This window comes from Lonchura striata, chromosome 32 (genome assembly GCF_050655825.1).
Source record: "Lonchura striata isolate lonStrDom1 chromosome 32, ASM5065582v1, whole genome shotgun sequence".
Classification (NCBI taxonomy): domain Eukaryota; kingdom Metazoa; phylum Chordata; class Aves; order Passeriformes; family Estrildidae; genus Lonchura; species Lonchura striata.
Window position 1 is genome coordinate 5,012,432 of NC_140734.1, and position 143,235 is coordinate 5,155,666.

A 143,235-nucleotide genomic window follows, 5' to 3' on the forward strand; every position below is an offset into this window, starting at 1 on the left:
TAAAAAGACAACTGGAAATTTATGAGAAATAATAGGTGCCAAGGAAGTCAAAGACTCAATGCACACAACAGGAATGAAAATCTGTGTTCAAAGTTGGGCCACCATCTTTATCATGTAGGATTTGCCTGGAACACCCTTCCCTGGAAGGCAATCCCCACAGACCCCAGTTGAAGCAAATACCATTGAGAGGCCACCAAGTCCCTTCAAATGAAACACTGCCCTATGCAGCTACCAAAATTCTCTCCTCTGAAACTTGTCCCAGGATATTTTAAGGACCTCAGTGAAGTGTTTCACCCAGTTGAGGGTTTCACCCTTTGAAGTTACTTCATGAAGCAGTTTACCAGTGCAAGGAAAAGAGGGAGGATTAAAATAATTCATGAGAAGGAACAAATTTACAAAGAATTTACATTGTAAGCTATTCTAGAAAAACAGCAACAAGGCCTCCAAAGTTTTGAAGATTTCTTTCTTTTTGTCACATGGACTTGCAGTTGGGTGGAAACTGGGTAAAATGGATGGAAAAATGCAAACAAAGAGCATTTCCTAAACTTCTCATTAGATTCTAATTGAAACCCTGAAGTAAGACTGCTAAGAGTTAGCATTGCTGGCAGCAGCTCCAGGATCTCACCTCCTGAAGGATCTTTCCAAGGGACTCCTTGTCCTTTTCCACAACTCCCTCCCTCTCTAAGCAGGCAAGTAGCTCTGACTTCTTGTAATTCTTCAGAGCCAGTAAATGAATCACCCTGTCTCTGATGGGTCGTTGACAAACAGCACTGAAAATTCTCCGGATATATTTTGCAGGGTTCATGGGCATCGTTCTCTTCCTCTCGGGCACAAGATCTGGAGAGCTGTGTGGGGCTCTCCTGAGCTCTGGTATTTTCACTTCAGTAAAGAAAAAAACAGAAAACAAATTGTCAGATGGGGAGTAGGAGGAAGCAAGGTAGTTGATGCAAAAGGATGTACCGAGACTGTTGAAACTCTATTTGTTCAGAATTTATAGATCATTACGAATCCAGACAGTAAAGCACTAGGAGGAAACAGACATTAAAAATACCATGTGAAGGAGTGGTACTGGAGGTGAGGTATTGATGAAAAACTCTTTATATGCATGGTGGTTTTCATTTGATTTCTGCAGTTTGTCAGCTCAGGCACTAAGCTATGTCAAGAATGATATGGACAGTGGGATTAAATGCTTCTTTGGCAAGTTTGCCAACACCAGAGGCCTGGGATGCCATCCAGAGGGACATGGAGAACTTTGGCAAGTAGGGCCCTGGGAACCTCATCAGATTCAACAAGGCCAAGTGCAAAGTGCTGCATCTTTGGGGTTGGGACATGCCCTATCCCAGCTGGGCATGGATGCTGGGATGGGATGAGGAGCCTGGGATGAAGGTGGGGAGGACTTGGGGGTGCTGGTGGATGAGAGGCTGGGCATGAGCTGGCAGCGTGTGCTGGCAGCCCAGAAAGGCAACCGTGTCCTGGGCTGCATCAGGTGAAGTGTGGCCAGCAGGTCAAGGGAGGGGATATGACACAGCAAGCACTGTTTTGAAACCAGGAACTCCTGCTTAGTGGCTGATGGAGACTTGATGCATATTGGTGAGAAATCCGGGAGCTCTGTCTCTTCCGTCACACACACAGGGACTGACCTTTCTTGACACGCTCCTTCAGTCTTTCAATGTAGCTCAAATTTTTAATGCCTTTCTCCACTTCCTGTTCCTTGGACCATGCCTCTCTGATATTTGTCTGCAAACCTAATTGCACAAACATCACATGCTTCAATTATTTAGAACACTTTAAACATGCCAGTTGTCGGGTGAAGACACTGCTAATGTTCTGAGAAGTTCAATCCAATGTGGATAGAGAAACTTCCCACAGCATTTAAACAAAAAACCTCCTAAAACCATATCCCTGAATGACTTCTAAAGAAAATTACCTGAAGCCATAAGCAAGCATTAAGATGGAAATTAGGTAAGAGTTCTTCGCCCAGAGGGTGATCAGGCATTGGGACAGGCTCCCCACAAGACTGCTCATGGTCCCAAGTCCACTAGAGCTCGGAAAACATTTGGACAAGTTCCACAGGCACCTGGTGGGATTCTTGGGGACAGAGCTGCACTTGCAAATCCTTGTGGATCCCTTCCAAGTCTGATTCTGATTCTCTGATTCTGTGACAAAGCCCAGTCCCTAACTGGTACAGCATGGAGCATGTTGCAAAGGCACCCTGTACCCTAGCAGCAACCAGACCTGTCTCACCTGAGTTTCTCTGTGCCAGCCTAAAGCCAAAGTGGCGCCAAGTTCCACAATTGTCTCACTACTGCCAGTCCTCACACCCCAGTTACCGAATGCTAAATATTCCCTTAGGATCTGTGCACACCACCACCAAGAATCACACAAATCATCATTCACATGCGAAACAGAATGTCCCCAATGAGAAATGTGAAGTTTAGTTTTGTCTCTGCAAAAAGCCACCATGGCACTAGTTTAAAATGCTCTGCAGTAGGCTAAGGCAGAGCAAGAGCTGCACTTGCAGTGGCAGGGAAGTCCCTGTAGGCAGGTGACTGCAGCCACAGCCAGGTGAGAGCCTGCTTTTCTCAGGGCAGCTGGCTGTACCTGGCTCAGCTCACTGCTGCAGGCAGCACCACTGAGTGCCTGTAAGGGGAATGTGCGCCTCGAGTCTGCCTGAAGCCAGGCTCTTTGGGGAAACAGCATTGAGAACAGATTAATAACAAATGACATCACCTAAGTGCATTGTGCTTTGGGGGAAATGATGGAATCAGTGGGGAAGATGACATCAATATCTTCCTTTCAAATTCCTTGACAAAAACCCAACACAGTGTTGTGGCAACACTCATGTATTAATGACCGAGAGAAAAAAATTAAATCAAGCAAAGTTTCCCACACTGACCTTATGAAATTCTCTATGCAACATTCTCAAGGTTGCATAGGTTTACCCATTTAAATTTAAAGGATAATGACAGTGCCTAGATACTCCAAAAGCAAAAGCTTAGCTACCAAGGCTGTGAATTTAGGAGTAGTCTAAACCTTGACCTCAATGTTCCAAGTTGCATCCCATCAACCAATATGCCAACAAGGAAGGACTAGCAGGTTTTCACAGGGGAAAAACAAACCAGTGGCTAAGTGCAGTGACAAGAGACTGCAAGGTTGACCTGAGGGCATCCCAGCTCCAGTTGAGATCTCTGAACACAAGAGATCCCCTGTTCCAAGAATATGCTGCAAAAATGAATTGCCAAGTTGAAAATCTTGCAGACATTGAGCAAAATGTGAAAGGCAATCATACCTCCATCTGGGTTATACAAGTTGACATTCTGCGCACTTCCATTGTGCGATGCCTCCCTGGCATTTGGCTAAAAGGAAAAAGATATTTTCTGTAAAAACTTCAGCCTACTCTCCATTGCTGCTGATTAACTAGGCCCTTTGTTTTAAACAAGAGCTGTCTTTGCAAAGGTTTGCTGTCACATCACTAGAAAGGGCTGCTTTGACATAGTTCTCCCTCTGCAAGCAGCCGGCTACAGAACTGCCCTGAGAGAGCAACCCTCACCTGGCCTCTAACGCAGCCAAGTGTTCAAGTAGCAAGTCACCCTTTCCCAGTTGCTGGAATTTATAGGCACAGGCTTCCCTTGAAATCAAGCACCTGAGTACAACTGAACTGACCAGTATTCAGCTAACAATCCAGGTGAGAGTGGTTCACAAAAAGATAAGAATTTTGGACACGACCTGATGCTGGGACTTATTTGGTACTAAGGAAGCACATCTTGGAGTCAGCTCCAAGAAGAATTTAATCTGCATAAGGTGAATTTTGACTTGCAGTAGGCATGAAAACCCTTGCTCTTGTCCTCAGCTCTAGATGCAATTCTTGGCAGCTGTGAAATGGATGCAGTTTATCCTAGGTTAATCAGATATAACAAAATTTGTGTTGCTTGGCCGATCTCATAATTTAATACAGAATGTATCACATTCTGCGGGAGGTTAAAAATTACTAAAATGTTCATCAGCCTAAGTACATTTTTTAATGAAAACAACTACTGCCATCAAACTGCTTCATTCTGTAGGCAAAATTGTCTGTTATAAAATCTAAAAAGCTATGATGAATGGACTGAAAGATGTGAATGAATTACCACCAGAAGGGAGACATCAATACCAAAGAGAAGATAGAATATTACTTAATTGAAGAAATTATGTAATTTGGAACCAATGAAGATTAATTTTTTTGTTTTCAAAAAATGCTGAAATTTCTTTGTTTGGAATAGCTTTGTAAATGGTGTGCATGTGGCTGGAGTTCTCCACTATGCATCACAGCTGAGAATAAAGAAATGGTTATTCGTAATGCTAAAAAATACTGTTAGAGAGTTTCCTTTATCCTGACATGTTTGGTGAGTGCAGTGCAAACATGGAGCAATGAGAAATCCATGCATTTTGACCAAGAGCCATGCCCAGAGCATGAATTTCCTGAGTGTCCCAGCATTGAGAACATCTGACTTTCACTGGCACCTCCTCAGTGTCATCCCTGAGAAACACATCCATCAGAGAACTTCCCTCTTCCGCTGGCACCTCTTCCGTGTCATCCCTGCGAGTGGCTTCCCCCGGGCAGCAGCCTCAAAGGGGCCCTTGGAGCACCAGTGGGGCCCCAGCCCTGCCCAACAGGTCCCGCGGGGTCGGCAGCACTGACACCAACACCATGGCCAAGCCCCCACCCGCTGGCAGCCCGCAGAGCCCGACACCTGCCCCTCACCTCTTGGTCCTGGCACCTCTGGGTCACCCTGACGGGCACGGCAGTGCTGTCGGGGGCCCTGCGGGACGCAGTGCAGACCGGGGCCCTGGGGAACGCTCTGGATCGTGCCCAGGCCCACAGCTCCACCATCCTGCTCTGCCTCGGCTGCTCCGGCTCCCACACAGCCACTGGTCCTGCTGGAGAATCTGCAAAATGCAAAATGTTTGGAAGGAAAATGTGCTCTTTGATGTTTGTCCTTTGTGGCTTTCAAGGCTCATCAACAAGAAGGGAGATTATTCCCATGAAACAAGAAGTAGCCAAGGAGTGATGGCCAGGCCTTTGAAAGGCAGGTTACTTCTTGGCTGAATTGCCTTGTTGAGGTGTAGGGCTTGACAGGCTTCAGCTGCCTCAGACACCAGGGAGGTTAGCAAGGCTTGGGAAGAAGGATGTACCACTGATGGTGGGCACAAAGAATGCAGAATTTAGGGGCACAAGGACATTTGGCAGAACCCCCAAGGAAAGGAACAAACTGATAAAGCCAATGCAGAAACTGTGCTGAATCACCTCCTGTGAGATAAAAGGCCATTCCAGCAGGGGCAGACCATGGCCATGCGCTCAAGAAACCATTGACATAAAAGAAGGGAGAGACTGAGCATGCAGTCTAATGAACGTGACAAGTGAGAGGATGATTATTACCCAACAGCAGACAAAATACTAATTATGAAGAGAACTTGGGAACTTGCAGTCAATGAACACTAATTCCTTTCTTTGCTAAAATGTAGAAATACTAAAGACACTGTACTTCTTGTGGTGCTGGCTTTGTCAATTTGTCCCTGAGCCCCCCATTTCTGCACAGAACTGTAAATAATTACCTCCACTCTGTGTGTGGATCAGCCTCTTGACCAACGTGTGCTAGAACCAGCTAAGCTGGACCAACACTCGCTGTCGCTCTGACACCTCCGCTCTCACCGCAGCTGCTGAAGGGTCTGAGTGGTCCTGCTGTGTGCTGGTGACAATGGCCACGTGTCCTTGGAAACGGGGAGTTCCATGTTCCAGGCTGGGCGGGATGTCACTGAGGAGCGGGATGCGACACAGTCGGGGCACAGGGAGTTCAAATGTGCACACGTGGGGAATGCCCTGCCTTAGCCCATGACTGACTCAGCTCATTTCCAAGTGCAGAAAGGGCTGCTCTGGCCACACCAGTTGCTGCAGTAGCTTTGCAAACCAGGGCTAATGAAGTGTTTCTGCACCAAAGTGCTTCACTTGGCTCTCTCTGAGGCAAAGGAGCAACTTAACACCCCTAACCAGGGCAGCAAGGTGCTGTCTCCCCAGCACTGCGCCATCCTGTCATGGGCCAGTCAGTCTGCGAGGCTTCCAGCACATGCACAGTCACTCAAATATCATCTCTTTGACAAAACCCCTGGACCTTTCCTCATCCCAGTCTCCTAAAAGGAAACAAGCCAGCAGCATGCCTAGGCCCTCATGTGCTGTGCAGGAGGAGCTGACAAGGAAAGGCCCACACTGTCCCTGAGCACAATTATAGGCTGATAATTGAGCTGAATGCAGCTGGCCATTGAAATTATAGACACATGTAGATAAACATTTTATACTCAGTTTATGATGGTTTTATTGTCATTCTCCCCATGCCCAAGATTATTCCTGATTTAAGTCAGCTGGCACCAAAAATAAGTGTTGTCCAGTCATTACAGGGAGAGAAAAGAAGAGCATGTAGTTGAGAATGTTGAATATTACCATCCAAAGCACATTTTCTATGACATCTTGTGTTTGTTTTCAAGACCATGTCTATATCTACCCATGTTTTATCTCCTGGCTGCCCCACTCACAAGGGAAAGAAAGTTTGGGGAAAGAAAGGGAGGAAGCAATTTGTCAAACACCAGAGCCCACATCTGTGTCCCTTTTTGGGAATGACTGGATGCTGCTGATGATGGATCCCCAGTTATGAACTATTGGAAAAGCCTGTGTATGAATCATGAAAGAAATCCATGGAGGTGTTACACTGGACTCCAGAATGTCCAGCAGCCTTTCTATATATTTTTTAGGTTATTGATGACAACCCCTGCTCTGGAGTAACCAGGTTTGACTGACCCCTTTGCACTGTTCATATGTGAGTGCCTTTGCCTTGCACAATAACTCCATCTTTAGCTCCAAGAATGGGAGTAAGGGAAGTAACCCTGTGGTATTTTGAGCCTATTTCTCAAAAGACAACCAAACAATGTACTACAGAAATGGCCAATGCACCTCAGAGCAGGAGCCACCATGGTCCTGATTGATAGGATATGGTTGAAAATAAATGGGGAAAAAAGTGACAGTTGATGTGCCACACATGGTTATGTCTCATGTAGAACAAAAAGAAGGTCACTGGTTATCCCTGAGCAGAATCTGAAAGTAACAGGTGGTACTCCTGGAACAAAAGACCTTGAGACCCAGGCCCCTCAAAAACTTTCTTTGTCCTTGCTGCACGTGTGCCTAGAGTGACATGTGGGGCACATTCCTGCCAGTTCAGAATGTGCAGAACTGCACCTAAGTGCTACTTCTGTTCAAAGTTTCCTGGAGGCAAAAAGGGAGCTGGGACAGGGGCAGAAGGGGGAATGTCCATAAGTCATAGGTTGTCCTGAAGTCCCTTTTGCCAGGCAGATGCCATGGGGGGCTCTCACCCAGAGGAAGAGCCAGGACCCGCAGGGCAGATCCCGTGTCCTGGATCCAGCCAGGACAGGGGTAATTTTTGCAGCAGCCAGGAGGAGCACGGCCAGGACCTTGGGGTAACTGGATATCACCTGCCACGTGGCAGGGGGAAATGGAAGGGGTTTGTTCTTCCTCCGCCGGTGTGCCGTAAATCGTGGGGTGTGCCCAGTTCTGTAGGGTGAACAATCACGTGTGACTCGTTCACCTCTTGTACACTCTCCTTTTAGTGTTGTTATTACCACTTGTGGGTTTTTTTCACTGCTGTTTCTAGTAAATTGTTCTTAGCTCAACCTGTGATCTTTACCTACTTGTGCTCTTCTCTCCTCCTGCCGCAGGAAAAGTGGTGGGGAAGTCAGTGAGTGGCACATGGTCTGAGCTGTATCAGGGTGAGCACAAAACTGGGGAATACCATTCCTACACTGCAACAATGTGGAAAAATCAATTTCCTAAGTTACTTTTCTTGTCTAGTCCTACAGGAAAATTAGCCTGCTGAAAAGCAACTGCTGTAATTGAACTGAAAACCTGCTAGGTAATGCTTGTTTTAATAAGGTTACACAGAAAGCAAAAATTAAATATTGATAAATAGTCTTTATAATAGCGTTTTAAAATATTTTAAAATCTATGATGGGAGAAATTCCTGTAATCTTTTTCCAGTCCCACAATGACTAAGTATTCTATAAAGCAAATTACAATTGAATGTTTTCAGCCTCTAAAAATAAGTTAAGCAAAATAGTAGAAAGAGTTACATTTGAGTTGCATTTCCAAAGCAGATGGTTGACTTTAATGCTTAAGGCTAAAGAAGGGGAAATGAGAGAATCTGTGTATTGAAAAAAAAAATCCACCCATAATGGAACTGTGCAAATGTATTCTGTTCCTCCCTGAAATGGAAATTCTCATATTCAAAATACCATTGAAAGCTGAGGCCATAATTTCAAGTGATTTAATGGCAATCAGCTGTGTTAAATCATTAAAGAGACCATTACTGATCTGGCTTCACAGGTGTCTGAATGAATGACAAACAGAAAATTCATACATACCTAATCATGTTTTTTTGGATAAGTCAGATTTTCCAGAGGATTCAGAAAACAGGTCTGGGTTTGGTATTTTCTCCCTCTAAAAGTGGCCAAAAGAGTTCATGCTTTCCCTTAGTTCTGAAGGGTCACTCAGCTAGTATCAAGGGCAAAGATAGCAGATTCCAAAAAGAGGTCCTTAATTTTCAGACTTTTCTCAGACAAAATACCATGAAAGAAAAAATTAAAATCAATTCAATGCAGACATCACTTTGCTCTCCATTTAACCACAAACCCACAATCCAACCTAACCCTAACCCTAAACCCACACCCTATCCTAACCCTAAACCCACACTCTACCCTAACCCTAACCCTTCTCATTAATACAAACACAGAAACACTGACAGCCTTGGTTGGCAGGAAAAGGAAAACTGTAATTTCTCGACAACTCATTGACAGCAGTCCATGTTAAAGCCCCTGCCCTGGGTTTCACTGCCACTCCCCACCTGTGCCCATCCCTGCAGGGCAGGACCAGTATCAGGAGGACCTGTGGCCAGAGGTGGTGACAGCAGCAGGTCCCTCTGCCCAGGGCAGAAGGCACAGCACCTCTGCTCCTGGCTGGAACAGGGGCTCCTTGCCCAGGGGGACATAGTGTCCCAAAAAGAGGAGGGGCCTCAGCAAGAGGCCAATCCCCCAGCAGCTCTAGCAGGGCTCTTGCAATTCTTTATTCAAGGAAAAGGAAATAAATTGTTATTTCCCTCACACAGTCCCTAGACACTGGATTCTCTCCCTTCTAATGCCCTTCACCTTCCCCCCGTGCCCCGCTGTGGGTGACACCCCTGTGCTGGAGGGCACAGCCACGGGCCCCTGGAGTCCCAGGGCTATGTCAGCAGTGGTACCTCTTCCCACAGGAAATCCTGATGCAGCTGCCATACCCTCAGTAGAGCAGATGCCAAAGGCAGAGCAGGCAGCAGGAGCAGCTGGTCTGTCAGAGCACCAGGCCCCTAGACTTCCTATCCAAATATCTGGATACGCAGTGACTCCACAACCCGATGTAATCGAATTGGGAGCACTCCTCTCTAATGTTTCAGCCCAGAAAGTAGAACTAATTTCAGTCACTTGAGCTTTGGAATCGAGTAGAGGAAAATTAGTTTACATTTGAAATTATTCAGAATATGCCTTTGGAGTGGTACATGAACATGGGACTTCTGGAAAGAAAAAGACCTTTTGACATATCAAAGCTCCGATCAAAAACAGAGAACAAATCTTGGGTTCACTTGAAGGTATCCAGAAACCAGAGGAAGTTGCCATCAGGCATTGCAGAGCACACCAAGTGGATAAGACCAAACTGGAATTGGGGAAACATTTAGCCAACAAGAGTGCAGAAGAAGACATATTAGAAAACATGTTAGAAAACAAAGTTTTCCTATGCTGCAAAATGAAATATAAGTATTAAGAAACTAGTTCCCATACGGAAGTGTGTCTCAGGAAAAGGGGGGACTTGATAAGGACCATAGAACAGATTGTCAGCGTTCAGGAACACACATAATCATGGGATATGATTATATGCAGGTGCTTTTATTGAGAGCTCTGGGAATCAGGGATACAGACCCAAATCTGACTTCACATGGCTTTTGAGCTGAATTTATTTTATATTCTATCATTATATAACTTACATATTAATGATTAACTTTATATTGTTCTATTGTATACATTGACTTTATTCAAGCATGAGTTTCTCATGATCTTTCTGAGGCCCCTGACCACAGTTTCTCATTTTTATTCTTATGATTAAACAGTAATTATATTTAGTTACTAAACAATCATCACATCTAACAAGTATATCATTTATCATGTACTAGCTACACAGGTGCAGTTCTAGCAAGGTACAAGGCCTACATGTACCTAGGTTTTTTTTTTTTCCAGGGCTTACTAAGCTTAATTTTCCTTTTAACCCTAAATCCCCAGGATTTAAAAACCCTTTTACTATGAAAACCATCATCAGCACTTGGGGGTGGCACAATTCCAGTAGCACAAACAGTGCCTTGAGGCCACTTCACTCTGTTATAAATGCCTAATGCAATGGTTGGCTCTTGCAATTCAGAGATTAATATTATATGTATGTTAAGGAAAGTTTATTGACTTATAGTTGCATTGTTGTGATTTGTTGTTTAGATGTCCTCTGTTCTCCCCATAGTCCATCTTCCCCAGCCCGTACAGTTGCCAAGAGAGGGCCTCAGTAGTCCAGGCATGAGGAAGGAGGGTGCGTACCTGTGGCTTTGCAGAAAACATTTGAGAAAAGGGCGAGCTTGTTACTAGGAAGTGCAGCATGACAACACCTCACCTCCCATCAAGTGACAAGAAAGAAACCTCCACGGATGAACGGCAAAGAAGAGTCGACTGACAGACCTTGGCAGGAGCCAGGGTTGCCTGAGGAAACCCCCAGGGGTACAAAAATGGGAGCAGCCAATTTCTAGATGAGCTCATGGCTGCCGGGGTTGCCAACTCCCAGCATTGCACCGTCCTTTTTCCTTATTCAGACCTTTGTTGTATTTTGTTAAAGTTTTTAGTAAACCTTTAAAATCCTTAAAAGTGAACGTCGCTTCTCACAACTCAGAGAGTATCATCCTCTGGGAAACCACCTAAATTCTTTCCTGCAATGTGCTGAGGGCGGCATGGAGAGAAACATCCAGGGCAGGGAGGCTCCAGGGGAAATGCTCAGGACAGCCATGGACTGCACAGAGGGACATTAGAGTGGTGGGTCTGCAGGGAGAAGTCACAGCTGCCTCCCTTCTGAACCACCCTGAGGACCTGGACAGGGCTGTGCCATGCCCTGGGCACTGACCTGGAACTGAGGGATGTAGCAGAGGCCTTTGGTGTCAGGTATGTTGAGAAGGCTGGGCAGTGTCACGGTGAGACCTCTCTCAAAGCCCCTGGAAAGGCCAGAGCCATCCCACAGGGTCCTGGGCACTTGGGAAGGGCAGACATAGAACCAGTCTGCAAACAGGGCAGGGAGGGGATGGGGACAGTCACAGACTGGTCAGGCTCAGCAGGGAAGGGGATGTGGCAAATCCTCCTGCAGCCATTCCAGGCACTGGCAGCACAAGGCAGGGACTGCAGAACCCACGTGGGAGGGAAGAGAAGGGGATGTTGTTTGCCCAGACCTTAGCAGGGTCTGTGACATGGTCTGCTGGGTCTCCTCAAAGCCAGATTGGAGAGAGATAGGCTGAAGGAATGGAACATGGGGTGAGTGGGAATTTGGCTGAGCAATGAGGGTCAAATGTTGTCCATGGAACAGAGTCCTCCTGGCAGCCACACCCTGGTGACATCCCGCAGTGACCAGCCCTTGACTACAATGGAATATTCATATATTCCCTGTGCCATGGGACAAAATGCACTTCCAAGTCCTTTGTGGATGATGCCAAATTGCTGGAAACCCTTGCGCAGCTGCATCTGGTTAATGCTGCCTGCTAGAGAAAAGCTGAGCAGAACAACACTGGCGGGTTAAATGTGTGCGGCCATCAGGGGCCCAGTGAGCCTCTTTCTCCCTCTCTCTCTGTGATCTCCCAAACTTAAGGCAAAGGAGACACATAAGTTTTGTAGATGCTTGTGGCTGAAAGAAATTAAAAAGCTCAGAGAGTCCACAAAGGCCTATAAACTTTTATTAATTCATTATGCATTTGGCATAGAAACTGGGATGTCAGTCCCTGAGCTATAAAAGGGCATGTCAGTATGTTCCGTATAAAGGCACAAGAGGAAAGGTGAAAGGGAAGAGAGACACAGACAGGAGAGACACAGAGATGTGAACCAGAGGGGCAGAGAGAAAGGAAATTAGAGAGAGAGGAGATCCCCAGTCCTGGTTCCAGGATTGATCCAGCCAATGGGATGTCCAGGGTGCTGGGGCACAAATGTGCCTGGGCTTGGTGGGAGGACCTCTTCACTGATCACTTTTCCCTGCCCTGGCAATAAGTGTCTCACTTTCTGTGCAAATGACTTATCACGTGCAGTTTGTTCTGCTGAACAGAGGCTTTGGGGGTCTTTGGTGGTGTTGATCCCCCCACAGTCCATGCCCACTTCTCATTCCTGCACTTGGGCCATGTCCTGCTTATGCCCAGGAGCCAGAGCAAGGATGTTTGTCCTGGAAAAGTTCTGCCTTTATCTGCATGGCCCCTTCTGCAGCCACAGCCTGTTCTTCCTCACAGTGTGTTATTGCCAAGAAGACTTGGCTGTCCTTACCAATCCTTGGTTGGTCCCACAGCCATCCAGTTTTTGATGTTTAGGACAGGCAAACCAGGTCCTGATCTTCTGGGCTTCTACACCCTCCTCAGCAAGGGCCTCAAAAGGAAAAGGCCACAGGTGGAAGCAAAGAAACAACAAATGAAATCAATCCCCTATTGCTGATTCCCATCAGCAGACAATGTCCAGCCACCTCCTGGCAGGAAAGGATCAAGAACGTGTACTTTGTGTTTTGTATGAGAAATGTCTTGGTAGAAAACATCCACAGCCCTCCCTGCCAGCCCTGTCCCCTTCCTTTCCCTCAGTTTATTGCTGACCATGACACTGCATGGAATGGGAGATCCCTTGGGTCAGTCCAGCCCAGCTGTCCCCTCCCTGTGCCCTCGGGAACACTTGCCCACCCCCACCCATGGTCTGGGGGGACTGCAGACATGGCCTGGGCATGGCAGGGGCAGGGCAGGGCTGGATATGGCACGGCAGGGCCCGGGGGCAGCGAGATAGGAGTGTGCAGCCTGCAGGGACACAGCAGAGCTGTGGGACAGCGCAGGACAAGCTGTGCTGGACATGGCCAAGGGCCCTGGCAAGGCTGGCAGTGGCCAGGAGAAGCCAAGCCTTGGTGCCCTGGGGCCCAGCAGCGTCTTGCCACCAAGGGCTGTGAGGAGGAGACACCTTGTCCTGAGGCACTGGGGCCTCCTGGCACAGCCCCAGCCAGGCTGGGCACTGCCATCCCTTGTCCTGCCCTCAGCACCCCTCCATGTGCCAGTGCTCCTGGCAGAGCCCTGAGCAAGCGGGCAGGGACAGGATCTGCCTTCCCTGGGCTGGGGCTCAGGCCTTGGCCTTTCTGCTGCCTCCAGCCAGCCCAGGCTCTGCTCAGCAGCTGAGCTGCCCACACAGAGCCTTTGCCTCCCTGCACTCCTGGCCTGGGCAGCCTTGGGCAGCAATGGCCCTGGGCCCTCCTTCATGCTCCCAGGGACTGCAGCTTCTTCCAAGGACTTGGGCTTTGCCTTGGAGTCCCTGAGAGCTTTGTGCAACCATGGCCTCCAATTATCTGCTGGAATTGGTCCCTGGAGATTCTTTGTCAGTAACAACACTCAATGGGGCTCATTAATGCTTCAAGGTGCTGCAGTTCTTTTAAGGTACTTCCCTTTTTCCTTCCCACACTGTGCCATCCGGCCTCCAATTCTCTCCTCCAACGAGTCCATGAGGGGTCTGTGTTGTGTATGGACCTCAGGGGACCCATTCATGCTTTGAGACACTTTGGGTTTTCCCTCGGACTTTGACTCCTGGTTAGGTTGGCGCAATCTCCTCTCAGGCCCTGAGCTTCCAGGGCTCAGCTCTAAATGCACCATGGGGCTCACTGGGATCAAGCAAGTCCTGACAAACCATGGCTCTGCCCTGATCTCCCTCTGCTCTAGTGCAGTCCATTAGGAAGGTTTCCTACAATACTGATGGAAAACTATTTGCAAGAACTTCCAATAAATCCACATTCCTCTTTGAAGAGTATATTTTATGATTGTTCTATTTAGAGCAGAGGTGGCTGCAGCATTCAGCGACTGATATTGGCCCAGGGACTCTCCTGAGGATGTCTGGCCTAGGCAGAGAAGCTGTGCCTTGAGGTCTGAGGCAGTGTGGACAACCTTGCTCCACATAGCCCAAGCCCGTCCTGTCTCTGTTCAGTCACCTGGGACCTGCTGTGCTTGGAGAAATGGCTGCGCTCAGGCAAAGAGGGGTTTTCTTCTTTTATTTTTTGAAGCAATCTAAAACTCCTAAGCTTCCCTATTTAAAACAGACACACTCCTCAAGTGTGTGCCAAGCCCTAGGTATCTCAAGGAGGTTCCCCTTCCCCAAGGCAGAGCCCTGCAAGGAATGCTGTAGACACACAGGAAGTTCTGCAATGAACACAAATCCAGAGTTGGCTCAGGGCAGAATGAGAGCAACTCCTGAAGGACAGACCAGCTTTGCACTCCTTGCAGCTCAAAGCTCCCAGTGGGTCTTTGGGAGGTGTGTGAGTGACTCAAGAGTGAGGGAAGGGAGAGGCAGAGAGCCCTGGAAGTGCTTCTGTGCAGACAGGCTGTGGGGAAGGGCACCGCACACCTGCCCTGGGCCGGCTGTGAGGGTGGATCATCATCCCAACCTGCACTGGCCATTGCAAGGGACTGCTGCCATGGACACTGCACCGACCCCACTGCGCCAGCCCATTGCTCAGGGCTGCTGTCACTGCCCAGAGCCAGAGGGGAGCCCTTGCTGTGGGTTTGTGCCGTGGCCGCCTGCCCTGTGCCGCGCGGGCCGGTCAGGCGCCGCGGAACCAGCAGCAAACACCAGGGCCAGGGCCAAGGCCGGGTCAGGCAGACAGAAAGGGGCAGTTCTGGGCACTGTTTGCATGGCAGCCCTCACTGGGACACCACACCTGGGTCACCTGGCCTGGCAGGTGCCATGGAAACCCCTGGCAGGGACTGATGGCACAGACCCTGGCACTGAGACGCTGCTGGGCCGGGTGCTGAGCACAGGGCTGGGCACACAGAGATGCTTTTGTTCTTGCTCAGCTCCCACTGAGCCAAAGCCTGGCCTGCCCCTCCTCTGGCCACGCTGGAGAGGGGCTGGGGCTGCGGGAGAGCTTGGGAGGGGACACAGCCAGGACAGGTGGCCCCCACTGACCCCGGGGATACCCCAGACCATAGGGCATCACGCTCAGGGTATAAAGTGGGGGGAACAAGGAGGAAGGGGGGACATTTGGAGTGATGGCTTTTCTCTTCCCAGGTAACACTTAGGCTGGAGGGGGCCCTGTTTCACCAGTGGGCAGGGTCAGCACCAAAGACACAGACACCAAGTGAAGGAATTGTGTCATTTATATCATGCACAGCTGCAAAGAATTACAAAAGGATAAGCTCAGCAAATCACATCATCATTAGCAAAGCATTACAAAAAAGCTCAGCAATGCATCCAGTCATTGTTACCAGAGATTGCCTGGAGTGATTAAGGAAAGATCCATCACCAGTTAGCCTCAGGTTTTAGCATCATCCACAGCCACACATCAGCTGGGGGAAGCCAAGGACTGGAGAGCCACTCCCAGACACTGGGAATTCCTGCAGGTGCCTCCACCTCTGCAGCCAATGAAGCTCCAACCCCAAAGCTGGGAGAGGACCCAGCTTTTACACTGTTTAACAAACAAGCTGGCATCACTGCTAGTGTGAGAACATCTGCTTTCATTCTCCTGACTGCTTTCTCCCAAAGCCTGGCCAGGGCTGAAGGAGGAACCAAGGGAGTTGACTTTGATCCTTCACCCCCAAACAAGGCCACATGGGGCCTTGTCTGTTTCTAAATACAGAAAGATAAATCCATGTTTTATCAAGGAACACATACATTGATCATGTTATTAATCATGCTTCGTTAATGAGTGGATACAAATACAACATTTGCTTGGAAGGTTCAGCTAGAGGTGAGCTTTGCCTCAGGGCCTGTTCAGGCTTTAATCACAACCTGTTCAGGCCTTGGTACTTTGATTGGTCCTGAGACCTACAATCAACTACAACCTTCGTAACAATTCTTTCAGTAACACAGCTTAGATTTAGGTATTAGGCATAAAGGCATCTCCTCTTGTTCTACAATTAAGTGCAGTTTAAGTTCATTACTCAGAACTATTCACGTTCCTTTTAAAACATGCTTAAATTGTTGCTCTTCTCTCTTATTTACCAAATGCCTCTCTTTTCTTGACACTGTCTCTTTTAAGGAAGGTCTCAATACTCCACTTCCCAGCACAAAGTGTCCCAGCAACTCACCAAGTGCGCACACTGCAATGATGACAGGCCCTGCCACGAATGCATTTCACAGCAGCCTCTAATTTGGCAGCCATGAAACCAATCCCACCAAGAAAAATTTTCTTCTTTCTGCCACTCTTCTACTGCTCTTTCTGTCAAGGTGATTCCTCACTGTTGGCCTTCAAACCCATCACTGCTAGCAGTGCAACATCCCCGTCCCCTGATAGCCCAGGTTCCTCCTTGGCCAGCAAGAAGATAATCCGAGGCCATGCGGTTCTCTGGAGTCCACATTTGTGTTTGTTGGAGCTCATAGGATGTGCTATTGGACATTTTAACAGCATCATTTGCTACCTATTCTAATAATCCATTCAGCTCATTCATGTCAGCTCCACGGGACAGAGCAGCGCAAATGGGGCGTAGGGTGAACCAGAATCTTTTGCTTTCTGAAACCCAAGGCACTCTTTGGGTGGAAAATGTTCTCTGGGCCCTAAGTCTTCCATGTGCTTGTTGCTGAAGGAGCCTAAATGGTGGCCCTGCAGCTGGGAGTGGTGTGACACTGACACTGACCAGCTGCAGCACCCCAAGTTCTACTGACATTGGCAGTGATGGTAAAGCACAGAAATCTTCTGACACTGTAGCCTCTAGAACTATAACAGGGTTGGGTTTCTCCTGACGGGAAATCTGAGTGAATCCTGTCTCACTGATCATTGTATTCCTGTGTCCCACAGCAGAGTTTTCTGTAACTGTCCCTTCACTGACTCCGTTACGAGGCAGGGCCAATTGACAGAGTTCTGGCCACCCCACAGGGTGAGCCCTCCGAGGGAACCCCATTCCTCCCAGCTTCAGCTGAGAACATACCCAGCAATTAGTGACACTGAGTGCTTTGGCTACCTTGGTCTTTACATTTTCAAAACATTTTTGATGACTGATCCCTTGGAGAAACTCTGGAGGTGTTTTGGCAAACAAAGGTTCTGGCTGACTATCAAGGTACAAATTACAGACATCAGTAGTACTTTAGTGACACAATTCTTCATTCTTTTTGCTCAATCTCATTCAAGTTAGGAACAATAATTCTGTTGTCCATGGAGCTGGCACCTTTTTAATTCCAGAATAATGCCCACAAGGTCCTTTAGCGTTCAGTTTTACCATGTTGTCTGTGGGTAACAAGGCTTGGTGGGGCCCTTTCCCTTTTGGCTGCAAGAGGGCCAGAACCTCTATTTAGAGGAAAAAAAAAAAAAAGGAAAAAGAAAACAAATCCAATTAGATGAATTGTAAAAGATACAAATAAAATCCAAGTGTTAGTGAAACAACTTCTGTAACTTTGCATTAAGAGGTAAATGATCTTTTTAAAAAGAGAACTCAGTTATTTACATTGTGAATGTGCTGATGGCATGGATCCATCTTACTGACTTCAGCAGCCTTTTTTAAAGTTTTTGGGGCTTGTTTCCAACATTGTTATTTTAAATTGTGGTCAAAGAAATAGGAAATTGATTGGGGCCCTTCCAGCTCCAGGCAGGACTGGAAATCTAAACTCTGTCAAACCCCAAATCCTTTAGAAGATGACCTTCCTTCTCACTCTGTGAATGAGCTGCACATTCCCTCTGAAACTGTCAGGGGTTTCTAATGGATGAAAAATCCCACTTACGGCTTTTTGCTCTGGTTTGGAAGTGGGAAGGGCAACTCTCCATCCATCAGCTCCAGACTGCACTGCCTCAGGAACACGGCTCACTTTCCAGCTTTGGCCACTCATGGCACTTCTAGAGGAGGAAGAAAGTGCAACTGCACAATTCCAGCCAAAAAGCAATGAAGAATGAATAGTGGAGATCCAGGCATTCCTGCAGAGATTCAGGGGTTCAGCTGGGACGGTGGAGAGTCTGGGTCCTTGCCAATTGAATGTGTGACCCCAGCTGCAATCTCCTGGCCTGCAGGAGAGTCTCACTCACCTGCCAAAGCAGAAAGCTCAGGCACTGTGCTCAAATGGGCTCGTCTGATGCAAAGCTGTCAGAGCAATGTGAGGGCAGAGCCAGCCCAGCTGTGCCCAGGGCAGAGCCCAGCAGAGCCCTGGCAGAGCCCAGAGCAGCCTCAGCACCCGCAGAGCCCGGCTGCAAGGAGAGAAACCAGAAACCACCCGTCAGCTGAAGGCTCCTGTCCCCTTGTCCCAGCTGCCCAAAGAGCCCAGGCCATGCTGGCTGTGCCCAGAGCTGCCCATCACTGCTGCCTTTGGGAGCAGAGCAGGAGGGCAGGACATTCCCAGCCTGCAGCCAGCCACAGCACATCCAGCCTTCAGCAGCTGCCCAGAGCAGGAGCCTCCTTGTGCTTGTTGCCATCTCCCAAAAGCTCTGATCCCACCATGCCAAGCAGGCCAGGACTCACCTCACGCCGTCCTCCGCTGGGAGAAAAGCTGGTCCCAAACGATGTCCTCAGCCTTCTCCAAGGGCACGGCCCATCCACGCTGCAGCTGCTCCCAATCGTTTCCCAATCCTGACTGGACCTTACATAGAACGCTTCCTCGAAAGAAACAAACAACAAAATGTTGAAAAGTGATTAGAGACATGGGGAAACAAGAAAACAACTCTTATCTCTGTCAGGGGTCTGAGGAAGGCCCAACCCCCACATGCTAGGCAAAATCCCACCCATGGGGGAGAGAAGCCCACACTTTCTCTCTTCCCTCCTGAGCTACCCCCCAAAATAACAGTGATCACAAAGCAAACAAGGGCAGTGGAGCAGCCCAAGCCATTCCCTGCCTGCAAAGCACAGCAGCCCCTGCACAGGTTCTGGAGTCCCACCTCTGCTCCCACGATGGGGGTTTGCTTGTGTCGGGCTGGCTGCCCCAGCCCCAGCCTCAGCCCAGGCCATGCTGGGTGGTGGGGGCTGTTAGCAGGGCCAGGAGCCAACTCCCATTTTGTATCCACCCCAACCCATGCCCCCAGCCCTGCCAAAAAGCAGCTGGGCAGCCGACTGAAGTTGCATCTGCCCCAGCACAGGGGGAACCTTTTGTTCCCAGCCAGTCTGAGCAATGCCCAAATCTGGGAGCATTTCCCCAGCTGTGGACTCATCTGCAAATTCACTGTGGAGCCTGGCTTTGGAGAAGGTGCCAGAAGTCCATCATCTTCAGCTGCCAGTAGCCAAGTTGAGGAAGAGGTTGTCATCCTTGATGTTGTCCTCGCTGTCTCCAGCAGCCCCACCTGGTACAGCTTCTCCAGGGGCTCCTTCTCCTTCCCTGGGGGTCAGACCAGGCTGTCAGGGCTCTGCCCAGGGCTTCAGCTGTCAGGCAACTGGGACAAGCAAAACCACCTTGGATGGCAACCACCAGTGCTGGGCAGAGCAGCTCAGCTCCAGCACAAGGGCTGCGTGTTCCCACCCAACAACCCCAGTGCATTGATACAGGCAGGGAAAAAATCTGGGTTTCCTTGCTTCTGATTGCCAGAGCATGTGTGGAGCTGTAACTTACCAGGGCCCTGCAGCAAAGTGTGCATGAGGCTCTCTCCCTTCTTCTACAGCAGGTGAATATCCTGTATCCATGGTTCACAGAACAGGTCTTCTAAGGAAGGTCTGTCCAAGAAGTGCATGGATAAACACCACCTGATAAGATCTTGGCACTCTGGGCAGAGAAACCAGAAACCACCGGTCAGATAGAGAAGGCTCCTGTCTGCTTTGCCCCACTCTTCCCATGCCCAGGCCATGCTGCTTTTGTGCTCCCAGCTGGGACTAAACATTCCTATTAATTCCCTATCGTGGAGGAGAGCAGGAGAGCAGGACATGTGCCACCTCCTCAGCAGCTGCCAGAGCGAGATGCTCACAAGCCCGCTGCTGTCTCCCAGCACTGGTATTCCCCCGTGGCCAGAGATGAGGATCCACCTGGAGAGAGCCGCTGTGGCAGCGAGAGCTGATGGTCCCAGCTGATCTTCTGGCCCCTCCTGAAAGGGTGCTGCCCGCAGACCATCTGGTGCAGCAGGATGCCCAGGGACCAGATCGTTGCTGCCTCGCCATGGTACCAGCCCAAGCGGGTCCATTCCGGGGGGCTGTATGACAGTGTTCCTGTGGAATACAGATGGAGTTCATCAGGGGGATGCTGCTGCTTCCAGAGCCTGGCCCAGCATCCCTGGGCATGCAGGGGCTGCCCCAGTGACACACGGGGCGACTGCTGCACTCTCGCCAGCACCTGGGACTTGTGTACAAACTCAGGGCTGGATAAGAAGCCACTGGTGTTGGAAGAGGGCAGCAGAAGCCCCAGCAAGGCCTGACCATGACATGTAAAGCAAAAACCCAGTCACGGCTGGGGGAAAAAACAGGTCCTTATCCTCCCTGCCTGCAGTGCCCCAAAAATATTATGAAGCCAATATTTTATGTTTTCATAAAATATTATGAAAACAAGGTGAGTAGAGCAGTCCAAGCCCTTCCTCTCGCCTGCACACCAAACTGGCTGGTGCACTGGTCCTGGCCCCCTCCTCTGCTACCCCCACCCATGGGTGCTTTTGTCAGGCTGGCTGCTGCTGCTCCAACCCCAGCCCCAGGCAGAGTGGTGAGCAAAGGCTGCCAGCAGGGCTGGAAGATGCCTCCCCACCCAGCCCCGCTCAAAAGCAACTCAGGTAAAGACTCAGTACCCTGACTGGCAGCAAAAGGGAGAATCCTCGCTGCTACACCCAGCTTGGCCTGTGAGATGTTGGGCCATGAGATGGTGGGACCGAGAGCACACCCCTGCCCGGGCTCACCTGCAAAGTCAGTGTAGGCTGTGTCCTGCAGGTAGGTGCCACAGCCAAAGTCGATCAATTTTGCCTGGCCAGTGGCCAGGTCAACCAGGATGTTCTCTGGTTTTATATCACGGTGCAGGACCCCGCGGCTGGTGCAGTGCCGCACGGCCTCCAGCACCTGGCGGAACAGCTCCCGTGCCACCTCTTCAGACAGGAACCTCCGTGCCCGAATGAAATGCAGGAGGTCCTGAGACCGCTCCGGCCGCTCCAGCACCATCACGATGCTGTTGGGGAGCTCAAACCACTCCAGCAGCTGGATCACAGCAGGGAAGCCGGTGGACACCTTGTCCAGCAGGACGATCTCCAGGGGTGCGCTGGTGCCATCGGGCTGCGGGAGGACCACGGTGCCACCAGTGGGACTGATGTCGTGCCAGGGCAGGGGAACCCCTCAGCCAGCCCGGGATGCTCTGCGCCCTGCGCTGGCCCCACGCCCGCTCCCCATCGAGGCGTCCTGGTGGCTTCCCCCATGCCGGGCCTCGCCTCATCCCCGCCCGGCACGGCCCGGCTGTTCCCGCTGGCCCCGCTCACTCACCAGCTCGCCCCAGCGCCGGACGCGGTTCCGTGGCACCCTTTTGATGGCCACCTGCAAGCCAAAGGCAGCAGCGGGCTGAGCTCGCCGCCCGCCCTGCCGAGCCCCATCCTCCTGCCTCCTTCTCCTCCGCCTCCTCCTTCCTCCTCCTTCTCTTCCTTCCCTATCCTCCTCCTCCTCCATGCCCGCCGCCGGCCCCGCCGCTCACCGGGGCGCCGTCCGAGAGCCGCGTGGCTGCGAACACTCTGCCGAAGCCGCCGCGCCCCAGCAGCGAACCCACTCGGTACCGCTCCTGCAGGGCCTCCTGCGCCTTCCCTGCGGGCGGGACGCGGCTGTCAGCGCTCGGCCCGGGGCCAGGAGCGGCCCCCGAGCGCCCCCCGAGCGCCTCGGGCCGGCCATCCCCAGGCCTTCGGTCTCGGCAACGGGACACGGGAGGCTCGGGGCCGGCGGCCGCGCTGCCGAGCGGCGGAGCTCGGGCCGGGGAAGCCGCAGCGGGGGCGGCGGGAGCGGCCGTGCCGCGTGTGTCCTCCGCGGGGCCCGGGAGGCGCCGGCGCCGGGGCCGGACCCTGCGGCGGGGCCGGGGCCGGGCTCGGGCCAGGCGGAGCCAAAGGGCGGCGATGCCGGCCCAGCCCCAGGCACTGATGCCCGCCCGGCAGCGCCACCGCCAGCACGGCCAGAGCCGGGCGGAGGCGAGACCGCGGCGGGGCGGGCGGGGCCGGGGACGGGGCAGCCCCGCCCGGGGCCGGGGGCGGGCCGGGGGCATGGCCCGGCCCGGCATGGGGAGAAGGAGGCGGGGAGAGGAGAGGGACACCGGGGAAGGACACCGAGGGGAAGGTGTCCGACAGCGGGAGAGAAGAGAAAGAGAAAGAAGAGAAAAACTGCTTTTGCTGCCGCTGCTGCCGCCGCTGCTGCCGCCGCCGCCGCCGCCGCTGCTGCCTCTGCAACTGAAGCACCGAGGCCGTTTGTCCGCGTGTCCGTTCCCCGCTCGCCCCACGAGCCCCACGGCCGAGCCCCGCGCGCCCCGGGGACAGCCCCTTCGTCTGTCCAGACACGGGAACTTTGCAGTGTGGAGCCCAGATCCAGAGTCCTGACTCCTGCACACTGGCAGAGGAATCCCCTCTGCTGTGTCGCTGCTGTGCATTGTCCTTGCTGAGGCTCAAACACCCTTGGGACACATTACTTGCTGTAGGATTCGTACGTGACCCAAGCACTGCACTTATGTCTCCAGCGTTGCTTTCCAGTAAAAACAGGGGAAGGAAAACTGCGTATAGCTCATGGTATTTTACAATGTTTATAACTTGCTAAGTGACCCATCTTAGAGGTGAGATCCATTTGGAATTCATGGCATGGAGAAGTCGTGCAATATGGAAAAGGGGAGCATAGAAATAAAGAGGAAAACATCTTAGATACTTTCTTTCATTTTCATTGCACTTCTGCAAAGCTGTTCCACTTCTCCAGGAATCTTCTGTCTGCTCTTGTCAGGAACCTCTCATGGAGAATAAGGTCCCAAGATTTGCCACCTGCTGCAGCTTCTCTTGGCTTTCCACACTGCACTGTGTATGCAGCACGACTTTTGCAGCAAAGCAGGCCAAATGTTTAGAGAACTTTACATGTCCTTTCTTTTCCTGGGGGGCTGGGGAGTTGTGCCACTGGTGAAGTGGCACAATTGTGACTGTTTGTCCTGGTTTAGGGCAAATTTTGTGAGGAAACCTTCAAAAGGAGTTCGTCTACAAATCAAGTTCAAGCAGCCCCTCGCCCTACTATTTCAGGAGAAGACTTCCCTGGAGAAAAGTGGAAAAAATCAGTTTATTTAACAAGTAAAGTGTTCACAAGCATGAATAATATGAAATAAACCCCCTCAGAGTTCTGAAGAGATGGCAATTCAGAAAGTCTTTGTGGGTTGTTGTTGGCTCACTCGGTCTCTTCTCACTCCCTCTGGCACTGGAATGCAGGGTCCCAGACCTCGGTTGGCCACAGGTGTGAGCTACCGGTGTTTTTCTGGGTTTTCAGTCCAGAGCAGGTTTAAACAGTTCCAAGAAAAAGGAAAGTCTGTGATGGTGATTAAATTGTTCAAATGTTCAACTCCTGTTTGTTGGCAAGAAACCTTTCTGTGCCTCTGAGTGTCACCATCCCTGAGCCCAAAGGACACAAACCTGATGAGTTGTGGCTCCCACTGCAGGGGCACTTGGACCTTGGCTCTGCACAGGAGAGCTCTTCATCCACTTTCTCTCTTTTCCTCCCTCTGGGCATGGAGGAAGCTCCTGACTTCAGCACGTGACTCGTGTGTGCAAAGAGCAAATTTGGGCAGAATCGGGGCAGGGAGGGTTTGGGGGGACCTTGGGATCTGTGCTGGGCACAGAAAGTGTTTTCCATTGCTCTGAGACTGGCTACTGTGCAAAGTGGATTTAATAGCCAGCAGAGGAACGACTTCTGGATTTGATGGAGCTTTGCCTTCCCTTGGCTTTGTTGGCTGACAAGAAATGAACATCCCTCTGTGTCTCAGGCAGCTCTTACTCCAAGGAAAGCAGGTGGGGGTTGGAGCCAAGGAGCTGAAACCTGCAGGTGCAGCCTGGGCTGGAGGGAGCTCAGATTTGCACAAGGCTGCTCTGAGGGTCAGGGCTTGGATGGGGGAAATGGTGGGGTGGGGGTAGGGACAGAGTCTGATGGATTGTCAGCCATCAAGGGTCTTGATTTTCATATCTATTCCAACTGCATGAGGAGCTACTTGGATTCAGTGTCAAGTGGAGATTGCACATATTCATTTATGTGGAGTAAAAAAATGAAACAGGACCTAACAAATTTTTTCTGTGTCTTTGTAAAAATAAAGCATTCACTTTGAATACACTATTATAGCCTGCCTAATTAATCACAAAAGATTTGAAAACTTAAATTATTCCCAGAGACTTGGCTTGTTCAAGTATTCTGAATGTTAATGAGCTCTGGGGCACTATTTCTCCAGTGAATCTAACTCAGAGTACACAAATAATTGCAATTCCTTTTAAATGTCTCCTTGAGAGAGTTGCTTGGGGGATGAGGGTCAGGGCTTGTGTGTCCTGCTTGGCACAGCCCAGGCAGGGCTTTCACAGCCCCATCCCACACTCCATTTCCCAGCTGGAGCCGCTGGTGCCTCTGAGTTCTGCTGCCCCAGCCCCAGGGAGGACTTGGGGTCATTTGGTCACTCAGGAGCTGGGCTGGGAGCTCCAGAGGTGGCTGTGGAGCATTGCCTGTGCTGTGGCAGGGACTGGCAGACACTGCTGGGCTGGGATAGAGGCTCTGGGGGATTGGGGTTCCAGGGCCGGGCAGGGCTGGACCTGCCCCTTCCTCCCCCACACACAGAATGTTTCCAGCCAACAATCTCCTCCAGTCTTTCACACCAGGCAATGTTGGAGGTGTAATCCCAATTCTGGACATAGGCACCTGGATAAGAATTCTGTTCCATAGGAAGGAAAGCACAGAGCCCCAGTGTTTGGAAGGCGGATGAGAGCCTCACAAAGCCAAGGTCAGCCAGACTTGTCAGGAATGGCAGATTGTCTGCAGGCAGCCTCTGGATATAGGGAATTTTGGAGACAGAATCCCAATTTTGGCCATGGGCACCTGGAGAAGCAGGAGAAGGTTGTAATGCGGGCAGGCTCTCTCGCCGCGATACCCCGAGCGGTGGAGTGCTGGGGGGTGAGAGGGAAGAGAACGGGCGGCTGCTCCCCCTGTGAAGCTCTGCAGTCCCACTTGGTGTGGGGAGGCAACACGGGACTTGGGGGTGAACAGGATGGTTTCATTCAGTGAGCCCCTAGACCCTCTGGGGAGGGCGAACAAAGGTTTTATACCAGAACTCAAGAGGCGGGGTATAGGAACAGCAACCAGTGAGGGTACCCTGGGGAAGAGTCTAAGGAGGAACTAACAGAGCACAAACCGATCAGGGGAAACAGGGCAGTGGAGTAACACAAAGTAACCAAAAGGGTGTTGAGCCTCACTAAATAGACAGGGAATGCTCTGGAAGCAGGGGAGGAGGCTAGGAGGAGTGACAGGGAATGTTCTGGGGAAAGGGGCAGGGAAAGGGAGGATTGACAACTTGGAGAGGAGGGGGGTAGGGAAGAGCTTGGGAAGATTGAAAACTGGGCAAGGGAGGAGATTAGGGGTTGGGGGTTGAACATACACAGAACAAATATCAAACTAAAGAAAAACACACAACAGGACAATTCTTTCCCATAGGAAGGAAAGCATGGAGCCTTCCCCAGTGTTTTGGGCACAGATGAGAGGTGACCCTCATGAAACCACTTCCAACCAGACTTGTCCTGGCAATATTCCTATGGGAACAATCCCTGGATAAAAGGACACTTGGACGTAAAATCCCAGTTCTGGCCATGGCCACTTGGAGGAGAAGGAGAGTTCTTTTCCACTGAAAGGAAAGCAGGGAGCCCCAGTGTTTCCTGTCCCAGTGAGCCCCAGTAGCAGAGGAGAAGAGACCTTTAACATGCCAAGGTCAGCTGGACCAGTCAGGCAGTCCAGGGGAGGCCAAACCAGCCAGACCTGTTCTGTGTTCCTTTGGTTGCATGGGGTCCCACAGTGTTACAATAGCCCCTGGGTTCCATGAGACCTCTTAGTTTCACAATGGTTCCAATGATTCCATGAGGCCACGGAGTGTCCCAATGGTCTCCATGGTTCCCCAGGCCCCACAATGACACGTGAGTCCTCTGATCCATGAGGCCCACAATGTCACAATGGACCTTTGGACCATGGGGGTTTGCAGTGTCACAATGGTCTCCTTTGGCTCCACAGTGTCACAATGGACCACTGATGACACGAGGCCCCACAGTGTCACAATGGTCCTCTTGGTTCTGTGGGGACCCCAGGGTCACAATGGTCTCACTGGTTCCATGAGGCCTCACAGTGTCACAATGCTTTGCTGATTCCATTGGGCATCATAGTATCCCAATGGTCTCCATGATCCAATGTGTCCCCCAAGTGTCACAATGGTGTCCATTGTTCCATGGTGCCTCACAGTGTCGCAATGGCCCCTTGGTCTCACAGGCCCCACAGTGTCACAATGGCTCCTTGTTTCCATGGTTCCTGTGCTGGTGCATTCCCTCCTCCCCTTCTCAGGCCGCCCTGCCAGCTGAGAAATGCTCACTGGGCCTCGGTCTTGGCCAGCAGCCCCTGGGCTCAGCTCCTCTGGAGCTCATCACAAACACTGTCTGCTCCAGGCACTGCTGCTGCCCAGCCAGCTCCTGGTTACTTTAGGAGCAGCCCTGGGAATTGTTTGTGTCCCCTCAGTGGCACAACATCCCTGTTCTCACCCTGCCAAAGAAAGCTGCTGATGCCAAGTGCGGCCAGGATGAAACATGGCTGGGACTGCAGCCCCTCTCTTGGGGCCCTACAAACAGCGCTCCAAAAGGAGCCCTTGGAGCTCTCCTGGGCCAGCAACTCCCTCTGAGTGGGGCCTCTCCGAGCCGGGAACTCTCCCGTTTGCTGAATTCGGGGATCCCAAACAACGAGGGAGCCTGGGCCGATCCCCCCACTCCTCCAGGCTCAACCCTTCCCTGCAGGGGAGATGCCAAAGCATCCTCAAGGAGCATTTCCCCACCCTCAGGGGAATTTCTCACAGGTGCCTTGCACTGACTCTCTGTGTCTGTGTGCACACAGGAGTGCCTGTGCTGGGGAATGTGGCAGAAATGCTGCTCTCTGAGGGCTCTGAGTGCCCTGGATAGCTGAGCCTGTCAGGCCTGTAAGTGAGGTCAAGTGATGCAGCCTAAGCTAAATTAAATGCTGCTAAGAGTTGTTTTTTGCTATAAGTTATAAGCTGAGCTAAATACTGTTAAACAATATTCCTCTGTTAAATTGAAAAGTCGTAGGTTAAAAGTTATGTTAAATACTGTTAATATCTGTTCTTTTGCTAAATTTTGAAGTTGAAGGTAGAAGTTAAGGTTAAGGTATAAGTTAAGTCCTGTTAAATTTGAGCTCTGTTCAGCTTTTGGCCCATATTCCTTTTATCCTTGCCCTCACTGTTCTATGTGTCCCTGTGCCACATAAAGGGACAGTTCTCTGATCATTTCAGTTTGATTGCCTGGATTTTGTTTGGATTTGTGGTTGATTTGTTTCCTAGGGGTGCCTTAAGTGTGAAGTGTTCAGTCAGGAGCAGAGTGACTCTTGCCAAGGAACGCTGTGGTGCTGTCGCTTAATATTAAATCTGGTTTTTGCTGCTCCCTTGCCGTGGACTTTTCAGCGCTCTCAAGCCCTCGTTGGTAACAGGGTGAAGGAGCCCTGGCCCAGGCTCTGGCCCTGTGGGACACAGGGACACTGCCAGGGGGTCCCTGTCCCCCCGTCCCACCCCCCACAGCCCCAGCCCTCGTCCCTGTGTCGGGCTCTGGGGTCGATCTCGTGGAACATCCTCTGGGGGAGGCTGTGGCGAGGGGGGCGGGGGGACCCGGGGGTACAGGGGACCCCCCTGTGCATGAGCAGTGTTGGACTTCTCTGGGGGAAACTGGGGCAGAGTGACCTCCTCAGTGAAATCACACAGCCCCTGTGATGTCACAGAGCCCCAGTGATGTCACACAGCCCCTGGGATGTCACAAAGCCCCTGCGATGTTACACAGCTCCTGTGATGTCACACAGCCCCTGTAATGTCACAGGACCCCTGGGATGTCACACAGGCCCTGCGATGTCACACAGCCCCAGTGATGTCACACAGCCCACTCTGAGATGTAACAGGCCACCTGGGATTTCATACAGCTGCTCTGTGATGTCACAGCCTACTCTTTGAGGTCCCAATCTGCTCTGTGATGTCACAAAATCTGCCCTGTGGCGTCACAGCCCAGCCTGTGATGTCACAGTCTCGCTTTAATGTCACAGCCTGCTCTGTGATTTCACAGTCAGCTCTGTGATGGCACAACCCACTCTCTATTTTCTCAGCCTTCTCTGTGACATCACACAGCTGCTCTGTGATGTCACAGAGGCCTTCTCTATGATGGCAGAGTCTTCTATGTAGCCTCACAGCCCATTCTGTGATGACACACAGCCAGCCTGAAATGTCATAGACAGCTTTGTGACATCAGAACCTCTTCTGTGATGTCCAACCTCCTCTGTGATGTCACAGCCTGCTCTGTGATGGCAAAACCCACTTATCATGTCACACAGCACCTCTGTGGCCTCACAGACCCATCCTGTGATGTCACAACACCTTCAGTGATGTAACACAGCCACCCTATAATGTCACAGCACACTCTCTGACCTCACAGCTTGCTCTGTGATGTCATACAGGCATCCTGTGATGTCACAGCCTGCTCTGTGATGTCACATAATCACAGAAACCAGAATTACTGGGTTGGAAGAGACCTTTAAGGTCATCAAATCCAACCCATGCCCTAACACCACTTCAGCTGAACCATGGCACTGAGTGACACATCCAGTCTTTTTTTAAACATATCCAAGGATGCTGACTCCATCACCTCCCTGGACAGACAATTCCAGTACTTTATCACCCTTTCCATAAAAAACATTTTTCCTAATATCCAATCTAAATTTCCCTTGGTGCAGCATAAGACTGTGTCCTCTGGTTCTGTCAGCTGCTGTGAGGAGAAAGAGACCAACCCCCACCTGACTGCAACCACCTTTCAGGGAGTGTAGAGTGATAAGGTCACCTCTGAGCCTCCTCTTCTCTGGGCTAAACAACCCCAGCTCCCTCAGTTGTTCCTCACAGGACTTGTGTTCCAAGCACATCACCAGCCTTGCTGCCCTTCTCTGGACACGCTCCAGGTCCTCCATGACCTTCCCAAACTGGGTGGCCCAGAACTGGACACAGCACTTGAGGTGCTGCCCAACCAGTGCCGAGCACAGGGGAAGAATCACTGCCCTGCTCCTGCTGGCCACACCATTCCTGATCCAGGCCAGGAGCCATTGGCCTTCTGGGCCACCAGGGCACACTGCTGGCTCATGTTCAACCGGGCTTTAGACCAGTGCCCCCAGGTCCCTTTCTGCCTGGGCACTGACCAGCCACACCATCCCCAGCCTGTAATGTTGCAGGGGGTGTTTGTGGTCAAAATGCAGGGATGGCCACTTGGATTTACTAAGCTTCATCTTATTGGACTCTGCCCATCCCTCCAACCCTTCCAGGTCTCCCTGCAGAGCCCTCCCACCTTCCAACAGATGGACACACGCTCCCAGCTTAGTGTCATCTGCAGATTTACTAATGAAAGGCTCAATCCCCACATCCATGTGGTCAATAAAAACATTGAACAGAGCTGGCCCAGCACAGAGCCCTGAGGGACACCACTGGTGACTGTCCCCAGCTGGATGCAGCACCGCTCACCACCACTCTCTGGGCCGGCCATGCAGCCAGTTCTGAGCCCAGCACAGAGTGCTCCTGTCCCAGCCGTGGGCTGCAGCTTTTCCAGGAGTGTGCTGTGGGAGGCAGTGCCAAAGGCCTTGCTGGAGTCCAAATAGACACATCCATAGCCTGTCCTGCATCCACCAGGAGGGTCACCTGGTCATGAAAGGAGACCAGGTTGGTCAAACACGACCTACCCCTCCTAAACCCCTGCTGGCTGGGTCTGACACCCTGGCCATCCTGTAAGTGCTGTGTGGTGACACTCAGTGTTAACTGCTCCATGACCTTACTGGATACTGAGGTCAGACTGTCTGGCCTGTAATTACCAGGATCCTCCTTCCCACCCTTGCTGTGAATGGGCATCACATTGGGCAGCTTCCAGTCATCTGGAACCTCCCCAGTGAGCCAGAACTGCTGGAAAATGATGGAGAGCAGCTTGGCAAGCTCATCTGACAGCTCCCTCATCGCCCTGGGGTGGATCCCATCTGGTCCCATGGATTTATGAACATCCAAGCAGCTCAGCAGTTCTCTGATTGCCTCCCCCTGGATAACAGTGGCCCACTCTGCTCCCTGACACCATCTACCAGCCCAGAAGGACATTGTCCTGAAGGCAAATCGTCTTCTCACTAAAGACTGAGGCAAAGATGGCATTAAGCACCTCTTCCTTCTCTCCATCTGCAGTTATTAAATTCCCTTCCACATCTAATAAAGAACAAAGGTTGACCTTACCCTTCTTTTACCATTAATATATTAATAAAAACAATTTTTATTAGCCTTTACTGAAGTTGCCATTTTAAGTTCAAACTGAGCTTCAGCTTCCCTAATTTCTTTCCTACATTGTTGCATAGGATAGATAGATATGATTGTTTTCTTAGCTAGCCGAATGTCACTTCTGTCCTTGTCATCCTGGAGTGAAATGGACTGTTCCATCCCACCCCCCAAAAGATTGTGGCTCATCCTGCACCTCTGTACCTGCCCCTAAAACATCAGAGTCTGTAACCCCATTGGCCCATGCCTTGTCCCAGCCCACCTAGGAGCCCCTGATAAGGGGGCTCCGAGGGGCCATGCGGTCTCTTGGACTTTCTCCCCCGCTTTTGGACTTCCTCCCTCTCTTGGACTTCCTCCCCTCTTCCCCTCCTGGGGCTTCCCCTCTCCTGAACCCTTCTCCTTTTGTCTCTCCCCTCCCCCCATCCTCCTAAGCCCGGCCACGTGCTACGCCATAGAGCACGAGGCTCGGGCATTCCCGGATCCCCAATAAACCTCTCTCCCCAAGAGCAAGCATCAGAGATCTCTGCCTCCCTACACCCCCACTGTGCAGGAGATTACTCTTCTCACAACTGGCGTCCAACCTGGAAGGAAAAGGAATCCACGCATCTCGACACCTCCATGCATGGTAATTACCGGTGATAGCCTCCTCTTCGCTCTGAGCACAGGCTGTCGTTGCTAAGCAACGTAGAAGCCTTATCTCTTTAAAGATTTGCTGAGGCATTTTACCCTCGAGCACCATAGCCCATGAGTAGTGAGCTTTTGGAGCTCTTGGGACTGCCCGAGCAAGGAACCGCTGCGGAGCTGCAGCAAACCCGAGCTGTGAGCTGGTGGCACGTAGCCACGTTAAGAGAGCGCACTGAGCACTGCCTAGCACTTCCTGCGCTGGAAGCCCCGAGGGCAGAGGTCTGAAGGTCCCGAGCATGGAAAAGCCATCCGGAGAGATGTCCGGAGCTCTGAGGGGGCCTGTGCAGACCCCTGAGGAGAGGGTCTCTCTTTTGCGAACTCGAGGTGAGCTACACAGGTCTAAAATATGGGACAATCCCACTCTGCTCCAGATAGAGATCTCTATAAGCAATTTAACCATCCTTTACGTAGTCATGACAGTACTTTGCCTAAGAAAGAGTTAAAAAATCTCCTGGAATGGGTCCTGCCCCACTTCCCTCATGCTGAATGGTCAGCCGCCTTTACCAAAGAATTCTGGGACTCAGTAGGTGATAAGCTTTTTATTGACATTTACAGAAGAGACCCCAATGCTTGTGATTTGCTCCCAGCTTTTAGAGGGGTGGCCGAATTGTTCGTTCCACAAAAGCCAGTCCCGGCCATGTGGCTGGCCTGCGCGGCTGCTGACGACCCCGCCGTGATCCCCTTCCACCCCGTCCCTCCCCACCTGCCGTGACCCCATCCCTAACCGCCGCGGCCGCCCCCACCCCAGCCCCTGCAACCCCCCCCCCCCCGCAACCCGCCCAACCCCCGCCCCGCACCGCCGGGCGCCGGCCCCTGCGGCCGCCCCCACCCCTGCCGCTTCCGCCGCGACCCTCCCCCCAACCACCGCGGCCGGCCCCGGCCCCGTTCCATCCCCGCGCCGCACGCCCCCACCAGCCGCCCCCGCGACCCCCCTCTGCACCCCCCCAATCCCCACCCCGCGCCGTTCTGTGCCGGCCCGCGTTGGCTCGGCGGCTGCGGGCCCGGCGGCCGGGGCTGCCCTGATCCCGCCGCACCCCGCGGGGCTCCTGCCCGCCCCGGCTCCCCCCGAAACCCCTCTAGTAGTGGTGGTTGCTATTTTTGATGGCCTGTTACAAAGAGGCTTTGCCGTGTTTCTACAAACATTCGAACCGGCGCTTGCCGCGGCCGCCTTGCCGCCACCGCCCGCGCCAGGAGAGCGTGTGGCCACGCCCTCAATCTTGGCCACGTGGGAAAATCCACCGGGAAGACCGGTGTCCCCACCCCAGCCTGAGCCCTGGCCGCGAGGGGACACCCCGGGGCCCCGCGCCGCCACCCCGCCACCCCCCGCCCCCTGGCAACCTCCCCGCGGCGCGGGCCCGACATCAGAGGGCTCCGGCGGGGCGGCAGACGCGGCTGCCATCTTGGCTTGGCCGGCGGAACACGTGGTGCGCCCCACGCATGCGCGGTTCGCGGTGCCCCCGGTCTGGCCAGTTCCTGCCGCCTCTGCCGCGCCGCCGATGGAGCCTGCCACTTCCCCCACGCCCCGTGCCACGGTCTGCAATCAACCAGAACCCGCGAGCTCAGAGGCGGCAACAGTGGGACCCCCAGAGTAGCCAGAAGGAGTTCCACCCCCGCTGCCGCGGCCGGGGAATTCCGAGTCACTTCCGGGTTAGCCGCTAAAGCCGTCCTCGCCGGATACCCGCCTGGAACTCCTTCCAGCCGCGCAACAAATAGTTCCCCTCACACCACCGCCCCTGCCGCCCCTGGACGCCTCCGCTTCCTCTCCTATGCTGTATCCACATTCCACAGCTGCAGCCTCATCCTCGATACGTCCTTCCACATGCGCTGGTTCCTCTCTGATGGCTTCGCTTACAGACACCTCTCCTCCTGCCCCTCTACCCCAGCTATCAGCAGCTGCTGCATCTGACTTACAGCTTAGCATGCAGCCAGGGAAAGAGGAACAGCACCTGGCAGTTGCTTTGATGAATACAGGATCCACAAAGAACTATACTACCCCTACCAATACCAGCCCTGCTACCCCAGTTTCCCAAAATGCCCAGAAAAGCACTGATAACCTCCAACTGATAGACAGGCATATATCCAAACCTCATAGTCCCAGAGAATGGACAGCTGTCCCATCTCTGGACGAGAGAAAATTCCTAAAAGCAGCAAAAGATAGTAGTTTCCCTTTTTCCTAGGGTTACCAGCTGTTGGGAAGTACCATAGAAAAGACGTCTGAGGCCCTAGAATGCAGCTTATTAAAACAGAAGAGGGGAATGTATCAGGCCACACCCCAAAACAGGTTCAGCAAAGCCCCATACGCATACAGTTTTTCAAATTGCTGTATAGGACAGCCTGATATCCCCATTTACAGACACTTTCTGAACAACAAAAAACCAAAAATAAAAGTCTTAATCAAAACCTCAGTCACAGGACAAATAGAAAGCCCATGCAACCTTGTAACATGGGAGAGAGGGTTTGCTTGTGTCTCTACAGGCGAAGGACTCAGATGGGTCCCAGCAAAGAATGTAAAGTCCTACCACGCACCAGAATCTGGCAGTACCCTCACAAATGGCAGTGACTTTGCAGGTGCAAACCAGGAGGCAGTTGCTCAGACCTAAACTGCAAAGCCAAGAAGAAAACTGCCCACCAGAAACAACCCCAGACTATGGACATATTTTTTTTTCACATGCATGTTACTTTTGTACCCTTGTTGTTACAGTGTTCTCTTGTTTCAAATTTTGTATTGAATTTTCACCTATCGGTTAAGCAAAGACAAATGCCTGGGTTGCTCTAGCCAAGACTGCAAGCTCTGGTACCATATCTCTAGCTGATACAAAGCCCTAATAGACCTTTTCAACCTAGTCAATTATAGAACCTTCCCCAGAAGGTTCCGATAAAGATACCTCAGTTAAATTCTTCCATTAGACTAAAGCAGTCAACAGGTTAAAATGCTCAATCAGTAAAGAAATAAACGCCACCTCGATTACAATTAATAATCTAGCTAAACAGTTTATCTGAAGGTTTGAGCTCTGCATCTTGGCTAAAGGAACTCTGTAAAATAAGCCTGATTGTTTTTAGAGTAGTAAGTGTAGTTTCAGTACCAATATGTTATATTGTGGGATGATTATTCTCCTGCACGGTGGGGGTGTAGGGAGGCAGAGATCTCTGAAGCTTGCTCTTGCGGGGAGAGGTTTATTGGAGGATTCAGGAATGCCCGAGCCTCGTGCTCTCAGGCGTAGCACGTGGCCGGGCTTAGGAGGACGGGGGAGGGGAGGGAGAAACGGAGGGTTTAGGAGAGGGGAAGCCCCAGGAGGGAAGGAAGTCCAAGAGCGGGGGAGAAAGTCCAAGAGGCCGCATGGCCCCTCGGAGCCCCCTTATCAGGAGCTCCTAGGTGGGCTGGGACAAGGCATGGGCCAATGGGGTTACAGACTCCGATGCTTCAGGGGCAGGTACAGAGGTGCAGGATGAGCCACAATCTTTTGGGGGGTAGGATGGAACAGTCCATTTCACTCCAGGATTCATCCAAGGGCAGAAGTGACCTTCGGCTAGCTAAGATAACAATCATATCTCTCCTCTGCAACATTATATACCCCAAGTTGTGCAAAAATAGTAATTAAGTCAATATTTACCTTTTAAAAAGTTTAACGAAAAGGGCAATTGTTGCAGAGGATAGATAGATATGATTGTTATTGTTATCGCCGGTGGCCAGCACGGCGATCTCGTTCTCCACGCCGCGCTCCAGCCCATAGTGGGAGGCGAGGGCGCTGACCAGCCACTGCGTGCGCCGGGCCGGCCGCCCGTAGGGGTCCCAGCCCTCCGGCGGCTCCATCGCGCCCGCCCGGCCCGCGGCGCTGCCCGAGCATCCCGAGCGCCCGCCCGGCCGAGCGCTCGGCCCCGGCCCGCGGCGGGGCGGGACGGGCGGGGCGGGGCCGCCGCCGCTCCAGCGCCGCTCGCCAAGCAGCGTCCGCCTTTGTCCGGCACCAAAAGGGATTCCGGCAAAGCGGCCCGGTGCCGCCCTGCTCCGTCTGGCTGCCGAGCCTGCGCCCCAGGTGCGTCTCTCATTTCTTAACTCCTTTCTCCCCTCGGCTTTCTCTTGAATGCAAGCAAGACAGCAGCATCGCAGAATCCACTTGGGCAAGTAAGGCTCGTGAACGAGTGAGTGCTTCCGCTAAATTAAAAACCCAATGTGCTTGAAAGCCAACCTTCTGTTCGCTCAGACCTGCTCACCTCTGTCGATGAGCTGACTTTATGTGTTGCTGTGTGGCTTTTCAGGGGTCTGGCATAGAGATGAGTAAGCGTTAAACTCGCTCAAAGGAGCTGCCCAAAGCAGTGACTTTGCTCTCTCTTTGGCTAGCGAGTAGGACCGGCCTTGTTGAATACAGGCAGCAGCACAAGCAGGGATCCTCCACCAGCACAGACATGCCACAAACCAGGACGGGCACCAGAGGGACTGTGGCACCAGAGGGGACCGGGGCACCAGAGGGGACTGTGGCACCAGAGGGGACCGGGGCACCAGAGGGGACCATGGCACCTGAGGGGACCGTGGCACCAGCTGTGCCCCACTACCATGAGCAGGGTGGCAAAGCCAGGTGCTGCTAACAGGCTGCATTAACAGCCCAGGAAAGGCATCATGAGGAGCCGGGTCTGGGGACCAGCCAAGGAGTCCTGTCAAGAGCAAATAATTTGAATATTCTCTCTAGGGCAAAAAAAAGCAAACCAAACCAGCTGATATGTGAGGAAAGTGAATTCAAGTTCATTTAAAGTGCTGCTCAATCCAGGGCAGGGTTTCTTTTGAATGAACTGATGCTAATAAATATTTTCTTTCATATGGTGGGGTTTCTCTTCAAACAGGCTTTGATGAGAAATTTCTGACCCCATTTGGTTTTGCTCTTTTAAGATAAATCCAGAACCTGAGTAGCTTTGTTGAAGAATGAAGAATTGTTTGTAGCTCAGTTTTTTCTCAGGAAGAGCCTTACATTTTAGCACAGGAGGAAGGTAAGGCAAAGGTTTAAAAGCTTTCCCCTCCTGGAGTGCCACATTCTCAGAGGAATCTGTGAGGAGAAGTTCCCTCAACCAAGGCCAAAGCTGTTTGCCTCCTCTGCAGGCTCAGTATTCTGGGAGTTCCACAAGCCTCAGCTGCCACTCTATTTTCCTCTGAATATTTCTTGTTGTGCAGTGCACAGGGAGAATATTTTATGCTAGATTCCCTTCTGGGCATTGAGGGAAATCTCAGTAATTCTGGTGCTTTTTAAGTCCAGATGAACTTTTTATGAATAGTAAGGAAAAGGGAACAAGTACTATGGAAAATTAATTGCTCAAAATGTGAGTGGCCCAACCACACTAAAAACAAAGTCTAAGCTGAATATTTTTTTTAATTTTTTTTTCCCCTGATAGGTGGGGTAAAACGTGCAGTGCTAATAAAGCCTTTAAGAGATGCAGCCAGCAGCCAACTGTATGAAAATCTAAGTGGTAAAGGATGAAACAGAACCGGGAAGAATCTTCAGCCCTTCCTGTTGAAGGTAGAACAGTATGAAAAGTGACTCTTGCTGTTGTGCATAGGTAAGGGTGTTATTTGTAAAGGAGAGCAGGTGCCCCAAGCTGTTGGTGGCCCATGCCCTGCCGTGGCTGGCCCACATCCAGTCCTAGATGGACCAGGGCGGGGGGCTCGGGAGGGGAGGAGGTGGGGGGATCTCGGGAAGCTTCTGCATCACAACCGGTCTGGGGGGCTGTGGGGGAGGCACGGAGCGCTGGGGCTCTGCTTTCTTGGGCAGCTGCTGCTGCTGAGGCGATGTCTGAGAGCTGCCAGACCCGTCGCTCTCTGGGCTCCCTGGGGGCGAGGGGGAGTCACGCCTTCTCGGCCGGGATGCTGGAGCTGCGGCAGCGCTGCTGTGGAGAGAGCAGTGGCTGAGGCCCCAGCTGCCAGTGGCACACAGGGACCCTCCTGCACAGCAGGGCCCAGAGCTGGCAAGGCTCCCCAGCACAGCTGGAGCGGCTGGCACACCTTGGCCCAGCTGCACAGCTGCCCCTCGAGGCCCCGGCGAGCAGGGGACGGCTCTGGGCAGGCTCCCTGGCCAGGAGCGGGCCCCAGAGCGCCTCTGCCTTTCAGGGGCCATCTCGTCCCCGCTCTTTCTCCTCCCCACCTTGCTGTGCCTCTGCCCTGTGCCCCTGGGGCTGCTCCTGGCCAGGCAGCCTCAGGGGGAGCCAGCACTGGCTGCAGCCCCAGCGGCCCCCCAGGACAAGGCCCAGCAATGAAGAGGCCAAGGAAAGCACTGGGCAGCAGCAAAACCCTCAGCAGAGTTCTTTGCACAGCCATGGACTGCCACAACTCCACTGCAGCATGACTGGTAATCTTCCCTATCAGCAGCCTTTGAAGATACTGGAGGGTAGAAATCCGCAACAACTTACTGTTTCTGTTCCTTCCACCAGCGGAACCCGACATAGCACAGGACCACAGAAAGTGGCACAGTGAACAGTGTCACCACCGTGCCTATCATGCAGGACCTGCGCACATCCGGGGGGCAGAAAACTCTTGGCGTGCTCGGTGGATTCAGGGCATCTGTACTGGACTTGCCAAGCATTTCTGTGGGAGCAATGGGGAGCGTGAGCCCGCGCTGTGCTGCACTGCTGAGCTGGCAGCACGGTGGATACGGCCAGGACGTTCTCTGTTTGCCCAGAGCTGGGGCCTGCAGGCACCTTGCCGCCCCTTGGCACAGGCTGTGCCACCCAACAAAGCCCAGCAGCCCGGCAGGAGAGCCCGGGGCCAGCGCAGCTGCTTGGGCCGTCGCTGCTTGGAGGGACAGGGGCCAAACCCATCCCTGAGCAGCCCCTGCCAGCCCTGGCCCTCCCTGCCCTGTGACAGCTCCCCCAGCCCCAGGGGACAGAGTCAGGCCCTGTCAGGACACACTGGAGCAATTACCTCCTGTGCCAGTGCCTGGAACTGCCTGCCCTCCTGCAGTAAAGGGTGGCACTAGGCCACTGCTTCTTTCTGGAACAGCAACCTTCTGTACAGACTTTTGGTTCATCGCTTGAGAAAGAAAAGGCACAGCTGGATGAGATGGGACTCTTCCCCATCGGGGAGCTGCCATCTTCATGACCCAATACTGGTCAAAGTCATGGAGAATGATCAGGAAATCAGATGAACTTTTGGAAGTAGAAAGAACCTTCCCTTCTCCAAAACACCACCTCTCCTGATCTGCCTGGAGACCAGGAAATTGCAGGGGATGTCAGGGTGTGCATGGGCCATGGTGCAGTATGGGCTCCATGTCAGCTGGTGCCAAATGTCTTCCTGCAGAGGCTGGGGAGAAGCTGCAGCCAGCCCAGGCTGGGAAACAGCCCTGCAGGCCATGAGAGCAGCAGCGAGGCAGCGAGGCTGCCATGGATCCCTTCCCACTGTGCCAGGCACAGCCTGTCCAGATGTGCAGGGAACACCCCTGGCTGCTGAGTCCCAGGGGAAGGGGGAGGGAAATGCACCCACCACGCTGTCTCTCCAGATCACTCAGCATTTGGTCCAGATGTTTGGCAGCCTCCAGGGATTTCCTGTCTCCTCTGCCTTGGTTCTTCTCTCTAGGAGGACCTTAACAGAAAGGTGTGGCACGTCTCCCTCAGATTGGAGTGGCAGTGAGTGGCCCTGGGTGATTGGTGCCCTCCAAGGAATTCCCGCAGCTCTGCCTTCCACTCAGGAGCAGGGGCAGGGGGACCACGAGCCTGCGGTGGGCCCACACTGGGAAGGAAGGAGCTCCTTGCGGGGCAGTCTGGGGAGAAAGGACTCCCTGGAGCTGCCAGCAGCTCTAAACCCAGCCCCAGTGGAGGCCAGGGCTTGGCAGCAGCAGCAGGAGCAGCTCAGGCTCCCTGGGGCCAGTAAAGGAGCTGTGAAAGGCTCAGCCCCGTGGCACAGCCCTGGGCCTGACCCCTTCCCTCTCTGCTCTTCTCTGGGGCTGCACAGAGCACACAGAAGGACACACTGACATTGCACATGAGTGGAAGATGGGCAGCTAAATGCTCCTTCCTCCCACTGACAGTGATCCTGTGGAATCACTGTTGGGCTCTAGAAGGGAGCAGGGCAAGTTTTACAGAATCTTTCAGCCCTGAGATAATGTTAAGGTAAATGGATCATGAGTGAGCTCTTGTCAGAATGACATTGATTATTCTTTTAGGAAAGACACACGGAGTACTTGCCTCCACCACGATCTAGATTCTCCAAACCATCATTCACCAGATTTTCCATATAAGCCATTTTATGATACCAATCTAGAAGGGAGCAAAGACCAGAACCAGTTCCTGATGTGCTGGGATCCCTCTCTGCCTGTGGGAACTGGGCACTGCAAGGGGTTCAGGTAAGGCCATTGGATCCAGATGTGAAAAGACACAGCCAAAGCTGCACAGGGGTCTGGGGAACTCAGGGCTGGCTCCTGGCCACTCTCCATCCTCTTTTCAGGCCCTGTGCAACATCCCTGGGAGGGGTGGCATGAGTACCCCAAGGGCCATGGGGCCCTCTCCCTCCCACAGAGGGAAACAACCCTAAAGTCCTGGGGATAAGTGCAGCATGTAGTGCCAGAACCATTCCTTCCCTCCTGCACTCCCTCTCTCCCTCCCTCTGTTGGAACTGCTCCCCCAGCCCAAGGGCTCATACCCAGGCCCTGTCAGGACACACTGGAGCCTTCCTCTCCCCCTCTGCCCTTTCCCCACCATGGGCACCCCGTGCAGTCACTCCCAGGTTTCGGGATGTGTCTCCCATGGAGGGACCCCAGCAGGACTGCTCAGTACCCGAGTGCCCTGAGCATAACAATTCCTCTGGGCTGTGCCAGCCTTGTCCGGGCTGTGCCCGCTCTGCCAAGTAGCAGAGAGGGCAGCTCAAGGCTCAGCAGGACTCAGGCCCAGAGGCACAGCAATTACCTCCTGTGACTGTGCCTGGCAGCGCCTCCCTTCCTGCAGCAGAGGCTGCCAGTGAGCCACTGCTTCCTCTGGGAAACTCAGCCTTCAGCACAGCCTCTCCTTCCATTTCTAGAGGAAGGAAAAGGGACAGCTGGATCAGGTGGGGCTGTTCCCCAGTAGGAAGGTGGCATCTTCAGTAGGCAGTGAATGTCAAAGTAATGGTTAAGAATTAGGAAATCTCTAAAAACTATTTGGGTGGCCACAGCTCTCTGCTCTCCAAACAGGTGCCCTTTCTGATCAACCCAGAGAATGGGAAATTGCAGGGCATGTCAGACCCGTGCTGCAGTTTGGGCTCCCTGTCAGCTGGTGCCAAATGCCTTCCTGCAGAGGCTGGGGAGAAGCTGCAGCCAGCCCAGGCTGGGAAACAGCCCTGCAGGCCATGAGAGCAGCAGCAGGGCAGCGAGGCTCCCATGAATCTTTTCCAGCTGTGTCGGGCACAGCCTGTCCAGATGTGCAGGGAATGCCCCTGGCTGCTGAGTCCCAGGGGAAGCCTGAGAGCAATCACCCACCTTGTCCTGCCTGTTCCATTTCCTTCAGCATTTGCCTCATGTTTTCAGATGGCTCATGGTGCTTCTTGTATCCTGGAGCTTTTATGTTCCCTGTTGGAGGACCTTAGAGCAAAACATTTCCATTTCTCAGTGGATTTTACAAAACCAGTGCTCAGCCTGTGGAGTCAGCAGAGACACACTACTCACCCCTGCGATGGGAGCTGGGCTTGCGGGCAGTAGCCATAAAAGGAGCTAGAGAAGTCCTCCCTGCAGCCACACCTGTAACTCAACAGCCACAGGAGCTTCTGTCATCGCTGCAGATCTGCACAGGCAGCACTGAGCCCCAGGAGCAGTGAGGGGATGGCCCAGGGCCAGGGCACACACGTGCGTGGTTCTGTCCTGGCACCTGCAGCGATGCCCCCCTGGCCGAGCTTTGGGCTCTGAGCTGGCAGCTCTCGCAGGGGGAAAGGCCTTGACCTACCCTCACCATCTCCCAGAGGCTCAGTGATGGGGATGGGTTGGGAAGCTGCACCACCTTCACCAACAGGTTCAGCTGCAAAGAAAGGCAGGACAGAATAGCTCCGGTGGTGCTGCAGGAGATCCTCAGGCTTCACCCAAGGCTCAGCCCCGGGGCACAGCCCTGGGCCCGGCCCCTTCCCTCTCTGCTCTTCTCTGGGGCTGCACAGAGCACACAGAAGGACACTCTGGCATTGCGCACAGGAGGAAGATGGACAGCTAAATGCTCCCTCCTACTGACAGCAATCCTGTGGGATAACTCAGGGCTTGAGAAAGGAGCAGGGCAAATTTTCCTGAATCCATCAACCTTCAGAGGAACTTAGGACAGAAGGGAGCTCTTGCCAGATTGACACTGATTATTCTGTCAGGAAAGGTACATTGAGAACTTGCCTTCAGCATCTGGAAAGGTCTTGAAGTCGTCATTTACCAGCATTTCCAAATCACCCAAGTCATGATACCAATCTAGAAGGGAGCACAGATCAGACCCATTTCCATGGTGTGCTGGGATCCCCTTCTGCCTCATGGAACTGGGAACTGACAGGGGATCAGTAAGGCTGTGGGAGCCAGGTGGCAATGGACACAGCCAAAGCTGGAAAGAGCCTTGGGAACTCTGGGCTGGCACCTGGTCACTGCCCACCCTCTTTGCAGACGCTGTGCAACATCCCTGGAGGGGTGGCTGGCACAGCCCAGGGCCCAGGGGGGCTCTCTGCCTCCATCAGAGGAAACCCTCCCTAAAGCCCAGGGAAAACCATCCCAGGCCCTTCCCGGGGAGCAGGGAGCGCTGTCCTGGGAAAGGGCAGCCAGGCTGCCGGCTCACCTGCTCCCCGCGCTTGCAGCGGAGCAGCCTGGGCAGCCCTGGCAGGCAGGGCCACGGCCAGGAGGAGCAGGAGGAGGAGGCGCAGAGCAAGGGCCATGGTGCCTTGCCCTGTGCCAGTCCCGCCGCTCTCGCTGCCACCACTGTCCTGAGGCCGCTGTCCCAATGTCAGCACCACTGCTGCCACCGCCGCTGCTGCCGCAGCAGTTGTGCTCCAGGACTGCCTGCTGGGGCCTTGTGGTGCTCTGCAACCACGGGGCTCTGGGACCTCTGTGACCTCAGAGCCTGCTGTGAGCTCAGCCTGCTGTGACCCCAGAGCCTGCTGTGACCTCATGTCCAGGCTGGAGTTGCCTGGGGAGTGGGTTCTACTTTCTCTGGGAGTGAGCTCATCCTGCCCAGCAGCTCTGCCCAAGGGCTGTGACACAGTCCCAGCCCAGCTGATCTCACAGCTTGGGGCATGAAGGGATGGAGAGCAGCCCGGCCAAGAAGGATTTGGGGCTGCTGCTAGAGGAGAGGCTGGACATGTGTCAGCCATGTGTATCCAAAGGAAAATGCCCAGCAGGTTGAAGGAGGTGATTGCACCGCTCTGCTCTGGTGAGACTCCACCTGCACTACTGTGGATGATGTTTTATATTGCTGGCCTGGGGTTTATGTACAAATGAGGAACGGAACAGGACTGCTGAGGAACACGTCTCGAGCTGTTTCTTTTCTAGCATCAGTCTCATTACATCGTTGTGACAATGGGTAGATGCCAGCAACTCACATGCCCGGCAGCAGACAAACAACTTAATGTTATAACATACTTTAAAAGATTTTGATCAGTCATACAAAGCAAAAGCATACAAAAAGCAAAAGCATACAAAAAGCATATCCAACCACTATAAGCACACGTACCTTTTCTTAAAAAAATGCTTGCTTCTTTCCAATACAATACCTACTTGTATTTTAAGCCTTAAAACCCAATGTCCAGAGCTCCATTAGTAAGCTTAGAACTTCCTAATATCTTGCTAGATATACTTTTCTGTAGCTTAGGGAGTCATTCTAGCCACATGTTAATACACAGACCATTGTTCCATTTGTCCTAACTTTTCTGCTTCTTACATAATTTTTCTGCTGACAAATCTTAGTGCTTAGCTTTAGTCGCAGTTTTGCTGTCTCTGAGGCCTGCCTTTTGCAGCTTTCCCAAAACCCTCTCATTTTAAAGATTCATGCAATTTACAGCAACTTTGGTGAGCCAGAGAGAAGTTTGATAAGAGGATCCATGTTTACCCCAAAAGAATTTTCTACCAAGGGCGTTGATATACAAACCAAGAAAGAAGGATGAATAAGAGAAACCTGCAACTGCCTATTCCAATAAGTACTTTGCTTGTCTCTTGTGACCAATGAGTAAAGTGTAAACTTACACGCTTTGTAAGAATGTAGGAAAAGCATGCATGCTAGAATAAAAACAGGCTTTGAAGCCTTCTGGAAATGGAGTGTGTTGCTTTGCATTGTCTCCATCTCTACCACGACAAGAGTACTGCATCCAGCTCTGGCTCCCAACACATGAAGGACATGGTTCTGTTGGGTCTAGTCCAGAAAAGGGACAAAATGCTGTGAGGGCTGGAGCCCTTCTGCTTTGGAGATAGGCTGGGAGAGCTGGGGCTGTTCCTCCTGGAAGAGAGAAGACTCCAGGGAGACCTGATTGCTGCCTTTCAGTACCTTCAGGGTAAAACTGATGGGACAGAATTTTTAGTAGGGCCCTTTGTGACCAGAGCGAGGGGGTTTCGTTTTAATCTAAAAGACGGTCGATTCAGACGAGACAAAAGAAACCCATTCTTTAAAACTGTAGGCTTTGAAACCCTGGCACAGGTTGCCCAGAGAGGTGGACATCAACCCTGCAGACATTCGAGCTCGTGCTCTGAGCAGCCTGACCTAGTTAAAGGTGTCCCTGCTCACTGCAGGGCATGGGACGAGATGGCCTTTAAATGTCCTTTCCAACCCAAGCCATTCTGTGCTCCTGTGCACCATCAAAGCAGTGCTGGATTAGTGCTGGGCTGATTATGCTGGCACCTGTATTTTGGTAGTTGTGCCATTTAGCAAATGGCCAAGAGAGGATTGATGGGCTGGGCAGTGAAGTCTGCAAATAACACACAGTGTGCTCAAGGAGAAACTGGAGAGGAACACGGTTTCCAGTTCAGACCAATGCCAGCATTTTGCTGCCCATTCCATGTTAAGAAATAAAGGAATGTCCTGAAAATCCCTTTCTTGTGTGGGTGTACTCTTGGCTCTATCAGTACTTGTGTTCTGTAAAACAGGTAACTTGTTACAGCTTCTTGCCCCATTTTATCACTGGATAAAACCCAAATACTGCATTGCTCCCTGTCTACTTTCTTCCAAGTCAAGGCAAATTTTGCTCATTATTGAGTGGGACATAATCATCTGTTCACAAGCAAATTCTTGTCGCTATTCACACCATGTTGATTTGCTCTAATCAGACTGCAACTAAGAATTCACTAGAATTAATGTTGATGCATTGTGAGGCAAAATGTCAAATAATTTGTCCTGGTGTTCTGGCACTGCAGAGGGTTTTTCTCTAATTGAATGACATTTGGAAACAGGTGTAGTCTACCATACTTCTGGCATCCTAGGATTGAAGAAACAGACTTTGAAACAAGATTTTATCCTTCCTTCCTCCTCCTCCTCCCAGGAATATTGATCTCTGAGGTCTAAGCTCTTCAGCTGCCTCACAAACATTGTTTTAATTCAGACAGGCATCCATGCAGTGAGCCACAAATCAGGACTGTGGTTGTGAATCTTGTAGCAGTACAGGTTTATATCAGTAAAAATAATAATCCATTACCCAGGTTAAGCCAAGCACTTCCCAAATAACTCTACCTATCCTCAGGGACATTTCCAAATGGATCACCATAAAAGTTGGCAGTGGAAGTTTCAGAAAGCATCACCCCCTTGTCAAAGCTTGGAGTGGGGAGTGACAGTGTCATCAAAATTAAAAATGTAGATTTCGGAGATCTTTATATTCCTAGCAAAAGAGAATCAGAATTGTTCATATTTGGAACATTAACTAAGATGTGAATGACAGATTGTCAATATAACTGCTTGGGAAACAATTAAAAAAAAAAAAAAAAAAAAAAAAAGTTTACCTGAAGATAACAAGTAAACCATAATGCTAAGAGAAAAACCAGACCTGGCAAAACCAAAACCAAAAAGGCTGTTTCATCTGTCTCAATACAAAATAACATGATTGAATAGAATCAGAGTTCCTCAAGGCCATTACTAAATACAGGAACTTCCAGGTATTGGGAAAAAAATGAAAGAAACTGCAGTGTGCAATTCACAGAGGTAACCTGGAATTTATTGGTGGACTTGTTGGAAAAATTTCTGAAAGCACACTGGAAAACCATAGGGACTGATCAGACAATGTGTAGGCATTTCCAGCAGTGTGAGGGATGTTTCTGGGACCAACTGCAGGGAAGAAAAGCAGCACACAGTTACAGGGACGATTTCTTTTCTGGCTGTAGAATTGATGACGGTCTGTCCCCTGGGGCTGGGGGAGCTGTCACAGGGCAGGGAGGGCCAGGGCTGGCAGGGGCTGCTCAGGGATGGGTTTGGCCCCTGTCCCTCCAAGCAGCGACGGCCCAAGCAGCTGCGCTGGCCCCGGGCTCTCCTGCCGGCCTGCTGGGCTTTGTTGGGTGGCACAGCCTGTGCCAAGGGGCGGCAAGGTGCCTGCAGGCCCCAGCTCTGGGCAAACAGAGAACGTCCTGGCCGTATCCACCGTGCTGCCAGCTCAGCAGTGCAGCACAGCGCGGGCTCACGCTGCCCATTGCTCCCACAGAAATGCTTGGCAAGTCCAGTACAAATGCCCAGAATCCACCGAGCACCCCAGGAATTGTCTGCCCACAGCATGTGCGCAGGTCCTGCATGATAGGCACGGTGGTGACACTGTTCACTGTGCCACTTGTGCTGATGGGCTGCTATCTTGGCATTCGGAAGCTGTATGAGAGCAGATGGTCAGTAGCTGATTTTTTTCTCCACTTTTCTTGTAGCTCTGCTCATAGCACTGGTAGCCTGACTCGTAGTCATGCTGCAGTGGATCTGTGGCCAGTCCATGGCTGTCCAAAGCACTCTGCAGAGGGTTCTGCTGCTGCCCAGTGCTTTCCTTGGCCTCTTCATTGCTGGGCCTTGTCCTGGGGGGCCGCTGGGGCTGCAGCCAGTGCTGGCTCCCCCTGAGGCTGCCTGGCCAGGAGCAGCCCCAGGGGCACAGGGCAGAGGCACAGCAAGTTCTCAACAGTATTTGGGCAACACACATCAGGACAGGACACTGCTTATTTAGTAGCTCATGTAAAGTTTCATGGTAACAGTGATGTTACCGCACAAGCAAATTTGTTTCAGTTCCGTGTTTAAAGAAATCCAACCTGATGAAGGTCTGGCTTTGGCCTTGAGGCTTTGCTCTTTGTGTGAGCTCAGTTCTGGACTGATTCCCACTCAGTCTTGGAGCCGGTTTGGGGTGAAGGCTCATCCCGCCCTGACCCTTGGCAGTCCTGGGCTCAAAGGGACCGTCAAGGCTGCAGTGCACATGACAGGGGTTCAGGGCTCCATTATCCAAGGACTTTGAGAAGTTTAAATAACTCTTTTTTTACCACATCATTTTCTTCATGGAATTCCTGCCCTTTTTTGAAATGTAGTTTTAACAATCTTAGTTTTAAATAAACCTCCTTTTCCAGAGCTTATTCCAGTTATTTGATATAGTGAATGATGACCTAATTACTCCACTGGAATAGAAAACAGTAAGGACAGTAATATGAAATAATATTTACATTCTTATATCTTTCACAGACTCATGAAACTTATGTTGGTTTGATGTGACCAACAGAAGAGTTTTGCTCTGCTTTTAGTTCAAAGAAGAAGCAGCCCTGGAACCTGTTGACAAGAGTCTCTTCACAGCAAAAGCAAACTGCCAGGGTTCTTTTTTTCCAGCTCTGGGCAGGAAGATAAAAATCCATCAGCAGAAAACCCTCAAGTGAAGTGACTGATATGAATGAGGGATTTGGTCTGTTTGCTCCCTAAGCCCGGAGCTCCTCAGAGCTGCAGCTCCCTGCTCTCTTTGCAGACAGAGGCTGGCTGTGGATGACGGTCGCGTGCCTGGCCTGGTGCACACCAGGTGCACACAGGAGCTGAGGGATCATCCCTGCACACCCCATCCTGGGAGAACCCAGTTCATTGATGACTCTGGCACGGTTTTATGGCACGGCAGCAAAAGAAAGCAAAAGCAAAGCTAGAATTGGCACCATTCCAGCCACTTTACATTTTGCCATGTGTAATGGAGATAGGAACGACAAGGTTCCTGTTCATGCACAATTTGCTGTCTGAGAGCACTCAGGTCTCCAATCACAGGGGCTTGTAGGTGTGTGTCTGAGATTACTTTTAAAAACAAAAACAACCTTTATGTGCAACACCTGTGTATCAAAACTTCACCATACAAATCACAAGGTCATTTCTGCTGTTAAATGGATTTAAAAAAAACCCAAAAAGCAGAAAACAAAAGTAAAACTGTGACCAAATAAAACAGGCAAACAAAACAAGCACCAAGAAAAAAAAAAAAAAACAACAGCAAAAAAACCCACCAACACAATAATCCCCACAAATGCAGAAAAAGATAAAAATCAGGTGAAGGAGGCAGAGATCCAGGAGCAACAAATGGGCAGAGGAACTACAGGAAGGACAGCTAATAAGAGACATAAGAAGTGGCTATGGTGTCAAACTAGCCAGGGGACCTGAGATACTGTTCTCACCCTTCTGAAAACAATCTGACATAAAAATGAACAGCAACATAAATGATGATGATTGTGATAATGGGAGTCTGCATGTTTAGCTTTAATATATCCATTGTGTGTGAGTTGTGTTTTCCTTGTTACGTCACATCATCTGGCAAGGGGTTGTTTCTGTGCAAAGAAAAATACTTCAGTGGAAAAAGAAGCCAGCTTGGAAAACACTGAAAGCACGAGCTAAAAAGAAAGTACCTTTTTTTAATATGTTGTTTGGTTGGATTGCTGTTTGTTCATGGGTTTTTTGTCTGTCTTGGAAAACAGCCCCTCAGATGTTATTGCATGCAGCAAGTCCTTTGTAAAGGGCTGTCTTTGAAATAAAACAGCCAGTTTTGTGATGCAAGACAGAAACAGCTTCCCTTGGGCTACAGCTGGAAGGCTTGGAAATGTGTTCCAGAAACTCATGACAGGACAGAGTGTGATTAACACAATTGAATGTGATGAAGTGCAAGATGTAAGTTATCCAGTCAAATAATCAGAGTATTCAAATGCCAAGCAGTGGGAAAGGGCCACGCATTGGAATGATAGGAAACAGAACAGAGGTATGATGGACAAATTTCTCAGCCAAACCAGACCAGAAGCACTGGGAGCACAAAGGGAGACACTCAGGATGTTATAAATAAATTCACTTTCACAGGCGGAGTTATTGATGGTTAATTATAAGTTATTATGGATTGTTAAGTAATATAATGAGTTGTTATATGATTAATATGGTAAGTTATTGAGTTGAATGTACAGTTGTTTAAGTGTATGTATATGGCTACTAAACAGGGAAAAGGGGGTGGTAAGGAGGTGCTAGAGTAAGAATCTTCTAGAAAAGTCACATCCTGGTGTGATGACAGCAACTGGAACTACGACTGGGAAATGAGCCACCCAGTAAGACTGCTGTGTTCCAAAATGATTGGTCAGGACTGCACCATCTTACAGAGCTGTCAGTGACCCAGACAAGGACCAGTGGGCCAGAGGATCCAAAGCGCACCAACCAAGCACCCCCAGGAGAGTTTAAAAAATCCCTGGGTGCGGAGCCCCCGGGCTCTTTCGAGGGTACCTCGTGTCCGCAGGAACACCTTGTTACACAGCACTGTTAGAGCTACCTCTGGCTTGTCACGCATGCCCTCGGCTTACCCTGAGGCCTCATCTTCTGTAGTTCTAAGTTTTAATAAACAGGCACATTTTTTTTAAAGCCATCAGCCTCCTTTTAATTTCATTTTGCCTGTTTACCACAAGGAGGCCCAGCAGCTCCTTGCTGAGGGCCCATTTCATGCAAGAACTGGCACTCCAAATATTAAATCAATTCAAAATAAAAGGGTGGGGGGAGATGGCAGTGAGGTGGCCTCACAGGTTCAACTCTGCACTCTGCTTTTTTTACCAACATTAGCCAAGTTCCTGTGCTTGTTTTCCTGGACAATTTGTAGTCAGCAGAGCTTCAGTGCCTTTGATCAAATCAGTCTTAAGAGCAGCTCGCGGCTGTGTCAGTTATTTAGACCTGAGCAGGGACTGGGGTGCAGCCAACAAAAGAACATTAGCTGCAGGCCACCCGTACAACTTTCCCGATTAATGAGTACAAAGCCTTGATTTTTGGAAACAGAGGGATGTTGGGAGGATTTTTGCACCATCAGGCCAAGGTACAAGACTCTGGATCCTCCCCATGAACAGGCGGAGCGCAAAGGTTTGCAAGAGGCTTTCTCCCAGCTTTGCAAAACCTTGGCCAAGTGTCCCTTTGCTGTGCTGAGAAGAGGGAAAAAAACCCTCAAGTTTACCCTGCTGCTGCACAGCTCATGAGGGATCCCTGCACACCTTAGGAGAGGCCATAAATACTCCTGAGTGCCTCCTGAGGGATCCCTGCACAGCTCAGCAGAGACCCCACAATATCCCTGAGTGCCTCATGAAGCCCAGGCCCAGATGATCCCACTGAAGGAGATGTGCCCTCAGCCCCGGGACGCTCAGCATGGGCTCCCCCAGCCCCTCGGGGCCCCGGCGCAGGTCACAGCAGCCCCTGCCTGGCTCCTGCCTGCCCTCACCGTGGGCATCCACGGCTGCTCCTGGCCATGGAGCTCAGCCAGTGCTGGTGCCGGCTGGGCTTTGCTGGTGGAAACACCTGGACATATCTCTGACAACTCTTATCACTTTATTTGAACATAAAATGAGGGCCAAGTCCTGCCCTGGAAGAGGGGTCCTGCCAACCTTCAGACATGGTAGGGGAACAGGGCCAGGGGGCTCAGGGGCAGAGGGTCTCGTTGTGGACGGGTGTGTTTTGGGAATGGCTCCAGATGGTCCAGAACCTGTGGCAGGGCAGATGGGGACAGACGCGAAGAGCTGGGAACGTGGGTCAAGTTCTCTCTGCCTGAGTTGTTAGGCTCGTCTTCTGAGGATGCACAGCAGCAGCTTGGGAGAGAGCAGTGGCTGAGGCCCCAGCTGCCAGTGGCACACAGGGACCCTCCTGCACAGCAGGGCCCAGAGCTGGCAAGGCTCCCCAGCACGGCTGGAGCGGCTGGCACACCTTGGCCCAGCTGCACAGCTGCCCCTCGAGGGCCCGGCGAGCAGGGGACGGCTCTGGGCAGGCTCCCTGGCCAGGAGCGGGCCCCAGAGCGCCTCTGCCTTTCAGGGGCCATCTCGTCCCCGCTCTTTCTCCTCCCCACCTTGCTGTGCCTCTGCCCTGTGCCCCTGGGGCTGCTCCTGGCCAGGCAGCCTCAGGGGGAGCCAGCACTGGCTGCAGCCCCAGCGGCCCCCCAGGACAAGGCCCAGCAATGAAGAGGCCAAGGGAAGCACTGGGCAGCAGCAGAACCCTCAGCAGAGTTCTTTGCACAGCCATGGACTGGCCACAACTCCACTGCAGCCTCACTGGGAATCTTCCCTGACTGTCAGCAGCCTTTAAAGGAAGCTCTTGGAGAATGAGATCAGCAAAACACTCACCATTTTCTCATGCAGAAATACCAGATTCCAGCCGAGCACATCATCAGGCCAAGTGCTGCAGCAGCCACAATGGCCATCAACTTCATCAAACAAGATGTTCCCCAGCAGAAATCTTTTCTCATGCTTTTCCAGATTTTGTCAGCACGTGTTGAGGTGCCAGCTGCATCTTGGGAGCAATGGGAAGGATGAGCCATTGCTATGTTGCACTGCTGAGCTGGCAGCACGGTGGATATGGCCAGCACATTCTCACTCTCTGTTTCCCCCAGTGCGGGGGCCTGCAGGCACCTTGCCGCCTCTTGGCACAGGACTGCTCAGTGCCCAAAGCCCTGAGCCTGCATGCCATAATTCCTCTCGGCTGTGCTCTTCTGCTCCCCGCAATACTTGTCAAAGAGGTGGATAAAGACAAGGAAAATGCCCAGAGTTTTGGAGCTGCTCCAAAACTCCACCCTCCAGCAAACAGCTGACTCTCTGCATCTCCCCAGAGAGTGGGAAATTGCAGGCATCTCAGGCCCATGGTGCAATTTGAGCTCCCTGTCAGCTGGAGCCAAATGCCTTCCTGCAGAGGCTGGGGAGAAGCTGCAGCCAACCCAGGCTGGGAAACAGCCCTGCAGGTCCTGAGAGCAGCAGCGGGGCAGCGAGGCTGCCATGGATCCCTTCCCACTGTGCCAGGCAGGGCCTGTCCAGATGTGCAGGGAAAGGTCCCAGCTGCTGAGTCCCAGGGGAAGGGGGAGGGAAATGCACCCACCATGCTGTTTCTCCAGATCACTCAGGATTTGTTCCAGATGTTTGGATTCCTGTCGGGATTTACTACTTCCTCTATGTTTGTTCTTTCCTCTCAGGGGACCTTAAGAGAAATATTTCCATTTCCCAGGAATGGATCCCACAAAACCCATGCTCAGCCTGTGGAGTCAGCAGGGACACACTACTCACCCCTGTGATGGGAGATGGGCTTGCGAGCAACATCCACCAAAGGACCTGGGAAAGTCTTCTCTGCAGCCACACCTGAAACTCAACAGCCACAGGAGCTTCTGTCATCTCTGCAGATCTGCATGGGCAGCACTGAGCCCCAGGAGTGGTGGGGGGGTGGCCCAGGCCCAGAGCACACACTTCCATGGTTCTGTCCTGGCACCTGCAGCAATGCCCCCCTGGCCGAGCTTTGGGCTCTGAGCTGGCAGCTCTCGCAGGGGGAAAGTCCTTGACCTACCCTCACCATCTCCCAGAGGCTCAGTAATGACTATGGGTTCTGAATCCAGATCCTCTTCATCCTCATGTTCAGCTGCAAAGAAAGGCAGGACAGAACAGCTTCGGTGACACTGCTGAAGATTCTCCTTCAGGCCGCAGTGGCAGTGAGTGGCCCTGGGTGATTGGTGCCCTCCAAGGCATTCCCTCAGCTCTGCCTTCCACTCAGGAACAGGGGCAGGGGGACCACAAGCCTGCAGTGGCCCCGCACTGGGATGGAAGGAGCCCCTTGTGGGAGAGTTGGGGCAGAAAGGACTCCCTGGAGCTGCCAGCAGCTCTAAACCCAGCCGCAGCCCAGACCAGGGCTTGGCAGCAGCAGCAGGAGCAGCTCAGTCTTCCTGGGGCAGGCAAAGGAGCTGTGAAAGGCTCAGCCCCGGGGCACAGCCCGGGGCCCGGCCCCTTCCCTCTCTGCTCTTATCTGGAGCTGCACAAAGCACACAGAAGGACACACTGACATTGCACATGGGTGGAAGATGGACAGCTAAATGCTCCTTCCTCCCACTGACAGCGATCCTTCTGTGGCATTGCTGTTGGGCACAGGAGTAGGAATTTGGGGGAGAGGATTTCCAGAATCCATCAAATTTCATAGGATCTTAAAGGAAATCTCACATAAATATTTATCTGGACAATTATTTCTCTGTTAGGAAAGGGTTGCTTATAACCTACCTTCACCAGACTCCAAGATCCTTAAACCGTGGTTTACCAGTCTTTCCAAACGCTGCAAGTTACGGTCCCAACCTAGAAAGGAGCACAGATGGGAAATGTTCCACGGTGTGCTAGGATCCCCCTTTCTATGGGGAAGTGAGCACTTCAAGGGGCTCAGGTAATGCTGTGAGCCCGCTCTGCCAAGCAGCAGAGAGGGCAGCTCAAAGCTCAGCAGGGCTCAGGCCCAGAGGCACAGCAATTACCTCCTGTGACTGTGCCTGGCAGCGCCTCCCTTCCTGCAGCAGAGGCTGCCAGTGAGCCACTGCTTCCTCTGGGAAGCTCAGCCTTCAGCACAGCCTCTCCTTCCATCTCTGGGGAAAGGAAAAGGGACAGCTGGATCAGGTGGGGCTGTTCCCCAGCAGGAAGGTGACATCTTCAGGAGGAAAAGCTTTTCTAAGTCATGGACGAGATTCAGGATAAAGACGAGGTTATTGGGGCTGCTCCAGGGCCCACCCTCCTCCAAACATCTGCCTCTCCAGATGTGTTCAGTGACTGGGAAATTGCATGGGATGTCAGGGTATGCATGGACAATGGTGCAGTTTGGGCTCCCTATCAGCTGGTGCCAAATGCCTTCCTGCAGAGGCTGGGGAGAAGCTGCAGCCAGCCCAGGCTGGGAAACAGTCCTGCAGGCCGTGAGAGCAGCAACGGGGCACCGAGGCTGCCATGGATCCCTTCCCACTGTCCCGGGCACGGCCTGTCCAGATGTGCAGGGAAAGGTCCCGGCTGCTGAGTCCCAGGGGAAGGGGGAGGGAAATGCACCCACCACGGCGTCTCTCCAGATCACTCAGCTTCTGCTCTATGTATTTGTATGTCTCTAGAGCCTTATTGTTTCCTGGAGGTTTGTTCTTCCCTCTCAGAGGACCTTAAGAGGAATATTTGTATTTCAGATGGATGGATCCCACAAAGCCATGGCTCAGCGTGTGGTGTCATCAGGGACACACAACTCACCCCTGCGATGGGAGCCGGACTTGTGTTCAGCAACCAGGAAAGGAGCCTGAAAGGTCCTCCCTGTAGCCACACCTGCAACTCAATAGCCACAGAAGCCTCTGTCAGCTGTTTCCTGCCAGGTTGTCAGTGATTATTCTTTTAGGAACATTACCAGTATACCTGCACGGGACTTAAGAGGCAGGAAATCTTCATGGAGCCAAGGTGCTGGAGAAGCCTTCCTAGCATGCTCATCTAGAAGGGAGCACAGATGAGAACCAGTTCCTGATGTGCTGGGATCCCTCTCTGCCTGTCAGAACTTGGCACTGCAAGGGGCTCGGGCAAGGCCATGGGATCCAGATGTGAAAGGACAAGGTCAAAGCTGCACAGGGGCCTGGGGAACTCTGGGCTGTATCTTCGCCAGTCTCCATACTTTTGGTAGGCCCTGGGCCACATCTCTGGGAGGGCAGCTGGAGCAACCCAAGGCCCATGAGTCTTCACTCCCTCCCACAGAGGAAACCCTCCCTAAAGCCCAGGGGAAAACCATCCCCAGCGCTTCCCGGGGAGCAGGGAGCGCTGTCCTGGGAAAGGGCAGCCAGGCTGCCGGCTCACCTGCTCCCCGCGCTTGCAGCGGAGCAGCCTGGGCAGCCCTGGCAGGCAGGGCCACGGCCAGGAGGAGCAGGAGGAGGAGGCGCAGAGCAAGGGCCATGGTGCCTTGCCCTGTGCCAGTCCCGCCGCTCTCGCTGCCACCACTGTCCTGAGGCCGCTGTCCCAATGTCAGCACCACTGCTGCCACCGCCGCTGCTGCCGCAGCAGTTGTGCTCCAGGACTGCCTGCTGGGGCCTTGTGGTGCTCTGCAACCACGGGGCTCTGGGACCTCTGTGACCTCAGAGCCTGCTGTGAGCTCATCCTGCTGTGACCCCAGAGCCTGCTGTGACCTCATGGCCTTAGCTGTACCCCCAGAGTGCACCCCCTTCTCTACAAATGGACTGCCCTGTCTGTAAATGTTTTGCTTCATCCAAGGGCCATAGCTCAGCAAAACCTTTCTTTGCCTGCTGACATTGCTGGTCAGACTTTGTCCCTGCAGATGTTCTTGATTGTAGACGTACAAATTTATTTTATTGTTTCCTTGTTAGGTGGTTCGTTCTGTTGTACCCCCATGTTCTCCCCGAGTTTGTTGACCCCTGGGTTTTACCCTCCCTCAAAGCTGACCCTCATGCCATTCCCCACCCCTTGTTCCAGCTCTTTCCCTGCCTGTCACAGCAACCCAGCTCCTTGGTCCGTGAACCTCCCCTGTCACTGTCACATCGGGCCAATCCCTGATTGCAACACCCCTTTGGGATGCCCCAATTCCTCAAGGCCCCACTGGCCCCTGTGACCCATCCTCTCCACCCTCCTACCCCCATGGCTCCAGACACTGGATGTGATCCCCTCATTCCTCTCCTGCGGATTCCCTCTTGGTGAGCTGTTTGTATCCACCCCCTGACTTGGATCTTGCACAGGAGTGCCGGGGGCTCTTTGTTTCTCCTCTCTTCACCTGAAATGAACTCTTTCTTGTGGAGCCTCAAGACAGAGAGCTGCCTCCTCTCTCCTCTGCCCGGTCCCTGTTGTGGCTTATGTCTGGCACCTTAGAGCAAGTGGCTCTAAAGGTTCTGCTTTGGTAAATGCCCATAGCGAGGGAGTTCCCCACTCCTGGTGTGGTGTCGGAGTTTTAAGAGCTAGACTGAGTTCTGGTAGTGACTCCACCAATCTACGGAATGCCCCTTCTTCAGTGCCTGCTCTGGTGCTCTGCCATCTCACACACCAGAGTGTGATTCACATACTGCAGCCCAGAGTTAGGTTTTTGCAACACTGAAATGGGTGTGGTCAGCAGGATTGCTGGGGGTCTATCTCTGCAGAGCTAAACAAAATGTGTGCACCATCCCAGGCTGGACTTAAATAAGCACAGGTATTTTGGAAAGATGAAGACAACGTAGCAGACAACAATGTAAAAATCAGATGAAAATAACAGGAGGGAAGGCTAAAGGAGTGCACATTTGGGGGTTTATTTTTTTTGGGTGCAAAGCAAAATCAGAAGGTCCTAAGTGCCCAAAAGATTGGAAATGTGGAATGTCCTCCATAGCAGAATGTTAGACCTCTGGATCCTTAAAACAATTTTATTGTGCTGGAACAGTGGCAGTTTGAGCTGGTGCCTCTGGGGGATCCTGAACAAAGAACCTCTGGGCTTTTATACCCTGCCAGCTGAAGTGTGATAGTCTGGGGCCTTCCTGCTGTGTCCGAGTGGCCGGTCACTGGCTGGCACCACAGGTCCCCAGGTCCTCTGCTGAGCCATCCCTCTCCTGCAATCAAGTTTAGTCTGTCACTTTTGGCTTTTGTCTCTGATCCACCACCAGGACCACAAGTGCACATCGTCCTGAGGATGTACAAATGCCTGTTCTTGCTGGAACATTGCTGTTGCGTGACACCCTGCAGGCAGAGCGGGCAGCTGTAGGGATGTTGACTCCTTTGCCTGGTGCCAGACCTGCTGCATGCATCAGAGCTCCTGGGTGTTGGTGCTCACTGGGACATGGCCCGGCACCACTGGGAGTTACAAAGCATCTTCAAGGAATCCCCACAGGTTAAACCACATGATTTAGCCTGGGATTTTAAGTTGTTTCTCAACTTGAAGACAGCCTAAACAAGTCTGTAGAAGGGCTAAACAAGTCTCCTATGAATTCTCTCCCTGGCAAGTTCAGTTCCGCCCCCGAATGCCCCTCGGCGTTCTCAAGGCAGTGGCAGGAGCCGGGTGCTGACCCGGAGCCCCGTTGGGCAGGGAGAGCACGGCACAGAGCGAGCCCTTGGCGCCCGGGATGGCCACAGGCCCGGGAGAGCCGGGCGGGCAGCGCCAGGGCCCCGCTCAGGGCCCCCCGGGCTCCTCTGGCATCGGTTCCGTCCCCTCGGGCGCTGAGCGGGGCCGGTGCCGCCGCTATGCCTGCGGGGCTGTCTGTGCCCGGCCCCGATGGAGGCAGGGCCGCGGCTGTGGCCCCTGGGCTCGGGGTGCCGCCTGCCCGGCGCTCAGCACCGCCCGTGCCGTGCCCGTGCAGCGCGACCCGGCGGGGCAGCTCCGCCTCGGCCCCTCGCCACAGCCGTCCCGGCACGGCGGCTGCCCCTGGGCCGCGGCAGCCCCGAGCCGGACGGGCCCGGCAGGAACCCGGGAGGGCTCCGTCCCCTGCCAGCCTCACAAGAGACTCCAGCCCCACTGCCTGCAGCAGGAGGGACGCAAAGCACCGGCACGCTTAGGAGAGCCCACAGCCCTCTCCACACCTGAAATGAGACCCCAAACCCCGTCCTGTGCTCAGCAGAGACCCCCAGCGCCCTGCACACCTTGGGAGAGATCCCAACCCCCCTGCATGCCCACACAGGATTCCAAATCTCATGCATGACTTTCCGTGGACCCCAGTGTCCTCCATGTCTCATAGGGAACCTAAAATATCCCTGTGTGTCTCAAAAGGGACCCAAGCCCCTCGTGCACCTTATGGGGTCTCCAAAGCCCCCACGTGCCTTATGGGGAAGCCCGGGGCAGCGACGCCAAGTGTTTTGACCTGGAAATCAAGTGTGGTTGCAGCTGGATTGTTGGAGAACAGTTGTTGGAACAAGGCCATGATTCTATGGAATACCTGTTCCTAAAAACCTCTGTTGAAGACCCCAGAATCACGCTATGTCTGGCCTGGGAACAGACCTTGGAAACCCGGCTCTGTGTCTAGGCCTGGGAAGCTGCATAGTTGTACAAGGTCTGGGAATGAGATCATAAGGACAGGCATAGCCTTGAAGATATGCTCAACAAAGATGAAATGTCCTTGGAAGACATGACTTAGAGATGAGAACTTGGCTTGAAAACTTAGCTACAGCTGTAACCGCAAGTAGGACAAATAAAACAAAGACCTTTGTAAATTAACTAATGAGAGCTTACTGCTGATTATGCTTGTAAAATACCTTTATAAGTTAAGTGGCTTTTTGATTAAAGGGGAGTTTGGTATCAATCATATTGATTGCGTGCTTGTTTTCCCACCACCAGCATCATATTGGTGCCCAAACTCAGGGACTTGGTCTCTGCCCCAGGGACTTGGTCTCTGCCCAGTCGCTCTGTGACCAGGACGGTGAGACCAGTACCACACCAAAAAGCAGCGTTCAGCAGGCTAAAAGGAGACAGATGCTGGCATAAGGAGTCACTCTGGTGCCTGAGTCTGCAAAACTCAAAACTCGCTATCTGGGAGGAGCTACCCTGTAGAGTTGCGTTATTTGTATGTTTTATTATCCCTGTATTATGTATTGGTTTATTCCTTTGTACCCCCGTGTGCAACTTGGTTTATCCCCAGTTTTCCCGCCTTGTCCTCCCTTCCCGCCTTCCCAGTATCTATCCATCACCCTGAAAGAGGCATTTTACCCCCCCCGGGTGCCTTGTCTATCACTCGGTGCCCCTTCCCATCCATCCAGAAGCTTCTACTCAGGGCACCGGGTGATTGGGCGAGGACCTGGGACTCCCCTCATATCCTTCCCCCATTGGACCCCACCATATCCCCCCATCCCGGAGCCACCCCCTATCCCTATCCCCATTGGTCATTGGATACCCCTCCCTTACAGTTTATAAGCCAGTGCAAGCACCTTGTGCTTGTTCCTGTTGGCTGGCATCGTTTTAGGACATTTGGCCCCGTTGGGCTACAATAAACTCGGACTTAGCCCCCAGCAGGATCCGCTCTTCATTTACCACCGCGAGGCTTGCTAGCGCTGCCCGGAACCCACAAAGGCACTCTCCAAACCCCAGCTGGGAGAGGCGGAGGGTGCCTCAATCGCCCGCCCTCGCCCCACAAGAGCTAGCCAGGGCTGAGACAAAGGGAACCGGGGCGGGAGCGCGGCACTACCCTGCTTACAAGGTGCAAAAGGCTGCACTAAAAAGGGATAGATTATAATGGAAAGCAAAGTAACTCTTCAGTTGTTAACTAGTTTCTTAAAGAAATGTGAATTAGCTGATATAGATCTTGATAAAGATCCACTGGCATAATATGGCCAAGCTCAAGGCTTGTTTAAAGCCTCAGGGGATCTCTTTGATGAGAAAGAATGGAGTGAATTAGGGAACTTTCTTTGGTTTAAGGTGATTGATGATGATAAGGCTGCCCTAAAGCTACTGAAGGCTTGGTGTTCAGTCATAAATTGTTTGCAGAGGTATCAGGCAGAAAAGAAAGTTGCTGCTGTCGCTACTGCAACCTTGGAAGGAGTTAATAAACCAGGAATGCATTCCTTAGGGGTAGACTACAATCCCACTCCTCCAGTAGGGAACATTATTGAGATAAGGAGCAGACCAAATGAGAAACAACCTACTGGTCTTCCTGCTATTAATCCTGCCTCCAGTTCTGCTCAATTGACCACAGATCCCCTCTCCGGGAGTGAACAATTTGCAACAGGGAATGAGAGACTTCCAGACAGCAAGGCAGAGCAGCTGCAGGATGAAATTGCTCAGAACCACCATAAAGGAGCTCTAATGTGTGAGAACACCGGCCTTGCTCTGGGGTCTCATATGGTGGTGAAATTCCTCCTCCAACCCACGCTTCCATAGAAAAACTCCGCAGGCTTTAGCTGTTTGGTCTCAAGGCAGTTTATTGCTAGTTATCTAACAGATTATGTTCTTGGGCTTCGGCTATTTGATCAGCGTCCTGGGTAGAGGCACACACACACACTGACATCCTCTCTATCTGCTGTCTTCTTCGTCTCTCCCCCCGCCCAGGACTGCTGCTATCTTTTATATGATATATTACGTATAACATGTTTACAATTATTCCCCAATACCTACTACCTACGTTGCCAAGTGTTTTTCTACTCTAAACCAATCTGTGAGTGCCAACATCACCAAGAACATGGAGGTAAGGAAAAAGGAGGAGGAAGAACAGGATCAGCCCACTTTCCTCCATCTTAGAACTTTTGACCCCCATGTAAAAAGTGAGAACCCCCCTGTACATGTGCTAAAACCCCCCTGTACAATACTAAAAAAATTTCCCCTCTACTTTGTAACTACTTTTACTATACTATCTAACCTTTTATGACTGCTTGTTCCACCTCCAAAGTTGGCAATTCATTCCATGGCTCAAACTCAAAATCACAGCTGTTTTTCAGCTGCCTGCCAGGGTCTAGAATGCCTCTGACCAAGGCCTGGAACCTCTAAAAATGTCTGAGAGACATTTTGAGTTCCCACAATAATGATACCTACTGGTGCTCTTTCTAAACAAGAAACTTCTAAAGAATGACCAATAATACACGGAATAGATTGGTTAAGTATCCAAAAAGAAGCAATAAGTAATAAGGATAATGACATGTATTCTGCTATTACTGACACAGATTTTCAGGCTTTCCCTGTTGTCTGTACACCAAATCCAGCAGGAGGGATGACAACTAATTATCATCCTGTAGATTGGAAATTGCTTTCATAATTAAGAGCAACAGTTAATGAATGTGGGTTACACGGGGAGCCTGCAAAGCAAATGCTTGGTTACATATGGGGCTCGGGTTTGCTTCTTCCAGAAGACATTAAGGGTATCATGAGAATGATTATGACACAGTCTCAGCTGATGCTGTGGCAAGCTCACTGGCTTCAATTGAGTGATCGTTTTGCTGCAATTCTATGACAGCCAAATGATCCTTTAAAAGGGGTGACAGTTGAACAGTTGATGGGTACACGACAGTTTTCCATGATTGAGATGCAGGCACAAGTAGGGGCTGAGAAATTAAAAGCTGCTATGCAATTAGCTAAAGAAGCAATTTCCAAGGTTAGAACAACACCAGTGTCTCCATCCTATATGTCCATAAAGCAAGGCAGAGAGGAATCTTTTGCCCCCTTTGTTGATAGGGTAACTGAAGCTATTAACCAAGCCTGTGTACAAGACTTTATGAAAGGAAGTCTCTTACGACAGTGTATCCTAGAAAATTGTAATGCTTCTACCAGAAGTGTTCTTAATACAATGAGCATTGATGCATCAGTAGAGGAAATGCTAGAGAGAATGTTGAGAGTTCCTGCAGGTCGACAGGCAATGTTAGTTGAGGCACTCAGGGATGTAGGGAAAGATTTGGTGCAAGGCCAAACACAAGCCTTTGCTGCTCTAACTCCATTGCAACCTATAAATAATTCTAAGCAACAACAACCTTGTCCAAAGTGCTTCAGGTGTGGGAAAATAGGACATTTTCATCGTAACTGCAGAGAAGGGACAGTGTGGTGTAACAAATGTTCCATGAACTCCCACTCCACTGAAGCCTGCAGAGAATTGGGAAACGCGATGAGGAGCGTGAAGAGCCGTGGCACGAAGACCCCAGCAGTGGCTCCTGTGTGGCAGGCCCCAAACAGCTACAGCCAGCCAGCTGCCTCCGGCCAGCCACAAGTGGAAGCCTCGGCCTGGACCTGGCAACCACAATAGACATTACCTTAATTGATAGAAAGCCTGTAAAGATCCCTACTGGGATCCAAGGACAAGTGATGCATAAAGAAAACTCTTGTGGTGCACTTCTTTTGGGTCGTTCTTCATCAGGTTTAAAAGGACTTTTTGTATTACCTGGAATAATTGATGCTGATTTTACAGGTGAAATCCTTATTGTTGCTGTGACATTTTATCTACCTCTGATTATTCCTGATGGCAGCAAAATTGCTCAGCTTGTACCTACGCTGCAGCTGACAGAAGCTGCCTCTTCCGTTGTGCAACGGCAGAGGGGATTAGAGGGTTTTGGATCTACAGGAGGTATTGCTTTATTATGTTTACTGATGGAGGAACGGCCAAAAGCTCCTGTTCTTTTGGAAAATGGCCAACAGAGACTGCAGCTATCTGCACTCCTGGATACTGGAGCTGACATCGCCATTGTCAGCAAGGACTGCCAGCTGGCCTGGCAGCTGGCCTCTGCTCCAAATGCTCTCTGGTGTAGAGGGAGTAGGAGGTTCAGCTTCAGTTTGTAAGAGCAAGGGCAAAATTTGTTTATCACTGGATGGTCCCACTTGTGTACAATTTGTTACTCTTATGTCATTACCACACAATGTTCAAGCATTAATTGGCCATGACATTCTCATGCAACTAGGTGCTCTCCTTGTGACAAAAGATAATTTTTAGTAGCAGTCACTACTTGGGCTTTCCCGATCCCCCTAACCTGGAAATCTGATGATCCAGTGTGGATCAAGCAGTGGCCGCTAAAAAGAGAAAGCCTACAACAAGCTCATTGCCGTGTTACTGAACAGTTCCAGCAAGGTCACATTAAACCTTATACTAGTCCCTGGAATACTCCAATATTTGTTATTAAGAAAAAATCAGGAAAATTTTATCTGCTGCATGATTTATGTGCAGTCAATGCCCAGATGGAAACAATGGGGGCCTTACAGCCAGGTCTCCCAAATCCAGCTATGCTGCCTGATGGTTGGAATCTCCTTATAATTGATTTAAAAGACTGTTTCTTTCCAATTGGCCTTCACCAAAAGGATACCAAAAGATTTGCATTTACCTTACCCTCTTTAAATCGTGAGGCACCAGCAAGCAGATATGAGTGGACGACCCTTCCCCAGGGAATGCACAACAGTCCTGTGCTGTGCCAACTTTTTGTGGATGCTGCTCTGTTACCTGTTCAAGCTGCTTTTCCTGACATGGTGATATATCACTACATGGATGATATTCTGTTGGCACAAGAAAGCTCGTTCGCTGCTCAGCAGGAGGCTTTCATTCTTGTGCAGTTACTGAGTAAAAACTTGTGTGTTGCTCCGGAGAAAGTACAGGGTTCTGCTCCCTGGAAATATTTAGGCTGGGTGATTTCTGACATGCATATTCGGCCACAGAAAGTTGATTTGCAGCTGGAGCTAAAAACCTTACATGACATGCAACGATTTATGGGGGATATAGAATGGCTTTGTCCTGTTGTTGGTATTTCTCTTGCTGATCTTGATGAACTGCGACCACTGCTGAAAGGCACAAATCCTGCTACACCAATTCACTTACCTGACAAACAATGCACAATTGTACTGGATATTGCTACTGCTGTTGCACAGAGAGCTGTGGACCACAGAGATCCTGACTTATCCATAGACATTACTATTCTGTCTCAGCCAAAACACCTGTTAGGTGCTCTCATTCAGCAGTTAAAAGACAGAGGGGGAAAGAAGGAGGATATAAAGGTATTAGAATGGGTGTTTGGACCTATACAACCTTGTAATTCCATCCAGCCACGTAGAGATATACTTGCACTGTTAATTTGCAAAAGTCAGAAGCGTGTGTTACAGGTCACTGGAGAAGAGCCACAAAGAATATTTTTTCCAATAAAACAGAATTATCTGGATTGGTTTTTGCAACACTCTCCTGAGTTACAAGCTAGCATTTTAGAATCTGGTACAGAAATGCAATTGTCTCCACTATCTTCATTTATTTTACGCTGGATGTCTTCACAGACTTGGCTGTCACAACCAAAATATAGTGAAACACCACTGATGGATGCTATCCCTGTATGCACAGATGCAGGCCCCAAGTCTCGAAAAGCTGCTCTCACCTGGAATGAGCAAGGACAATGGAATCATATCATGTTAGAGGGACAGAAATCAGGCACTTTGCAGAATTTAGAACTTTTAGCTATTTTTGTGCATTTTGTTGATGGATGCATGATCCTATAAATGTTGTGTCTGATTCCTTGAATGCAGTTGGAGTAGCACAGCATATTCAAGATGCATTGCTGCGAGAAGTACAGAATCAACGCCTGAATACACTTTTTGCACAATTGCAATCAGCTATTAGACAGAGATCTGCTCCCTATGCTATTTTTCACATCAGGAGTCATAAGTGGATGGAAGGATTAGGGGAGGGCAATGCTCGTTCTGATCAGCTGGTATCAGTGACTGTACCCATGGACAATTTTACAAAAGCACACAATGCCCATGCCTCATTTCATCAGAATGCAGAAGGGCTATGATGTTGCTTTGATATTACCATGGAGGAAGCCCGAGGAATTATCAGAGAATGTCCAGACTGCAGTCATCACAACGGACCAGGCCTTAGCCTGGGGGTAAATCCCCGAGGTCTAGGCCCCAATGAGTTGTAATAAATGGATTTGACTAATGTGAATGAATTTGGGCATTTACATAATGTCCATGTAGACATTGACACCTACAGTCACTTCATTTGGGCCTCCCCACAATCTGGAGAGAAAGCAGTTCATGTTATTCAACATTAAACACTGTGCTTTGCTACCTTAGGGGTACCTAGAGTTATTAAAACAGATAATGGTCCTGCATGTGTAGGGAAGAAAGTTAATCGCTTTATGCAGCAATGGGGTGTTAAGCATATGACAGGAATACCACACTCTCCCACAGGACAAGCTATAATAGAAAGGGCAAATCAAACTCTAAAACAGTATCTTGCAAATTTTAAGATAATTACTGATCCTCAGGAAAGATTGGGAAAAGCATTGTATACTTTAAATCATCTTTGTATATTTGGTGTTCATGATATGCCACCTGCCTATATACATGGGATACTTGCAAAACAGAAAGATGTTGATAAGCCAATGACCGCAATGTATAGGCATCCTGCTACAGGGATATGGTCAGGACCAGCACCTGTAAATTATATGGGTAGTGGTCATATGTGTGTGTCTACACCTACAGGTCCCTTGTGGGTTCCCAGTAAGTGGACACGTCCTGTTTCAACACGGCTGCCGACACCTCTGCCGAAGACCGAAGACTCCACAGAGGACGACTTCGGCTTGAGCCTATTCTACAGGAAATAAATAATGTTTTAGGGAACAAAATGATACTTTTGATTTTGATACTGTCAATCTTGTTGCGAGTTAATGCTTGGGCTCCTGCACAACCAAGAACAAACATATGGGTTACTTTAGCTAAGCTGACAAATCAGAGTGCTATTTGTCTGTCTCTAGCCTCCCCTGGAAATCCATTCTCTACCTGTCTGGTAGGGATACCTGTTGACAATTGGCCTTGCCCTCAGAACATACCATCTTGTAAGGTGACAAATCCCCAAAATAATGTGGATAATTGGGATTCTTGGGTTCCTCACCTTCCCCCTGCTCCTCTTGAACCACAAGAGTTAGAACTTTTGGGATCAATTCAAGCTGATGCATGCATTGTTTTTAATTGGACTAGTATGCAGCAACAAAATCCTAACAAGTATCTGGTATCAGTAAATTCCAGTCTCCCATTATAGAGAAATTCTTCCTATTGGTGTAATTACACTTCAGCACATGTTTCAGTTTCTTCCAATTCTCCACTGCAGCTTCCTACTGGGTACTTTCTCATCTGTGGAGATCATGCCTGGTCTGGTATCCCTTCTAAACTCAAAGGAGGTCCCTGCACAATTGGTTCCCAGTGTGAACTGAATGGCCAGCAAGGGACTGGGGAAGGCTGGGACCCACAGTGATGGCAGTCATCCCTCCTGGTTACACACAGGACTCCTCGGCCCTTTCTGGGGTGTCCTGGATTGCCAAGGTCACGCTGAGGAAGTGTCTTTGCTGCCATCCTGTGCAGGATCATGCTTGGCCCATTATGGCCTCATGTCCCCTGTGTGTCATTGTCCTCTGACATTGCCTATGTCCCTGCACCCCTCTCAAGAGCAGGACTTTGGCACCAGCCCCAACGCTCCAAATCCACACGTTGGCTCTGTCCCTATGGTATCCCCACACATACTTTATGGACAAGAATATCCCTTATTTAATCTAATAATTGATACCTGGCTAACAAGATAATGACCCCTCACTCTCATTGGTTTGCCCCTACCTCCCTTCCTTCTTTTAGGTGCCAAGGAAACGAGTAATACTTGAGCTATGCTAAAAGCTGTGCAGAAAGAAGTAGTTACTTTGTACCCGGGGATGGGAATGAAGCACTTTCTAGAAATCAGCAAATTTAGCAGAACAAGCTAACTGCAAAAGGCTGTTTAACCACTGGCTATTTGAGCAGTCTTTTAGAGCATGTGCAGAAACAGAGGTAAAAAAGTTGAAGCCTGAGGAAGCCTTCTGAGCCTTCATCCAAAATGACCAGCAGGAGGCTGACAACTGCCATTATTAAGCCCAGAGTGACACAAGCTCACCAGGAGACTGAATTGCAGAAGGTTTAATACAGAAGCTTTCTCTTTTATAGACATTCTACTTGACTGGCTAATTAACAAAAACATCTTTCTCACAAACAGTCCTTAAGAAGAACAGAAAATCAGAATAGAAAAACACCACCTGCTGGTTGTTTAAACTAACAAGTTATCATCATTTCTGCAACTCCCTAAAAGGTCTCACAAGCCGCTGTGAAAAATGAATGTCGTGTCTCCCTCTCATCCACGGATGACCACCTCGTGCAGAAACTGCACATGTGCTACAAGGGTTTATATAAGGATGTAATTGGAATAATTGTTGCAATATGAAGGTTAGGAAAGTATAATGTGTACATTAAGTTAAAAAGTTTAAAAGCTTGTACTGTGCAAGGAATGGACAAGTGAGTTTGTGGTGAAGCTATTGCCCTCACTCTGCTGTCAAATAAACCAAATAGCCGCTCTATAGGCCCTACACTATGGAGTGCTGTTTTCTGGCCTTCTTTTTGGGTGTCATAATCACAGTATGTTTCTCATTTTCTTCTTAGAACCTTCTAAGCATAAAGTGAGTAAGACAGCAAGTTGTGTATTGACAAGGTGGAAACAGGGTAAGTCAGAACAGAAGAAACATTTCCAAGTCCCCTCCTGGGACAGGAAAAGTTGGGAAACAGTTCTGGGGAAGAGTGACCCTGCCACAGCCCTCAGCGCTGCCACCATGCACAGGATGGCGGCTGGGGCTGAGGCAGCCTCTGGGCTCGGTGGAGGCCTTCCAACACAGAACATTGTGCTGCTCCGGCCCCCGAGCAGCACAGAGCTGGCAGAGTCCCCCCGTTCCACCGTCTGCCTCAATGGACATGGACAGACAGCCGGGGCACGGACACAACGAGGCACCTTTGGTCTGTGAGCACAAACATGCACCAGCCAGGCTGTCATGTCCGGGGGCAGTGCTTTGATGTCAAGGCAATTCAAATAGGTGAAAGCAGGAAGAAACTCCAGGGTTTGAATGCTCTAAAATAAAATATTTTATTTGCCACAAAAGGACCAAAAGCAGAAAGCAGCATGGCAGCCTGTCTCTTCCACGCAGGAGTCATAGTGACTGTGAGGTGATGAAGATGGAGATGAGATCCATGAGATCTACTTGAAGCAGGCTGTGCAGTGGGTGCTCACCTGCAATGTGCACTCCCTCAGGGTACCTATTTATTTAGAGCACTATGAAGACTACGTAGGAATGGAAAAAAACCCACAAACTGCAGCAGGAAGTCCTTTGGGATTTTAATGAGAATATTCAAGTTGAGCACAGACTTTCTGTTCAGCAGATGCACAGGCAGGGGCTTCTTGGGCCACTGCTTTGGCACCCATGATTTTGAGTAGGGGATTGCAGGAAAAAAGAAGAGAAGCCCATCAACCACTGAAGAGAAACAGCCACTGAGAGGAACCAATGGGTGAAGAAATGTCAGGGGAAAACAGGCAGAAAACAGTAGATCAAGACAAGTTGATTTGATTTAGGGTAAATTTGGAAGAGAACTTTTAAAGGGTTTTTGTAGAAAGCAGATTCAATTGGTGGTAGTTTTTGTTAAAGGTTTTAGGCCAGATTTTGGCTCCCAGCTGTAGAGTATGTTTTTCACATTTGGTCTCATATTGACTGGGTTAAGGGTTATTGTCTGTTTAGCTGCAGACTTAGGTTCACAGTTTGGTTTAGCTATAACCTGAGTAGCTGGGCTGTTGACTGCAGCTTGAGTTACTGGGGTAGCTGCTGATTTATCTCCCTGCCCCCTGCTTCTGTCTGCTGTTCTACAGTATTTAGCAGTCTGCGATAAGCAAAGGCTAGGGCCTAGCTTATTGCAATGAGCTTTTTCACCCTAAAGTCATCATGGTAGCTCTTTCTAGATATTTCCCCACCTCATCTGGGTTCTGAATTTGTTCATATGAAAATCCCTAGGCTGGGGGATCAGAAGATTCTTTCAGGGTTTGACTCATTCACTCTTATTTTCTACGCTACTCAGAATTCTCCCTGCTTGGGTCTACTTCTGGGTTAGGGGCCTCATGAGCTCCTCTGGACATCTTAGCCCTCAGTCTCGAGAAGCTGTAGACTTTATAGAGGAAGTTTACTAGATTAAATATGAGGAAAGTGGTCTCTTTAACATTCAAGGGAAACCGAACATTTTCAAAAAGGGACGTAACAGATCCTAAGGAGAAGAAGGAAAGGAAAGGCTGGAAAGCTTCAGCCCATGTTTTTCCTCTAATAAACTGGTGTAATTTCTAATAAACCCCCAAAACATGCTACTGGAACTGGATCATAGGATAGGATGGAGAAACTATAAACGAAATATATCTTGAACAGACTTCAGTACTTTCGTAAAATCACTATAAAATATTATTACTGTACCTAGCACAATAGCTATTCAAACCCATGCCCCTCTACTGTAAAAGCTATGTATTAGAACAATAGTAAAGCTGTTTTTGGATAAGAAAATAATCCTAGTGACTGGAAAGCTATTACAGCTTCAAAACAGCCTTGGGACTAGAAACACATGAAGGCCCCCACCCCGAGAGACATTACCACTTCAAGTAACATGGTTACTGACAGCTTTGCACCACTACAGAGTAAGCACAACCAAAATGCAATCATTACAGGTTTTTTCTTCTTTCTTGGGCCTCACATGGGGTGCCAGAAATGGCTGGTTTAGGGTAAACTTGGGAGACAACTTTTGCAGTGGTTTTTTTAGAAAGCAGATTTAATTGGCCCATCCCCCAACCGGTATGGGAAAAATACTTCTTTGGAGAGAAGTGGCAATAAGAGAAGGAGTTAACAAGAATGCAACTTCTTTATTGCTAAAGTTCAATACTAAATTCTGTAATCTTAGACTAACTAATCCTATGTTTATAACAAATAATCATCTACTCAATCCTAACTTGAAGAATCCTAAAACCTTAATCTTCTTTTAAAATAAAACAGCCCAGATTCATAGATGCTTCTTTGCTGAAGCAGACAACTGGTGCCAGGACTCCACTTGCTGCTTGCCAAATTCAGATACTCATTGCTGAATGTGGGACAGCTTTTTGTAGAGGTACTGGCATCTGCTCTTCATCTCAGAGTAGCTGGGGCTACCCTAGGAAGGAGAAATCAAAAGAAAATTAGGGCATGTCAACATTTCTGCAGAGTTTAGAATTTTATTACCTTTTCTTTACAATCGCCTTGAGGCAGGCTCAGAGGCTACCAAGCCAGGCCAGTCTGGTTTTATTAATGTAAAAAAAAAAAATTACTCTCAGTCTGACTTTGGACGTATTTTTCTATGTGAGCCACCATTCTTCTGGGAAATTTGCAAACTGAGGCTGTTGTGTATTACAGACCTAAAAACAAACTCTAGACAAGTCTGAAACCACAACAACAACAACAACAACCACCCAAAGCACAGCAGCTCCTAAAGAGGGCAAAACTCATTAATGCTTAAAGCCACTGAAGGGAGTCAAACCTTCTTCAATCCCTTCTCCCTCAAATCAACCGGTGTGAGGTTTATCAAGCTCATGATACAAACCCAAGATGAGGTGGCAATGAGAATAATAGATGCCACATCCCAACACTGTCACACCAAAGCTTCTGCTCCTCTGGGCCTGAAGATCTGGTTCTCTTTGCAATGACAAAAATTCATTCCACATGGGAATAAACACTTCAAACCATCCTGAGATAAATATTTACAAGGAATAAATCTTTAACAAGTTAAAATTCAGTACAAGTACAGACAACATATGCCAGGGATGCATCCCAGGCCAGATGCACCTGACTGGTGTGCAAGATAAGTTTGAAAATAAAACTCCAGATGCCTTTCAACAATTTGAGAGGTTCCCGAGAAGCAGTAGCTTTGTCCACTGGCCTCTGCCCAGTGACATTTGCTAGCAAGAGCCCGAGCACAGGCCTCACTGCACTGCTGCCCTGCAGGGCCAGGCTTGCCCTCAGCCTTCCCCAGAGCATCCCTGGCTGTACCCAGCGGGGCCCAGGGCCCTGCCTGCTCCAAAGGCCACAGCTGCCCCAGAGCCCCAGAGCTGCAGGAGCCTGCCTGCCCTTGCCAACATCACTGCTCTGAGACAAGCTGGGAGCAATTCCCAGTGTTTTATACCACACACACCCACACACATTTCTCCCTCCCCTCCTGCACTGCAAATACGATGAGGGGATGCAGCAGCACTGCTGCAGCTGAGCCTGTGCAGCTGCACTGCAGGAAGGGAGGGCCCATCCGGGCCTAACCCACCTCAATGTTCATCTCAGCACTTCTCCCCACCTGGCCCATCTCCTCCTTTAGCTTTCTACCTCCTTAGTTGACATTTACTATTAATAATGTCTGTACTATTGACTCTGGAATATGGTCTTTCTTGCACCTTGATTCATGCAGAGGCTTCTCTTTATCATCAAATCTTTACTCCATTATTATCCACACTGGAGTTAGGAAAAGCTGCACATCGGTACCTTCATTGAGATCCAAGGGACACTACTGCTTCAGCCTCCTGAATTCTCTTCACATCCTTTTTGACATGGTAGTCTTCAACACACGAGTGCTGTCATTGTGGAACTCAGAAATTTGTGTCTTTCTTGAGCCTAAAGGTTGCAGGGGAAATGGAGCCGACATTTGGAGACAGGTAGGAAGTAGAATGGGATGTCACAGCCAGCACCCAAGAAGAAGAGTGGCCACCAGGTGCTGGCTGGAGGTAACTGAGCTACTGCTCAATCCTCCGCTTCTTGCTCATTGCAGGACTGGTCAAGCCAGGAGCCCAAGGCCGTCTCTACAACAATAACAAAACAGTTCATTAATCTCTGACCCGGATCAGGTTTTGCTCCCATTCTACAAAAGCAGCATTTGTGAACTGGCAAAGGTTGAAAACACATGTTTTTTAAATAAAAATAGCTGTCAAACATGGAGGACCTCCAGGTAAATATCTGCTCTATTGCATTCCGGGCTTCTCATCTTAGGACTTAGCAAGTCCTTCTCTCAGTGTACTGCTAAAAGGCTTTGGGAAGTAGACACTCCCTTCAGCAACTCCAGCAAAGCCTCCCCAAAGCGGAGGTCCAGTAAGTTTTATCTAGGTCCCAATTCCTGCTTGCACACACCAGGAAAAGACTCAGCTTTTGCTGTCAAACATCCACATGATTTACTCAAGAGGCACCTGGCTAGAGTTTTATGTGTTAAAAATGAGATTAGTGCTTCACTCTTAGAATCCAGGAGTACAGGGGGTGATGGTTGGTTGTGAATTCTCATCAGGATGAACAAAGACAGCAGCCACATGTCAAGAAACTCTTGTGCTTTTAGGAGCAGCTGTCTTCAATCCAGCAGGCTACCTGCTGCGCAGACTCAAAAACTCTTGGCTAACAATCCCTTGAATTCATACGAGAGTGTCACAAGTGGTTACCAGGAAGCCCTCACTGTTGCTCAGTGCCCTTCAATCATCTCTCAGCTCCTCCCAAGGACCTTCTCACAGCTGCTGACTCACAAGCCACAACACAGAGCCACAAGCTCCCCACACCCACAGCAAACTTCCAAAATGAGGATGGAACAGAACAGGACAGCCGTGTGTGCCCAGGCAGAGTGAGGGAGGAGAGAAATAGAGGCAGAGGAGGGACTGAGGAAATATCACCATTCTGTAGCTCCTGTGTTGGTGCAGCCACGTGGATAGTGCAGAGCTGGAGTCAGCAATGAGAGTGACAGACAGACAGAGGGACAAGAGAGGGAGAGGGCCCCATCTGCCCCACCCTGGTGAGGCCTCTTATGTACAGGAGATTTTTCCTGCAGAGCCAGCCCTTTGAGGCCTCCTCCAGGGAATGAGTTGAGGGTGGGGACTGAGCTCAAGTCTTCAGGCAGAGCAGAACTTTGGCTCAGGACAGTGCTGCTCCAGCCCTGCAGGATCCTCTCTTCTCATCACAGCCTTCCTGTCACAGCACTTGGAATGTCTGAGGCAAACCATAATTAGGCCTGGTCCTGCACATTCACATCACCAGCATTTTATACCACCAGCAAGTCTGCTGGAACTTAATACAGAGTACAGAATGTTAAAAATGCACAAAATACCATAGCAGGTATTCCTGGAGCATCTCTCTCAAAAGGCCCTAGAGATGTTACTTGGCTGCTGCTGGTGGGGTTCTGAGATGGAGCTGTTTTTCTGTAAGGATGGTCCAATATTTGAAGTTACAAGGCCTAAATATCAACTGTCATAGTCCTTTGCTTGCAGACCTTCAATGCCAGGACTCAAGGAAACAGCATGAAGCTGAGTTGAGGGAGCTTTAGGCAGGATATCAGGAAAACATTCATGCCTCAGAGGGTGCTTGAGCACTGCAACAGGCTCCCCAGGCCAGTGGTCCCTGCAGCAAGGCTTCAGGAATTGTTTGGACAGCACTCTTGGGCACCTGGTGTGATCATTGTGGTGTCCTGTGCAGGGCCAGGATCCTGGCAGGTCCCTGCTGCCTCAGCATATTCTAAGAACCTAGGCTTCATTTCCCAGGGCTTTCTTCTGAAGAGGCTCTTTTCCCTCCCTAAAAGACTGAACTTACCTAGAAAGTATTAACTTCAAATTCGCTCTCTCAGTTTTGCTGTAGCCAGGCCAATCAGTCTGAAGGGTTTGAAACAGATGTTCCTTCAGACTTAAGGAATTATCCTTTGCATTCAGGTCTGCAACCTACAGGCAGACATTTTGGAAAACAAATGTTCATTACACCTGCATATGCAAACTACAGAAACCTAAATGGGCTACTTCAGTTGGGATGGCAAAACGTGGCTCTCATTATATTGTGAATGTCTTCAGGGTGAAAAATCCCTGCCACTGCTCTGGGCAAACACAGCAACAGACCTCACATGTTCAGGGAATCAGTTCCCTAAAGTCACCGTAGGATCAATTGAAAGTGTATCCATGTTGAATTTGAGTCTTTGACTATGTTCCAAAATGCTTTTTCCTAGCTAAAGAGGAAATATTCCTATTTGATCTATTAATGCTTGCATTATTCAGCAAAAGCCTATGTAGATGGGGAATATTTAAAAAGGAAGGAAGGATCTACTGCATCTTTCAATGGGTGTGCATTTTAAGAAAGCCTATGAGAAAGACATCCCAGTGGAACTTAACTCGAAGGAGTATTGGAAAAGTCTCTAATTTAAACATGTGAGGAATTAGTAAAATTATGAGCAGCAGAATAGCATGGTGGAAGAAGTGCTGGCACAAGCTCCACGATCTCACCTCCTGAAGGATTTTTCCAAGGGAATCCTTGTCCTTTTGCCTGACTCCATCTCTCTGCAGCCGAGCAAGTAACTCTGGCTCCTTGTAATCCCTCAGAGCAAGTAAATGAATCACCCTGTCCCTGTAGGGTCGGCCGTAAACAGCAGCGCAACCGCTCCAGTCAATGTCTGCAAGTCTCACAGACATCATCCTCTTCTTCTCAGGCACAGGACCTGAACGGCTTTGTTGGGCTCCTCTGACATCTGCTTTTTCACCTAAAGAGAGGGAAAACCAGAAACAAATAGTTCAGACTGGAGGTTTGGAGAAGGCAAGGAAGTTGATTCAAAAGGATGTACCAAGACTTTTGAGCCTCTATTTGCCCATCATTTACAGATCTCCAAGAATCCAAACAGTAAAGCATCATAAAGAAACAGTAATTAAAAGCTGGTAAAGGAGTGATACTGGATGGGAAGTTTTTATGGAAAACTATGTTTATGCATTTTGCTTTTATATGATTTCCCCAGTTGGTAAGCTCAAGCATTCAGCTATGTCTAGAATGACATTAAGTGCACCCTCAGCAAGTGCATCCCCTAGAATGGATTCGGTGCACCCTCAGCAAGTTTGCCCAAACCAGAGGCATGGGATGCCGTCTAGAAGGACCAAGAAGTGGGGTCTTTGGAACCTCATCAGATACAACAAGGCCAAGTGCAAATGCTGCATCTTTGGGTTTGGGACATTCCCTGACACCAAGACAGGCTTGGGGATGAAGGTGGGGAGGACTTGGAGGTGCCGGGAGATGGGAGGCTCGATATGACTAAAAAACCCATACAGATATCCAGTAAAAAAGGAAATGGAAGCATATCTAAAAGTGGTCCATCAGTTCAATACCCTTTGCACTTGGACTGTGTGACTCCTTTTCTGCTTGTGTCCTGCACTCTCTGCTCATCTCTTTGGCGTTGCTCATGGCAAGCATTTTATCGAAATCCAAAGGATGGGATTTTTTCACCCTGTCTAACTCTGTTTTCTCACCTTTGGAACTGGGAGTCTTCCCCTGCACCCTGACAGGAGCAGGGATTCCAGATGGAATCCGAATTTTATCTTTCTCTTGTAGCTGACGGGTGGATGTGGAAATGGAGCTGACACTTGGAGACAGGTTCAGAGTTGAGCAGGATGTGGAAGGCAGGTCCAAGGAAGTAGGAGAGCGGCCACCAGTTGCTGGCTGGATACCACTGGGCTCTTGGACAGTCCTCTGCTTCTTGGTCATCACAGGATTGATAAAGGCAGAAGCCAGAGGCCGTTTCTGCAAAGATGATGCCAATTAGTTTTGCTCTGAAAAAGCAGCATTTCTGGCCTGGCAATGGTTGAACACACACCTTTCTTACTTAAAACGGCCTGTCATATAAAGAGGTGCTGCAGCTCAATATGTTCTCTATTTCATTCCTACTTTCTCACCTGAGTATTCAGCAAGTTCTCCTCCAACTCTGTAGCTAAATGGCTTTGGGAGAAAGACATTCCCTTCAGCGCCTCTATCAAAGGCTCACCCAAAATGAGGAGCTCAGGCTGGTTTTATCTTGCTCCCTATTTCTGCTTAGACACACCAGGAACACACTCAACTCTTGCTGTCACACAGCCACACGATTCACTAAAGCGGCCCCAAGAAGCCGCCGGTGCGGTGCTGATCGCAGCGTGTCCAGTGCAGAGATGATAACAACAGAGAGAAGCCCCAGCCTGGCTGCAGGTCTCATTCCTGCTGTTCTCCAGAGGAAAGCCTGGATCACAGCCTCTTCCCTACCAAGCACACACTGCTCCCACCATCAGCAGCTCAGAGCAGGACTGCCAGACACAGCTCTGTGCCAGCCTGCTGACACAAGTGCTGTAGGCATGGAGGTAGGACATAAGAGGATGCTGGGCCCTGCAGCACTTCCTGCTCTGACTGGGAAAAGAGCTAGGGAAAACCAGGGCTGTTTAAAGAAAATTCTTTAAGATATAGAAAATATACCTTGCATGCAGTGTTTTCCAAGATTCTTTCAAAACATTTTCATTGCCCTCTTGTATTGGCCATCTCTTGGTGTTTAGCCTGACAAGTCCAAGGTATTCCCTAATGATTCTGAGTCCCCTCCTCACACATGGGATAGCCTGAATCAAAATGGGAGCCTAAATGCTGCTTAGGACATAAAAACAAGGTTCCTACAAATGCCTCAGTACTGGAATTTGTCCTTATGCTAGACTTCCCTAAGATTTCTCTTCAAACAGTAGCACTGGCATTACCATGCATGATTTAGGTACTAGAGCTGCCATATCATCAAGAACACTGCACAGACATAGCTAGGTACCAAAACCATGTCCACATCTTGTCCTTAGCAGAGTTTCCTATGCACCATGAGAAACAAATCATGGGTGCAAGCTTGTTGCAGGCTTTGACATTGTAACCATCTTGAAAACCATACAGGAATCCTGTTAGAAGTTACACACTTCAGGTTTATATGATGTACAGACAGCATTACTGCTTCATATCACAGCTTGGACACCAAGAGCAAGTGGGATAAAACATCATATATGGTAGAGAATGTTTAAAAATTCACAAAATACCTGAGCAGTTCTCAGTGGAGTATTTCTTTCAGAAGGTCCCAGAGACAGTGACTGGCTGCTGCTGGTGGCATTTGGAGATGGAGCTGTTTTTCTGTAAGGATGGTCCAGCATTTCAGGTTACAAGGCAAAAATATCAACAGTCATTGTTCTTTCCTCACAGCAAAAACAGACCTTCATTACCCAGAATGTTTTTTGAAATGGTTGTTGTCCTGGCTGAACTTACTGAAAAAGGGTCACCTCCAATGTCTTTCTATCTCTTTCACTGAAGCCAGGCCAATCAACCTGAATGTCTTTGAAGAAATGTTCCTTCAGACTGAAAGAATTGTCATTTGCATCCAGGTTGGCTACCTAGGGGCAGGCATTTAAAATATCAATATTCATTACACCTAAAGGCAGACTACAGATGTAAAACTGGTAGTACAAAGCTAAAGTAAAGCTGAAAAGAAAATCATGCACCGTTTTTCCAGGCCTTTTGTTTGATGTGAAGAACAAAGCAGCTGTCATGTAAGAGGCAGCAATATTAAAGAGGTGTGGTCCTTTTGGGCTGTAGAAATTTGGATGTAAGTAAATGCCAAACTGCTGCAAGCATGGAGGAAATGGACACTATGAAAACCTCTCCCTGCACCAGGGATCCAGGTTTTTTCACCTTTAACGCAGCTTTGAGAATCAAGGTACACTATGCCAGAACTCTCAGTCTTCACCATTTGAAATACATGGAGAGACCAGGTTTTTCCTTTCTGTTTTCCTTTTCTTTTGAGGAGGACCTGAAGAACATCATCTCCATGAGCAAGTCCATATTTTTCCACTCTCCAGAGGACACCTGCTGCCCTCTTCTTTCACCCAGCTACATTGCCATGGCACAACACAGCCTGGACCTGTAACATGGCATGTTTTCATCATCCCATGAAGCACCACAGGATGTTGGCATTTGTCTCTGCAAAGAGAACTGCTTTTCTTTCTCAGGTGTCTGCTCAGAGGAAACTACAGCTTCCTATGGAACACTTATAGGAGATAACCTACCTAGAGCTACACTTCAACAGCTTAAATGTAGCAAAGGTACCCAGAATCAGGAATTCACTTTTTAAAAGCAGAACTAAGGCTGTGTTGGAAGAGAAGGAAGGTTGTGAATAGAAGATCTCAGCAAGTTCTCCCTACTGGTTTTTCATGTATAGCAAGAAACAACACCACCTCCCTATGAAGTTAAGAGAAATGTGAGTAACAGTTTTCAGGATGTAGTGCTGGTCACACAGCCCTTTCAGAATGCAAACCAGTATTACCAGGCAGTTCACACTGCAAACAAGAAAATACTCCTTCAAAATCTCCTTAAACATCAACAAGAATAAAAAGAAAGGAGACATTTTTTTCATCTCTTACCCTCTAAGGAGCTGAGCTTTGAAATCTTATCATCACCTTTTTCGTAGCTCAAAAGGAAATATTGCTACTTGATATGTTAATGCTTGTATAATTCAGCAACAGCCTACATTGATGGGGAATATTGAAAAAGGAAGGAAACAGCCACTGCATCCTTCAGTCCATGTGAATCATATGAATGGCTGTAATAAAGAAATACCAATGGCACTAAAAGGACAACTGGAAAATTATGAGAAATAATAGGTGCCAAGGAAGTCAAAGACTCAATGCACACAACAGCAACGAAACTCTGTGTTCAAAGTTGGGCCACCATCTTTATCATGTAGGATTTGCCTGGAACACCCTTCCCTGGAAGGCAATCCCCACAGACCCCAGTTGAAGCAAATACCATTGAGAGGCCACCAAGTCCCTTCAAATGAAATACTGCCCTATGCAGCTACCAAAATTCTCTCCTCTGAAACTTGTCCCAGGATATTTTAAGGACCTCAGTGAAGTGTTTCACCCAGTTGAGGGTTTCACCCTTTGAAGTTACTTCATGAAGCAGTTTACCAGTGCAAGGAAAAGAGGGAGGATTAAAATAATGCATGAGAAGCAACAAATTTACAAAGAATTTACATTGTAAGCTATTCTAGAAAAACAGCAACAAGGCCTCCAAAGTTTTGAAGATTTCTTTCTTTTTGTCACATGGACTTGCAGTTGGGTGGAAACTGGGTAAAATGGATGGAAAAATGCAAACAAAGAGCATTTCCTAAACTTCTCATTAGATTCTAATTGAAACCCTGAAGTAAGACTGCTAAGAGTTAGCATTGCTGGCAGCAGCTCCAGGATCTCACCTCCTGAAGGATCTTTCCAAGGGACTCCTTGTCCTTTTCCACAACTCCCTCTCTCTCTAAGCAGGCAAGTAGCTCTGACTTCTTGTAATTCTTCAGAGCCAGTAAATGAATCACCCTGTCTCTGATGGGTCGTTGACAAACAGCACTGAAAAGTCTCCGGATGTATTTTGCAGGGTTCATGGGCATCGTTCTCTTCCTCTCGGGCACAAGATCTGGAGAGCTGTGTGGGGCTCTCCTGAGCTCTGGTATTTTCACTTCAGGAAAGAAAAAAACAGAAAACAAATTGTCAAATGGGGAGTAGGAGGAAGCAAGGTAGTTGATGCAAAAGGATGTACCGAGACTGTTGAAACTCTATTTGTTCAGAATTTATAGATCATTACGAATACAGACAGTAAAGCACTAGGAAGAAACAGACATTAAAAATGTCTTGTAAAGGAGTGGTACTGGAGGTGAGGTATTGATGAAAAACTCTTTATATGCATGGTGGTTTTCATTTGATTTCTCCAGTTTGTAAGCTCAAGCACTAAGCTATGTCAAGAATGATATGGACAGGGGGATTAAATGCTTCTTTGGCAAGTTTGCCAACACCAGAGGCCTGGGATGCCATCCAGAGGGACATGGAGAACTTTGGCAAGTAGGACCCTGGGAACCTCATCAGATTCAACAAGGCCAAGTGCAAAGTGCTGCATCTTTGGGGTTGGGACATGCCCTATCCCAGCTGGGCATGGATGCTGGGATGGGATGAGGAGCCTGGGATGAAGGTGGGGAGGACTTGGGGGTGCTGGTGGATGAGAGGCTGGGCATGAGCTGGCAACGTGTGCTGGCAGCCCAGAAAGGCAACCGTGTCCTGGGCTGCATCAGGTGAAGCGTGGCCAGCAGGTCAAGGGAGGGGATATGATGCAGCAAGCACTGTTTTGAAACCAGGAACTCCTGCTTAGTGGCTGATGGAGACTTGATGCATATTGGTGAGAAATCCGGGAGCTCTGTCTCTTCCGTCACACACACAGAGACTGACCTTTCTTGACACGCTCCTTCAGTCTTTCAATGTAGCTCAAATTTTTAATGCCTTTCTCCACTTCCTGTTCCTTGGACCATGCCTCTCTGATATTTGTCTGCAAACCTAATTGCACAAACATCACATGCTTCAATTATTTAGAACACGGTGAACATGCCAGTTGTCGAGTGTAGACACTGCTAATGTTCTGAGAAGTTCAATCCAAAGTGAATAGAGAAACTTCCCACAGCATTTAAACAAAAAACCTCCTAAAACTATATCCCTGAATGACTTCTAAAGAAAATTACCTGAAGCCATAAGCAAGCATTAAGATGGAAATTAGGTAAGAGTTCTTCACCCAGAGGGTGATCAGGCATTGGGACAGGCTCCCCACAAGACTGCTCATGGTCCCAAGTCCACTAGAGCTCGGAAAACATTTGGACAAGTTCCACAGGCACCTGGTGGGATTCTTGGGGACAGAGCTGCACTTGCAAATCCTTGTGGATCCCTTCCAAGTCTGATTCTGAATCTCTGATTCTGTGACAAAGCCCAGTCCCTAACTGGTACAGCATGGAGCATGTTGCAAAGGCACCCTGTACCCTAGCAGCAACCAGACCTGTCTCACCTGAGTTTCTCTGTGCCAGCCTAAAGCCAAAGCGGCGCCAAGTTCCACAATTGTCTCACTACTGCCAGTCCTCACACCCCAGTTACCGAATGCTAAATATTCCCTTAGGATCTGTGCACACCACCACCAAGAATCACACAAATCATCATTCACATGCGAAACAGAATATCCCCAATGAGAAATGTGAAGTTTAGTTTTGTCTCTGCAAAAAGCCACCATGGCACTAGTTTAAAATGCTCTGCAGTAGGCTAAGGCAGAGCAAGAGCTGCACTTGCAGTGGCAGGGAAGTCCCTGCAGGCAGCTGCCTGCAGCCACAGCCAGGTGAGAGCCTGCTTTTCTCAGGGCAGCTGGCTGTACCTGGCTCAGCTCACTGCTGCAGGCAGCACCACTGAGTGCCTGTAAGGGGAATGTGCACCTCGAGTCTGCCTGGAGCCAGGCTCTTTGGGGAAACAGCATTGAGAACAGATTAATAACAAATGACATCACCTAAGCGCATTGTGCTTTAGGGGAAATGATGGAATCCGTGGGGAAGATGACATCAATATCTTCCTTTCAATTTCCTTGAAAAGAACCCAACACAGTGTTGTGGCAACACTCATGTATTAATGACTGAGACAAAAAAATTAAATCAAGCAAAGTTTCCCACACTGACCTTATGAAATTCTCTAGGCAACATTCTCAAGGTTTCATAGGTTTACCCATTTAAATTTAAAGGATAATGACAGTGCCTAGATACTCCAAAAGCAAAACCTTAGCTACCAAGGCTGTGAATTTAGGAGTAGTCCAAACCTTGACCTCAATGCTCCAAGTTGCATCCCATCAACCAATATGCCAAGAAGGAAGGACTAGCAGGTTTTCACAGGCCAAAAACAAACCAGTGGCTAAGTGCAGTGACAAGAGACTACAAGGTTGACCTGAGGGCATCCCAGCTCCAGTTGAGATCTCTGAACACAAGAGATCCCCTGTCCCAAGAATATGCTGCAAAAATGAATTACCAAGTTGAAAATCTTGCAGACATTGAGCAAAATGTGAAAGGCAATCATACCTCCAGCTGTGTTATACAAGTTGACATTCTGCGCACTTCCATTGTGCGATGCCTCGCTGGCATTTGGCTAAAAGGAAAAAGATATTTTCTGTAAAAACTTCAGCCTTCTCTCCATTACTGCTGATTAACTAGGCCCTTTGTTTTAAACAAGAGCAGTATTTGAGAAGGTTTGCTGTCACATCACTAGAAAGGGCTGCTTTGACACAGCTCTCCCTCTGCAAGCAGCCGGCTACAGAATTGCCCTGAGAGAGCAACCCTCACCTGGCCTCTAACGCAGCCAAGCGTTCAAGTAGCAAGTCACCCTTTCCCAGTTGCTGGAATTTATAGGCACAGGCTTCCCTTGAAATCAAGCACCTGAGTAGAACTGAACTGGCCAGTGTTCAGCTAACAATCCAGGTGAGAGTGGTTCACAAAAAGATAAGAATTTTGGACACAACCTGATGCTGGGACTTATTTGGTACTAAGGAAGCACATCTTGGAGTCAGCTCCAAGAAGAATTTAATCTGCCTAAGGTGAATTTTGACTCGCAATAGGCATGAAAACCCTTGCTCTTGTCCTCAGCTCTAGATGCAATTCTTGGCAGCTGTGAAATGGAAGCAGTTTATCCTAGGTTAATCAGATATAACAAAATTTGTGTTGCTTGGCCGATCTCATAATTTAATACAGAATGTATCACATTCTGCGGGAGGTTAAAAATCACTAAAATGTTCATCAGCCTAAGTACATTTTTTAACGAAAACAACTACTGCCATCCAACTGCTTCATTCTGTAGGCAAAATTGTCTGTTATAAAATCTAAAAAGCTGTGATGAATGGACTGAAAGATATGAATGAATTACCACCAGAAGGGAGACATCAATACCAAAGAGAAGATAGAATATTACTTAATTGAAGAAATTATGTAATTTGGAACCAATGAAGATTAATTTTTTTGTTTTCAAAAAATGCTGTAATTTCTTTGTTTGGAATAGCTTTGTAAATGGTGTGCATGTGGCTGTAGTTCTCCACTATGCATCACAGCTGAGAATAAAGAAATGATTATTCCTAATGCTAAAAAATACAGTTAGAGAGTTTCCTTTATCCTGACATGTTTGGTGAGTGCAGTGCAAACATGGAGCAATGAGAAATCCATGCATTTTGACCAAGAGCCATGCCCAGAGCATGAATTTCCTGAGTGTCCCAGCATTGAGAACATCTGACTTTCACTGGCACCTCCTCAGTGTCATCCCTGAGAAACACATCCATCAGAGAACTTCCCCCTTCCGCTGGCACCTCTTCCGTGTCATCCCTGCGAGTGGCTTCCCCCGGGCAGCTGCCTCAAAGGGGCCCTTGGAGCACCAGTGGGGCCCCAGCCCTGCCCAACAGGTCCCGCGGGGTCGGCAGCACTGACACCAACACCATGGCCAAGCCCCCACCCGCTGGCAGCCCGCAGAGCCCGACACCTGCCCCTCACCTCTTGGTCCTGGCACCTCTGGGTCACCCTGACGGGCACGGCAGTGCTGTCGGGGGCCCTGCGGGACGCAGTGCAGACCGGGGCCCTGGGGAACGCTCTGGATCGTGCCCAGGCCCACAGCTCCGCCATCCTGCTCTGCCTCGGCTGCTCCGGCTCCCACACAGCCACTGGTCCTGCTGAAGAATCTGCAAAATGCAAAATGTCTGTAAGGAAAATGTGCTCTTTGATGTTTGTCCTTTGTGGCTTTCAAGGCTCATCAACAAGAAGGGAGATTATTCCCATGAAACAAGAAGTAGCCAAGGAGTGATAGCCAGGCCTTTGAAAGGCAGGTTACTTCTTGGCTGAATTGCCTTGTTGAGGTGTAGGGCTTGACAGGCTTCAGCTGCCTCAGACACCGGGGAGGTTAGCAAGGCTTGGGAAGAAGGATGTACCACTGATGGTGGGCACAAAGAATGCAGAATTTAGGGGCACAAGGACATTTGGCAGGACCCCCAAGGAAAGGAACAAACTGATAAAGCCAATGCAGAAACTGTGCTGAATCACCTCCTGTGAGATAAAAGGCCATTCCAGCAGGGGCAGACCATGGCCATGCACTCAAGAAAACATTGACATAAAAGAAGGGAGAGACTGAGCATGCAGTCTAATGAACGTGACAAGTGAGAGGATGATTATTACCCAACAGCAGACAGAATACTAATTATGAAGAGAACTAGGGAACTTGCAGTCAATGAACACTAATTCCTTTCTTTGCTAAAATGTAGAAATACTAAAGACACTGTACTTCTTGTGGTGCTGGCTTGGTCAATTTGTCCCTGAGCCCCCCATTTCTGCACAGAACTGTAAATAATTACCTCCACTCAGTGTGTGGATCAGCCTCTTGACCAACGTGTGCTAGAACCAGCTAAGCTGGACCAACACTCGCTGTCGCTCTGACACCTCCGCTCTCACCGCAGCTGCCGAAGGGTCTGAGCGGTCCTGCTGTGTGCTGGTGACAATGGCCACGTGTCCTTGGAAACGGGGAGTTCCATGTTCCAGGCTGGGCGGGATGTCACTGAGGAGCGGGATGCGACACAGTCGGGGCACAGGGAGTTCAAATGTGCACACGTGGGGAAAGCCCTGCCTTAGCCCATCACTGACTCAGCTCATTTCCAAGTGCAGAAAGGGCTGCTCTGGCCACACCAGTTGCTGCAGTAGCTTTGCAAACCAGGGCTAATGAAGTGTTTCTGCACAAAAGTGCTGCACTTGGCTCTCTCTGAGGCAAAGGAGCACCTTAACACCCCTAACCAAGGCAGCAAGGTGCAGCCCCCCCAGCACTGGGCCATCCTGTCATGGGCCAGTCAGTCTGTGAGGCTTCCAGCACATGCACAGTCACTCAAATATCACCTCTTTGACAAAACCCCTGGACCTTTCCTCATCCCAGTCTCCTAAAAGGAAACAAGCCAGCAGCATGCCCAGGCCCCCATGTGCTGTGCAGGAGGAGCTGACATGGAAAGGCCCATGCTGGCCCTGAGCACAATTACAGGCTGATAATTGTGCTGAATGCAGCTGGCCATTGAAGTTACTGACACATGTAGATAAACCTTTTATACTCGGTTTATGATGGTTTTATTGTCATTCTCCCCATGCCCAAGATTATTCCTGATTTAAGTCAGCTGGCACCAAAAATAAGTGTTGTCCAGTCATTACAGGGAGAGAGAATAAGAGCATGTAGGTCAGAATGTGTTGAATATTACCATCCAAAGCATATTTTCAAAGACATCTTGTGTTTGTTTTCAAGACCATGTCTATATCTTCCCATGTCTGATCTCCTGGCTGCCCCACTCACAAGGACAGTGCAGTTTGGGGAAAGAAAGGGAGGAAGCAATTTGTCAACCAGAGCCCACATCTGTGTCCCTTTTTGGGAGAGGCTGGATGGTGTTGATGATGGATCCCCAGTTATGAACTATTGGAAAAGCCTGTGTATGAATCATTAAAGGAATCATGGAGGTGTTACACTGGACTCCAGAATGCCCACCAGCCCTTCTATATATTTTAAAGGTTATTGATGACAACCCCTGCTCTGGAGTAACCAGATTTGACTGACCCCTCTGCACTGTTCATACATGAGTGCCTTTGCCTTGCACAATAACTCCATCTTTAGCTCAAAGAATGGGAGTAAAGGAAGTAACCCTGTGGTATTTTGAGCCTATTTCTCAAAAGACAACCAAACAATGTACTACAGGAATGGCCAATGCACCTCAGAGCGGGAGCCACTTGAAAATAAATGGGGAAAAAAGTGACAGTTGATGTGCCACACATGGTTATATCTCGTGTAGAACAAAAAGAAGGTCACTGGTTCTCCCTGAGCAGAATCCGAAAGTAACAGGTGGTACTCCTGGAGCAAAAGACCTTGAGACACAGGCCCCTCAAAAACTTTCTTTGTCCTTGCTGCACGTGTGCCTAGAGTGACATGTGGGTCACCTTCCTGCCAGTTCAGAATGTGCAGAACTGCACCTAAGTGCTACTTCTGTTCAAAGTTTTCTGGAGGCAAAAAGGGAGCTGGGACAGGGGCAGAAGGGGGAATGTCCATAAGTATTAGGTTGTCCTGAAGTCCCTTTTGCCAGGCAGATGCCATGGGGGGCTCTCACCCAGAGGAAGAGCCAGGACCCGCAGGGCAGATCCCGTGTCCTGGATCCGGCCAGGACAGGGGAAATTTTTGCAGCAGCCAGGAGGAGCACGGCCAGGACCTTGGGGTAACTGGATATCACCTGCCACGTGGCAGGGGGAAATGGAAGGGGTTTGTTCTTCCTCCGCCGATGTGCCGTAAATCGTGGGGTGTGCCCAGTTCTGTATGGTGAACAATCACGTGTGACTTGGTCACCTCTTGTACACTCTCCTTTTAGTGTTGTTATTACCATTTGTGGGGTTTTTTTCACTGCTATTTCTAGTAAATTGTTCTTAGCTCAACCTGTGATCTTTACCTACTTGTGCTCTTCTCTCCTCCTGCCACAGGAAAAGTGGTGGGGAAGTCAGTGAGTGGCACATGGTCTGAGCTCTATCAGGGTGAGCACAAAACTGGGGAATACCATTCCTACACTGCAACAATGTGAAAAAATCAATTTCCTAAGTTACTTTCCTTGTTTAGTCCTACAGGAAAATTAGCCTGCTGAAAAGCAACTGCTGTAATTGAACTGAAAACCTGCTAGGTAACGTATGTTTTAAAGTACAGATTTAATAAAGTTACACAGAAAGCAAAAATTAAATATTGATAAATAGTCTTTAAAATAGCATTTTAAAATATTTTAAAATCTATGATGGGAGAAATTTTTGTGATCTTTTCCAGTCCCACAGTGACTAAGACTTCTATAAAGCAAATTACAACTGAATGTTTTCAGCCTCTAAAAATAAGTTAAGCAAAACAGTAGAAAGAGTTACATTTGAGTTGCATTTCCAAAGCAGATGATTGACATTAATGCTTAAGGCTAAAGAAGGGGAAATGAGAGAATCTGTCTATTGAAAAAAATCCACCCGTAATGGAACTGTGCAAATGCATTCTGTTCCTCCCTGAAATGGAAATTCTCACATTCAAAATACCATTGAAATTTGAGGCCATAATTTCAAGTGATTTAATGGCAATCAGCTGTGTTAAATCATTAAAGAGAGCATTACTGATCTGGCTTCACAGGTGTCTGAATGAATGACAAACAGAAAATTGATACATTCCTAATCATGTTTTCTTGGATAAGTCAGATTTTCCAGAGGATTCAGAAAACAGGTCTGGGTTTGGTATTTTCTCCCTCTAAAAGTGGCCAAAAGAGTTCTTGCTTTCCCTTAGTTCTGAAGGGTCACTCAGCTAGTATCAAGGGCAAAGATAGCAGATTCAAAAAAGAGGTCCTTAATTTTCAGACTTTTCTCAGATAAAATACCATGAAAGAAAATATTAAAATCAATTGAATGCAGACAACACTTTACTCTCCATTTAACCACAAACCCACACTCCAACCTAACCCTAACCCTAATAAACCCACGCCCTATCCTAACCCTAAACCCACACTCTACCCTAACCCTAACCCTTCTCATTAATACAAACACAGAAACACTGACAGCCTTGGTTGGCAGAAAAAGGAAAACTGTAATTTCTCGACAACTCATTGAGAGCAGTCCATGTTAAAGCCCCTGCCCTGGGTTTCACTGCCACTCCCCACCTGTGCCCATCCCTGCAGGGCAGGACCAGTATCAGGAGGACCTGTGGCCAGAGGTGGTGACAGCAGCAGGTCCCTCTGCCCGGGGCAGAAGGCACAGCACCTCTGCTCCTGGCTGGAACAGGGGCCCCTTGCCCAGGGGGGACATGGTGTCCCAAAAAGAGGAGGGGCCTCAGCAAGAGGCCAATCCCCCAGCAGCTCTAGCAGGGCTCTGGCAATTCTTTATTCAAGGAAAAGGAAATAAATTGTTATTTCCCTCACACAGTCCCTAGACACTGGATTCTCTCCCTTCTAATGCCCTTCACCTTCCCCCCGTGCCCCGCTGTGGGTGACACCCCTGTGCTGGAGGGCACAGCCACGGGCCCCTGGAGTCCCAGGGCTATGTCAGCAGTGGTACCTCTTCCCACAGGAAATCCTGCTGCAGCTGCCATACCCTCAGTAGAGCAGATGCCAAAGGCAGAGCAGGCAGCAGGAGCAGCTGGTCTGTCAGAGCACCAAGGCCCTAAACTTCCTATTCAAATATCTGGATACGCAGTGACTCCACAACCCGATGTAATCAAATTGGGGGCACTCCCCTCTGATGTTTCAGCCCAGAAAGTAGAACTAATTTCAGTCACTTGAGCTTTGGAATCGAGTAGAGGAAAATGAGTTTACATTTGAAATTAATCAGAATACCACTTTGGAGTGGTACATGCACATGGGATTTCTGGAAAGAAAAAGACCTTTTGACATATCAAAGCTCTGATCAAAAACAGAGGACAAATCTTGGGTTCACTTGAAGGTATCCAGAAACCAGAGGAAGTTGCCATCAGGCATTGCAGAGCACACCAAGTGGATATGACCAAACTGGAATTGGGGAAACATTTAGCCAACGAGAGTGCAGAAGAAGACACGTTAGAAATAATGTTAGAAACCAAAGTTTTCTTATGCTGCAAAATGAAATATGGATATTAAGAAACTAGTTCCCATACGGAAGTTTGTCTCAAGAAAAGGGGGGACTTGATAAGGACCATAGAACAGATTGTCAGTGTTCAGGAACACACACAATCACAGGATATGATTATATGCAGGTGCTTTTATTGAGAGCTCTGGGAATCAGGGGTACAGACCAAATCTGACTCCACATGGCTTTTGAGCTGAATGTATTTTATATTCTATCGTTATATAACTTACATATTAATTATTAAACTTACATTGTTATATTGTATACATTGACTTTATTCAAGCATGAGTTTCTCCTGATCTTTCTGAGGCCCCTGACCACAGTTTCTCATGATTATTCTTATGATTAAACAGTAATTTTATTTAATTACTAAACAATCATCACATCTAACAAGTATATCATTTACCATGTACTAGCTACACAGGTGCAGTTCTAGCAAGGTACAAGGCCTACATGTACCTAGGTGTTTTTTTCTTTTCAGGGCTTACTAAGCTTAATTTTCCTTTTAACCCTAAATCCCCATGATTTTAAAACCCTTTTACTATCACAACCATCATCAGCACTTGGGGGCAGCACAATTCCAGTGGCACAAACAGTGCCTTGAGGCCACTTCACTCTGTTAGAAATGCCTAATGCAATGGTTGGCTCTTGCAATTCAGAGATTAATATTATATGTATGTTAAGGAAAGTCTATTGACTTATAGTTGCGTTATTGTGATTTGCTGTTTAGATGTCCTCTGTTCTCCCCATAGTCCATCTTCCCCAGCCCATACAGTTGCCAAGAGAGGGCCTCAGTAGTCCAGGCATGAGGAAGGAGGGTGCGTACCTGTGGCTTTGCATAAAACATTTGAGAAAAGGGCAAGCTTGTTACTAGGAAGTGCAGCATGACAACACCTCACCTCCCATCAAGTGGCAAGAAAGAAACCTCCACGGATGAACAGCAAAGAAGAGTCGACTGACACACCTTGGCAGGGGCCAGGGTTGCCTGAGGCAACCCCCAGGGGTACAAAAATGGGAGCAGCCAATTTATAGGTAAGCTCATGGCTGCCGGGGTTGCCAACTCCCAGCATTGCACCGTCCTTTTTCCTTATTCAGACCTTTGTTGTATTTTGTTAAAGTTTTTAGTAAACCTTTAAAATCCTTAAAAGGGAATGTCGCTTCTCACAACTCAGAGAGTAACATCCTCTGTAAAACCACCTAAGTTCTTTCCTGCAATGTGCTGAGGGCTGCATGGAGAGAAACATCCAGGGCAGGGAGGCTCCAGGGGAAATGCTCAGGACAGCCACGGACTGCACAGAGGGACATTAGAGTGGTGGGTCTGCAGGGAGAAGTCACAGCTGCCTCCCTTCTGAACCACCCTGAGGACCTGGACAGGGCTGTGCCATGCCCTGGGTACTGACCTGGAACTGAGGGATGTGGCAAAGGCCTTTGGTGTCAAGGATGTTGAGAAGGCTGGGCAGTGTCACTGTGAGACCTCTCTCAAAGCCCCTGGAAAGGCCAGAGTGTTGCCTTCAGGGGAAGGCAAGGCGACCTGGTTTCAAGGAACAGCACGGCAGCCCAGTCTCCCCTGGGCCACTCGGGCCAACGACACACGCAGGCACCAGTGTGGTGGACGGTCGAAAGCCTTTATTATTTTATCTCATGGGTTTAAATAGTCTTGGGGGACTGTGCTACGTCAGGGGGGGTTGGTAGGGTCTCTAGGGTTAGTCAGGAGTGGAAAACTACTGGGTTAGGTGTGGTTACATTCTTTGGGGTAAATGGATAACATGTTGCAGGGTGAGAGGGGGAAGGGGTCTTTCTTTCCGTCACATCCCGAAATCTTCCGTTCGCCTGTCCCTATCTACTACATCTCCCCCCTCCTTTTCATAAGTAACATGAGGTAGTCGTAGATATAGGCACTGGAGTGAGGTACAAACTTGTAACTTGGTAAGGAAAAAAGGGTTTTTGGTAAACTTGAGTAAATCTCGCAAGGTGAGTTTCGAAGGCTTTTGCAGCTGACTGTGTTAGCAGTTTTTGGTTTACAGCATTTGTTGCTGGCCTACAAACAGAATGTTTGCCCGTTCTAGACGGGCCTGAACAAACGAGAGCAGCTTGTTCAGCAGGCATGGTCCTATGGTAACAGCTAAAAGCAGTATTGCCAGTGGACTTACCAGGGCAGAAATTAAAGTGGTGAGCCAAGGTGATTGATTGAACTAGGATTCGAACCAGCTCTGCTGGGTTTCCTTGTCTCTCTTTTTTTGAGCCAGTCTATCTCGGAGTTCTGCCATGGAGTTTTTAACGACTCCTGTATGATCTGCATAAAAGCAGCATTCCTCTTTCAAAGCTGCACACAGTCCTCCTTGTTGCATGAACAAGAGGTCCAGTCCTCGCCTATTCTGTAAAACTACTTCTGAAAGCGAAGAGACTGATTTCTCTAGATAGGAGATGGATTTCTCGATCCTCTGCAGGTCTTCATCGATGGTCATTTGCAGCTGAGAGAGTCCGTGCTGTTGGGTTGCGATGGCTGAGACACCTGTGGCTGTACCAGCTGCTCCCAGGCCGAGCAGCATTGCGATAGTTATACCTGTGATTATTTCTCTTTTGTGCAGTCTGTCAGGTTCTTCGAAAAGGTGGTACACTTCTTCATCTGAGTGGTACAGGACCCTAGGAACAATCAGAACTTGGACACAGAAGTCAATAGAGTCATTAAATTTGGCAAGGAACACACAAGGACTCACTCCGGATCGCTGGCAAACCCACATCCCAGATGCGGATGGGACCACCTACTTATTGGTCTTTCTGTTGGGCTTGACAACTTTAGTGCAGAAGTTGCCTTTCTGCTTTGCTAAAGTTGCATTGCCAAAACATTTGCCTTGTCCTGTGATTTGACTCAGGGTGATTCCTCTGCGGGGAGTGTCCCATCTGCACTGGTGGGGGGCACTGGCTGTGGAGTAACTGAAGGGGGTGTCTAAAGCAATGCCTTCGTAGAAAGGGGGTTTAACATCATAACAAAGCCAACAGGAGTTAGTCAGGTTCGGTTTGGTTTCGTTTAGGGTTAGAAAGGTAGCTTCTAGTATATAAACACAGGGGTGTTCCACAGGCTGGTGGAGGGTTCTATGTGACCCTTTTGCAGCTCGAGGTCGACCAGTTCTAGCAAGGCTGCCATTCGAGGCTTTGACAGGGGCCACTGCTCGACCCATACGGGGTCTGGTGATTTTTAAGTCCGGGACGGCCCTCTCACTCTGTTCACTGGGGGGACTTCTTTGCATTGCCAGTGTCGGGGCCACAGTGTTTGGGGAAAAATCGAGCAGTCTGCTCCTGTGTCTGCCCAAAACTGAAGCCCTATGACATGGGGGTCCTGACTGCCATAAAGGCGGCACGTCCCCCACACCTTCGGTGGCTCCTTCCCTATTTTCATGGCCAGGGCCACCCAGGGGTCCCGTTCTGGGGCGTCCCCTGCTGACCCCGCGGCACAGGCGCTGTTTGCGGCGGTAGTGGGTACGAAGGTACCGCAGGCTGTGTTGCGAAATTCGCTGGTGAGGGTACGAAGCTGGCTGCCTCCCGTGGGGGTATGGGGTATAAGGGCGCCCCATCCCACTGGGGGTTGGCATAGATGGGCTGCCTTGCATTTGCAGCGGGAGGAGGCTGGGTGCAGCCCGCACGCCCCCTCCCTCTCCCGTTTCCTTGGGGCTGGGACCTGCATTCCTTAGCGAGGTGCCCCTTCCTCCCGCAGCTCCAACAGGCTCTTCTCGGGCGTGCTTGGGGTGGAGGCGCCGCGGCGGGCTGCCATGCCAGCTGGGGACAGCTCAGCGCAGGCTATTTTTATTTCTCCCCAGTCGGTAAACTGGGCTGGTTTGTATTGTGGCTGCTTTTCGGTGCGGCTTAAAGCTTTACTTGGTTTTGTTTTAAATTGCATTGGCTCTATTCTCTTCGTCTTAGAGTCCCAGCTGGCTCCCGACAGTTCTTCCGAGCTGCCGGAGCTGCTGCCGGACTCCGAGTCGGAAGTCGAATGCCAGCGCACTTCCGGGGCTCGGTGCCGTTTTGCGCGGCTCCGACCCCGCTCCTCCCCCCGGGGGTGGCGCCGCTGCCGCCCCCCGGGCTCGCCCTGCCTCCTGCAGGGGAGGGTTTCTCCCTTATATGGTGGCAGCGTCAGGCGCGGCTGCCGATCAGCTCCGAGCCCTCTGCCGCTCTCCTCCTGTTTCTCCCGCACACGCGCATTAGCAAAACTCCGCGCCTCTGGGCTCTTCGCGCCGAGACTGCCCGCGCCCCGCCCCTCCCCTTGGCTGCCGGTGCCATATTCAAAGGGGTATGGAGGCGGCATGGGCAGGATCTCCCCCCGAGCCGCGGCTCCCGCGCCTCTGGCTTCCCCCGCCAGCCTCCGCCGACAGAGCTCTGCGCGCTGCTGCACCTCCGGTACTGGGTCATCGACCGGCGGTGGCGGGGCGGATGGGGAAGCCGCGGATTTTTGGGAGGTTTCCGCGGGGGGCCCCGGGCCCCGTCCCGGGGAGGGGGGTGACGCGCTGGGGCCCCCCGGATCCCCGCTCCCGGGTGGGTCACCCTCAGGGGCGGTTTGCGTTGCCGCTCCTACCCCTAGCTTGGGTGTAACCAATAAACACGTACGCGCTGCGCTCCATGTCTCCTGCTCTTCTATTGCTCTGCGCAGGGCTTTCTCTACTTTTCCCCATGCCTTAAGGCATTTGCCGCTGCCTGAGGATTTCGTGTCCTCGGCCAGCGCGGCTGTGCATTTTTCCCATATCTCCGGATGCAAAACATCCACAGGGCGTTCAATTGCCCCAAGCTCAAGCAGCCTTGCTATAGCAAGATAAAAGTCTTTGAGCTTACACTCAATTCCCCATTGCTTATGAACCTCACTTACGACCCTGGCGATGGCATCCATGATGATCGCGGGTCCTGGGACGTCTCCCTTGCCGAGAACACGGTTCCACCGGTCCGGCCGCTGCTCTTGTCCAGGCGACACCCGCTGCCCGAGCGAATTATTCCCGGCCTTCGGCACCAGTTATGTTGCCTTCAGGGGAAGGCAAGGCGACCTGGTTTCAAGGAACAGCACGGCAGCCCAGTCTCCCCTGGGCCACTCGGGCCAACGACACACGCAGGCACCAGTGTGGTGGACGGTCGAAAGCCTTTATTATCTTATCTCATGGGTTTAAATAGTCTTGGGGGACTGTGCTACGTCAGGGGGGGTTGGTAGGGTCTCTAGGGTTAGTCAGGAGTGGAAAACTACTGGGTTAGGTGTGGTTACATTCTTTGGGGTAAATGGATAACATGTTGCAGGGTGAGAGGGGGAAGGGGTCTTTCTTTCCGTCACATCCCGAAATCTTCCGTTCGCCTGTCCCTATCTACTACACCAGAGCCATCCCAGAGGGTCCTGGGCACTTGGGAAGGGCAGACATAGAACCAGTCTGCAAACAGGGCAGGGAGGGGATGGGGACAGTCACAGACTGGTCAGGCTCAGCAGGGAAGGGGATGTGGCAAATCCTCCTGCAGACATTCCACGCACTGGCAGCACAAGGCAGGGACTGCAGAACCCACGTGGGAGGGAAAAGAAGGGGATGTTCTTTGCCCAGACCTTAGCAGGGTCTGTGACATAGTCTGCTGGGTCTCCTCAAAGCCAGATTGGAGAGAGATGGGCTGAAGGAATGGAATGTGGGGTGAGTGGGAATTTGGCTGAACAATGAGGGTCAAATGTTGTCCATGGAACAGAGTCCTCCTGGCAGCCACACCCTGGTGACATCCCGCAGTGACCAGCCCTTGACTACAATGGAATATTCATATATTCCCTGTGCCATGGGAAAAAATGAACTTCCAAGTCCTTTGTGGATGATGCCAAATTGCTGGAAACCCTTGCGCAGCTGCATCTGGTTAATGCTGCCTGCTAGAGAAAAGCTGAGCAGAACAACACTGGCGGGTTAAATGTGTGCGGCCATCAGGGGCCCAGCGAGCCTCTTTCTCCCTCTCTCTCTGTGATCTCCCAAACTTAAGGCAAAGGAGACACCCAAGTTTTATAGATGCTCGTGGCTGAAAGAAATTAAAAAGCTCAGAGAGTCCACAAAGACCTATAAAGTTTTATTAATTCATTTTGCATTTGGCATAGAAACTGGGATGTCAGTCCCTGAGCTATAAAAGGGCATGTCAATAGATTCTGTAGAAAGGCACAAGAGGAAAGGTGAAAGGGAAGAGAGACACAGACAGGAGAGACACAGAGATGTGAATCAGAGGGGCAGAGAGAAAGGAAATTAGAGAGAGAGGAGATCCCCAGTCCTGGTTCCAGCATTGATCCAGCCAATAGGATGTCCAGGGTGCTGGGGCACAAATGTGCCTGGGCTTGGTGGGAGGACCTCTTCACTGATCACTTTTCCCTGCCCTGGCAATAAGTGTTTCACTTTCTGTGCAAATGACTTATCACGTGCAGTTTGTTCTGCTGAACCTTTCTGGAAATGGCTCAGAGGATTTGGGGGTCTTTGGTGGTGTTGATCCCCCCACAGTCCATGCCCACTTCTCATTCCTGCACTTGGGCCATGTCCTGCTTATGCCCAGGAGCCAGAGCAAGGATGTTTGTCCTGGAAAAGTTCTGCCTTTATCTGCATGGCCCCTTCTGCAGCCACAGCCTGTTCTTCCTCACAGTGTGTTATTGCCAAGAAGTCTTGGCTGTTCTTACCAATCCTTGGTTGGTCCCACAGCCATCCAGTTTTTGATGTTTGGGACAGGCAAACCAGGTCCTGATCTTCTGGGCTTCTACACCCGCCTCAGCAAGGGCATCAAAAGGCAAAGGCCACAGGTGGAAGCAAAGAAACAACAAATGAAATCAATCCCCTATTGCTGATTCCCATCAGCAGACAATGTCCAGCCACCTCCTGGCAGGACAGGATCAAGAACAAGTACTTTGTGTTTTGTGTGAGAAATGTCTTGGTAGAAAACATCCACAGCCCTCCCTGCCAGCCCTATCCCCTTCCTTTCCCTCAGTTTATTGCTGACCGTGACATTGCATGGAATGGGAGATCCCTTGGGTCAGTCCAGCCCAGCTGTCCCCTCCCTGTGCCCTCGGGAACACTTGCCCACCCCCACCCATTGGCTGGGGGGACTGCAGATATGGCCTGGGCATGGCAGGGGCAGGGCAGGGCTGGATATGGCAGGGCAGGGCCCCGGGGCAGCGAGATGGGAGTGTGCAGCCTGCAGGGACACAGCAGAGCTGTGGGACAGCGCAGGACAAGCTGTGCTGGACATGGCCAAGGGCCCTGGCAAGGCTGGCAGTGGCCAGGAGAAGCCAAGCCTTGGTGCCCTGGGGCCCAGTAGCGTCTTGCCACCAAAGGCTGTGAGGAGAAGACACCTTGTCCTGAGGCACTGGGGCCTCCTGGCACAGCCCCAGCCAGGCTGGGCACTGCCATCCCTTGTCCTGCCCTCAGCACCCCTCCATGTGCCAGTGCTCCCGGCAGAGCCCTGAGCAAGCGGGCAGGGACAGGATCTGCCTTCCCTGGGCTGGGGCTCAGGCCTTGGCCTTTCTGCTGCCTCCAGCCAGCCCAGGCTCTGCTCAGCAGCTGAGCTGCCCACACAGAGCCTTTGCCTCCCTGCACTCCTGGCCTGGGCAGCCTTGGGCAGCAATGGCCCTGGGCCCTCCTTCATGCTCCCAGGGACTGCAGCTTCTTCCAAGGACTTGGGCTTTGCCTTGGAGTCCTGAGAGCTCTGTGCAACCATGGCAATTATCCAATTATCTGCTGGAATTAGTCCCTGGAGATTCTCTGTCAGTAACAACACTCAATGGGGCTCAATAATGCTTCAAGTTGCTGCAGTTCTTTTAAGGTACTTCCCTTTTTCCTTCCCACACTGAGTCTCTGAGAGGTTTGTGCCATCCTGGCCTCCAATTCTCTTCTCCAACGAGTCCATGAGGGGTCTGTGTTGTGGATGGACCTCAGGGGACCCATTCATGCTTTGAGACACTTTGGGTTTTCCCTCGGACTTTGACTCCTGGTTAGGTTGGTGCAATCTCCTCTCAGGCCCTGAGCTTCCAGGGCTCAGCTCTAAATGCACCATGGGGCTCACTGGGATCAAGCACGTCCTGACAAACCATGGCTCTGCCCTGATTTCCCTCTGCTCTAGTGCAGTCCATTAGGAAGGTTTCCTACAATACTGATGGAAAACTATTTGCAAAAACTTCCAAAAAATCCACATTCCTCTTTGAAGAGTATATTTTATGATTGTTCTATTTAGAGCAGAGGTGGCTGCAGCATTCAGCGACTGATATTGGCCCAGGGACTCTCCTGAGGATGTCTGGCCTAGGCAGAGAAGCTGTGCCTTGAGGTCTGAGGCAGTGTGGACAACCTTGCTCCACATAGCCCAAGCCCGTCCTGTCTCTGCTCAGTCACCTGGGACCTGCTGTGCTTGGAGAAATGGCTGCACTCAGGCAAAGAGGGGTTTTCTTCTTTTATTTTTTGAAGCAATCTAAAACTCCTAAGCTTCCCCATTTAAAACAGACACACTCCTCAAGTGTGTCCCAAGCCCTAGGTACCTCAAGGAGGTTCCCCTTCCCCAAGGCAGAGCCCTGCAAGGAATGCTGTAGACACACAGGAAGTTCTGCAATGAACACAAATCCAGAGTTGGCTCAGGGCAGAATAAGAGCAACTCCTGAAGGACAGACCAGCTTTGCACTCCTTGCAGCTCAAAGCTCCCAGTGGGTCCTTGGGAGGTGTGTGAGTGACTCAGGAGTGAGGGAAGGGAAATGCAGAGAGCCCTGGAAGTGCTTCTGTGCAGACAGGCTGTGGGGAAGGGCACCGCACACCTGCCCTGGGCCGGCTGTGAGGGTGGATCATCATCCCAACCTGCACTGGCCATTGCAAGGGACTGCTGCCATGGACACTGCACCGAGCCCACTGCGCCAGCCCATTGCTCAGGGCTGCTGTCACTGCCCAGAGCCAGAGGGGAGCCCTTGCTGTGGGTTTGTGCCGTGGCCGCCTGCCCTGTGCCGCGCGGGCCGGTCAGGCGCCGCGGAACCAGCACCAAACACCAGGGCCAGGGCCAAGGCCGGGTCAGGCAGACAGAAAGGGGCAGTGCTGGGCACTGTTTGCATGGCAGCCCTCACTGGGACACCACACCTGGGTCACCTGGCCTGGCAGGTGCCATGGAAACCCCTGGCAGGGACTGATGGCACAGACCCTGGCACTGAGACGCTGCTGGGCCGGGTGCTGAGCACAGGGCTGGGCACACAGAGATGCTTTTGCTCTTGCTCAGCTCCCACTGAGCCAAAGCCTGGCCTGCCCCTCCTCTGGCCACGCTGGAGAGGGGCTGGGGCTGCGGGAGAGCTTGGGAGGGGACACAGCCAGGACAGGTGGCCCCCACTGACCCCGGGGATACCCCAGACCATAGGGCATCACGCTCAGGGTATAAAGTGGGGGGAACAAGGAGGAAGGGGGGACATTTGGAGTGATGGCTTTTCTCTTCCCAGGTAACACTTAGGCTGGAGGGGGCCCTGTTTCACCAGTGGGCAGGGTCAGCACCAAAGACACAGACACCAAGTGAAGGAATTGTGTCATTTATATCATGCACAGCTGCAAAGAATTACAAAAGGATAAGCTCAGCAAAGCACATCATCATTAGCAAAGCATTACAAAAAAGCTCAGCAATGCATCCAGTCATTGTTACCAGAGATTGCCTGGAGTGATTAAGGAAAGATCCATCACCAGTTAGCCTCAGGTTTTAGCATCATCCACAGCCACACATCAGCTGGGGGAAGCCAAGGTCTGGAGAGCCACTCCCAGACACTGGGAATTCCTGCAGGTGCCTCCACCTCTGCAGCCAATGAAGCTCCAACCCCAAAGCTGTGAGAGGACCCAGCTTTTACACTGTTAAACAAACAAGCTGGCATCACTGCTAGTGTGAGAACATCTGCTTTCATTCTCCTGACTGCTTTCTCCCAAAGCCTGGCCAGGGCTGAAGGAGGAACCAAGGGAGTTGACTTTGATCCTTCACCCCCAAACAAGGCCAGATGGGGCCTTGTCTGTTTCTAAATACAGAAAGATAAATCCATGTTTTATCAAGGAACACATACATTGATCATGTTATTAATCATGCTTCGTTAATGAGTGGATACAAATACAACATTTGCTTGGAAGGTTCAGCTAGAGGTGAGCTTTGCCTCAGGGCCTGTTCAGGCTTTAATCACAACCTGTTCAGGCCTTGGTACTTTGATTGGTCCTGAGACCTACAATCAACTACAACCTTCGTAACAATTCTTTCAGTAACACAGCTTAGATTTAGGTATTAGGCATAAAGGCATCTCCTCTTGTTCTACAATTAAGTGCAGTTTAAGTTCATTACTCAGAACTATTCACGTTCCTTTTAAAACATGCTTAAATTGTTGCTCTTCTCTCTTATTTACCAAATGCCTCTCTTTTCTTGATACTGTCTCTTTTAAGGAAGGTCTCAATACTCCACTTCCCAGCACAAAGTGTCCCAGCAACTCACCAAGTGCACACACTGCAATGATCACAGGCCCTGCCACAAATGCATTTCACAGCAGCCTCTAATTTGGCAGCCATGAAGCCAATCCCACCAAGAAAAATTTTCTTCTTTCTGCCACTCTTCTACTGCTCTTTCTGTCAAGGTGATTCCTGACTGTTGGCCTTCAAACCCATCACTGCTAGCAGTGCAACATCCCCGTCCCCTGATAGCCCAGGTTCCTTCTTGGCCAGCAAGAAGATAATCCAAGGCCGTGTGGTTCTCTGGAGTCCCCATTTGTGTTTGTTGGAGCTCATAGGATGTGCTATTGGACATTTTAACAGCATCGTTTGCTACCTATTCTAATAATCCATTCAGCTCATTCATGTCAGCTCCACGGGACAGAGCAGTGCAAATGGGGCGTAGGGTGAACCAGAATCTTTTGCTTTCTGAAACCCAAGGCACTCTTTGGGTGGAAAATGTTCTCTGGGCCCTAAGTCTTCGCTGTGCTTGTTGCTGAAGGAGCCTAAATGGTGGCCCTGCAGCTGGGAGTGGTGTGACACTGACACTGACCAGCTGCAGCACCCCAAGTTCTACTGGCATTGGTAGTGATGGTAAAGCACAGAAATCTTCTGACACTGTAGCCTCTAGAACTATAACAGGGTTGGGTTTCTCCTGACGGGAAATCTGAGTGAATCCTGTCACACTGATCATTGTATTCCTGTGTTCCACAGCAGAGTTTTCTGTAACTGTCCCTTCACTGACTCCGTTACGAGGCAGAGCCCATTGACAGAGTTCTGGCCACCCCACAGGGTGGGCCCTCCAAGGGAACCCCATTCCTCCCAGCTTCAGCTGAGAACATACCCAGCAATTAGTGACACTGAGTGCTTTGGCTACCTTGGTCTTTACATTTTCAAAACATTTTTGATGACTGATCCCTTGGTGAAACTCTGTAGTGTTTTGGCAAACAAAGGTTCTGGCTGACTATCAAGGTACAAATTACAGACATCAGTAGTACTTTAGTGACACAATTCTTCATTCTTTTTCCTCAATCTCATTCAAGTTAGGAACAATAATTCTGTTGTCCATGGAGCTGGCACATTTTTAATTCCAGAATAATGCCCACAAGGTCCTTTAGTGTTCAGCTTTACCATGTTATCTGTGGGTAACAAGACTTGGTGGGGCCCTTTCCCCTTTGGCTGGAAGAGGGCCAGGACCTCTATTTAGAGAAAAAAAAAAGGAAAAAGAAAAAAAAAAAACAATTAGATGAATTGTAAAAGATACAAATAAAATCCAAGTGTTAGTGAAACATCTTCTGTAACTTTGCATTAGGAGGTAAATGATCTTTTTAAAAAGAGAACTCAGTTATTTACATTGTAAATGTGTGATGGCATGGATCCATCTTACTGACCTCAGCAGCCTTTTTTAAAGTTTTTGGGGCTTGTTTCCAACATTGTTATTTTAAATTGTGGTCAAAGCAATAGGAAATTGATTGGGGCCCTTCCAGCTCCAGACAGGACTGGGAATCTAAACTCTGTCAAACCCCAAATCATTTAGAAGATGACCTTCCTTCTCACTCTGGGAATGAGCTGCACATTCCCTCTGAAATTGTCACGGGTTTCTTATGGATGAAAAATCCCACTTACGGCCTTTTGCTCTGGTTTGGAAGTGGGAAGGGCAACTCTCCATCCATCAGCTCCAGACTGCACTGCCTCAGGAACACGGCTCACTTGCCAGCTTTGGCCACTCATGGCACTTCTAGAGGAGGAAGAAAGTGCAACTGCACAATTCCAGCCAAAAAGCAATGAAGAATGAATAGTGGAGATCCAGGCATTCCTGCAGAGATTCAGGGGCTCAGCTGGGACTGTGGAGAGTCTGGGTCCTTGCCAACTGGATGTGTGTCCCCAGCTGCAATCTCCTGGCCTGCAGGAGAGTCTCACTCACCTGCCAAAGCAGAAAGCTCAGGCACTGTGCTCAAACGGGCTTGTCTGATGCAAAGCTGTCAGAGCAATGTGAGGGCAGAGCCAGCCCAGCTGTGCCCAGGGCAGAGCCCAGCAGAGCCCTGGCAGAGCCCAGAGCAGCCTCAGCACCCGCAGAGCCTGGCTGCAAGGAGAGAAACCAGAAACCACCCGTCAGCTGAAGGCTCCTGTCCCCTTGCCCCAGCTGCCCACAGAGCCCAGGCCATGCTGGCTGTGCCCAGAGCCGTGCCCAGAGCTGCCCATCACTGCTGCCTTTGGGAGCAGAGCAGGAGGGCAGGACATTCCCAGCCTGCAGCCAGCCACAGCACATCCAGCCCTCAGCAGCTGCCCAGAGCAGGAGACTCCTTGTGCTTGTTGCCATCTCCCAAAAGCTCTGATCCCACCATGCCAAGCAGACGGGGGCTCACCTCATGCCATCCTCTGCTGGGAGAAAAGCTGGTCCCAAATGATGTCCTCAGCCTTCTCCAAGGGCACGGCCCATCCACGCTGCAGCTGCTCCCAAGCGCTTCCCAATCCCGACTGGACCTTACATTGAACGCTTCCTCGAGAAAAACAAACAACAAACTGTTGAAAAGTGATTAGAGACATGGGGAAACAAGAAAACAACTCTTATCTCTGTCAGGGGTCTGAGGAAGGCCCAACCCCCACATGCTAGGCAAAATCCCACCCATGGGGGAGAGAAGCCCACACTTTCTCTCTTCCCTCCTGAACTACCCCCCAAAATAACAGTGATCACAAAGCAAACAAGGGCAGTGGAGCAGCCCAAGCCATTCCTTGCCTGCAAAGCAAAGCAGCCCCTGCACAGGTTCTGGAGTCCCACCTCTGCTCCCACCATGGGGGTTTGTTTGCGTTGGGCTGGCTGCCCCAGCCCCAGCCTCAGCCCAGGCCATGCTGGGTGGTGGGGGCTGTTAGCAGGGCCAGGAGCAAACTCCCATTTTGTATCCACCCCAACCCATGCCCCCAGCCCTGCCAAAAAGCAGCTGGGCAGCCGACTGAAGTTGCATCTGCCCCAGAACAAGGAGAACCTTTTGTTCCCAGCCAGTCTGAGCAATGCCCAAATCTGGGAGCATTTCCCCGGCTGTGGACTCATCTGCAAATTCACTGTGGAGCCTGGCTTTGGAGAAGGTGCCAAAAGTTCATCATCTTCAGCTGCCAGTGTCCAAATTGAGGAAGAGGTTGTCATCCTTGATGTTGTCCTCGCTGTCTCCAGCAGCCCCACCTGGTACAGCTTCTCCAGGGGCTCCTTCTCCTTCCCTGGGGGTCAGACCAGGCTGTCAGGGCTCTGCCCAGGGCCCCAGCTGTCAGGCAACTGGGACAAGCAAAACCACCTTGGATGGCAGCCACCAGTGCTGGGCAGAGCAGCTCAGCTCCAGCACAAGGGCTGCATGTTCCCACCAAACAACCCCAGTGCATTGATATAGGCAAGGAAAAAAGTCTGGGTTTCCTTGCTTCTGATTGCCAGGGCATGTGTGGAGCTGTAACTTACCAGGGCCCTGCAGCAAAGTGTGCATGAGGCTCTCTCCCTTCTTCTATGGCAGGTGAATATCCTGTATCCATGGTTCATAGAACAGGTCTTCTAAGGAAGGTCTGTCCAAGAAGTGCATGGATAAACACCACCTGATAAGATCTTGGCACTCTGGGCAGAGAAACCAGAAACCAAAACCACCAGTCAGCTAGAGAAGGCTCCTGTCTGCTTTGCCCCACTCTTCCCATGCCCAGGCCATGCTGCTTTTGTGCTCCCAGCTGGGCCTAAACTTTCCCATCAATTCCCTGTTGTGGAGGAGAGCAGGAGAGCAGGACATGTGCCACCTCCTCAGCAGCTGCCAGAGCGAGATGCTCACGAGCCCGCTGCTGTCTCCCAGCACTGGTATTCCCCCGTGGCCAGAGATGAGGATCCACCTGGAGAGAGCCGCTGTGGCAGCGAGAGCTGATGGTCCCAGCTGATCTTCCGGCCCCTCCTGAAAGGGTGCTGCCCGCAGACCATCTGGTGCAGCAGGATGCCCAGGGACCAGATCGTTGCTGCCTCGCCATGGTACCAGCCCAAGCGGGTCCATTCCGGGGGGCTGTATGACAGTGTTCCTGTGGAATACAGATGGACTTCATCAGGGGGATGCTGCTGCTTCCAGAGCCTGGCCCCAGCATCCCTGGGCATGCAGGGGCTGCCCCAGTGACACACGGAGTGACTGCTGCACTCTCGCCAGCACCTGGGATTGTGTACAAACTCAGGGCTGGACAAGAAGCCACTGGTGTTGGAAGAGGGCAGCAGAAGCCCCAGCAAGGCCTGACCATGACATGTAAAGAAAAAACCCATTCAGGGCTGGGGGAAAAAACAGGTCCTTATCCTCCCTGCCTGCCGTGCCCCAAAAATATTATGAAGCCAATATTTTATGTTTTCATAAAATATTACGAAAACAAGGTGAGTGGAGCAGTCCAAGCCCTTCCTCTCGCCTGCACACCACACTGGCTGGTGCACTGGTCCTGGCCCCCTCCTCTGCTACCCCCACCCACGGGTGCTTTTGTCAGGCTGCCTGCTGCTGCTCCAACCCCAGCCCCAGGCAGAGTGGTGGGCAAAGGCTGCCAGCAGGGCTGGAAGATGCCTCCCCACCCAGCCCCGCTCAAAAGCAGCTCAGGTAAAGACTCAGTACCCTGACTGGCAGCAAAAGGGAGAATCCTCGCTGCCACACCCAGCTTGGCCTGTGAGATGTTGGGCCATGAGATGGTGGGACCGGGAGCACACCCCTGCCCGGGCTCACCTGCAAAGTCAGTGTAGGCTGTGTCCTGCAGGTAGGTGCCACAGCCAAAGTCGATCAATTTTGCCTGGCCAGTGGCCAGGTCAACCAGGATGTTCTCTGGTTTTATGTCGCGGTGCAGGACCCCGCGGCTGGTGCAGTGCCGCACGGCCTCCAGCACCTGGCGGAACAGCTCCCGTGCCACCTCTTCACACAGGAACCTCCGTGCCCGAATGAAATGCAGGAGGTCCTGAGACCGCTCCGGCCGCTCCAGCACCATCACGATGCTGTTGGGGAGCTCAAACCACTCCAGCAGCTGGACCACACCAGGGAAGCCGGTGGACACCTTGTCCAGCAGGACGATCTCCAGGGGTGCGCTGGTGCCGTCGGGCTGCGGGAGGACCACGGTGCCACCAGTGGGACTGATGTCGTGCCAGGGCAGGGGAACCCCTCAGCCAGCCCGGGATGCTCTGCGCCCTGCGCTGGCCCCACGCCCGCTCCCCATCGAGGCGTCCTGGTGGCTTCCCCCATGCCGGGCCTCGCCTCAGCCCCGCCCGGCACGGCCCGGCTGTTCCCGCTGGCCCCGCTCACTCACCAGCTCGCCCCAGCGCCGGACGCGGTTCCGTGGCACCCTTTTGATGGCCACCTGCAAGCCAAAGGCAGCAGCGGGCTGAGTTCGCCGCCCGCCCTGCCGAGCCCCATCCTCCTGCTTCCTTCTCCTCCGCCTCCTCCTTCCTCCTCCTCCTTGTCTTCCTCCTCCATCCTCCTCCTCCTTCTCTTCCTTCTCCATCCTCCTCCTCCTCTCCCTCCTTCTTCCTCCTCCTTCTCTTCCTCCTCCTTCCTCCTCCTCCTTCTCTTCCTCCTCCATCCTCCTCCTCCTCTCCCTCCTTCCTCCTCCTCCTTCTCTTCCTCCTCCTTCCTCCTCCTCCTTCTCTTCCTCCTCCATCCTCCTCCTCCTCTCCCTCCTTCCTCCTCCTCCTCCTCCTCCTTCTTCCTCCTCCTCCTCCTCCTCCTCCATGCCCGCCGCCGGCCCCGCCGCTCACCGGGGCGCCGTCCGAGAGCCGCGTGGCTGCGAACACTCTGCCGAAGCCGCCGCGCCCCAGCAGCGAACCCACTCGGTACCGCTCCTGCAGGGCCTCCTGCGCCTTCCCTGCGGGCGGGACGCGGCTGTCAGCGCTCGGCCCGGGGCCAGGAGCGGCCCCCGAGCGCCCCCCGAGCGCCTCGGGCCGGCCATCCCCAGGCCTTCGGTCTCGGCAACGGGACACGGGAGGCTCGGGGCCGGCGGCCGCGCTGCCGAGCGGCGGAGCTCGGGCCGGGGAAGCCGCAGCGGGGGCGGCGGGAGCGGCCGTGCCGCGTGTGTCCTCCGCGGGGCCCGGGAGGCGCCGGCGCCGGGGCCGGACCCTGCGGCGGGGCCGGGGCCGGGCTCGGGCCAGGCGGAGCCAAAGGGCGGCGATGCCGGCCCAGCCCCAGGCACTGATGCCCGCCCGGCAGCGCCACCGCCAGCACGGCCAGAGCCGGGCGGAGGCGAGACCGCGGCGGGGCGGGCGGGGCCGGGGACGGGGCAGCCCCGCCCGGGGCCGGGGGCGGGCCGGGGGCATGGCCCGGCCCGGCATGGGGAGAAGGAGGCGGGGAGAGGAGAGGGACACCGGGGAAGGACACCGAGGGGAAGGTGTCCGACAGCGGGAGAGGGAGGAGAGAACGAGAAAGAAGAGAAAAACTGCTTTTGCTGCCGCTGCTGCCGCCGCTGCTGCCGCCGCCGCCGCTGCTGCCTCTGCAACTGAAGCACCGAGGCCGTTTGTCCGCGTGTCCGTTCCCCGCTCGCCCCACGAGCCCCACGGCCGAGCCCCGCGCGCCCCGGGGACAGCCCCTTCGTCTGTCCAGACACGGGAACTTTGCAGTGTGGAGCCCAGATCCAGAGTCCTGACTCCTGCACACTGGCACAGGAATCCCCTCTGCTGTGTCGCTGCTGTGCATTGTCCTTGCTGAGGCTCAAACACCCTTGGGGCACATTCCCTTGCTGTAGGATTCCTACCTGACCCAAGCACTGCACTGATGTCTCCAGCGTTGCTTTCCAGTAAAAACAGGGGAAGGAAAACTGCGTGTAGCTCATGCTATTTTACATTGCTAAGTGGCCCATCTTAGAGGTGAGATCCATTTGGAATTCATGGCATGGAGAAGTCGTGCAACATGGAAAAGGAGAGCATAGAAATGAAGAGGAAAACATCTTAGATACTTTCTTTCATTTTCATTGCACTTCTGCAAAGCTGTTCCACTTCTCCAGGAATCTTCTCCTGTCTGCTCTTGACAAGAACCTCTCATGGAGAATCAGGTCGAGCTTCTGTCCCAAGATTTGCCACCTGCTGCAGCTTCTCTTGGCTTTCCACACTGCACTGTGTGTGCAGCACGACTTTTGCAGCAAAGCAGGCCAAGTGTTTGGAGAACTTGACATGTCCTTTCTTTTCCTGGGGGGCTGGGGAGTTGTGCCACTGGTGAAGTGGCACAATTGTGACTGTTTAGGGCAAATTTTGTGAGGAAACCTCCAAAAGGAGTCCGTCTACAAATCAAGTTCAAGCGGCCCTTCTCCCTACTAATTCAGGAGGAGACTTCCCTGGAGAAAAGTGGAAAAAACCAGTTTATTTAACAAGTATAGTATTCACAAGCATGAATAATATGAAATAAACCCCCTCAGAGTTCTGAAGAGGTGGCAATTCAGAAAGTCCTTTTTGTGGGTTGTAGTTGGATCACTCGGTCTCTTCTCAGTCCCTCTGGCACTGGAATGCAGGGTCCCAGACCTCGGTGGGCCACAGGTGTGAGCTGCCAGTGTTTTTCTGGGTTTTCAGTCCAGAGCAGGTTTAAACAGTTCGAAGAAAAAGGAAAGTCTGTGATGGTTATTAAATTGTTCAAATGTTCAACTCCTGTTTGTTGGCAAGAAACCTTTCTGTGCCTCTGAGTGTCACCATCCCTGAGCCCAAAGGACACAAACCTGATGAGTTGTGGTTTCCACTGCAGGGGCACTTGGGACCTTGGCTCTGCACAGGAGAGCTCTTCATCCACTTTCTCTCTTTTCCTCCCTTTGGGCATGGAGGGAGCTCCTGACTTCAGCATGTGACTCGTGTGTGCAAAGAGCAAATCTGGGCAGAATCGGGGCAGGGAGGGTTTGGGGGGACCTTGGGATCTGTGCTGGGTACAGAAAGTGTTTTCCATTGCTCTGAGACTGGCTACTGTGCAAAGTGGATTTAATAGCCAGCAGAGGAATGACTTCTGCATCTGATGGAGCTGTGTCTTCCCTTGGCTTTGTTGGCTGACAAGAATTGAACATCCCTCTGTGTCTTCAGGCAGCTCTTACTCCAAGGAAAGCAGGTGGGGGTTGGAGCCAAGGAGCTGAAACCTGCAGGTGCAGCCTGGGCTGGAGGGAGCTCAGATTTGCACAAGGCTGCTCTGAGTGCCAGGGCTTGGATGGGGGAAATGGTGGGGTGGGGGTAGGGACTGTCAGCCATCAAGGGTCTTGATTTTCATATCTATTCCAACTGCATGAGGACTTAAAACTTAAATCAAATTATTCCCAGAGGCTTGACTTGTTCAAGTATTCTGAATGTTAATGAGTTTTGGGGCACTATTTCTCTAGTGAATCTAACTCAGAGTACACAAATTATTGTAATTCCTTTTAAATGTCTCCTTGAGAGAGTTGCTTGGGGGATGAGGGTCAGGGCTTGTGTGTCCTGCTTGGCACAGCCCAGGCAGGGCTTTCACAGCCCCATCCCACACTCCATTTCCCAGCTGGAGCTGCTGGTGCCTCTGAGTTCTGCTGCCCCAGCCCCAGGGAGGACTTGGGGTCATTTGGTCACTCAGGAGCTGGGTTGGGAGCTCCAGAGGTGGCTGTGGAGCATTGCCTGTGCTGTGCCAGGGACTGGCAGACACTGCTGGGCTGGGATAGAGGCTCTGGGGGGATTGGGGTTCCAGGGCCGGGCAGGGCTGGACCTGCCCCTTCCTCCCCCACACACAAAATGTTCCCAGCCAACAATCTCCTCCAGTCTTTCACACCAGGCAATGTTGGAGGTGTAATCCCAATTCTGGACATAGGCACCTGGATAAGAAGAGTTCTGTTCCATAGGAAGGAAAGCACAGAGCCCCAGTGTTTGGAAGGCAGATGAGAGCCTTACAAGGCCAAGGTCAGCCAGACTTGTCAGGAATGGAGATTGTCTGCAGGCAGCCTCTGGATATAGGGAATTTTGGAGACAGAATCCCAATTTTGGCCATGGGCACCTGGAGAAGCAGGACAGTGTTGTAATGTGGGCAGCCTCTCTTGCCGCGATACCCCGAGCAGTGGAGTGCTGGGCGGTGAGAGGGAAGAGAACGGGCGGCTGCTCCCCCTGTGAAGCTCTGCAGTCCCACTGGGCATGGGGAGGCGACACGGGACTTGGGGGCGAACAGGAAGGTTTTATTCAGTGAGCCCCAAGACCCTCTGGGGAGGGCGAGCAAAGGTTTTATACCAGAACTCAAGAGGCGGGGTATAGGAACAGCAACCACTGAGGGTACGCCTGGGGAAGAGTCTAAGGAGGGACTAACATAGCACAAAACTATCAGGGGAAACAGGGCAGTGGAGTTACACAAAGTAACCAAAAGGGTGCTGAGCCTCACTAAATAGACAGGGAATGCTCTGGAAGCAGGGGAGGAGGCTAGGAGGAGTGACAGGGAATGTTCTGGGGAAAGGGGCAGGGAAAAGGGAGGATTGACAACTTGGAGAGGAGGGGGGTAGGGAAGAGCTTGGGAAGATTGACAACTGGGCAAGGGAGGAGACTAGTGGGGGAGGTTGAACATACACAGAACAAATATCAAACTAAAGAAAAACACACAACAGGACAATTCTTTCCCATAGGAAGGAAAGCATGGAGCCTTCCCCAGTGTTTTGGGCACAGATGAGAGGTGACCCTCATGAAACCACTGTCAACCAGACTTGTCCTGGCAATATTCCTATGGGAAAAATCCCTGGATAAAAGGACATTTGGACGTAAAATCCCAATTCTGGCCATGGGCACTTGGAGGAGAAGGACAGTTCTTTTCCATTGGAAGGAAAGCAGGGAGCCCCAGTGTTTTCTGTCCCAGTGAGCCCCAGTAGCAGAGGAGAAGAGACCTTTAACATGCCAAGGTCAGCTGGACCAGTCAGGCAGTCCAGGGAGGCCAAACCAGCCAGACCTGTTCTGTGTTCCTTTGGTTGCATGGGGCCCCACAGTGTCAGAATTTCTCTTTAATTACAAGAAGACCTACAGTATCACAATGGACCCTTGGTTCAATGGGGTCCCACAGAGTCACAATAGCCCCTGGGTTCCATGAGACCTCCTAGTTTCACAATGGTTCCAACGATTCCATGAGGTCATGGAGTGTCCCAATGGTTTCCATGGTTCCCCAGGCCCCACAATGACACATGAGTCCTCTGTTCCATGAAACCCACAATGTCACAATGGACCTTTGGACCATGGGGGTTTGCAGTGTCACAATGGTCTCCTTTGGCTCCACAGTGTCACAATGGACCACTGATGACACAAGGCCCCACAGTGTCACAATGGTCTTCTTGGTTCTGTGGGGACCCCAGGGTCACAATGGTCTCACTGGTTCCATGAGGCCTCACAGTGCCACAATGCTTTGCTGATTCCATTGGGCATCATAGTATCCCAATGGTCTCCATGATCCAATCTGTCCCCCAAGTGTCACAATAGTGTCCATTGTCCCATGGTGCCCCACAGTGTCACAATGGCCCCTTGGTGTCACAGGTCCCACAGTGTCACAATGGCCCCTTGGTGTCACAGGTCCCACAGTGTCACAATGGTGTCCATTGTTCCATGGTGCCCCACAGTGTCACAATGGTCCCTAGGTCTCACAGGCCCCACAATATCACAATGCTCCCTTGGTTCCATGGTTCCTGTGCTGGTGCATTCCCTCCTCCCCTTCTCAGGCCGCCCTGCCAGCTGAGAAATCCTCACTGGGCCTCGGCCTTGGCCAGCAGCCCCTGGGCTCAGCTCCTCTGGAGCTCATCACAAACACGCTCTGCTCCAGGCACTGCTGCTGCCCAGCCAGCTCCTGGTTACTTTAGGAGCAGCCCTGGGAACTGTTTGTGTTCCCTTGGTGGCACAACATCCCTGTTCTCACCCTGCCAAAGAAAGCTGCTGATGCCAAGTGCGGCCAGGATGAAACATGGCTGGGACTGCAGCCCCTCTCTTGGGGCCCTACAAACAGCGCTCCAAAAGGAGCCCTTGGAGCTCTCCTGGGCCAGCGACTCCCTCTGAGTGGGGCCTCTCCGAGCCGGGAACTCTCCCGTTTGCTGCACTCGGGGATCCTGAACAAGGAGGGAGCCTGGGCCGATCCCCCCACTCCTCCAGGCTCAACCCTTCCCTGCTGGGGAGATGCCAAAGCATCCTCAGGGAGCATTTCCCTGCCCTCAGGGGAATTTCTCACAGGTGCCTTGCACTGACTCTCTGTGTCTGTGTGCACACAGGAGTGCCTGTGCTGGGGAATGTGGCAGAAATGCTGCTCTCTGAGGGCTCTGAGTGCCCTGGATAGCTGAGCCAGTCAGGCCTGTAAGTGAGGTCAAGTGATGCAGCCTAAGCTAAGTTAAATGCTGCTAAGAGTTGTTCTTTTGCTATAAGTTATAAGCTGAGCTAAAGAGTATTAAATGATATTCCTCTGTTAAATTGAAAAGTCGTTGGTTAAAAGTTATGTTAAATGCTGTTCATATCTGTTCTTTTGCTAAATTTTGAAGTTGAAGGTAGAAGTTAAGGTTAAGGTATAAGTCCTGTTAAATTTGACCTCTGTTCAGTTTTGGGCCATATTCCTTTTATCCTTGCCCTCACTGTTCTATGTGTCCCTATGCCGCATAAAGGGACAGTTCCCTGATCATTTCTGGTTCGATTGCCTGAATTTTGTTTGGATTTGTGGTTGATTTGTTTCCTAGGTGTTCCTTAAGTGTGAAGTGTTCAGTCAGGAGCAGAGTGACTCTTGCCAGGGAACTTTGTGGTGCTGTCGCTTAATATTAAATCTGGTTTTTGCTGCTCCCTTGCTGGGGACTTTTCAGCGCTCTCAAGCCCTCGTTGGTAACAGGGTGAAGGAGCCGTGGCCCAGGCTCTGGCCCTGGGGGACACAGGGACACTGCCAGGGGGTCTGTGTCCCCCCGTCCCACCCCCCACAGCCCCAGCCCCCGTCCCTGTGTCGGGCTCTGGGGTCGATCTCGTGGAACATCCTCTGGGGGAGGCTGCGGCGACGGGGGCGGGGGGACCCGGGGGGACAGGGGACCCCCCTGTGCATGAGCAGTGTTGGACTTCTCTGGGGGAAACTGGGGCAGAGTGACCTCCTCAGTGAAATCACACAGCTCCTGTGATGTCACACAGCCCCTGGGATGTCACAAAGCCCCTGCGATGTCACACAGCTCCTGTGATGTCACACAGCCTCTGTGATGTCACACAGCCCACTCTGAGATGTAACAGGCCACCTGGGATTTCATACAGCTGCTCTGTGATGTCATAAAATCTGCCCTGTGGTGTCACAGCCAAACCTGTGATGTCACAATCACCCATTAATGTCACAGTCACCCTTTAATGTCACAGCCTGCTCTGTGATTTCACAGTCAGCTCTGTGATGTCACAACCCACTCTCTATTGTCTCAGCCTTCTCTGTGACATCACACAGCTGCTCTGTGATGTCACAGAGCCCTTCTCTATGATGGCAGATTCTCCTATGTAGCCTCACAGCCCATTCTGTGACATCACACAGCCAGCCTGAAATGTCACAGACAACTTTGTGACATCACAACCTCTCCTATGAAATCACAATCTCCTCTGTGATGTCACAGCCTGCTCTGTGATGGCAAAACTCATCATGTCACACAGCACCTCTTGGCCTCACAGACCCATCCTTTGATGTCACACCTTCAGCGATGTAACACAGCCACCGTATAATGTCACAGCACACTCTGTGACCTCACAGCCTGCTCTGTGACCTCACAGCCTGCTCTGTGATGTCCTACAGGCATCCTGCGATGTCAGAGCCTGCTCTGTGATGTCACATAATCACAGAAACATAGAATTACTGAGTTGGAAGAGACCTTTAAGGTCATCAAGTCCAATCCATGCCCTAACACCACTTCAGCTGAACCATGGCACTGAGTGCCACATCCAGTCTTTTTTTAAACATATCCAAGGATGCTGACTCCACCACCTCCCTGGACAGACAATTCCAGTACTTTATCACCCTTTCCATAGAAAACAATTTTCTTAATAGCCAATCTAAATTTCCCTTGGTGCAGCATAAGACTATGTCCTCTGGTTCTGTCAGCTGCTATGAGGAGAAAGAGACCAACCCCCACCTGACTGCAACCACCTTTCAGGGAGTGTAGAGTGATAAGGTCACCTCTGAGCTTCCTCTTCTCCAGGCTAAACAACCCCAGCTCCCTCAGTTGTTCCTCACAGGACTTGTGTTCCAATCACCTCACCAGCCTTGCTGCCCTTCTCTGGACACGCTCCAGGTCCTCCATGACCTTCCCAAACTGGGTGGCCCAGAACTGGACACAGCACTTGAGGTGCTGCCCAAGCAGTGCCGAGCACAGGGGAAGAATCACTGCCCTGCTCCTGCTGGCCACACCATTCCTGATCCAGGCCAGGAGCCATTGGCCTTCTGGGCCACCAGGCCACACTGCTGGCTCATGTTAACTGGCTTTAGACCAGTGCCCCCAGGTCCCTTTCTGCCTGGGCACTGACCAGCCACACCATCCCCAGCCTGTAATGTTGCAGGGGGTGTTTGTGGTCAAAATGCAGGGATGGCCACTTGGATTCACTAAGCTTCATCTTACTGGACTCTGCCCATCCCTCCAACCCTTCCAGGTCTCCCTGCAGAGCCCTCCTATCTTCCAACAGATGGACACGCGCTCCCAGCTTAGTGTCATCTGCAGATTTACTAATGAAAGGCTCAATCCCCTCATCCATGTGGTCAATAAAAACATTGAACAGAGCTGGCCCAGCACAGAGCCCTGAGGCACACCACTGGTGACTGTCCCCAGCTGGATGCAGCACCGCTCACCACCACTCTCTGGGCCGGCCATGCAGCCAGTTCTGAGCCCAGCACAGAGTGCTCCTGTCCCAGCCGTGGGCTGCAGCTTTTCCAGGAGTGTGCTGTGGGAGACAGTGCCAAAGGCCTTGCTGGAGTCCAAATAGACACATCCACAGCCTGTCCCGCATCCACCAGGAGGGTCACCTGGTCATGAAAGGAGACCAGGTTGGTCAAACACGACTCACACCTCCTAAACCCCTGCTGGCTGGGTCTGACACCCTGACATCAGAATGCAAAAGGGTTACAACGGGAGTTTGGAATATCCCATGCAGATGCTACTTCTATAGTGAGAGCTTGTCCTATATGTATTCATCATAATGGGGGTCATGGCATGGGATGGGGAGTTAACCCTCGAGGTCTTTCATCTAACGAACTTTGGCAGATGGATGTTACTCATGTAAATAGCTTTGGTCGCCTAAAATATGTTCATGTTACTATAGCTACATATAGCAAATATCTCTGGGCAACGGCTCAAGCTGGGGAAAAGGCATTACATGTTATAAGGCATTTGTGTAGTTTTTTTGCAGTAATGGGAGTGCCAAAGCAGATCAAGACAGACAGTGGTCCTGCATACATTGGTGGCAGGGTGGATAGGTTTTTGAAATCATGGGGGATCAAGCACATTACAGGAATAGCACATTCTCCCACTGGACAAGCAATAGTAGAAAGAGCAAATGGAACTTTGAAGAGATATTTGGAAAAACATAGGGAAGTTGGAGATGTGCAGGAAAGGCTAATGAAAGTGCTCTTTGTTCTTAATCATTTGTGTATATTTGGGGATTTGGAGGTACCAACTGCAATGGTACATTATGGACAAAAAGAAATGAGCAAAAAGGACAAGGAAGTATGGGTCAGGTATAGGGACCTAAAACAGGTATTTGGCAGAACCCAGCAAAGGTCCTATATTGGGGAAGGGGATATCTTTGTGTTTCCACCCCTACAGGTTCACTCTGGGTGCCAGCGAAGTGGACCAAACTGGCTCTGGATGATTCATCTCACAGCCCCCCTGGTGGATCAGGATCAGAGGAGAATTGAAGAGAAGCTGATCCACATAGTGGGACACCTTCTTCAAGAGATAAGAGGACTTTCCCCAGTGATCGATCAACTTTTGCCTTCAGAGTCAACTTTTCTGGCAATTGTTATGAGTATTGAAGCTTTACAGACTGCTCATATACCGGGACCAAAGAATCCCGAGTGCCTTGGTTGTGGGAGTTTTAATTGTAACAGTTGGGTTGCTTTTATTTGTGGGGGTTGTGGAAAAACGTACTGGGAAGACCAAGTATTTTTGAAACTACATTTGTGGTGTAGAAATTGTGCCTTTCAACACAGGGAGAGACTTGGAAGAAAGATTTAATACAAGATACAGGCTTAGGAGTTGCTTTAGCTTTGCAGTTATTTGAAGTGCCAGAACAAAATATATTAGCTTTTTCTAGGTGGGAAGCAGAACACGCTCGTGATAGGTTGATTAGACAGGCAAATTCAAAAATTTTATCAACAAGGTGCCAAAAGCAGGTGAAGGTTTCTATAAGACCTTATTTAAGAAGACCAATAGTAGGAAATCCAGACCTAGAGTTAGATAGGCTTATTGAAAATGTGCAGGCATTAAAATTAAAATCAAAGTGGAAGTAATCATGAGGGTGATAAGATGGATAATCTATCTTGTTCCTTTGACTAATCTTTGTTGTGAAATAATGCAATTTAATCAGCCCAGAGAAAATATTTGGGTAACCTTGGCTAACATGACTAATCAAAGTTTGCTATGCCTTAACTCGGGAGGGGTGACAAGTCCATTTCGCACCTGCTTAACAGGTGTTCCTGTCTGGAGACCAGAGGAATTTTGCGGGTTGATAAAGAACCAAATGCTTTGCAAGAACTTTGCAAAGGTGAAAGGGCCAGACAAGAGCATGGGTTACACAGAAGCTCAGAGAGATGGCTATAGACAATGTTTGTTGGTACTTTCACAATCTCCACCAGAAGAATTAGATCTCTTTGGAAGTGCCAATGCTAGTTTAGGGAATGTTTCGACAGGAGGATGGTTTAGCTTTGTTCCATTGAACTTGCAGAATTTAAATAACCCAAGAGAAAAATGGGCTTCTCTAGACTCTTCACTGGACTAAGGTAGGGTAGCATCACAGTTATATTCCAACTGTGATGGTTCCAAGATAACCAAACCCTTAAGGTTGTCAAAAGGCGTATTTTTGATCTGTGGAGATAGAGCTTGGAATGGAATACCGGTAAAACCACAAGGGGGACCCTGTTACCTAGGAAAACTAGCGCTGTTCCATCCTAATATGCCCTTGCTAATGCAATGGGACAGGTTAGGGAAGACAAGAAAAAAGCGTGGCGTGCACGACTTACAATGTGATCAGGTTGGACAACCTCAGTTTTGGAGTACCTTTAAACAGGTAATAGTGGCAACCCTGTTACCGGGAGGAGCTGCCAGAAAGGCTATGGTTTTAGCTGAACAATTGGGATGCTGGGCTAAAGATGAACTTAATAAAACATCAGAGATTTTAGCCATGCTTGCTATGGATGTACAAAGTGTAAATCATGCAGTACTGCAGAACAGAGCAGCCATTGATTTTTTATTGGCCCATGGACATGGATGTGAGGAATTTGAAGGTATGTGTTGCATGAATCTCTGACAATTCTGTATCAATACATGCTAAGATTAAAGAACTACAACAGGGCCTTCATCAATTAAAAGAGGAAGATGGTCTGGGGATAGAAGAATGGCTTAAAAGCTTAGGAATTGGTCCTTGTCTAAGAACCTTTATTATGTATGCAGTGGGAATCTTGATTGTTGTTTTACTGCTCTTGTTAATCTTGCCCTGCCTGTTTAGCTGTCTTCAGCATCTAGTAGATTCAAAGATGTGGACAACTAATTTAATGGTTCAAAACAGAAACAGGGGAAGTGTGGAGAGTTTTGTGGATAAGTGTCTTCCGGAGAGAGGCCATGACTATGTGCAGTTAGTGAAGCAATAGCTGAAAATTGCATAGTGCAGCAATAGTGGATGTAGCAACAATATCATATGTCCTTGGGTAAGCTAGTTCCCAGCAGCAAAACGGTCAGCAAAAAGATAAGTATAACTGAAGGTAGAAAGTCCCCCCAAAAAAACGAAGCAAGCATAGAAAGTTCCCAAAGGCGGGGTTGACCCCTTTAGATACACCAATAAGGAGCTTAAATTTTGCAATGTGTATGAGCTTGATTATAACGGGTATAACTGTACATACGTGCTTGGAATAAACTGAGAGTTGTTGAACATTATAAAATGTGCTTGTCTCCTGTCATTTTCCACAAAAAGCTATGCAGAAAGAAGTAGTTACTTTGTACAAGGGGATGGGAATGAAGCACTTTCTAGAAATCAGCAAATTTAGCAGAACAAGCTAACTGCAAAAGGCTAATTAACCACTGGCTATTTGAGCAGACAGTCTTGTAAAGCATGTGCAGAAACAGAGGTAAAAAAGTTGAAGCCTGAGGAAGCCTTCTGAGCCTTCATCCAAAATGACCAGCAGGAGGCTGGCAACTGTCATCATTAAGCCCAGAGTTACACAAGCTCACGAGGAGACTGAATTGCAGAAGATGAAAGTTTAATACAGAAGCTCTCTCTTTTATAGACAGTTTTGACACCTTCTACTTGACTGGCTAATTAACAAAAACATCTTTCTCACAAACAGTCCTTAAGAAGAACAGAAAATCAGAATAGAAAAACACCACCTGCTGGTTGTTTATACTAACAAGTTATCATCGTTTCTGCAACTCCCTAAAAGGTCTCACAAGCCGCTGTGAAAAACGAATGTCGTGTCTCCCTCTCTGGCCAGGCTGTCATCCACAGATGACCACCTCGTGCAGAAACTGCACATGTGCTACAAGGGCTCATATAATGATGTAATTAGTATACATGTTGCAATATGAAGGTTAGGAAAGTATAATGTGTACATTAAGTTAAAAAGTTTAAAAGCTTGTAGTGTGCAAGGAATGGACAAGTGAGTTTGTGGTGGAGCTGTTGCCCTCACTCTGCTGTCAAATAAACCAAATAGCCGCTCTCTAAGGCCCTACACCATGGAGTACTGTTTTCTGGCCTTCTTTTTGGGTGTCATAATCACAGTATGTTTCTCATTTTCTTCTTAGAACTTTCTAAGCATAAAGCGAGTAAGACAGCAAGTTGTGTATTGACAAGGTGGAAACAGGGTAAGTCAGGACAGAAGAAACATTTCCAAGTCCCCTGCTGGGACAGGAAAAGTTGGGAAACAGTTCTGGGGAAGAGTGTCCCTGCCACAGCCCTCAGCGCTGCCACCATGCACAGGATGGCGGCTGGGGCTGAGGCAGCCTCTGGGCTCGGTGGAGGCCTTCCAACACAGAACATTGTGCTGCTCCGAGGCAGCTCCCCACTCCTGGTGTGGTGCCAGAGTTCTAAGAGCTAGACTGAGTTCTGGTAGTGACTTCACTAATCTACAGAATGCCCCTTCTACAGTGCCTGGTCTGGTGCTCTGCCATCTCACACACCAGAGTGGGATTCACATACTGCAGCCCAGAGTTAGGTTTTTGCAACATTGAAGTGTGTGTGGTTGGCAGGATTGCTAGGGATAAATCTCTGCAGAGCTAAAAAAAATGTGTGCACCATCCCTGGTGGCTGGATTTAAATAGGCACAGGAATTTTGGAAAGATAAGGACATGATAGCAGAGAACAAAGTAAAAATTGGCTGAAAATAAAAGGCGGAAAGGCTAAAGGAGTGATTTGTGCACATTTGGGGGTTTATTTGTCTTGCATGCAAAGCAAAATCAGAAGGTTCCAAGTGCCTGAAAGATTGGAAATGTGGAATGTCCTCCATAGCAGAGTGTTGGACCTCTGGATCCTTAAAACAATTTTATTGTGCTGGAACAGTGGCAGTTTGAGCTGGTGCCTCTGGTGGATCCTGAACAAAGAACCTTTGGGCTTTTATACTCTCCCAGCTGAAGTGTGATAGTCTGGGGCCTTCCTGCTGTGTCCGAGTGGCCAGTCACTGGCTGGCACCACAGGTCCCCAGGTCCTCTGCTGAGCCATCCCTCTCCTGCAGTCAAGTTTAGTCTGTCACTTTTGGCTTTTCTCTCTGATCCACCATCAGGACCACAAGAGCACATCATCCTGAGGATGTACAAATGCCTGTTCTTGCTGGAACATTGCTGTTGCGTGACACCCTGCAGGCAGAGCGGGCAGCTGTAGGGATGTTGACTCCTTTGCCTGGTGCCAGACCTGCTGCATGCATCAGAGCTCCTGGGTGTTGGTGCTCGCTGGGATTTGGCCTGGCACCCCTGGGAGTTACAAAGCATCTTCAAGGAATCCCCACAGGTTAAACCACATGATTTAGCCTGGGATTTTAAGTTGTTTCTCAACTTGAAGAGGGCCTAAACAGGTCTGTAAAAGGGCTAAACAAGTGTCCTATGAATTCTCTCCCTGGCAAGTTCAGTTCCGCCCCCGAATGCCCCTCAGCGTTCTCAAGGCAGTGGCAGGAGCCGGGTGCTGACCCGGAGCCCCGTTGGGCAGGGAGAGCGCGGCACAGAGCGAGCCCTTGGCGCCCGGGATGGCCACAGGCCCGGGAGAGCCGGGCGGGCAGCGCCAGGGCCCCGCTCAGGGCCCCCCGGGCTCCTCTGGCATCGGTTCCGTCCCCTCGGGCGCTGAGCGGGGCCGGTGCCGCCGCTCTGCCTGCGGGGCTGTCTGTGCCCGGCCCCGATGGAGGCAGGGCCGCGGCTGTGGCCCCTGGGCTCGGGGTGCCGCCTGCCCGGCGCTCAGCACCGCCCGTGCCGTGCCCGTGCAGCGCGACCCGGCGGGGCAGCTCCGCCTCGGCCCCTCGCCACAGCCGTCCCGGCACGGCGGCTGCCCCTGGGCCGCGGCAGCCCCGAGCCGGACTGTTATGAACAAAACAGCCTGGCTGGGACACTTGGCTGGAACCAAGTACTGACATTGAAATGTTAATTACCTAATCGCTCCTGGGAATCACCTACACCCCCACCCAAACTAGGACTAGGATGCAAAATAATCCAGTGGAATCATGGGAGGGAGTTTTGGGGATGAAAAACACCCAAAATGAAAAAGAGGGGCACAGTGGAGGGTGCTGGATGGGTGTGCTGCTTGGGGAAAAGGGAAGCCCATCCCTAGTCTGTGTTTGACCTGTCACCATGACGTGCTGAGGACCAGATTGGACTGGGCTGTGGGAAGCAGGCACAAGGAAAACAAACACTCTTCCTGCTGTTACCAGGAGGGAAGGAGAGGGATAGCTGCTGCTGGACCTTGGCAGCAGGCTCTGCACATCCCCCCACCCTTTGGCTACCAGTGTACCAGGGGGAAAGGAGAGGGGATGGTCTGCTGGTTGGGACTGCAGATACAGGCTGGACACATCTTCACCTCTGGCCACGGAGACTCCAGGGACAGACTCTGCGGGACTTCGTGCCCTTCAGCTACTGGAAAAAGCTACAACACCCCCCTGCCGAGCTGACTTTTTAATAAAGATCTGAACACGGATAAAGGCATAAAACCTGTTCATTTCAGTCCTGTGCTCAGCAGAGACCCCCAGCACCCTGCACACCTTGGCAGAGATCCCAACCCCCCTGCATGCCTCACATAGGATTCCAAATCTCATGCATGCCTTCAAGTGGACCCCAGTGCCCTCCATGCCTCAGAGGGAACCTAAAATATCCCTGTGTGTCTCACAAGGGACCCGAGCCTCTCGTGCACCTTATGGGGTCTCCAAAGCCCCCATGTGCCTTATGGAGAAGCCCAGGCCAGCAATGCCAATTGTTTTGCCCTGGAAATCAAGTGTTGGTGCTGCTGTGTTTTTGTGCCTCTGGGGCTGTTCATCAGCCCTATCAGGCCCCAAGGACACACAGCTCTTCCCTTCCCTTTCCTTCTGGCCCTTGCCCAGAAGAGCAGACCCTGTGCAGCACCCTGGATTGGTGGTGGCCCATCAATTAGGTCCTACCAAGTGTGTGTTAACTGGGGAGGAGCTTTGTTTTGCCTGCTGGCATTGCTGCTCAGGCTGTGTCCCTGGAGATGTTCTTGAGGGCTTCCCTCTTTTCCTGGACATGCCACTGGAGGATGTCCAGGCCCAGATGATCCCACTGAAGGAGATGTGCCCTCAGCCCCGGGACGCTCAGCATGGGCTCCCCCAGCCCCTCGGGGCCCCGCCACAGGTCACAGCAGCCCCTGCCTGGCTCCTGCCTGCCCTCACCGTGGGCATCCACGGCTGCTCCTGGCCATGGAGCTCAGCCAGGGCTGGTGCCGGCTGGGCTTTGCTGGTGGTACCACCCAGACACTGGGGTGACAGCTCCATCTCTTTATTGAAATGCAAGAAGGGCAGACAGGGGGAGGGGGGTCACCTACAGTGTTGTTTAGAGGGCAGGGCCAGGGGGCTCAGGGGCAGAGGAAGGGCCATGTTGGCCTCAGTTGGGGCTGGAGGGTTCAGGGCTGATCCTGGGATTTCCAGAACAACTCGGGAATGGGCTGGGATGGGACAGGGGGAGATCAAAAATGGATGAGGGCAGCTTGGGGATACCCATGGGGAGAGGAAGAAGCAGTGGGATCTAGAGGGTGATAAGAGGTTTCCTCGTAGATGGTTGTTCTGGGGTCCTCTTCTCAGAACTTCTAGAAAGGGCTGACCACATCCTTACTACTGCCAAAGTTGCTGCATCGCTGTCTGGGTGTGAGGTGTAGCCACTGTCTTTCATCTCCTGTCCAGAAGCGTGACTGTGCAAAGAGAGAATTGGCTGAGGCCCCAGCTGCCAGTGGCACACAGGGACCCTCCTGCACAGCAGGGCCCAGAGCTGGCAAGGCTCCCCAGCACGGCTGGAGCGGCTGGCACACCTTGGCCCAGCTGGACAGCTGCCCCTCGAGGCCCCGGCGAGCAGGGGACGGCTCTGGGCAGGCTCCCTGGCCAGGAGCGGGCCCCAGAGCGCCTCTGCCTTTCAGGGGCCATCTCGTCCCCGCTCTTTCTCCTCCCCACCTTGCTGTGCCTCTGCCCTGTGCCCCTGGGGCTGCTCCTGGCCAGGCAGCCTCAGGGGGAGCCAGCACTGGCTGCAGCCCCAGCGGCCCCCCAGGACAAGGCCCAGCAATGAAGAGGCCAAGGAAAGCACTGGGCAGCAGCAGAACCCTCAGCAGAGTTCTTTGCACAGCCATGGACTGGCCACAACTCCACTGCAGCCTCACTGGGAATCTTCCCTGACTATCAGCAGCCTTTAAAGGAAGCTCTTGGAGAATGAGATCAGCAAAACACTCACCATTTTCTCATGCAGAAATACCAGATTCCAGCAGAGCACATCATCAGGCCAAGTGCTGCAGCAGCCACAATGGCCACCAACTTCATCAAACAAGATGTTCCCCAGCAGAAATCTCTTCTCATGCTTTTCCTGATCTTGTCAGCACGTGTTGAGGTGCCAGCTGCATCTTGGGAGCAATGGGAAGAGTGAGCCATTGCTATGCTGCACTGCTGAGCTGGCAGCACGGTGGATATGGCCAGCACATTCTCACTCTCTGTTTCCCCCAGAGCTGGGGCCTGCAGGCACCTTGCCGCCTCTTGGCACAGGACTGCTCAGTGCCAAAAGCCCTGAGCCTGCCTGTCATAATTCCTCTCTGCTGTGCTCTTCTGCTCCCAGCAATACTTGTCAAAGAGGTGGATAAAGACAAGGAAAATGCCCAGAGTTTTGGAGCTGCTCCAAAACTCCACCTGCCAGCAAACAGCTGCCTCTCTGCATCTCCCCAGAGAGTGGGAAATTGCAGGCATCTCAGGCCCATGGTGCAATTTGAGCTCCCTGTCAGCTGGTGCCAAATGCCTTCCTGCAGAGGCTGGGGAGAAGCTGCAGCCAGCCCAGACTGGGAAACAGCCCTGCAGGTCCTGAGAGCAGTAGCGGGGCAGCGAGGCTGCCATGGATCCCTTCCCACTGTCCCGGGCACGGCCTGTCCAGATGTGCAGGGAAAGGTCCCGGCTGCTGAGTCCCAGGGGAAGGGGGAGGGAAATGCACCCACCATGCTGTCTCTCCAGATCACTCAGGATTTCTTCCAGATGTTTGGATTCCTGCCGGGATTTACTACTTCCTCTATGTTTGTTCTTTCCTCTCAGGGGACCTCAAGAGAAATATTTCCATTTCCCAGGCATGGATCCCAAAAACCCGTGCTCAGCCTGTGGAGTCAGCGGGGACACACTACTCACCCCTGTGATGGAAGCTGGGCTTGCGAGCAACATCCACCAAAGGACCTGGGAAAGTCTTCTCTGCAGCCACACCTGAAACTCAAAAGCCACAGGAGCTTCTGTCATCTCTGCAGATCTGCACAGGCAGCACTGAGCCCCAGGAGCGGTGAGGGGATGGCCCAGGGCCAGGGCATACACGTGCATGGTTCTGTCCTGGCACCTACAGCAATGCCCCCCTGGCTGAGCTTTGGGCTCTGAGCTGGCAGCTCTCGCAGCGGGAAAGTCCTTCACCTACCCTCACCATCTCCCAGAGGCTCAGCGATGGGGATGGGTTGGGAATCCAGATCCTCTTCATCCTCATGTTCAGCTGCAAAGAAAGGCAGGACAGAACAGCTTTGGTGACACTGCTGAAGATTCTCCTTCAGGCCGCAGTGGCAGTGAGTGCCCCTGGGGGATTGGTGCCCTCCAAGTCATTCCCTCAGCTCTGCCTTCCACTCAGGAGCAGGGGCAGGGGGACCACAAGCCCGCGGTGGCCTCGCACTGGGATGGAAGGAGCCCCCTGTGGGAGAGTTGGGGCAGAAAGGACTCCCTGGAGCTGCCAGCAGCTCTAAACCCAGCCCCAGCCGAGGTCAGGCCTTGGCAGCAGCAGCAGGAGCAGCTCAGGCTCCCTGAGGCCAGCAAAGGAGCTGTGAAAGGCTCAGCACCGGGGCACAGCCCTGGGCTCAGCCCATTCCCTCTCTGCTCGTCTCTGGGGCTGCACAGAGCACACAGGACACACTGGCATTGCACATGGGTGGAAGATGGACAGTTAAATGCTCCTTCCTCCCACTGACAGCGATCCTTCTGTGGGATTGCTGTTGGGCACAGGAGTAGGAATTTGGGGGACAGGATTTCCAGAATCCATCAAACTTCAAAGGATCTTAAAGGAAATCTCACATAAATATTTGTCTGGACAATTATTTCTCTGTTAGGAAAGGGTTGCTGATAACCTACCTTCACCAGACTCCAAGATCCTTAAACCGTGGTTTACCAGTCTTTCCAAATGCTGCAAGTCACGGTCCCAACCTAGAAAGGAGCACAGATGGGAAATGTTCCCTGGTGTGCTGGGATCCCCCCCTTCTATGGGGAAGTGAGCACTTCAAGGGGCTCAGGTAATGCTGTGAGCCCGCACTGCCAAGCAGCAGAGAGGGCAGCTCAAGGCTCAGCAGGGCTCAGGCCCAGAGGCACAGCAATTACCTCCTGTGACTGTGCCTGGCAGCGCCTCCCTTCCTGCAGCAGAGGCTGCCAGTGAGCCACTGCTGCCTCTGGGAAGCTCAGCCTTCAGCACAGCCTCTCCTTCCATCTCTGGGGAAAGGAAAAGGGACAGCTGGATCAGGTGGGGCTGTTCCCCAGCAGGAAGGGGGCATCTTCAGGAGGAAAAGCTTGTCTAAGTCATGGACGAGATTCAGGATAAAGACGAGGTTATTGGGGCTGCTCCAGGGCCCACCCTCCTCCAAACATCTGCCCCTCCAGATGTGTTCAGTGACTGGGAAATTGCAAGGGATCTCAGGGTGTGCCTGGACCATGGTGCACTTGGGTCTCCCTGTCAGCTGGTGGCAAATGCCTTCCTGCAGAGGCTGGGGAGAAGCTGCAGACAGCCCAGGCTGCGAAACAGCCCTGCAGGCCATGAGAGCAGCAGTGGGGCAGCGAGGCTGCCATAGATCCCTTCCCACTGTCCCGGGCACGGCCTGTCCAGATGTGCAGGGAAAGATCCTGGCTGCTGAGTCCCAGGGGAAGGGGGAGGGAAATGCACCCACCATGGCGTCTCTCCAGATCACTCAGCTTCTGCTCTATGTATTTGTATATCTCTAGAGCCTTATTGTTTCCTGTAGGTTTGTTCTTCCCTCTCAGAGGACCTTAAGAGGAATATTTGCATTTCAGACGGATGGATCCCACAAAACCATGGCTCAGTCTGTGGTGTCATCAGGGACACACAACTCACCCCTGCGATGGGAGCCGGACTTGTGTTCAGCAACCAGGAAAGGAGCCTGAAAGGTCCTCCCTGTAGCCACACCTGCAACTCAATAGCCACAGAGGCTTCTGTCAGCTGGTTCCTGCCAGGTTGTCAGTGATTATTCTTTTAGGAACATTACCAGTATACCTGCATGAGACTTAAGAGGCAGGAAATCTTCATGGAGCCAAGGTGCTGGAGAAGCCTTCCTAGCATGCTCATCTAGAAGGGAGCACAGATGAGAACCAGTTCCTGGTGTGCTGGAATCCCCCTCTGCCTGTGGGAACTGGGCACTGCAAGGGGCTCGGACAAGGCCGTGGGATCCAGAGGTGAAAGGACAAGGCCAAAGCTGCACAGGGGCCTGGGCAGCTCTGGGCTGTATCTTGGCCAGTCTCCACACTTTTGGTAGGCCCTGGGCCACATCCCTGGGAGGGCAGCTGGAGCAGCCCAGGACCCACGAGTCTTCACTCCCTCCCACAGAGGAAACCCTCCCTAAAGCCCAGGGAAAACCATCCCCAGCGCTTCCCGTGGAGCAGGGAGCGCTGTCCTGGGAAAGGGCAGCCAGGCTGCCGGCTCACCTGCTCCCCGCGCTTGCAGCGGAGCAGCCTGGGCAGCCCTGGCAGGCAGGGCCACGGCCAGGAGGAGCAGGAGGAGGAGGCGCAGAGCAAGGGCCATGGTGCCTTGCCCTGTGCCAGTCCCGCCGCTCTCGCTGCCACCACTGTCCTGAGGCCGCTGTCCCAATGTCAGCACCACTGCTGCCACCGCCGCTGCTGCCGCAGCAGTTGTGCTCCAGGACTGCCTGCTGGTGCCTTGTGGTGCTCTGCAACCACGGGGCTCTGGGACCTCTGTGACCTCAGAGCCTGCTGTGAGCTCAGCCTGCTGTGACCCCAGAGCCTGCTGTGACCTCATGGCCAGGCTGGAGTTGCCTGCGGAGTGGGTTCTGCCTTCTCTGGGAAGGAGCTCATCCTGCCCAGCAGCTCTGCCCAAGGGCTGTGACACAGTCCCAGCCCAGCTGATCTCACAGCTTGGGGCATGAAGGGATGGAGAGCAGCCCGGCCAAGAAGGACTTGGGCTGCAGCTAGAGGAGAGGCTGGACATGTGTCAGCCATGTGTATCCAAAGGAAAATGCCCAGCAGGTTGAAGGAGGTGATTGCACTGCTCTACTCTGGTCAGACTCCACCTGGAGTACTGTGGATGATGTTTTATATTGCTGGCCAGGGGTTTATGTACAAATGAGGAACGGAACAGGACTGCTGAGGAACATGTCCCGAGCTGTTTCTTTTCTAGCATCAGTCTCATTACATGGTTGTGACAATGGGTAGATGCCAGCAGCTCACATGCCCGGCAGCAGACAAAAAACTTAATGTCACAATGTACTTTACAAGATTTTGACCAGTCATACAAAGCAAAAGCATACTGACAATAGATTTATCCAACCACTATAAGCACACGTACCTTTGCTTAAAAAAAATGCTTGCTTCTTTCCAATACAATACCTACTTGTATTTTAAGCCCTAAAACCCAATGCCCAGAGCTCCATTAGTAAGCTTAGAACTTCCTAATATCTTGCTAGATATACTTTTCTGTAGCTTAGGGCGTTCTTCTAGCCACGTGTTAATACACAGACCATTGTTCTATTCGTCCTTACTTTTCTACTTCTCACATAATTTTTCTGTTGACAAATCTTAGTTCTTAGCTTTAGTCACAGTTTTGCTGTCTCTGAGTCCTGCCTTTTGCAGCTTTCCCAAACACTCTAATTTAAAAGATTCATGCAATTTACAGCAACTTTGGTGAGCCAGAGAGAAGTTTGATAAGAGGATCCATGTTTACCCCAAAAGAATTTTCTACCAAGAGCGTTGACATACAAACCAAGAAAGAAGGATGAATAAGAGAAACCTGCAACTGCCTATTCCAATAAGTACTTTGCTTGTCTCTTGTGACCAATGAGTAAAGTGTAAACTTACACGCTTTGTAAGAATGTAGGAAAAGCATGCATGCTAGAATAAAAACAGGCTTTGAAACCTTCTGGAAATGGAGTGTGTTGCTTTGCATTGTCTCCATCTCTACCAGGACAAGAGTACTGCATCCAGCTCTGGTCCCTAACACATGAAGGACATGGTTCTGTTGAGTCTAGTCCAGAAAAGGGACAAAATGCTGTGAGGGCTGGAGCCCTTCTGCTTTGGAGATAGGCTGGGAGAGCTGGGGCTGTTCTACCTGGAAGAGAGAAGACTCCAGGGAGACCTGATTGCCGCCTTTCAGTACCTTCAGGGTAAAACTGATGGGACAGAATTTTTAGTAGGGCCCTTTGTGACCAGAGCGAGGGGGATTGGTTTTAATCTAAAAGACGGTCGATTCAGACGAGCCAAAAAAAAACATTCTTTAAAACTGTAGGCTTTGAAACCCTGGCACAGGTTGCCCAGAGAGGTGGACATCAACCCTGCAGACATTCGAGCTCGTGCTCTGAGCAGCCTGACCTAGTTAAAGGTGTCCCTGCTCACCGCAGGGCATGGGACAACATGGCCTTTAAATGTCCCTTCCAGCCCAAGCCATTCTGTGCTCCTGTGCAGCATCAAAGCAGTGCTGGATTAGTGTTGGGCTGATTATGCTGGCACCTGTATTTTGGTAGTTGTGCCATTTAGCAAATGGCCAAGAGAGGATTGATGGGCTGGGCAGTGAAGTCTGCAAATAACACACAGTGTGCTCAAGGAGAAACTGGAGAGGAACACGGTTTCCAGTTCAGACCAATGGATGCATTTTGCTGCCCATCCCATCTTAAGAAATAAAGGAATGTCCTGAAAATCCCTTTGTTGTGTCGGTGTACTCTTGGCTGTATCAGTACTTGTGTTCTGTAAAACAGGTAAGTTGTTACAGCTTCTTGCCCCATTTTATCACTGGATAAAACCCAAATACTGCATTGCTCCCTGTCAACTTTCTTCCAAGTCAAGGCAGATTTTGCTTATTATTGAGTGGGACATAATCATCTGTTCACAAGCAAATTCTTGTCGCCATTGACACCATGTTGATTTGCTCTAATCAGACTGCACCTAAGGCCTACCTCTCACTAGAATTAATGCTGATGCATTGTGAGGCAAAGTGTTGAGTAATTTGTCCTGGTGTCTGGCACTGCAGAGGGGTTTTCTGTAATTGAATGACATTTGGAGACAGGTGTAGTCTAGCATACTTCTGGCATCCTAGGATTGAAGAAACAGCCTTTGAAACAAGATTTTATCCTTCCTACCTCCTCCCAGGACTTTTGATCTCTGAGGTCTAAGCTCTTCAGCTACCTCACAAACATTGTTTTAATTCAGACAGGCATCCATGCAGTGAGCCACAAATCAGGACTGTGGTTGTGAATCTTGAAGCAATACAGGTTTATATCACTAAAAATAATAATCCGTTACCCAGGTTAAGCCAAGCACTTCCTAAATAACTCCACCTAACCTCAGGGACGTTTCCACATGGATCACCATAAAAGTTGGCAGTGGAAGTTTCAGAAAGGATCACCCCCTTGTCAAAGCTTGGAGTGGGGAGTGAGAGTGTCTTCAGAATTAAATCTGCAGCTTTCGGAGATCTTTATATTCCTAGAAAAAGAGAATCAGAATAGTTCATATTTGGAACATTTACTAAGACGTGAATGACAGATTGTCAAAATAACTGCTTGGGAAACAAAAAAAAAAAACATAAATAAAAATAAGTTTACATGTAGATAATAAGTAAACCATAATGCTAAGAGAAAAACCAGACCTGGCAAAACCAAAACCAAAAAGGCTGTTTCATCTGTCTCAATACAAAAAACATGATTGAATAGAATCAGAGATCCTCAAGGCCATTACTAGATACAGGAACTTCCAGGTATTGAGAAAAAAATGAAGGAAACGGTAGTGTGCAATTCACAGAGGTAACCTGGAATTTATTGGTGGACTTGTTGGAAAAATTTCTGAGAGCACACGGGAAAACCATAGGGACTGATCAGACAATGTGTGGGCATTTCCAGCAGTGTGAGGGATGTTTCTGGGACCAACTGCAGGGAAGAAAAGCAGTACACAGTTACAGGGATGATTTCTTTTCTGGCTGTAGAATTGATGACGGTCTGTCCCCATTGGGCTGGGGGAGCTGTCACAGGGCAGGGAGGGCCAGGGCTGGCAGGGGCTGCTCAGGGATGGGTTTGGCCTCTGTCCCTCCAAGCAGCCACGGCCCAAGCAGCTGCGCTGGCCCCGGGCTCTCCTGCCGGCCTGCTGGGCTTTGTTGGGTGGCACAGCCTGTGCCAAGGGGTGGCAAGGTGCCTGCAGGCCCCAGCTCTGGGCAAACAGAGAACGTCCTGGCCGTATCCACCGTGCTGCCAGCTCAGCAGTGCAGCACAGCGCGGGCTCACGCTGCCCATTGCTCCCACAGAAATGCTTGGCAAGTCCAGTACAAATGCCCAGAATCCACCGAGCACCCCAGGAATTGTCTGTCCCCAGAATGTGCACAGGTCCTGCGTGATAGGCACGGTGGTGACACTGTTCACTGTGCCACTTGTGCTGATGGGCTGCTGTCTTGGCATTCGGAAGCTGTACGAGAGCAGATGGTCAGTAGCTGATTTTTCTCTCCACTTTTCTTGTAACTCTGCTCATAGCATTGGTAGCCTGACTCGTAGTCATGCTGCAGTGGAGCTGTTGCCAGTCCATGGCTGTCCAAAGAACTCTGCTGAGGGTTCTGCTGCTGCCCAGTGCTTTCCTTGGCCTCTTCATTGCTGGGCCTTGTCCTGGGGGGCCGCTGGGGCTGCAGCCAGTGCTGGCTCCCCCTGAGGCTGCCTGGCCAGGAGCAGCCCCAGGGGCACAGGGCAGAGGCACAGCAAGTTCTCAACAGTATTTGGGCAACACAGTTCAGGACAGGACACTTCTTATTTAGCAGCTCATGTAAAGTTTCATGGTAACAGTGATGTTACCGCACAAGCAAATTTGTTCCTGTTCCATGTTTAAAGAAATCCAACCTGATGAAGGTTTGGCTTTGGCCTTGAGGCTTTGCTCTTTGTGTGAGCTGTTCTGGATTGATTCCCACTCAGTCTTGGAGCCAGTTTGGGGTGAAGGCTCATCCCGGCCCTGACCCTTGGCAGTTCTGGGCTCAAAGGGGCCACCAAGTCTGCAGTGCACATGACAGGGGTTCAGGGCTCCATTATCCAAGGACTTTGAGAAGTTTAAATAATTCTATTTTTACCACATCGTTTTCTTAATGGAATTCCTTCTCTTTTTTAAAACAAAGTTTGAACAATCTTAGTTTTAAATAAACCTCCTTTTCCAGAGCTTATTCCAGTTATTTGATATAGTGAATGATGACCTAATTACTCCAATGAACTAGAAAACAGTAAGTACAGTACAATAGTGGAGCTGTTTTTGGATAAGAAAATAATCCTAGTGACAAGAAAGCTATTACAGCTTCAAAACAGCCTTGGGACTAGAAACACATGAAGGCCCCCACCCCGAGAGACATTACCACGTCAAGTAACATGGTTACTGACAGCTTTGCACCACTACAGAGTAAGCACAACCAAAATGCAATCATTACAGGTTTTTTCTTCTTTCTTAGGCCTTACATGGGGTGCCAAAAATGGCTGGTTTAGGGTAAACTTGGGAGACAACTTTTGCAGTGGTTTTTTTAGAAAGCAGATTTAATTGGCCCATCCCCCAAATGGTATGGGAAAAAAAACTTCTTTGGAGAGAAGTGGCAATAAGAGAAGGAGTTAACAAGAATGCAACTTCTTTCTTTATTGCTAATGTTCAATACTAAATTCTGTAATCTTAGGCTAACTAATCCTATGCTTTTAAGAAATAATCATCTACTCAATCCTAACTTGAAGAATCCTAAAACCTTAACCTTCTTTTAAAATAAAACAGCTCAGATTCATAGATGTTTACTTGCTGAAGCAGACGACTGGTGCCAGGACTCCACTTGCTGCTTGCCAAATTCAGATACTCATTGCTGAATGTGGGACAGCTTTTTGTGGCGGTACTGGCATCTGCTCTTCATCTCAGAGTAGCTGGGGCTACCCTAGGAAGGAGAAATCAAAAGAAAATTAGGGCATGTCAACATTTCTGCAGAGTTTAGAATTTCATGACCTTTTCATTAAAATAGCCTTGAGGCAGACTCAGAGGCTACAAAGCCAGGCCAGTCTGGTTTTATTCATGTAAAAAAATAAAATTACTCTCAGGTTGACTTTGGACGTATTTTTCTTTGTGAGCCACCATCCTTCTGGGTCGTTGTGTATTACAGACCTAAAAATAAACTCTAGACAAGTCTGAAACCACAACAACAACAACAACAACCACCCAAAGCACAGCAGCTCCTAAAGAGGGCAAAACTCATTAATGCTTAAAGCCACTGAAGGGAGTCAAACCTTCTTCAATCCCTTCTCCCTCAAATCAACAGGTGTGAGGTTTATCAAGCTCATGATACAAACCCAAGATGAGGTGGCAATGAGAATAATAGATGCCACATCCCAACACTGTCACACCAAAGCTTCTGCTCCTCTGGGCCTGAAGATCTGGTTCTCTTTGCAATGACAAAAACTCATTCCACATGGGAATAAACACTTCAAACCATCCTGAGATAAATATTTACAAGGAATAAATCTTTAACAAGTTAAAATTCAGTACAAGGACAGACAACAACATATGCCAGGGATGCATCCCAGGCCAGATGCACCTGACTGGTGTGCAGGATAAGTTTGAAAATAAAACTCCAGATGCCTTTCAACAATTTGAGAGGTTCCCAAGAAGCAGTAGCTTCGTCCACTGGCCTCTGCCCAGTGACATTTGCTAGCAAGAGCCCGAGCACAGGCCTCACTGCACTGCTGCCCTGCAGGGCCAGGCTTGCCCTCAGCCTTCCCCAGAGCATCCCTGGCTGTACCCAGCGGGGCCCAGGGCCCTGCCTGCTCCAAAGGCCACAGCTGCCCCAGAGCCCCAGAGCTGCAGGAGCCTGCCTGCCCTTGCCAACATCACTGCTCTGAGACAAGCTGGGAGCAATTCCCAGTGTTTTATACCACACACACCCACACACATTTCTCCCTCCCCTCCTGCACTGCAAATACGATGAGGGGATGCAGCAGCACTGCTGCAGCTGAGCCTGTGCAGCTGCACTGCAGGAAGGGAGGGCCCAACCGGGCCTAACCCACCTCAGTGTTCATCTCAGCACTTCTCCCCACCTGGCCCATCTCCTCCTTTAGCTTTCTACCTCCTTAGTTGACATTTACTATTAATAATGTCTGTACTATTGACTCTGGAATATGGTCTTTCTTGCACCTTAATTCATGCAGAGGCTTCTCTTAATCATCAAATCTTTACTCCATTATTATCCACACTGGAGTTAGGAAAAGCTGCACATTGGTACCTTCATTGAGATCCAAAGGACACTACTGCTTCAGCCTCCTGAATTCTCTTCATATCCTTTCTGACATGGTAGTCTTCAACACACGAGTGCTGTCATTGTAGAACTCAGAAATTTGTGTCTTTCTTGAACCTAAAGGGTGCAGGGGAAATGGAGCCAACATTTGGAGACAGGTAGGAAGTAGAATGGGATGTCACAGCCAGCACCCAAGAAGAAGAGTGGCCACCAGGTGCTGGCTGGAGGTAACTGAGCTACTGCTCAATCCTCCGCTTCTTGCTCATCGCAGGGCTGGTCAAGCCAGGAGCCCAAGGCCGTCTCTACAACAATAACAAAACAGTTACTTAATCTCTGACCCGGATCAGGTTTTGCTCCCATTCTACAAAAGCAGCATTTGTGAACTGGCAAAGGTTGAAAACACATGTTTTTTAAATAAAAATAGCTGTCAAACATGGAGGACCTCCAGGTAAATATCTGCTCTATTGCATTCCGGGCTTATCATCTTAGGACTTAGCAAGTCCTTCTCCAAGTCTACTGCTAAAAGGCTTTGGGAAGTAGACACTCCCTTCAGCAGCTCCAGCAAAGCCTCCCCAAAGGGGAGGTCCAGTAAGTTTTATCTGGGTCCCAATTTCTGCTTGCACACACCAGGAAAAGACTCAGCTTTTGCTGTCAAACATCCACATGATTTACTGAAGAGGCACCTGGCTGTTTTAGAGTTTTATGTGTTAAAAACAAGATTAGTGCTTCACTCTTAGAATCCAGGAGTACAGGGGGTGATGCTTGGTTGTGAATTCTCATCAGGATGAACAAAGACAGCAGCCACATGTCAAGAAACTCTTGTGCTTTTAGGAGGAGCTGTCTTCAATCCAGCAGGCTACCTGCTGTGCAGACTCAAAAGCTCTTGGCTAACAAGCCCTTAAATTTGTACAAGAGCGTCACAAGTGGTTACCAACAAGCCCTCACTGTTGCTCAGTGCCCTTCAATCATCTCTCAGCTCCTCCCAAGGACCTTCTCACAGCTGCTGACTCACAAGCCACAACACAGAGCCACAAGCTCCCCACACCCACAGCAAACTTCCAAACTGAGGATGGAGCACAAGAGGACAGCTGTGTGTGCCCAGGCAGAGTGAGGGAGGAGAGAAACAGAGGCAGAGGAGGGACTGAGGAAATATCACCATTCTGTAGCTCCTGTGTTGGTGCAGCCAAGTGGAGAGTGCAGAGCTGGAGTCAGCAATGAGAGTGACAGACAGACAGAGGGACAAGAGAGCGAGAGGGCCCCATCTGCCCCACCCTGGTGCGGCCTCTTATGTACAGGAGATTTTTCCTGCAGAGCCAGCCCTTTGAGGCCTCCTCCAGGGAATGAGTTGAGGGTGGGGACTGAGCTCAAGTCTTCAGGCAGAGCAGAACTTTGGCTCAGGACAGTGCTGCTCCAGCCCTGCAGGATCCTCTCTTCTCATCACAGCCTTCCTGTCACAGCACTTGGAATGTCTGAGGCAAACCATGCTTAGGCCTGGTCCTGCACATTCACATCACCAGCATTTTATACCACCAGCAAGTCTGCTGAAACTTAATACAGAGTACAGAATGTTAAAAATGCACAAAATACCTGAGCAGGTCTTGCTGGAGCATCTCTCTCAGAAGGCCCAGGAGATGTTGCTTGGCTGCTGCTGGTGGGGTTCTGAGATGGAGCTGTTTTTCTGTGAGGATGGTCCAATATTTGAAGTTACAAGGCCTAAATATCAACTGTCATAGTCCTTTGCTTGCAGACCTTCAGTGCCAGGACTCAAGGAAACAGCATGAAGCCGAGTTGAGGGAGCTTTAGGCAGGATATCAGGAAAACATTCGTGCCCCAGAGGGTGCTTGAGCACTGCAACAGGCTCCCCAGGCCAGTGGTCCCTGCAGCAAGGCTTCAGGTAGTGTTTGGACAGCACTCTTGGGCACCTGGTGTGATTCTTGTGGTGTCCTGTGCAGGGCCAGGATCCTGGCAGGTCCCTGCTGCCTCAGCATATTCTAAGAACCTAGGCTTCATTTCCCAGAGCTTTCTCCTGAAAAGGCTCTTTTCCTTCCCCAAAAGACTGAACTTACCTAGAAAGTATTAACTTCAATTTCACTCTCTCAGTTTTGCTGTAGCCAGGCCAATCAGTCTGAAGGGTTTGAAACAGATGCTCCTTCAGACTGAAGGAATTATCCTTTGCATTCAGGTCAGCAACCTACAGGCAGACATTTTGGAAAACAAATGTTCATTACACCTGTATGTGCAAACTACGGAAACCTAAATGGGTTACTTCAGTTGGGATGGCAAAACGTGGCTCTCATTATATTGTGAATGTCTTCAGGGTGAAAAATCCCTGCCACTGCCCTGGGCAAACACAGCAACAGACCTCACAGGTTCAGGGAATCAGTTCCTTAAAGTCACTGTAGGATCAATTGAAAGTGTATCCATGTTGAATTTGAGTCCTTTGACTAGGTTCTAAAATGCTTTTTCCTAGCTAAAGAGGAAATATTCCTATTTGATATATTAATGCTTGCATTATTCAGCAAAAGACTATGTGGATGGGGAATATTTAAAAAGGAAGGAAGGATCTACTGCATCTTTCAATGGGTGTGCATTTTATGAAAGCTGATGAGAAAGACATCCCAGTGGAACTTAACTCGAAGGAGTATTGGAAAAGTCTCTAATTTAAACAGGTGAGGAAGTAGTAAAATTATGAGCAGCAGAATAGCATGGTGGAAGAAGTGCTGGCACATGCTCCATGATCTCACCTCCTGAAGGATTTTTCCAAGGGAATCCTTGTCCTTTTGCCTGACTCCATCTCTCAGCAGACGAGCAAGTAACTCTGGCTCCTTGTAATCCCTCAGAGCAAGTAAATGAATCACCCTGTCCCTGTAGGGTCGGCCGTAAACAGCAGCGCAACCGCTCCAGTCAATGTCTGCAAGTCTCACAGACATCATCCTCTTCTTCTCAGGCACAGGACCTGAACTGCTTTGTTGGGCTCCTCTGACCTCTGCTTTTTCTCCTAAAGAGAGGGAAAACCAGAAACAAATAGTTCAGACTGGAGGTTTGGAGAAGGCAAGGAAGTTGATTCAAAAGAATGTACCAAGACTTTTGAGCCTCTATTTGCCCATCATTTACAGATCTCCAAGAATCCAAACAGTAAAGCATTAAAAAGAAACAGTCATTAAAAGCTGGTAAAGGAGTGATACTGGATGGGAAGTTTTTATGGAAAACTATGTTTATGCATTTTGCTTTTATATGATTTCCCCAGTTGGTAAGCTCAAGCATTCAGCTATGTCTAGAATGACATTAAGTGCACCCTCAGCAAGTGCATCCTCTAGAATGGATTAGGTGCACCCTCAGCAAGTTTGCCCAAACCAGAGGCATGGGATGCCATCTGGAAGGACCAAGAAGTGGGGTCTTTGGAACCTCATCAGATTCAACAAGGCCAAGTGCAAAGGGCTGCATCTTTGGGTTTGGGACATTCCCTGACACCAAGACAGGCTTGGAGATGAAGGTGGGGAGGACTGGGAGATGCCGGTGGATGGGAGGCTCGATATGACTAAAAAAACATACAGATATCCAGTAAAAAATGAAATGGAAGCATATCTAAAAGTGGTCCATCAGTTTAATACCCTTTGCACTTCGACTGTGTGACTCCTTTTCTGCTTGTGTCCTGCACTCTCTGCTCATCTCTTTGGCATTGCTCATGGCAAGTATTTTATCGAAATCCAAAGGATGGGATTTTTTCACCCTGTCTAACTCTGTTTTCTCACCTTTGGAACTGGGAGTCTTCCCCTGCACCCTGACAGACGCAGGGATTCCAGATGGAATCCGAATTTTATCTTTCTCTTGTAGCTGACGGGTGGATGTGGAAATGGAGCTGACACTTGGAGACAGGTTCAGAGTTGAGCAGGATGTGGAAGGCAGGTCCAAGGAAGAAGGAGAGTGGCCACCAAGTGCTGGCTGGATACCACTGGGCTCTTGGTCAGTCCTCTGCTTCTTGGTCATGACAGGATTGATAAAGGCAGAAGGAAGAGGCCATTTCTGCAAAGATGATGCCAATTAGTTTTGCTCTGAAAAAGCAGCATTTCTGGCCTGGCAATGGTTGAACACACACCTTTCTTACCTAAAACAGCCTGTCATATAAGGAGGTGCTGCAGCTCAATATGTTCTCTATTTCATTCCTACTTTCTCACCTGAGTATTCAGCAAGTTCTCCTCCAACTCTGTAGCTAAATGGCTTTGGGAAAAGACATTCCCTTCAGCACCTCTATCAAAGGCTTCCCCAAAATGAGGAGCTCAGGCTGGTTTTATCTTGCTCCCTATTTCTGCTTAGACACACCAGGAACACACTCAACTCTTGCTGTCACACAGCCACACGATTCACTAAAGCGGCCCCAAGAAGCCACTGGTGCGGTGCTGATCGCAGCGTGTCCAGTGCAGAGATGATAACAACAGAGAGAAGCCCCAGCCTGGCTGCAGGTCTCATTCCTGCTGTTCTCCAGAGGAAAGCCTGGATCACAGCCTCTTCCCTACCAAGCACAAACTGCTCCCACCATCAGCAGCTCAGAGCAGGACTGCCAGACACAGCTCTGTGCCAGCCTGCTGACACAAGTGCTGTAGGCATGGAGGTAGGACATAAGAGGATGCTGGGCCCTGCAGCACTTCCTGCTCTGGCTGGGAAAAGAGCTAGGGAAAACCAGGGCTGTTTAAAGAGAATTCTTTAAGGTACAGAAAATATCCCTTTCATGCAGTGTTTTCCAAGATCCTTTCAAAACTTTTTCCTTGCCCTCTTGTATTGGCCATCTCTGGATGTTAAGCCTGGCAAGCCCAAGGTATTCCCTAATGATTCCGAGTCCCCTCCTCACACATGGGATAGCCTGAATCAAAATGGGAGCCTAAATGCTGCTTAGGACAAAAAAACAAGTTTCCTACAAATGCCTCAGTACTGGAATTTGTCCTTATGCTAGACTTCCCTAAGGTTTCTCTTCAAACAGTAGCACTGGCATTACCATGCATGATTTAGGTACTAGAGCTGCCATATCATCAAGAACCCTGCACAGACACAGCTAGGTACCAAAACCATGTCCACATCTTGTCCTTAGCAGAGTTTCCTATGCACCATGAGAAACAAATCATGGGTGCAAGCTTGTTGCAGGCTTTGACATTGTAACCATCTTGAAAACCATACAGGAATCCCGTTAGAAGTACACACTTCAAGATTATATGATGTACAGACAGCACTACTGCTTCATATCACAGCTTGGACACCAAGAGCAAGTGGGATAAAACATCATATATGGTAGAGAATGTTTAAAAATTCACAAAATACCTGAGCAGTTCTCTGTGAAGTGTTTCTTTCTGAAAGTCTCAGAGACAGTGACTGGCTGCTGCTGGTGGCATGTGGAGATGGGGCTGTTTTTCTGTAAGGATGGTCCAGCATTTCAGGTTACAAGGCAAAAATATCAACAGTCATTGTTCTTTCCTCACAGCAAAAACAGACCTTCATTTCCCAGAAGGTTTTTTTGAAATGGTTGTTGTCCTGGCTGAACTTACTGAAAAAGGGTCACCTCCAATGTCTTTCTATCTCTTTCACTGTAGCCAGGCCAATCAACCTGAATGTCTTTGAAGAAATGTTCCTTCAGACTGAAAGAATTGTCATTTGCATCCAGGTTGGCTACCTACGGGCAGACATTTAAAACATCAATATTCATTACACCTAAAGGCAGACTACAGATGTAAAACTGGTAGTACAAAGCTAAAGCAAAGCTGAAAAGAAAATCATGCACCATTTTTCCAGGCCTTTTGTTTGATGTGAAGAACAAAGCAGCTGTCATGTAAGAGGCAGCAATATTAAAGAGGTGTGGTCCATTTGGGCTGTAGAAATTTGGATGTAAGTAAATGCCAAACTGCTGCAAGCATGGAGGAAATGGACATTATGAAAACGTCTCCCTGCACCAGGGATCCAGGTTTTTGCTCCTTTAACGCAGCTTTGAGAATCAAGGTACACTATGCCAGAACTCCCTGTCTTCACCATTTGAAATACATGGAGAGACCAGGTTTTTCCTTTCTGTTTTCCTTTTCTTTTGAGGAGGACCTGAAGAACATCGTCTCCATGAGCAAGTCCATATTTTTCTACCCTCCAGAGGACACCTGCTGCCCTCTTGTTTCACCCAGCTGCATTGCCATGGCAGAACACAAACTGGACCTGTAACATGGCATGTTCTCATCATCCCATGAAGCACCACAGGATGTTGACATTTGTCTCTGCAAACAGAACTGCTTTTCTTTCTCAGGTGTCTGCTCAGAGGAAACTACAGCTTCCTATGGAACACTTATAGGAGATAACCTACCTAGAGCTACACTTCAACAGCTTAAATGTAGCAAAGATACCCAGAATCAGGAATTCACTTTTTAAAAGCAGAACTAAGGCTGTGTTGGAAGAGAAGGAAGGTTGTGAATAGAAGAGCTCAGCAAGTTCTCCCTACTGGTTTTTCATGTATAGCAAAAAACAACACCACCTCCCTGTGAAGTTTAGAGAAATGTGAATAACAGTTTTCAGGATGTAGTGCTGGTCACACAGCCCTTTCAGAATGCAAACCAGTATCTCCAGGCAGTTCACACTGCAAACAAGAAAATACTCCATCAAAATCTCCTTAAACATTAACAAGAATAAACAGAAAGGAGGCTTTTTTTCATATCTTACCCTCTAAGGAGCTGAGCTTTGAAATCTTATTGTCACCTTTTTCGTAGCTCAAAAGGAAATATTGCTACTTGATATGTTAATGCTTGCATAATTCAGCAACAGCCTACATTGATGGGGAATATTGAAAAAGGAAGGAAACAGCCACTGCATCCTTCAGTCCATGTGAATCATATGAATGGCTGTAATAAAAAATACCAGTGGCACTAAAAGGACAACAGGAAAATTATGAGAAATAATAGGTGCCAAGGAAGTTGAAGACTCAATGCACACAACAGCAACGAAACTCTGTGTTCAAAGTTGGGCCACCATCTTTATCATGTAGGATTTGCCTGGAACACCCTTCCCTGGAAGGCAATCCCCACAGACCCCAGTAGAAGCAAATACCATTGAGAGGCCACCAAGTCCCGTCAAACGAAATACTGCCCTGTGCAGCCACCAAAATTCTCTCATCTGACACTTGTCCCAGGATATTTTAAGGACCTCAGTGAAGTGTTTCACCCAGTCGAGTGTTTCACCCTATGAAGTTACTTCATGAACCAGTTTACCAGTGCAAGGAAAAGAGGGAGGGTTAAAATAAGGCATGAGAAGCAACAACATTACAAAGAATTTATCATTGCCAGCTATTCTAGAAAAACAGCAACAACGTTCTCTTCCTCTCGGGCACAAGATCTGGAGAGCTGTGTGGGGCTCTCCTGAGCTCTGGTATTTTCACTTCAGTAAAGAAAAAAACAGAAAACAAATTGTCAAATGGGGAGTAGGAGGAAGCAAGGTAGTTGATGCAAAAGGATGTACTGAGACTGTTGAAACTCTATTTGTTCAGAATTTATAGATCACTACGAATCCAGACAGTAAAGCACTCGAAGGAAACAGACATTAAAAATGTCTTGTGAAGGAGTGGTACTGGAGGTGAGGTATTGATGAAAAACTCTTTCTATGCATGGTGGTTTTCATTTGATTTCTCCAGTTTGTAAGCTCAAGCACTAAGCTATGTCAAGAATGATATGTACAGGGGATTAAATGCTTCTTTGTCAAGTTTGCCAACACCAGAGGCCTGGGATGACATCCAGAGGGACATGGAGAACCTTGGCAAGTAGGGCCCTGGGAACCTCATCAGATTCAATAAGGCCAAGTGCAAAGTGCTGCATCTTTGGGGTTGGGACATGCCCTATCCCAGCTGGGCATGGATACTGGGATGGGATGAGGAGCCTGGGATGAAGGTGGGGAGGACTTGGGGGCGCTGGTGGATGAGAGGCTGGGCATGAGCTGGCAACATGTGCTGGCAGCCCAGAAAGGCAACCGTGTCCTGGGCTGCATCAGGTGAAGCGTGGCCAGCAGGTCAAGGGAGGGGATATGACACAGCAAGCACTGTTTTGAAACCAGGAACTCCTGCTTAGTGGCTGATGGAGACTTGATGCATATTGGTGAACAATCCGGGAGCTCTGTCTCTTCCGTCACACACACAGAGACTGACCTTTCTTGACACGCTCCTTCAGTCTTTCAATGTAGCTCAAATTTTTAATGCCTTTCTCCACTTCCTGTTCCTTGGACCATGCCTCTCTGATATTTGTCTGCAAACCTAATTGCACAAACATCACACACTTCAATTATTTAGAACACTGTAAACATGCCAGTTGTCGAGTGAAGACACTGCTAATGTTTTGAGAAGTTCAATCCAATGTGGATAGAGAAACTTCCCACAGCATTCAAACAAAACACCTCCTAAAACCATACCCCTGAATGACTTCTAAGGAAAATTACCTGAAGCCATAAGCAAGCATTAAGATGGAAATTAGGTAAGAGTTCTTCACCCAGAGGGTGATCAGGCATTGGGACAGGCTCCCCACAAGACTGCTCATGGTCCCAAGTCCACTAGAGCTCAGAAAACATTTGGACAAGTTCCACAGGCACCTGGTGGGATTCTTGGTGTCAGAGCTGCACTTGCAAATCTTTCTGGATCCCTTCCAAGTCTTATTCTGATTCTCTGATTCTGTGACAAAGCCCAGTCCCTAACTGGTACAGCATGGAGCATGTTACAAAGGCACCCTGTACCCTAGCAGCAACCAGACCTGTCTCACCTGAGTTTCTCTGTGCCAGCCTAAACCCAAAGCCAAAGCCAAACTTCCACAATTGTCTCACTACTGCCAGTCCTCACACCCCAGTTACCGAATGCTAAATATTCCCTTAGGATCTGTGCAGAGCACCACCAAGAATCACACAAATCATCATTCACATGCGAAACAGAATGTCCCCAATGAGAAATGTGAAGTTTAATTTTGTCTCTGCAAAAAGCCACCATGGCACTAGTTTAAAATGCTCTGCAGTAGGCTAAGGCAGAGCAAGAGCTGCACTTGCAGTGGCAGGGAAGTCCCAGCTGGCAGGTGCCTGCAGCCACAGCCAGGTGAGAGCCTGCTTTTCTCAGGGCAGCTGGCTGTACCTGGCTCAGCTCACTGCTGCAGGCAGCACCACTGAGTGCCTGTAAGGGGAATGTGCACCTCGAGTCTGCCTGGAGCCAGGCTCTTTGGGGAAACAGCATGGAGAACAGATTAATAACAAATGACATCACCTAAGCGCATTGTGCTTTAGGGGAAATGATGGAATCCGTGGGGAAGATGACATCAATAACTTCCTTTCAATTTCTTTGAAAAGAACCCAACACAGTGTTGTGGCAACACTCACTTCTTAATTACTGAGAGAAAAAATTAAATCAAGCAAAGTTTATGAAATTCTCTATGCAACATTCTCAAGGTTGCATAGGTTTTCCCAATTAAATTTAAAGGATAATGACAGTGCCTAGATACTCCAAAAGCAAAACCTTAGCTACCAAGGCTGTGAATTTAGGAGTAGTCCAAACCTTGACCTCAATGCTCCACGTTGCATCCCATCAACCAATATGCCAACAAGGAAGGACTAGCAGGTTTTCACAGGGCAAAAACAAACCAGTGGCTAAATGCAGTGACAAGAGACTGCAAGGTTGACCTGAGGGCATACCACCTCCAGCTGAGATCTCTGAACACAAGAGATCCCCTGTCCCAAGAATATGCTGCAAAAATGAATTACCAAGTTGAAAATCTTGCAGACACTGAGCAAAATGTGAAAGGCAATCATACCTCCAGCTGGGTTATACAAGTTGACATTCTGTGCACTTCCATTGTGCGATGCCTCCCTGGCATTTGGCTAAAAGGAAAAAGATATTTTCTGTAAAAACTTCAGCCTTCTCTCCATCACTGCTGGTTAACTAGGCCCTTTGTTTTAAACAAGAGCTGTATTTATGAAGGTTTGCTGTCACATCACTAGAAAGGGCTGCTTTGACACAGTTCTCCCTCTGCAAGCAGCCGGCTACAGAACTGCCCTGAGAGAGCAACCCTCACCTGGCCTCTAACGCAGCCAAGTGTTCAAGTAGCAAGTCACCCTTTCCCAGTTGCTGGAATTTATAGGCACAGGCTTCCCTTGAAATCAAGTGCCTGAGTACAACTGAACTGGCCAGTGTTCAGCTAACAATCCAGGTGAGAGTGGTTCACAAAAAGATAAGAATTTTGGACATGACCTGATGCCGGGACTTATTTGGTACTAAGGAAGCACATCTTGGAGTCAGCTCCAAGAAGAATTTAATCTGCATAAGGTGAATTTTGACTCTCAATAGGCATGAAAACTCTTGCTCTTGTCCTCAGCTCTAGATGCAATTCTTTGCAGCTGTGAAATGGAAGCAATTTATCCTAGGTTAATCAGATATAACAAAATTTGTGTTGCTTGGCTGATCTCATAATTTAATACAGAATGTATCACATTCTGCAGGAGGTTAAAAATCACTAAAATGTTCATCGGCCTAAGTACATTTTTTAATGAAAACAACTACTGCCATCCAACTGCTTCATTCTGTAGGCAAAATTGTCTGAGATAAAATCTAAAAAGCTATGATAAATGGACTGAAAGATGTGAATTCATTACCACCAGAAGGGAGACATCAATACCAAAGAGAAGATAGAATATTACTTAGTTGAAGAAATTATGTAATTTAGAACCAATGAGGATTAATTTTTTTGTTTGCTAAAAATGCTGAAATTTCTTTGTTTGGAAAAGCTCTGAAAATGGTGTGCATGTGGCTGGAGTTCTCCACTATGCATCACAGCTGAGAATAAAGAAATGGCTATTCCTAATGCTAAAAAATACAGTTAGAGAGTTTCCTTTATCCTGACATGTTTGGTGAGTGCAGTGCAAACATGGAGCAATGAGAAATCCATGTATTTTGACCAAGAGCCATGCCCAGAGCATGAATTTCCTGAGTGTCCCAGCATTGAGAACATCTGACTTTCACTGGCACCTCCTCAGTGTCATCCCTGAGAAACACATCCATCAGAGAACTTCCCTCTTCCACTGGCACCTCTTCTGTGTCATCCCTGCGAGTGGCTTCCCCCGGGCAGCTGCCTCAAAGGGGCCCTTGGAGCACCAGTGGGGCCCCAGCCCTGCCCAACAGGTCCCGCGGGGTCGGCAGCACTGACACCAACACCATGGCCAAGCCCCCACCCGCTGGCAGCCCGCAGAGCCCGACACCTGCCCCTCACCTCTTGGTCCTGGCACCTCTGGGTCACCCTGACGGGCACGGCAGTGCTGTCGGGGGCCCTGCGGGACGCAGTGCAGACCGGGGCCCTGGGGAACGCTCTGGATCGTGCCCAGGCCCACAGCTCTGCCATCCTGCTCTGCCTCGGCTGCTCCAGCTCCCACACAGCCACTGGTCCTGCTGGAGAATCTGTAAAATGCAAAATGTTTGTAAGGAAAATGTGCTCTTTGATGTTTGTCCTTTCTGGCATTCAAGGCTCATCAACAAGAAGGGAGATTATTCCCATGCAACAAGAAGTAGCCAAGGAGTGATGGCCAGGCCTTTGAAAGGCAGGTTACTTCTTGGCTGAATTGCCTGGTTGAGGTGTAGGGCTTGACAGGTTTCAGCTGCCTCAGACACCGGGGAGGTTAGCAAGGCTTGGGAAGAAGGATGTACCACTGATGGTGGGCACAAAGAATGCAGAATTTAGGGGCACAAGGACATTTGTCAGAACCCCCAAGGAAAGGAACAAACTGATAAAGCCAATGCAGAAACTGTGCTGAATCACCTCCTGTGAGGTAAAAGGCCATTCCAGCAGGGGCAGACCATGGCCATGCGCTCAAGAAACCATTGACATAAAAGAAGGGAGAGACTGAGCATGCAGACTAATGAACATGAGAAGTGAGAGGATCATTACCCAACAGCAGACAGAATACTAATTATGAAGAGAACTAGGGAACTTGCAGTCAATGAACACTAATTCCTTTCTTTACTAAAATGTAGAAATACTAAAGACACTGTACTTCTTGTGGTGTTGGCTTTGTCAATTTGTCCCTGAGCCCCCCATTTCTGCACAGAACTGTAAATAATCACCTCCACTCTGTGTGTGGATCAGCCTCTTGACCAACGTGTGCTAGAACCAGCTAAGCTGGACAAACACTCGCTGTCGCTCTGACACCTCCGCTCTCACCGCAGCTGCCGAAGGGTCTGAGCGGTCCTGCTGTGTGCTGGTGACAATGGCCACGTGTCCTTGGAAACGGGGAGTTCCATGTTCCAGGCTGGGCGGGATGTCACTGAGGAGCGGGACGTGACACAGTCGGGGCACAGGGAGTTCAAATGTGCACACGTGGGGAATGCCCTGCCTTAGCCCATGACTGACTCAGCTCATTTCCAAGTGCAGAAAGGGCTGCTCTGGCCACACCAGTTGCTGCAGTAGCTTTGCAAACCAGGGCTAATGAAGTGTTTCTGCACAAAAGTGCTGCACTTGGCTCTCTCTGAGGCAAAGGAGCAACTTAACACCCCTAACCAGGGCAGCAAGGTGCAGCCCCCCCAGCACTGGGCCATCCTGTCATGGGCCAGTCAGTCTGTGAGGCTTCCAGCACATGCACAGTCACTCAAATATCATCTCTTTGACAAAACCCCTGGACCTTTCCTCATCCCAGTCTACTAAAAGGAAAGAAGCCAGCAGCATGCCCAGGGCCCCATGTGCTGTGCAGGAGGAGCTGACATGGAAAGGCCCACGCTGGCCCTGAGCACAATTATAGGCTGATAATTGTGCTGACAGCAGCTGGCCATTGAAGTTACTGACAGATGTAGATAAACATTTTATACTCAGTTTATGATGATTTTATTGTCATTCTCCCCCTACCCAAGATTATTCCTGATTTAAGTCAGCTGGCACCAAAAATAAGTGTTGTCCAGTCATTACAGGGAGAGAGAAGAAGAGCATGTAGTTGAGAATGTTGAATATTACCATCCAAAGCACATTTTCAATGACATCTTGTGTTTGTTTTCAAGACCATGTCTATATCTACCCATGTTTTATCTCCTGGCTGCCCCACTCACAAGGGAAAGAAAGTTTGCGGAAAGAAAGGGAGGAAGCAATTTGTCAAACACCAGAGCCCACATCTGTGTCCTTTTTTGGGAGAGGCTGGATGGTGTTGATGATGGATCCCCAGTTATGAACTATTGGAAAAGCCTGTGTATGAATCATGAAAGAAATCCATGGAGGTGTTACACTGGACTCCAGAATGCCCAACAGCCTTTCTATATATTTTAAAGGTTATTGATGACAACCCCTGCTCTGGAGGAACCAGGTTTGACTGACCCCTTTGCACTGTTCATACGTCAGTGCCTTTGCCTTGCACAATAACTCCATCT

The 143,235-nt window shown here is 50.2% G+C and overlaps 1 protein-coding gene, 1 long non-coding RNA gene and 1 pseudogene across 2 annotated transcripts; all 3 read right to left on the reverse strand.

Annotated features, from left to right (window-relative positions):
• Positions 1–17,237: 17,237 nt before the first annotated feature.
• On the reverse strand, positions 17,238–19,474 carry LOC146764629 (uncharacterized). Its single transcript, XR_014950695.1, has 3 exons — positions 18,798–19,474; positions 18,070–18,181; positions 17,238–17,638 (listed from the first exon to the last, which is right to left on the reverse strand). It is a non-coding gene; the product is annotated as an uncharacterized LOC146764629 (long non-coding RNA).
• Positions 19,475–19,691: 217 nt separating this feature from the next.
• LOC144247819 (serine/threonine-protein kinase pim-1-like) lies at positions 19,692–30,486 on the reverse strand (annotated as a pseudogene).
• Positions 30,487–37,097: 6,611 nt separating this feature from the next.
• Positions 37,098–104,375, reverse strand: LOC144247817 (serine/threonine-protein kinase pim-1-like). The gene is given in 9 exon segments (XM_085564076.1): positions 37,098–37,341; positions 37,861–38,035; positions 41,781–41,852; positions 100,996–101,145; positions 101,409–101,588; positions 102,263–102,629; positions 102,834–102,884; positions 103,282–103,711; positions 104,359–104,375. Coding segments are annotated over 9 exon segments (1,686 nt in total).
• Between the last annotated feature and the right edge of the window lie 38,860 nt (positions 104,376–143,235).